At 38.2% G+C, this 122156-nt stretch overlaps 2 protein-coding genes across 5 annotated transcripts; one reads left to right on the top strand and one right to left on the bottom strand.

Moving 5' to 3' along the window:
* Window positions 1-4401: 4401 nt before the first annotated feature.
* Window positions 4402-87657, top strand: RICTOR (RPTOR independent companion of MTOR complex 2). 2 transcript variants are annotated; one of them, XM_068175650.1, is made up of 38 exons: window positions 4402-4510; window positions 4661-4708; window positions 29983-30080; window positions 38557-38621; window positions 40780-40911; window positions 41837-41900; window positions 45664-45790; window positions 46649-46818; window positions 47064-47131; window positions 48189-48256; window positions 49588-49670; window positions 50313-50400; window positions 51243-51333; window positions 51477-51543; window positions 51652-51732; window positions 53057-53157; window positions 54654-54816; window positions 55223-55324; window positions 57706-57752; window positions 60557-60692; window positions 61295-61494; window positions 62469-62595; window positions 63780-63944; window positions 64362-64438; window positions 64540-64618; window positions 65474-65583; window positions 68552-68639; window positions 69403-69495; window positions 70335-70441; window positions 71083-71312; window positions 72109-73138; window positions 76603-76780; window positions 78064-78148; window positions 79409-79642; window positions 80831-80893; window positions 81604-81727; window positions 82598-82736; window positions 82899-87657. In XM_068175650.1, the coding sequence occupies exons 1-38, from the start codon at window positions 4462-4464 to the stop codon at window positions 82971-82973; spliced, it is 5052 nt and encodes a 1683-aa protein (XP_068031751.1). In that variant the 5' UTR covers window positions 4402-4461; the 3' UTR covers window positions 82974-87657. The 2 variants fall into 2 exon arrangements, with proteins under 2 accessions (XP_068031751.1, XP_068031750.1); XM_068175649.1 differs by having other exon boundaries at window positions 80741-80893.
* A 2324-nt stretch (window positions 87658-89981) lies between these two features.
* On the bottom strand, window positions 89982-118171 carry LOC137464360 (oncostatin-M-specific receptor subunit beta-like). 3 transcript variants are annotated; one of them, XM_068175646.1, is made up of 19 exons: window positions 118001-118171; window positions 115909-116024; window positions 112597-112683; window positions 108111-108274; window positions 106477-106636; window positions 105431-105703; window positions 104716-104842; window positions 103318-103475; window positions 101237-101373; window positions 99747-99900; window positions 99141-99217; window positions 98503-98731; window positions 97773-97955; window positions 96495-96596; window positions 95882-96061; window positions 94061-94225; window positions 92495-92573; window positions 92142-92214; window positions 89982-91122 (listed from the first exon to the last, which is right to left on the bottom strand). In XM_068175646.1, the coding sequence occupies exons 3-19, from the start codon at window positions 112667-112669 to the stop codon at window positions 90667-90669; spliced, it is 2790 nt and encodes a 929-aa protein (XP_068031747.1). In that variant the 5' UTR covers window positions 112670-112683; window positions 115909-116024; window positions 118001-118171; the 3' UTR covers window positions 89982-90666. The 3 variants fall into 3 exon arrangements, with proteins under 3 accessions (XP_068031747.1, XP_068031749.1, XP_068031748.1); XM_068175648.1 differs by having other exon boundaries at window positions 98509-98731; XM_068175647.1 differs by lacking the exons at window positions 115909-116024; window positions 118001-118171 and having other exon boundaries at window positions 112597-112693.
* Window positions 118172-122156: the final 3985 nt, after the last annotated feature.

Raw genomic sequence — 122156 nt, 5'->3', positions numbered from 1 at the left:
TGTTGCACAACAGGCACACATTCCCAGAGCTGCAGCTGCATCCTCCCACACACTGCTCTGTATCTGGTTGGAGATGTGACATTCATTGTCACACTTGTAGCACTTTACACCAACTGTGAAGCACAAGGAGGTCTGAGAAGTACAGAACTACAGTGCATGTCTGCCCAGGGGTCAGGCATTGTGCAGGTCTGCTCTAGGACCTGTGTTTTCTTCAGAGCTGCCAATAATTTAATTTGATACTATACATTTGTCCAGCTGCTAAAAAAATGCTGATGAGCTGAATTTGATTTGACTGAAACAGTGGAACTTCTAAACCAAAAATCTACCAGGATCCATTCTTAGACAGAATTGTTTAGGTTGGAAAAGACACCTAAGATCATTGAGTTCAACTGTTAACCCAGCACTGCGAAGTCCACCACTACAGCATGTCCCTTAACACCACACCTATATGGCTCTTAAATACCTCCAAAAATGGTGATTTCCTGAGCAGCCTATTCCAATGCTTGACCAACTTTTCAGTGAAGAAATCTTTCCTATTATCCAATCTAAACCTCCCCTGCTTAAACTTGAGGCCATTTCCTCTTGTCCTATTGCTTGGGAGAAGAGACTGGCCCACACCTTCCTAGATACAACCCTTGTCAGGCAGCGGAAGAGAGTGATAAAGTCTCTCCTGAGCCTCCTTTTCTCCAGGCTAAACACCCCCAGCTGCCTCAGCTGCTCCTCATAGGACTCCAGATCCTTCCCCAGCTCCATTGCCCTTCTCTGGACTCACTCAAATACCTCAGTGTCTTTCTTGACCTGATTCTCAGCTGCTGCTCAGACAGATATTTTTACAGCCTGAGATTTTTCTTTATTTTACATAAGAAAAATTAGGTCAAATGATTTTTTTGTAATATTATATGGACAAACCAATATCAGATAAACTTCTGAGATATTTCATTCAGTGATGGCTTCTTTACACTTTCCTTTTTATACCTCCATTGACAGTATTTTGTAGCTGCAGAGAACAGAGTTTTATCATGTTCTATGCAGTTTGATGGGCTTCATGGCAAGAATAAGACTAAACAGAGTGATTACAAAAACTGTTGCTAACAGTACAGAATATCAAAGAAGGGATGATTTTTTTAACCTTTTGATCCCATTCACTAGATTTTCTTCTCTTGCTGTTTGTCCACATGTCATTCAGTATTTATCATTTATTTATAGCCAATTTTATGATATTGCAAATTAAGGAAGAGTATTGCAAGTACATTTCCATAAGATAAAATGCTCTTCAGCTACAAATTGTAGCTCGGTTGAATTCTCTAAGTTATCTTCTTGTCTGCATAGTTTGATTCAAGTTTATGTTTTTTCTTCTACATTTATACAATGGACAGCCTGCAGCTGGTGTACACTGCACATCCATATTCATTTCCATGGAGTTTAATGATTCAAGACAGCTAAGGCTCTGCCCTTAGCTTTCTTATTTGACCCCAAACAAGAGAAAAGCTTTCTTTTTTGATCTTTATTTTGGATTTTAATTCTTGAAGATCAATAGCTCACATAGTAGTATCTTCTACAGTATATGGCATATCTCTGTTCAGTGTGTAAAAAGGCTGCCCCACATATGAGGGGGCAAAAGCAACAATTTTGTGACTGGAAAAGGAAAGAACAAAACAGTTTCTTTTTTGAGTCTTTTGCATGCCCGCACAGAAATGTGACTCAAATTTTAGAAGCCCCTTTCCAGTTCTTGAACATGTAGAAACATTTTACCCTGGTTTCAAGACCAACCTGCCTCTGCACACCTCCAGGTGACACTAGAGGATTGTTATAGTCTCATATGTCATGCTTTGCAGTTGGGAAAGGAAATACACCAGCAGCTCACATGAAATTCTGCTTTCACAGTGTGTCCCTGTGTCTCATTTTGGCGATTTACTAAACTACATATTTTCACATAAAATTATAATGGAAGAATTAAATTGAAGCATTCTGATTCCCCATTTGGCCACTATTATATCTTTTCTTTGACTAGATTTATAGTGATTTGATGTATTGTGTTTTAGACATTGAATGACAAAAAAATAAATAGAAGAGGCTGCCATACACTGGATCAGCTGTAATTTGTGACACACAATCCAAGTGAAGAAGTTAATTTTCTCTTTAGTACTGATTTTCCCCCTCCAAAAGGAGAAAGAGATTTTTTCCCCTCCATATTTCTCCCCTTCTGCATACTCAGGAGCAATAGTGGCTAATGAAAGTGTGTAGAAAATTTGACAGGCTAGGAAACTTTAAAAATTTTTAAATAAACTTTTGTGATTCTTTCCCCACATTTGAGTGAAGACTAGAGCACAGGAAAAGCTCCAAAAACAGATCAAAAAATGTCCTCTGCTCTCCTAGAGCGAGAACTCCTCATGCCACAACATTTTAATGACCTGAGTTTCCTTGCAGCCTTATGTGTGGGGCTGTTTTGTTTTGCTTTATTTGTTTGTTTGTTTGTTTTGTGGGGACCTAAGTGGTAGTTAAGGTTAATGCATTCTCATTCTTTTCCATTTCTCCATAATGAAAAATTAAAAATCTAATGTTATTTTTCCTTTATTTTTTTTTTCTGCAATTGTGGTAAATATTAATTATACCTCAAACTTCTTTTAACAGAGCACTTATAACTGACATTATGACATTCTTTTATGTGTCATTATCAGAGACAACCTCAATTTTGCCTGCAGAATCCAAATATAATTTGTGTGAAAAAGACACAAGAAACTCAAGGCCCCAGAATAAATGTAATATTTTGATTATTAAAGGGTGTCTGCAGAAAAAGATCTGCAAAAGAGTACTCTGGGATTTACAAATTACTCCTTTCTTATTCTCCCTTGTTGAAATATAATGTTTGGGCTTTCTTGAAGTACCTCATGTCTTCCACAATTTGTATCTCTTAAGGAAGAAGCAAGTGCTGAATGGCCGTAGCATTTAGCAAAAGTGCCCAAAGCACTTTACATAGAGATTACAAGTTCAAATCCAATCCAGACTGGACCAATATTTAGTGGTGAGTCAAAGGTATGTGAAAATAATTACACAACGGCAGATTTTGTAGTAAATAGGATGCAGCATTACTACCACCAGCAGCAGTTAATTTGGCATTTTCAGTAAGTCTAGGGTTCCCTGGGCATGACATCCTAAAGACAGCCCTGAGGCATATTGATGAACCTGCTGAAGGAAGTTCAACCTGTTCCTGTGTTATGGACAGATGAGATTTTATTGTTTAGAGCCTTTAATTTTCAGAATCTTTGGCTCCTCCAAAACACTAGCTTCATATTTAACGTATTTAAAAATCACAATGCAGAAGTTTTTGAAAATCATATTTTAAATTAAGTATACTTGATATAGTTATAACAAGATTCTTCTACATCTGGCATTAACTGATATGCCAAAAAAGTTTTTCCACTGTGTCTTACCAAATAATTATTTTACTCTCCTAAATCAATATTCATGTTTTAGAAGTGAACAAGTAAGTGCAAAAATTTTGAGATGAAACTTAATGTTTATGAATACGTAAAACCCCCAGACTTTTATAAGTAATGCTGGATCTGAATTGAAAGACCTCAAGAGGGAAAATTCAGAGTGGAAAATTATTGACTAGAAAACAGGAAAACAGCTACCTAAGCTTGTGAAGGTATTTTTATACGGCTGGCTACTTCCACATTTCAACTTTATAATTATTTGCTGGATTTGGTTTAGAGAATTTGGGATGTCAAGAGTGCAAGGATTTGCCTCGTCCATGGTTGTCCGTAACACCAGTGCGTGGTGCGGGGTGCTATCAGCAAATTTAAACTTCTCCCTAAAGAGAAGCCAGTATATCAGTGAACAGTTTCTGGCAGTGGGACTTCTTGAACACATTGCGGGCTTTTTGCTTCGTTTTTTTTTTTTTTTTTTTTTGTTTTTTTTTGGTTTTTTTTTTTTTGTTGTTTTTTTTTAATTGCATTTATTTTAGTAACTAAGTTTCACAAATGTAAAAGCAGTAAGAAGTAGATCAGCACTTGAGCCTAAAGAGAGACCCGCTGAGCACAAACCAAACAAGCGACGAAAAGCTTTTTCTTTTTTCCTGTTTTTAATTAATTCACGCTTTAAAAAAGCAGAAAACATCCGGCGTACAAAGCCCACGATCACGCCGCACCCACGTGAATTACCACCTCATCACAAGGCCGAGAAACCGGGCGGCCAAACCCCGAAATAAACAAACAAACAAACAAAGAATCAAGCAAAAGTACAGCAAAAACAAGACAACAAACAAACAAAAACAGAAAAAAAAAAAAAGGCGGAAAAGAAGCGGTTTCTGCCGCCAGGCCGCTCCCGCGCCCGCCCCGCCCCCGCGGTGAGGGGGGAGGCGCCGGGGGGGGGGGGGCGCCCTCCGCGTCGGCGGCTCCGCGCGCCTCCCCTCGCGAGAGCGGGCGAGGTTTCCGGTGTTGTGGCTGCGGGGCCGCAAACATGGCGGCGACGCTCCGCGCCCGCTCGCTGAGGCACCTCCGCATCCGAGGTGAGGAGCGTCCCGCGGGCCGCCCCGCCGGCGCCCGCACCGCCACGGTGCTCGCCGGCGCCTCCCGCTCCTCTCCTCCCTTTCTTCTCCCTGTCCCCGGCTTCTTCCTCCCCGCCCGTCTAACGCGCTTCTCTCCCCCCGTCCCCGCAGGTCGGAACGACAGCGGCGAGGAGAACGTGTCCCTCGATCTCAGCCGAGGTACGGGCGAGGCGGGGGGGCCGCCCGAGCCTCGCTGCGCCCGAGGCGGGCGTGGGGCGCGGCGGAGCGGAGCGGCCTGGTGGTGCCGTGGGGCGGGCGCGGGGGCCGGGGCCGCCGCCGGGGGCTGAGCGGAGCCGCCCGCGGGTGGGAGCCGCTCCTCGGCCACCGTGGGGCCGCGGCCGGGCAGCTCCGGAGCCGCGGGGCTCCCTGCTCCCCGGCGTGCGTGCCGAGGCTGCTCGGCCGCCGCTGGGGCTGCCCTTGAAGCCCCTATTGCTCGCAGACAGGCTTGTTCGCAGTGACCGTGCCGTGTGCCTCCGAGCAGCAGCTCGCAGCGGCGAATGTTCCTTACTCCATCCCTTTCTCGTGTATCCCTGCGTGCCCTAGGCCGGCCGGGTACCCCGTTTGCCGTGAGCCTCTTGCTCCAAGAACAGCGGCCACTCACCTCCCGTTCGCTTGTTAAATTGCTCCAAACATCCTCCACTGCTCTCCTACGTGTCTGTGGTTGTGGGGGGTGGGGGGGCTGTTAAGGGGAAGGAAACAACGCCGATACCTGCTACACGCTGAGAAGTTTTGTCTCAGACAAACAGGTACTCGTTCCCTACCCACACGTATAGGGTACAAAATGTGATTTTGCCTAGCTGAGTATTGAGGTAAGACTTACACCCTCTCAAAGAGACTGGAAAAATTCAAAAAGCAAACTGGAATGTTACTGCTCTGGAAGCGGTGATATTTCAATGAAGTTGATACTGGTGTGTAACTGTTCTGCTTCAGGAGATCCAGGATGACTATTATGCTGAATAGATCCATTTTATGGGGAAGCAGGCAGAGAAATGACAGAATCAATGAGATAACAGTGGCCTGTGAAATGGAAAGGAAGTAACAATACCAGCAGAAGTACTGTTTTCATCTTGTTATTGTTGATACTGCATTATACTTTCTCTAATTCTCTTTTCCCACAAAGTGAGCTGCGTTTAGAATTATTTTATTTAGCAGTTCTGTCGTGGGCTGCAAGTTATCTCTGTGTATACATATCATATTTACAAGTGTGTTTTAATAACCGGGAAAACTGCTGGGGTTTCCTCAGTTTAAAGATACAGACTCTTCTCATACTGTCTCCCAATGGACATGATTGCTTTAGAGAAATGCTGTTTTTAAAAATTAAAGCATGTGAAGCTTTTATCAGCAAAATGTGGAATGAAGGCCTTAACAGTTTAAGCACATGACAAAGTTATTCCTGTAAGCAATGTTGCTTGTTTATGAAATCTGCAGAATTAGGATTTTAATGAATGGGTCTGATAATTTATTTTTTTTAATGTTCCATAGCATACTGAAGTATTTTGAGGTGAAAGAACAATACACAAAATTTAAATGCTGGAGTGGTAGTTTTGAGATGTGGTCTGTTTGTAATCTTCTAATCAGAATTTGATAGGTGACCATCATTGTGATACTGATTTTTGCCATGAGGTGTTTTCAGCTGCCTGCTGATTCCAAGAGACCTGTTGTAGTAGCAGTACAACTATTACACGTGTATACTGTTGTTAAAGAGGCTTTTGAGTAAGATGCAAACTACATTTTTAATATGTGTTTTCATTTTTTTTAATTAAAAAGGTATTTTGCACTGTGGCAATCTATCTTCTATTATCAAAAGAATAAATCATTGGGGAAATCAAGTGAGTAGCTACTTTAAATTCAGATGTTAAAAACCCAACGGTTTTGGGTTTTTTGTTAGAAAGACTACAGCTGACCGGTCAGTAACCGTATAGCATCGTATATCTGTGTAGATATTAACTGCATTTTAAAGAGGAAACAAAAGTAATAAGCTTAAAAGTCTCAGCAAGACATTAACTAAGCTAGATGATAACTTGATTTCCATGGTGAACACGAGTATTTGTTTTTCCAGCTGTTACAATAGTTATGTAAGCAATTATTTTAAATATTTTGTTAGCCTAATTTGGTACTAATAGCACAATGTTTTGATTCACTGTGTTGTGCAGATCACATAGTTTTCCACAGGGCTCACGTTTGCATTAGCTTAAAAGAATGTTCTAATGTTTTTTGTTTCCTGGTACAACTGAACTTTGTGTTGATTAATGTGAAATATCTGATTTGGAGAAAGTAGAGAATCACCATAAACAGAGCCTCAGCCATATGCTTCTAGTTACAGGGGCCTCTTTGTTACAAACACAAGAAATTATATTGGTTCTGCCTTACTTTGAATAGGTTTCTGTTAGTAATGGCATGACTTATCCTAGAGGTTAGCCCTTTACTCATCCATACCTGTGACTACACTTTCCATGCAAGAGGCCAGTGCTATTATAAAGAATTTAAAACAAATAATAGATGTGGGGAGAGCACTCCAGTTTGTGCTGCTCTGAGTTCTGCTTCTTCCTGGCTTTTTGAGCAGTAAGGCTTGAGGAGTGCCTTACTGCTTGCAGAGTGATCTGCATTTCTCTGTATGTGTTTGGTTTGCTCTTTTCTCTGGTCCTGTAGTTACAGGGTTGCTCTTGTTTTCCCAGAAGACACCAAGCTTTTTACAAATTTTTAACATGGCTGCTATACTAGGTTTACTTTTTGGAGCTTCTTGGTGCTTTGCCTTTTTAAAAATTATACATTATGTTCATGAAAGCCATTTTGCATGGTAGTGAATGCTACGTTTTATGTGTTTGTGTAGGTATGTGTGAGCTTTCTGTTTACAGTTATTAATCTGGTTAAAGATGATAATGTAAAGTACATTTGGTTTGCTTTTTCTGGTTTTTTTTTTTTTGCTTTTTTGGGGGGCAGGGTTGGTTCTGTGGGGGTTCTTTGTTCTTTTGTTTGGTTGGGAGTGTTTTTTTTGTTTTTGTTTGGGGTTTTGGCGTGTGTTTGTTCATTTGGTTTTGCGTTTTTTTGTATTTATTTTGTTTCTGAGTCACTAAGCCCTGCCCATCTTCTAAGGGAATTCAGATAAATCTTTTTTAAGAAAACCACTTTGCTGAAGGGCCTGAAGGGCTGATCACTCTGGAAAAATTGTCCCCAGGATAAACATTTGTGTGTATAATGTTGGTATAGTAAGAAAAAATGGTGCAGATACAGGGTAGACTTACTTTGTCTGGTTAAATCATATATCATGTATTCTGTTGATTACAAAATTGCAATTAATAATTGGGATTTAGAGCACTCATGTTTTGGCCTTGTGTTATATTACCTGCTCAGAATAGAACAGAAAAGGAAAAGGAGGACAGACTCATCACCAGTACAACTCCCACTGCAGTCATCTGGGAGGAATTAGCAGTGGGATGAGAGAGATTGGTTTAATTAGACTACTGAAATCAAGCTCATAACTTCCTAAGGCCAGAAATGACAATTGGAGATATCAGCCAGATTAGTGCATTTGGTAGGGGTTTTTCCACTGACTTTGGCCATGGTTGTGTATTTAAGCATAATACAAATATTGTACATGTTTTATTTGTTACTGACTGTTTTGCAGGCATTCGAAGTTGAATCACAGAAGCAGATATACCTCCTGCAGCTCTGGGCACTGTTAAAGGCGTGTGTGATCCACACTTCATATGCTCCTAAGTTTTTGCGGGGAGGCTGGACTATATGACCTTGAAAGGTCCTTCTCAACCCAAACGATTCTGTGATTCTTTGCTCACCTCTGTAACTGAATCACCTTATACTGCTGGGTGACCAACACCTCTTCCTTTGATGGAATTTTGGCTGTAGTCCTTGGGTCTTGAAGGCCTAAGTAGTTTAGAACTTGGCTAGTTGAGAGTAGTCTCATGGTTCATTATCTGTCATCAGGCTCATTTTCTTTCAAGGGATCCCTATTTTCTTGGAATCCTGTAGCTCAGAGGTTGCACTGGCTATTAGGAACTTTTCAGAGCTTGTTTGCTTACTGGCTCAGGGGTACCGACTGCATATTGAAGTTAAGTAGAGTGCTGTTCATCTGTATATGTGTTCATTTCCTCCTTTTTGTGGGTAGCAGTCTTCACTTGCTGATAGTGTACTCTTTAAACAACTGAAATGTATATATCGCAAGCATTACTACTTTCATTTATTATTCAAAAACATGCATTACAAGATTGTACCTTGGTTTATCAACTTTTCATGTACAGCCGATTTTATTTTGTAGAGGTTTTGTAGATGTTGAGTCTTCTGACTAACACAGGACATTCATAAACAAAGCAGCAGCTGAGAAAATTAGTTGGTTTTTTTTTCTCCCTGAGACTGATACCACAAAATTGACTAGTGTTATCTGAGAAAATACTCTTTCCTTTTTTGCCTTCATTTTTTCCTGTCATGTAGGTAATAATAAAGCATAAAGGAGTTCCATTTAACTTCACGAGGTCTAAATGGTGTTACTTTTCTTACTGTGTTTCCATAATTTTAAACCATGTAGTATTTGAGTCCATGTTCCAACATGGTATATCATAATGCATTGCATGCAGGGCAAATATCTCGGGATGCTATTTGCAGTTTACAGCCCACAGAAATGTCAGGCATTTTTAAGGGTTATTTGTGGGATAGTTAAAGAAGGCTGGATGAATTTTGTTTCCAAAATCAGCTTGAGATTTGATGACCATACTGTTTCCAGCTTCCTTCATCAGTGTGGAAGAAGCAAGGAGGAACACAGCACACATCTGATACCGAAAGCTCAAGTAGTAGGGGAAGCAGAAAATAACCCTTTTGTATTGCTTGCAGCATGGCAGTAGGGAAACCACTGCAGAGATGGCAGGTGGTGCATACTTTTTGATGGCTCAGAGGCAGTTCTTCCATGCTAATGGCAAGTCTGTTACAGAAAGCCTTTAGGTGGTTCTTCCTGTACTTGTGAAATGTAGCCTGGCTTGAAAACGTGGAGAAGTAGGGCTCCACCACACCATAGAAATAGTGTTTTTAAAATAGCCAGATAATCAAAATGTGTGGGCACCTTTGACCCTCACTTTGCAGTATTTTTAATGGGTGTTAATAGCAGGATGTTGTGCTTGAGCAGGTCACACAGAGCAATAGGTGTTTTTTGCTCCCTCGTTTGTGAATCTGTAACAGAAAATGTAACAGTCATAAGAAGGCGTTAGTAACATTTTTTTATTCAGTCTCCTGAGGCGCAAAGTGTGCAGCAATGGGGCAAAAGCTGTTGGAGAGACCTCTTAATTTTGCTGACTGAGAAGCGTTATTCTGCATTATTTTTGTATGTTGAAGTTTTTTATTATATAGGAGGAGCAAAGGGAAAGTGATCAATGATGGTGGTCTGCTGACGTTTTTGGCAATGTGTAAACTTTTGATAGGTTTTAAAAGTAAGAGAGTTAAAGTTCTGAATACATGCACTTCAGAATTAAGTCACACACTTAACTGTCCTATGCTTGCACTTGTGCTTTCATTGACCGTTGTTTTGGAATTGTATAGTGCATTGTCCCAGTTAGATTAATAGCACTTTTGTACCTTTGGCTTTGCTTCCTAAGCATTGCTTTTATAATTTTAAGACTTCTCAGAACTACTAAGATGGTGTGTGCTTAAAATTTTTCCACTTTCCATTTCTTCAAAACAAGAACAACATTTTTAATGATGGAAAAATTTTAGCAGAAGACCACTTTAAAATCTTATGGCTTGCTTATCTGTTGTTAAGATTTCTGTAGGAATTGGGTATTACCATGTCTTTGAAGATCTGCACTTAAGTCTGTCTTTAAAGTTTTTGAGTAAAGCACCTCTAAATTTGTTTTTGTGTGTGGGTTCTTTGTTCTTGCTGTTGTGGTCAGAGAATAAAACGACTGTTCTAAGAACTTGTACTTTCTATTACAAGAGATTATTCTATGATTTGGATCGATATCACTATACTGATCCAAACACCTTTGCAGATGTTCAAGCAGTGCTGTGTTTTCACAACTTTCTTCAACATACTTCCTTCCCGAGTGCTGAAGTATCAAAATCTCCTGCTGCCTTCTTGATATATTCGAGTCTTTGTCATAAGTGTTATTCCTGGGTGTTTTGTTGCTTCCCAGCATCACTCACTTAGAGATTAGAGCAATGCTTAGTTTCAGCGTTTTTTTTCTGTTAGGGCCTATCCAGTGTAGATGCTGTCGAAAGGAACACACCCCTCATCATAAATACAGTCACCAAGGAAGCTGTGTTAACCATCTTCTGTCCATAAAGAAATGCATCACTAGCCCAAGCTGATGACCTTCATCTGTACTTTACCTGTTACCTAGCAATCTCAGAAATTTTACCCTAATAACGTAAAAGAGATGCTTAACATCAGATACAGTTACTTTTCTTTAAAGTGGGATGAAGTGAAATAGCCATAGTTAAAATTGCTGTTTTCCTACTCTTAATATCCATACAAACTCTTGACACTGCAGAAAGGAGCAATGCTCAAGAGCTTTACAAGACAGCTTAAGAACTGTTGTTGAAATGACAGCTGACTTGGGTGAATGTACTAAAAATGAGATAAGTTTTTCTTAATTTTTATACTAATAGAAACTCATTCTGAGATTTCTTTTGTAAAACACAAGTAATCTACTTTTAATGCTAACTCCCTTCTTGCAACTAAGACAAGAACATGTGTCTTGAGGCTTAGATAACTACACAAAAGGTCAGGTAAAGTAAGAAGTTTGCTTTTCTTTGGAAGTGTTTTACCTGCATGCAGGCAGGCAGATGCTTTTACAATAGTGCGGGTGAATTCGCACACTGAGCAGTGCTGTGAATAGTTCTGATACAGAAGGGTAGGTGACATAACACTGCTACACAAGTACTGCCTGGTATTTGTCAAATTTTTAACTGGAGCACTTGTGACTGTGATAGTAAAATGTATCTGTTCTAGTTTGAGCCTGTAATGTTGGTATATTTGTTTATGTTGCAGAAATTTTTTTTTTCATTTGCCTATCATCTGGTGTAGTAATGGAAAATTTTGGAAGCAAAACTTCAGAACATGATTAGTGAAAAGTGTATTCATCAAATCTTTTCATCTGATGTAAAGGAGGAACACTGGTAAAGATGCATAAATGAGAAAATGTAGTTAAAAAACCCCCAAACCAAGCTCAAAACCCAATCCCAAAAAAATAAACAAAAAATACTTACAGTTATAGTTTTTTTTATGTTACTGAATTTTACTAGCACATACTTGAAAGTTTTCTAGCTGTCACCAGTGGCCTGCATAAGTTTGCGTAAATAAATATAAAAAAAAAAAAATCTCTTCACCTAAATTCTACCTTGACAGCAATAGCCTTCAAATCAGTGTTGCTCATTAAAAAAATTTACCTGAGTGATAGCCTTTTTGAACATTTTCTTAAAATGAGATTTTTTTTTTTTCTAAATTTGATGGTTTTGTTCTTCCCTAGACTTTTCTAAGCTCATTTTAGTTAAACTGCTGTCTACTGCTATGGGAGCTAATTGCTCCCACAACATTTCAGAAATACAGTTCGAAGTTTATTTATTTATTTATTTGCTTGTTTAATAGAATTGTGTTTGTCTGAGATGCAAAATGAAAGTTTTTAATTCTGTTTCAATTGGAAAAATGGTTAGAGAACATAATTTCATGCTGTTTATAAATTATACTTTCAGTAACCATTTAAGTCAAAGAGAAAAGGGTTGGCAAAATGGTAAAGATGACTGTTAGTTGCCATCTTTGAAATGGCTCCTGTGAATTAGCAGTTGTTTGGCTGAAATGAAGTAAGTACATCTCTGCCCTATTTGCATAAGTGTTCATTGTGAAATTAACTACTTCTGTTGATTTGACTCTGTTGAATGATTAGTAGGAGATATTTATGCTTAGAGTTAAGGTGTTTAAAGCAAAACAGTATGGACTTGACATGGAAAAATACACAGTAACAAGGAATAATTTAATTAATTTCTTAATATAAAGGTGTATGGTGAACAACACAGGGATTTTGTTTGGGTTTCTTTAGCTGCATAGGAGATTGGTTTCCTGCTTAAAGTGTACATAGACTGTAAATAAATACATACATTTAAAAAGAATTACTTCATAAAAATGGAGGAACTATCAAGAACAGCTGTTGCCTAGAAATTACTTATTTAAAAACAAATTATTAAATCTGTAGGTAATCTTATTCTTTTGTTAGCTCCTGAGCATCAGTGAAGTCAGAATTCAGTTTGGGCAACCTCATATCTAGAGAATTTAGAATGTGTTCGTCTCCTTCTTTATGCAAACCATATGTGTGTGTCATGGGTAGACTTCTGTGTTTTTTTCATGAGGTACAAAAAATTAAATAGAAAAAATCTTGCTCTTTCTATAAATGTGGCATTTGCAGGTCAGTTTTTATCTTAGCCTGTTACTTCAGCTGGATAGTTTTTTCTAAGTTGAGATTGACCAATAGATTAGGTGTCTTCTGTCTTCAGAGAATTGTTTTTAGATCTTGTGAAATCTATAAATATGACTGACACTTCCTGTCCTTTTTCAGGAGAAAGAGTAGAAGTCTTGAATGATCACAGCAATGTGACTATATTACCTGTGTGACAAAAGGATATGTCCTATTCCTTAGTATGAGGAAATGAAGCCCACAAATATCATCAATCAGCACTGTTTTGAAATCTTCTGGTTATATAGCATTTTAGAATGGGGAAATTAGCACATGACATTTGCTGCAGTTTAAATGTTTCCTGCTTCAGTCAGTAATGTTTGTGAATTACTTGTAGTTTCTAGTTGTGTCCCTGTATTAATGTTTGAATTTGAGTATATTATTACTTCGGTGTTTCCATGTCATGCAAATTGTCCTTCATGTCCTTCATTGGCACACTGGGTGATCCTACATTTGCTAGTGTTGATGGACTTCTTACATGATGCCCTGTGTAACAGGATATTTCTGGGGACAGTGGCTACTTCCTGACAGCTTTGAGTTTATTGGTAAGATCCATGCAACATTTATGCTTTCAGGTTCTTGAACATACTGAAATGATGCAGAGAAGACTCAGAATGCTAATTGAGAAAATAGCCTCAGAATAAGATCATATTTCAGTTTGATAATATTCAGAGAAATATGTGATCAAAATTCTCTTGGGTGGTTTTGAAAGCTGATTTGCCTGGTCCACTCTCCAAATACTAGTTGCAAGATGTCAGAAAGACACAGTGTTTTGTTAAAACAACTGAAAATTACGACCATCCTGATAGTTCTGCTTCTAGGAGTGGTGGCAGAAAAGAAGAAAATGGATTGGAGGAACTGAAGATAATTTTCTAAACCATTACAATAAACTCATATTCACCATTCAAATTCATCGTTGATGTTCTGGGAAGTATTAATTTGATTTGTGTACAGACATAAGCAATTTTGTAAGTCTTTCCCAAAGGCTTTTACTGGCTCTTGAGCATAAGAACAGTTGTACTGGGTCACTCCAACCTTGGCCGTAGTTGATAATTGTTGCAGAGAAGAGAGCAGAACAACAGGGCAAGCAAATGCATAGTCACACAGTTATGGAATGTTCCCCAGCCTCCAGCATTTTGACCCTCTGTGTTTTTTGTCTCCTTTATTTTTCTTTTTTCTTTTAAACATCTGAGCTTTTGAAAGTTTAAAGGAAGTTCTTAATGAATTTAACTGTATTCCAGATTTACCTAATAATTTGTGTATTATTAGGTGGTCATGATAAAAATTTCAAGAGACTGTAATTCCAGTTTGGTTTTAGTCATGATAATATGCAATAGTTATAGTTGTGTATCTTGTAGTGCGGAGAGATGACAATCCGGAGGGCTTTTTCTGAGGGGCGAGAGGCGGGGGAACTGGGAATAAGTTTGTAGGTCACAAAGATACATATCCAGACTTATTGCTATGATTCTTGTCATCAGCTTCATGTCTTCCTGGGAGTTGAGGATATAACTGTAAATTTAAATGCAGGACTAAATGAAACATTTTCTCTCTATGAATAGACAAGGTTTTTTTTAGAGTTATTTTTTAATATGCCTTGGTACCTTACGTAGTCTTAACTAATACTATTTAATATTATTTTCATAATTGGACTTTGTGGAAGCTTATGCAGGACACTAGGTTTTGTACTGCTGTAAAGCATTTAAAGAATAGTTTGTTTATCAAAAACTGTATGTAATTAATTTTCAAGTCAGCCTTGTAGTTATCCTTCAGAATGGTCCTTCAGTTTTCTGTCCTGGGAAAGCTCTTAACATTTCAGCTATGAAACCCATTTTTTAGAAGTTTTAGCAGTAAAGCAATGCTTTTTTACAAAGCTCCCATACAAGATCACACATTGGGAATAATTAACATAATTCCTAGGTGAGGATATAAGAATGGCTTTTGTACAGGTATAATCTCAATGTCTTTTTTAGAAATAAGTAATAATATAAGACCACATTCTGGAAAGTGGTCCATTTTGGAGCTTCTCTTCAAGCTGACTGGAACACCAACCTGCTTATTTCCTGCCACTTTTATATGTACTTAGGAATATTAAAATGGGAAAAAAAAAGTCCTTTAATTTACAACATCTATGCACATCTGCAGAAGAGAAATCTGTACACACAGTAGGCATTTAAATTTTACTTAATGTTTTCAGAAGCGCTTGTGTGCCAGAGTAATCCTGATAAATGATTTCCTGTTTATCTGAAGTTCTAGTCATTCCTGGATCCTACTTTGAATGTGCTGTCTTTTCCACTGATTTCTAGTTCATAGGTATTTTTGTATATTAGCTTTTAACCTGAGTGATGTAGGGAGAGGAATAATTTTGAGACTTTCTTTGCTGACTGCCATGAAAGAGAGGATGTGTACTTTTTTCCATATTAGTGAGCCAGTTTCATATATTCATAGCTTTCTTAAGCAATAAGAGGGAAAATTGTTGCAGTTCTTAGTTTTTATTTGCTTTCTGTTTTCACATACATGAGTTACTGGAACTTACCTATATTCAAAATAAAGTGCTCATTGTATGGTTCCCCCATGAAAGCTATGAGAATCAAACTAAATCTCTAGGTGCGTTCTGCTGAAATCACTCTTAGTCATAGGTATTTTTTGAGGGGTTACTCTCGATTGTTAAAACTTGATATGCATGTGAATTTTTTTAATCTAAAGTTTTCAAGTCTTATTTTGCAAAACATAAGTATGAGTATATACAAGTATGAAGTATTTCCCACCTTATGGCTTGAAATGTGATAGTAGAATTTTAACTATAATCATAGAGGATATCTATCTGGCTTAGTATTGAGTACATTTTTCAATATAACTACATTAACTTGATACTACAAACTGACAGGTCTTTTTGGTTTTACACTATAAATCAAGACATACCTTCAGTCTAAACATGTATTACTGTGTTTTTGAAAATCTCATGTTGAATGTAAAGTGTTCGTGCACTAATTTTTTAGAATCTAGCAAAGTAGAGTTGATGTGTTAATACAAATAATATGGGAGTGATCTGTGTTGCAGAGTTTGCTTTTTTTATGTAGCTTTCTCATCTTTCATATTCTCAGGTTTTCTGAGAATATGCAGTGCATATGCAGTGAGACTATACAGTGCAGTTTACACCTTTTGAATGAAATGTAAATTAAGAATACTTTAAGATCAAGAAGATTACATAAGTGTCCTGATTTTTTTTTTCTTGCAACAAGTTGATAATGGTAGAATATGATTTACTATTGATGTCTCATTTCATTATTAAAGGTCTTGATTAAAATGTGTTTTAGGAGGCTGATTACTTATCGTATAGTCTTACATAGACACCTCTAAGTAACCGATTTCTAATGTTTCACTGCTTTTAATAACTGATAATTCATTTCAGGGGAAGTGAAGAACAGTGCATTAATGTTTCTAGTTGGTGTATTTCACTCAACTTCCTTCATTTTGGCAGCATGTATTTTAACAAGCTAAGAACAGCTTAACAATATGCAGTTGCATGGAATTTACACTTCAAAAATTTCTAATAAATATAGAGGTGTATAGGAGGTTCCTCAAAATTATCCATTATTCAATCATTAGTGTGATTCTTTCAGTAAGAGGAAGATAACCTCTCATGTATGTCAGTGCTTGACTGTAGAGAAGTACAACTTCCTTCTTTAAAGGAAGTATTTAGAAGTATTTAATCTTTTATCTCACTTTTTGGCCTTGTGATTCTAGTAGGTGTGACATCAGTCTCTCACTTGAGAGTTACTGAATATATATACACATTGGCTACTGTGTACAGTACTGTGTACTGTTTTAGCAACTACCAAGTGATGCATTTAATATACAGTCCTCAGTTTAACTCATGCCTCACTTCAGAGTTACTGAATTATTTGTGTGCTAAAGCCTGCCATTCTTTTTTTTTTTCTTTTTCATTCACATGTGCATAACAGAACAGCAAATTGGCATGCTTCTAGCATACTCAATGTGGTCAAACAGTGCTGCTAAATCTGTCAGGCAAAAGGAGTCGTCACTTGTGCTAATATAGCTATTGCTGGTCCTATTTCATCCCCGCATTAGATGGAGCGCTAGCTGTTTTGTGTAGCTGGACTACTGTCGTGTGCTTTCTGGAGAATGGGATCTGTCAGAATCTGTCATTGTTCTCACTGGGAGAAAACAATGTCACGGTCCTGAAGGGGTGAAAAAATTAGTCAAGCCTTAAAAGGTCATGAGAGTTTAAAAACAAACAACAACACAACATTGGAGATTTTTTATATATAGCATCTGTGAATTACTTTTAGGCATAGAGAATAATGGAGTTCTTGAGGCTAGAGTTTTAGAAAAACACCAGCTTTGCTCTGTGCTATAGATTATATTGAGTGTTAGTGCAAAGAATTGTGGGTGAGAAACTGTTTCATATAACAGAAGTAAACAGAACAACTACTGCTACTTCAAAGTTTTTGCTGTCCAAAAAAAAGCAGACAGAAAATGAGAATGTTGATGAGCAAGCTAAGCTCTTGCTGCAGGACACAAGTGAGCTGACTTGCAATTTTTATATGTATCGACAAGTTTTTAGATGGCATTTGAGCAAAGTGGCTTTGTGTACAATAATTGGGATAACTCGCCAATTGTAAAGTCCAGTCAAAAAAAAAAAAAATGGTGACTTCTTTCTACTGAGTGTCATGTGGAACAGGCATGTCTTCCTTCCACCACGCTACCTGTGAATGGCTCAGTGGCACAGCTACTTCTGAGTGGATTTTGTAAGAATTTAGTATTCAGTTTGAGTCAGTAACTCAGTGGAGAACTAACATAGTCAGAAGAACAAGAAAAGGATTCTACTGAGATACTTAGCAGGATGATTTTATTGTGAATTTGAAGATGGATGCTGAAGTAATGTAGATGAGAAGGGTGTATTATATGGCGAGACAGAAGAGGGAAAGAAAGTAAGGGAAGAGGTTGCACATCTTAGAAGAAAGCTGGAAGATCAGTTTAGTCATTTTGCATAGCTCCACCCTCAGAAGCACCATGGGAAAGAAAATGAAGATATTTGGTTGTTGCTGTGGGCCAAATGGAGATCGTAGAATCATTTTGGTTGATCATCGAGTTCAACCATAATCCTGACATTGCCAGGTTCATCACTAAACTGTGTTCCTAAGTGCCATGTCTGTGCATCTTTTAATTACCTCCAGGGGTGGTGACTCAACTACTTCCCCAAGCAGCTTGTTCCAGTGCTTGACAACCCTTTGAGTGAAGAAATTTCTCCCAAGAAAAGTCAGCGTATCAGTAATAAATGAAGTGAGTCAGGAAAGAATAGACTTTTGAGAGGGTCTTAAAATAATAAGTTACTTATTTTCTTTTTTATTTTTTTGTTTTAGATACAAAACAGGAGGAGCTAGAGAGTAAGAGCTAAGAATTCTTTACAGCAGTGATATGAAGCAGGGTCCTTAACACATACAACACCAGTGAGTGCAGTGGGCTAGAGCATGGTGCTAATAACACCAGGGTTTTGAGTTCAAATCCTGTATGAGCCATTTAACGAAGAGTTAGAGTCAGTGATTCTTGTGGGTCCCTTCCAATTTAGAATATTCTGTGAATTTATGAAACAGCAACAACAGCCCCTTCCTCTCCCCCTACAACCCTCCCCCCAAAACAAAACAAACAAACAAAAAAAAAAGACAAAAAACCCACCCCCAACAAACCAAAACAAGAAGAAAACCAAACAACAAAAAAAAAGTCTTTGTCAACACCGAGGTGAACTGTTAACCTTGACAATAAAATCTTAAGGCTGTGATATTTCTTTGGAAAATCAGTCTGTGATTTTGCACTATGCTTTTTGCTATTTCTGCATTTCTCGGTATTTTATAGTGCCTTTTTTAAGATTTTGTGATAGGAAGATAGACAGTGCTGGATCTGATCTGTGATTACAGGAAAGCTACATGGCTTAGTTGTTAGAATCCAGGATGTATTTAGTCTATTTCCAGGTCTATTTCAATGTGAGGGACAGACTAGCGAAAAACTGAATTGCCACTTAAGAAGTCACATAGGTTTGTTCAAATTCTTTTACATCTGTGACATGAAGTTTTCTTAGGCCTGCCTACCTTCCATACTGGCATTACTTTTACTAAAATGAGTCACACTTGAGTAAGTAATATAAATTTTTTACTTCTTTGTAATGTATGATGCATTTTCAGAAGAAGGAAAAAAAAACATAGCCAGTCTTACCTTCAAGTTAGTATGTCACAGTTATTTTGTTAAATTTTTTATAGGATACTTTTTGTGAGAAGGTTCTTTTGAAGTTTAAAATAAGACTTCACCTGACAGTATTTGACCAAAAGGCTTCTGTTATTTTAGTTCCTTCTGAGGCAATATACTATGAGAGGGTCTTGATTTATTTATTGTCTTGGTTTTCTGCAGCAGTATTGGTTTTGATAGGATTGAAGACAGCTAAGTTGCTCTATTTATATTTTCAGTTCAATAGTGGAAATGCCTATCATGTTCTCAGCTTTCTCACAGTTTTGTAGTTTTTACTCTGGAGTCCCTAGTTTGCTTCAAATTACTTACCTGCTAATAAAGCTTCTGGGAAATACCTGACTGCCCTGTTAAGCACCACAAACATGTCTTTCCTCAAAATTTCTAGTGTCTAAAAATGAGTTTTTCCTCAACTGAGAGAGGACACACTGAGGAAAAAGTTGGTATAACTGCAGTTTTTCATGCAAAAATAGAGGAAAATGGTTTTAATATACATTTTTTTTAGGCATCCTTATTATACAGATCTGTCATTGCTACAGATTTGTTATGTATGGGAAATTGTAGTATCATTGTGTCCTTGTTTCTTGACATCCAAACTGACTGCCTTTTTCCACAGGAAAACTTGGGCTCTTGTGAGTTAATGCCAGTTTTATCAGATAGCCATATAAGAATGTCCATTGCTATTGCACAAGGGGTTTTCTGGGCTAGTCCTGTGGTCTTTCCTGTACACACGGTGAGCTTAGTTTTTGTAGGGCTTTGTTGTGCATATGTAGCCATCTGCACTTTCAAAGTCAAAACATACTTTCAGTCATTTTGGAAAGTTATGCTGCTCTAAAACTGCTCACCTGGGATCTTTCTTGTGGCGTAATGGGGAATTCTACAGGTCCAAAAGTGTTGTGAGCCAGGGAAATTCCCACACATTACCCAAGGCAAGCCAAAGTATAGATATGAGCCAGACTGTATTTTCAGAGAAACCAGATTATGAGGAAGCCGTCTTCCTCTCCGGTTAAGTTCTCTTGAAAGTAAGTTTTCGATATAAACTATTTGTAGTGCCATTAACTAATCCAGACTACTTGTTTTCAGTGAGCCCCATCCCTGAAAGTGTTCAAGGCCAGGTTAGATGGGGCTCTGAGCAACCTGGTCTAGTGAAAGATTCCCTGCCCATGGTAAAGGGTTGGAACTAGGTGATCCTAAGGTCCTTTTCAGTCCATACCACTCCATGATTTTATGTCTTATGCTATTGCAAACCTCTTAAACTGAGTTAAGCCCTGGAAAAGCAAATTGTGCAGAGGAATCCTAAACATGGTATAGATCCAGTAAGATTCTCACTGTCTCTAACTTCTGTAATCATATAAAAGATTTTTTTCTTTTTTTCCTGGGGATGTGAACAGGTCCATGCACATATTCCATTTTAAATTCAGAGTTATTAGATATCTGGTTTGCTATGCATACTGCACAGCAGTGCGAGGTAGCTGTGTATCTTACGGTTTTCTTTGCATATGCTGTGAGTAGATTTGTGGAAAAGGATCTTTCACATCAAGCTGGTGCTAATAGAAATTGATGCCACGTTTAAGACTTACCTTGTCTTCCCAAATCTCACTGATCCTTTGCTTAAAAATTAACAGAATTATACAATGTGACAGTAGCATGTGCTAAAGTTTCATTATAGACACCATAGTCAATACAATTGCTTACCTTACCCTTGATTAAGCATCTAGCAGCTAATCAAGCTGATGGCATTTGATTTCATTAGCTGATAGACAAAATCTTCATTGACTCTAGTGGGTTAACAGGTTTGTACACTTTAATTGGGGTGCCTACCTGTAAGTGTTGTAATTTTAAATCATGTCTTGATTCCTGGTGATGGTGCAAATACAGGTTGTGTCTGTCCAAACATATTTTGGATATATACTAGTAAGATTGCTACTTATGTTTGCTTTTCTAAATTTGTTCAAGTTTTTAAAGTACGGGAAGTGATGTAAAAGCATGATTTGTAGAGAGGTAGTGAAGATGATGCTTTCTTTACATCTCCAATGCTTGATTTCATTTGCATAATGAAAAATACACGCACTTTTACAAATAACAGGAATGTAAAAGGCTCTGTGTATACCACAAACTCAGCTGTAGCTGTTCCATTCTGTAGTAGGAGGCATGTTTTTCTCTACTGAAGTTAGTGTGGGACATCACACACAAAAGCTCTTTGCTGCTTATTAGATATCTGGTGTTCAAACTTGTTCTAACAACTTCATTTTATGTAATGCAGTTATTTCTCCTTTTTGGTAATGTATTACTTTCTATAGTTTATATCTTCAGGATAGCCTTGATTTTTCATTTTCTCAAACTGCTGATGCCTATCCTCAGTGTCTAATCTAAAACTCCATGAGAATCCTGCATGAAAGAGGTCCCTTTAAAAACTGCCCTGCCACAGTACCACCACATACCGAACTTACTTCACTGTCTGTTACAGTAGCTCCCTGTGCAGCTCCCTGGCCCCAGCCTCACTCTGTGCAGCTTGTTCCACTTTGCCTCAATTCCAAAAGTGGGACAAAAGCATCTCTTCTCATCATGGTACTCATTCTCTGTTTTCTAGCAGAATGCAGGGTCATCAGTTGATGTGTGAATAATGGTTTCTGGGTGGCATTTTTTTTTATTCATCTGTTTTTGTTGGGATGGTGGACCCTTAAGAAGAAAGAACACCACATTCTTAAAGCTTTTGTTTGCCTTGTAGTTCACTTACTATGTTACTGGAAAGGCCTAGCCCTCTATTTGAAGCATCATTGTGGAGAGCAGAAAAGAGGTCTCATCTTTCCAAAACCCACCAACCCTTTTGTCTGGAGGAGAAAAAAGGAATAATGTGGGGTGCCAGTAACATGCTATATTTTAACTTCTGTTTTTCAGCTTACTTTACCTTTAAATTACAAGGGAATTAACAGTAAAGTTGTTCACTTACAAGATGTAAAGATTGGTATTTCAGCCACTAAATTGATTTCTTTGTCAACTGCAAATCTAAAATACTGATTGAAATCTGTTTTAAAATAAGAGTAAAGTAAAGTATCTCTCTTCCATGGCCTTTAGCATTTATTATTACAGAACTCAGGTATGCATGGTTTTGGTCCCTAGCATGTGGCTTCGCGTTACTTTTCTCGGCCCTGGTCAGCTCTCGAGCGCCCAGCTTGGGCGTCTCAGCTTTTCGTCGGGGCCGGGGCACACCGTACTTCCCGGGCTCTTTTGCTGCCACGCTCCGGGGTGGACTGTTGGCCACGCTTTGCCATCGGCGTGAGGGAAGAAACAAAGAGGCAGGGAATTTGTCCAAATCCCTCCGCGTGGCGGTTGGATGCTTTATTGACCGCGAGAGCTGCGGTGGAAAAGCTGCAGCCCGCTCCCAACTTCACATGGACGCAATTGGCCTCAAGCATGCCGAGGAGTGGGGTGATATAGGGGAGGGACAGGGCGGACAGGGAGTCCTCCCGGCAATGGATACAGACATCGTGGTGATGATGTGTATTACAGCGACCAATGGGAACACGGCAGGGGCAGACACGGGGCTTTGGGGCAAGTGGGACTGCGGGCACGGGGAGACTGGCACGGAAACCGCAGGAGTAGGGGAAAACCCGGGAGATGCACGAGGGTACAGAGAACTGGAAAACTAACAAAGAAAAAACCCATAATTTGAACCCAAACCCAGGATGCAACAATTCCCCGCTTTAAAAAATATAAAAAAGACAGTTGTTTCTGTTTGGATTCTTGCGCAGTGGCTTCTTCTCCTAGCTTCTTCTGCTGCTGTGACTGCTTTGTAGATGGAGAGGGCCTGGGGATGGTACTGGAGCTGCTTTTTTCCTGGGTGTTTGGGGATAGGGGAACTGGGGCAACGACTTCATTATAAACACGGGCTGCGGACATATACGGGCTGAGGTAGATGTGGGAAAAGTGTTTTTTAGGGAGATGCTGAGACTCTCCCTTTTCTGTGGCGCCTGTGATTGGATGCAGCCCCTTGGTTGGTGGGATCATTAGTTGCATCCACTGGCACTGTATTGCTCTGACTCACTGATTGTCCTGGAATGAAAGGTTTAACATGCCTCCTGGGGATCCACTTGACTACTGAGGGCGTGGATACGCAGGCATATCCCCGTCCCCAAGTCAAAAGTGGGAATGGACCCTGGATTTCTTTAGAGTCCGGATCCCTCACTGATACTGGAGGCCTCTCCTCTGGCTGGAGCTCCTGATGTTGTTTGAAATGTCTCAGGGCTGGCGGTTCTTGCCTGTCAAAAGAGCAGTTTAGGAAATTGATGGTAAACAAGGCCTTGCAGAGCCTCTCCTGCGGTGACAGCACTCGCACATCTCCCCGCTGCTTCCAGAGGACCTGCTTCAGCGTCTGGTGTGTTCTTTTTATTATGGCCTGGCCAGTGGGGGAGTGAGGAATCCCGGTTTTATGTTGGACCCCCATTCCTGCCGGAAGTTACTGAGTACCCTGGAAGTATATGCTGGACCATTATCAGTTTTTATTGTGGCTTGGACCCCCAAGGTAGCAAAGGCGTGTATGAGGTGTTTTCTCACGTCAGTGGCCCTTTCCCCTATGTGGGCTGATGCAAAAACTGCTCCCGAGAAGGTCCACAGTTATATGGACATTCTTGAGTTTTCCAAATTCAGGGACTTTGGTGACGTCCATCTGCCATGCCTCACAACTGCGGAGACCTCTGGGATTCACACCTGCTCCCAGTGTTAAAGCTGCCTCCTGACAGTTGGGGCATGAGGCCACAATTTCCCTGGCTTGGTCACGCCGCAGGTGGAACTGACGTACCAGACCTGGGGCATTTTGATGGAACTGCTGATGGCTGAGCCTGGCCTGCCGGACTGTGTTCGGCTGGCCTCCCACCTGTACTGGGGCTGTCAAGGCGTCTGCTCTGCGGTTCCCTTCGGCAATAAAGCCTGGGAGATCCATGTATGATCTCACATGTACCACATAAAAGGGATGCTCACGGTTAGAAACCAGGTGTACTAATTCTGTGAGCAACCTGAAGATGACTTGACTTGGGACCTCCTTTTCAATTGCATGTTCAGCTCTAGACGCTGTTCCTGCCACTGTTCCATATGCCGAGTCCGTGACTAGATTAAAAGGTTGATCGAATTTTTTTAAAGCCCTCACAACAGCATCCAACTCAGCCACTTGTGGGGAACCTTCCACCACCTTAACGTCTGATTCCCACAACTGAGTCTCTGGGTCTTTCCAAGTCACTACTGACTTGTGGGACTTCCCTGACCCATCTCTGAATACTGTCAGTGCTTTGAGTGGCTTTTTACTTTGTAATTTGAATTCTGTATTGAACAGATGATGGCCAGGATGCCCAATTTGAATTTGGCCTGAGAAGCTGTCTAGAGGAAACTGCATATTTTCATTTTGTCTGAGAAGGTGTTCAAAGGTCTCCTTGGTCATTTTCCCCGTGGATGTTTTGATGGGGAGGTGGATACATGTGAAGTCACAACCCGCTAGTACTTGCAGACGAGCCCTGGTCCATATTATGAGCTGCGCCATCAGCTCTTGTGGCCTGGTGATACTTTTGGACTGTCTGTGGCCAAGGATCACCCACTTTGTTATCAAGAGGGGGTCCTGTTGGCCCTTGTCCCACTGGAATATTATGCCATATAAATGGGGTAACTCACCTAAGATGATGAAGCAGAAAGGCAGCCCTGGTTGACAGCGATGGGCTTGCCTGCTCGTGATGGTGGTTTGGACCTTCTCGAGTGTGGCTCTGGCCTCCCGGGTTAGGACTCTCGGGGAACTTAAACCCTCATCCCCCTCCCTTTCTGCTAACAAGTCAAAAAGAGGGGATAGTTCCCTCATGGTGAGTCCCAGCCGTGGCCTGATCCAATTTAGCGATCTGCACAAGCGCTGGATGTAATTCAGCGTCTTGGGGTTGTTACTTATCTGAATTTGTTGAGGCCTAATAGTTTGATTATTAATTTCTAGGCCCAGGTATTTCCAGGGTGGCAGTAACTGTACCTTCTCTTTTTGTAGTTCGAATCCGGCCACTGACAAGGCCCTAACAGTGTCCTCCTCCAGAGCTGCTTGTAGGACCTTGCTGTCAGGGGCACAAATCAGCACATCATCCATGTAATGACAGAAAATACAGGATGTCCACTTGGCACGCATTGGGGACAGAACCCTGGCGACATACCACTGGCATATAGTGGGGGAACATTTTAGCCCCTGAGGTAGTACTGTCTAGTGGTAGGGCTTCATAGGGGCTTCCCTGTTGATGGAGGGTACAGAGAAGGCAAAACGGGGAGCATCATCCGTATGGAGTAGGATTTGAAAGAAGCAATCCTTAATGTCAATTACAGCCAAATTATAATTTTGGGGTAGCATAGATGGAGATGGCATACCCCGTTGGAGAGAGCCCAGATTTTCTATAGCTTCATTAATTTTTCTTAAATCATGGAGGAGTCACCTCCTGTCCTTCCCCCTTTTTTTAATTACAAACACCGGAAAGTTCCAGGGGCTGTTAGTTTCGACCTTTGCCAATTCCTACTCCACCAGTTTTGTGAGTGCCTGTAGTTTTTGTTCACTTAGCCGCTACTGCTCCACCCAGACAGGCTTATCTGTGAGCCATGTTCATTTCTGTGTGGGGCGCTCCTCAGTGGCTGCACCTAAAAATGTTGGGGGGCCAGAAATTCCAATCTGGCTCCCCACTGGGACATGGCTTCTCTCCCCCACAGTGTAAATTTACAATCGATCACGAACGGACGTAGTGAGGCTAGCAGTCCGTTCGGACCCTTAATTTGGATAATATTTTTTGATTGCTTTGCTGGCTGGGGCCCGCCTACTCCTAAGACTGGCGTGGCCACGCTTTGCAGCTCCCAGTGTGACGGCCACTTGTGTGGTGAGATGACCGTCACGTCTGCCCCTGTGTCCAACATCCCCTGAAGGTATGCAGAGCGCCCCTCGCACTTGAGTTTACACCATATGAGGGGTTTCTCCGCTCCCAACTTCCCAGCATAAAAGACTGAGAGTTCCAGGTCATTACACAGAGCACGAGGAATAGGAATTGCCTGTGCAATAACGTGGCCCTTAGGCAGGAAGAGGGGGGGATGGACACAGCATGCCACAAGATAGAAGAGCCTCGGATTAAGGGTGGAAATTACTGGAGGAACCTCTATCTCCAGTGGGGTGCTTTTTGTGTCTCCAACCATGAGGTACCTGCAGTTCAGAAGGTCCTCCTTCCTCCTGGTTTCACAGCGGCAGATGTGCGATAGAAGCTCTGTGTCTGCTATGAAGAAATGCCAGTCCCGGGAACGAAAGTTGACAGAATTGGTGAGTCGGAGCCGATAAGGCTCCCCGATGTCAGTAGTTGAGACGCAGCCGCTTACAGATGGGACTAGATGGTGTATCGTGGCTCCTCTCGTGGCACCGTGACTTGCCTCATTTTTATCAGCACGCGAGGCAAGTGCACGTTCCTTTCCTAGTTTTTTGGGATTGTGGGGTTCCTGCCCCCCCTCCCTCCTCCCACAGCCCTGGGTGATACAGTCCTTAGAAGTGGGCAGCGATCCTGAAAATGTCCCTCCTGATGGCAGTGGAAGCACCAGCGTGTGGATGGAAGTCGCTTCGGAGCTGAGTTCCTCGGAGCAGCAGCAGCAGATGTGACCGGCTTGTCTTTAGGTCTCTTTGGGGCCTCCTCCTCCATCAGTTGCGATTTCAGGGTGCACTCCTCGATGATCTGGTCAAGGGTTGGTGCTGGTGAGGCCGGCAGTGACAGGATGATCCTTTTGCACATGGTGTTGGCATTCATGTGCACCACTTCTAGGACTAGCTCGTCTCGGTGTTCAGGTCTCTCTACCCGTCTCTCAACTGCTGCCCGGACCCGGTCTATCTACATACCTTGTTTAATCGCTGTATAGGGAACCATCGTGTCCTTGGTGGGCATGCCCAGGAACGCACGCTCTGCTGCACCCCTGGACACGTCCAGCACGGCCGTTGGAATTCCCCGAGCCTGAAGTTGCCCCTCACTCCATTCTCCTTCACCCACGAGATGGTCCAAAGTGATTGGTTCTTCCGCGAAATCCAGGCTGTAAGGCCCTTCTCGGATTTCGGGAAGCAGGTCTACTGCCAGTTTCTTCCACCTCCTCTCCCACAGGCTGTATTCTGATGGGAGAAGCGAGCAGCTAAACAAACGCTTAAGGTCTGCTAGCACTACGGTTCTAGACATTAAAGTCACTTTTAAAATGCCTTTAAAAAGGGGGCTTTTTTGTCCAAAATCACGTAATGTTTTGCAGACCTCTTTTATGGATTCATAGGGAGGGGGTGTCCACGTAGGGTTTTCCCCTCCCCTGGTGTAGGAGGCTGGAGTGCGGAGCAACTGCTCGACTTCGTAGATTGGGCCCTGTCCCCTCCCCTCCTCCCCTTGCCCCCCCGGGTATCTGAGGAGTGGGAGGACGTGGGGGCAGGGTACAAGGGACAGGGTGGACAGGGTGGGGAGAATCTTCACCCTGGGAAAGCAGGGTGGAGGTGACAGAGCCCTCCCTGTCGGGGGAGGGTGGGGCTGATGTTGCGGCAGGTAGGACATGGAAGAAGGGAACACCCACCCAAGGGGGAACAGCGGGAGAGGTGGCAACCCGGTGCCTGGAGTGGCCGGTGCCCACACCCACAGGGAAGCAGGAGGAGGTGGGGTCAAAGGTGGGGATACAGGGAACAAAGGGGACAAAGGGATTATGGGAAGAAGAAACCCTTCCACATGGCTGCCCTCCATCTTGGGAAGACAGAGGCCCCAGCTACATCGCTGCGGCTTCCTCAGGGGAACAAAGGAAGGGATTCAGGGGAGCAGGGTAGCGTGGGGTAGCACCAGAACTAGGGTTTCTAACCGGGAAAAAGGGATTGGAAAAGGGGTTTGGGGTCGGTTCCTCAGCAAAGCAGTTAATTTCGCTAAGACAGGGGTGCCGGGGCGGCTTGGGGGAGCCAGGAACATGGTCCACGTCTGTGGAGCTGCCCTGCACCTCAGAGTGGCAGAGGTGCCCTCTGCCTACCCGGGTTAGGGGATAGAGGGATAGGAGAGAATGGGGAAATGGGTTTAGGGGAAACAGCAGTTTTGCCCAATGGCTCTTTCCTTTCCCTGCCCGCTTCTCGTGTGGACCCCGCTTTTACAACCTCCGATATCAGCAAATGGAGCTTTGGGAAGCAGTCTTTCACAGAGGGATCCCTGTCGATTCCTCTGCTAACCTGGCTCCTACTTGCTCCCTGAACTCTGTTCTGTGATCATCCTCCGTGGTTACATGTGGAAAGGAAAAGCAGAGCCATCATACAAACTGCTTGACTGACTTTTTGGGGTAGGGACGTTTTACTGATAAAATCCCCTTAATTTGGGTATAGAATTCCCTTTGTTGGGTGGATTGCATGGTCCCCATGCTATTTCTACCCACAACCTCACCCCTGGTGCAGAAAAAGCAAAAGAAAAAGCAAAAAACGCAAAAGACCCTGGCAGCCCGCCGCACACGCTGCGTGCTGCGTGTTCCGTACCCCCAGAAACGCGGCAGAGCCCACCCACGTGAAGTATTAGCTGGGTACCCCCCGCGGCTAATCACTCACCAAACCGGAATCTTCACAAATAAAAGCTGCTACCAGGGTCTTCTTTCCAGGGAAGCGTCCGTTCTTAGGCTTTCCGTAGCTATGAATGGTTGCGCTTCCAGTCCCACACGGGAAAACACAGCATGTTTTCCTGTGGGTGTCAGAGACGTCACTGACTTACTTCATTGGGACTCTTGCTCCCGTTTTCAGTCCGGCACGGAGCACTTTTCTGTCATAGACCGCAACCCTGCAGTGGCGGCAGCGGATTTCCGTGCGGATTGCGATCGCTCATCTTGGCAGCAGCGCTCGCTGGCCGGCGGCGCAGCTTCGCGGCGGCGGCGCTCTCTCTGCGTGGCTCCTGGGTGCTCTGTGGTGACTCTCTGCCTGCTCCGCAGCTTTGCGCTGGCCGTGGCCCTGAGGTTGGGCGCCACTCGCAGCTTCGCGTTACTTTTCTCAGCCCCGGTCAGCTCTCGAGTGCCCAGCTTGGGCGTCTCAGCTTTTCATCAGGGCCGGGGCTCGCCGTACTTCCTGGGTGCCTTTGCTGCCGCGCTCTGGGGTGGGCTGTTGGCCACACTTCGCCGTCGGCGTGAGGGAAGAAACAAAGAGGCAGGGAATTCGTCCAAATCCCTCCCTGTGGCGGCTGGATGCTTTTCCACCGCGAGAGCTGCGGTGGAAAAGCTGCAGCCCGCTCCCAACTTCGCATGGACGCAATTGGCCTCAAGCATGCCGAGGAGTGGGGTGATATAGGGGAGGGACAGGGCGGACGGGGAGTCCTCCCGGCAATGGATACAGACATCGTGGTGATGATGTGTATTACAGCGACCAATGGGAACACGGCAGGGGCAGACACGGGGCTTTGGGGCAAGTGGGACTGCGGGCACGGGGAGACTGGCACGGAAACCGCAGGAGTAGGGGAAAACCCGGGAGATGCACGAGGGTACAGAGAACTGGAAAACTAACAAAGAAAAAACCCATAATTTGAACTCAAACCCAGGATGCAACACTAGCATAAATCAGATTGATGCTTCTTGGAGCAAAAGTGCTCTGCATTCCTAACTGAGACCAGGAGAGTACCTATTATATTATGAAGCTGCATGTTGAATGCATGTTCAGATTTTTCTTATTTTTTTATTTTTCTTTTCCTGTATCTGCTAATACCCTCTTTTCTTTTGCAGACCCTTGTGATAATATGAGAGAGATTCTCCAAAATGTGGCCAAATTACAGGGCGTGTCAAATATGAGAAAACTAGGTCACTTGAATAATTTTACTAAGGTAAGAACTCAAATAGTGTCACAGTACAAGTAATTGTACAGGTAAAATGTTTCGTATTTACTCAGTCAGACATTGGCTGGGACGTTAATGAAATTGCTTAATATTACAGAATAGTATTTGAAGCCTACATACTGTGGGAAAGGAAGGTAAGAAATAAAGGCTAGCAAATATGTGAATGCAGAGTTATGCTGAAGTTTGCATACCTGTCCTGCTGGCTGAATTTTTGTAATATTTTAGTGCTTAGAAGATGGAAGTATCTCCCAGTTAATGGGTTAAGTTGCATAACTCAAACTTAAGATTTGGTTCCTGCTGTGTAGAATTGAAATAAAAAAAGTAAAATCCCATAATTTCTGAATGTAAACTGATTGAGTATGGTGAGGGGGGAGGTCTGTATCATTGTACATTATAGGAATGTTTTGAACACTAATAGAGTAAGAACTGCAACTTTCACTGCAGTTTTCATAGCGAAAAAGATTTAAAGGGTCCATTTCTGGAATATGTCTGTGTTGATGATTTTTGACGTGCTTCTTCCAAATCGTGGATCTGTGACCAGTACGCACTGAAAACACAACAGATAGATTGGAAGCTGTTATTCTGAGCTGATGAGGCAAGAATTAAAATCTTACTGCAGCATGAGGGTGTAAGCTGAAGAAAGAAACTGTGAAAGATTTTCAGAAGGACAACAAGTAGTATTTTTTGGGTAAAAGAGAAACCTGTGGAGAGAAGCTGAGATGACTCGTGGGAGGTGATTAGGGAGTTAGGGAAAAGGTGTTCATTGTAGGACGGTGAGTGGTTGTGGTTGGACCAGTGTTCCGTTTGTCAGTGCAAGGGAAACGTGTGTTGCAGTCAGTGAGGCAGGAGATATTGAAGCTTCAGTGTGGGCCTTCCCAAACTGATAGACTGATAGAGGGATATAGTGGGTTGTACACCTTTCTGATAGAGATAGGGCAGCACACCTGAAAATGAAAACTGATTTCCTGTGACTGAGGATGGATCCTGCAACCAGCAGCAGCCAAGAAATAACACAGTAGAGGCGAATGCAAGGAATAAACTAAGATTTAAATTATGCAGAGCAGATAAGTTTGCTACAAAGAATTGAGTAAGGTTGCCAGAAGTCCATTTGACATTTTTGACCCAATCTTACATGAAAGAGTGAATTCTCAAGGGAAGGTTTGGGGAACCAGTTGATGAGAGAAGGACAAACATGCATGATTACCTTTCAAAATATATCTTGGCTGTTAAAGGCACTCCTAGTGAGATTCGCCACTTCAATAATGTGTAAGATTCACTTAATGGGAGGGTGATTACTGAGAACAAAATCACAGTAACAAATGTATTTATCTTCTAATGCATTAATAGCAAATTTGTAAGTGCTAAATTTTCTGGATTGATTCAGAACATGTGTAGGAGCGCTTACTAAGGAACTGAACGTCACACTGAGATCTCTTTGGGCTATTGCTTTGTGTCTGTCAGACATCAACTATTGACAGAATGCTGCTGTTTTCACTGGGATTCCAAAATGTGTTGCAAGAATGCCCTTTATTCTGCTAGAAAAGTCTGATGCATAGCTCGGTTTCCTTTTTCTGATAATCTGGAAACTTCGAAATGTGAATGCTTCCAAATTCTCTAGTTGTCTTAAAATTAACGAGCTGGATTAGGTTTGTAGATGCACAATTTAGAGTGAAAAGTCATTATTTGAACTAGGGATCTTAAAACAGGATCAATTTTGCTAATGAAAATCAGATATAAAATCAGATTAAAATCATCCATAACTGTGTTAAATTAATAAATATGCATATTGTAATAAAAGATGAACCAAATATTCTTTTTAAAAGATAGTTTTGAGAGATTGCATAATTCCATAATTGAATATTTGAAGATTATTTGAGGGTTTTGTTAAACCCAGTGTTGAAAATGGAAAATACAGAAATGTAAGGACGGTTTTCGTAAATTGCACTTAAGACTGGCAGGAAATTATGAGTGTGTAAAACAACTTAATAAAATTAAATATGATGTTTGAAGATGGAGACTGTTGTTCATAACCTGATTTTGATTCTAAATCAGAATCAATGTGCATGAGGGAATCATACTACTCAATTTAATATTGAACATTAGTTCTTATATTCATCTCCCTGGAATATGTACTTTGTATAACTTAGTGCATTTGATTTTAAAAACTCTTCCTATTTGTGTTAGACCTGTAAATGCAGACATGAGAATAGAATAAAAGCTGCAAGTTGTACTGTATTGTCTGCCTTGTGGTTGGAACAATTCTGTGGTTTTCATTCCAGTGGTTAAAAGTGAAAGCCTGGAGCTTGGCAAGATGGTTTTATTTCCTTTTTGCACTCTGTTCTTCTACGATGAATTGGTGTAGCCTCAGTTCCTCCTTTGTGAGACAGGAGTGTGAGTAAGATTGATATGCTAAGGGCTGAGGATGTTTGTATCCTGTGTTGGAATTACAGTGAATATGAACTTGATTTGTTTATAAATTGTTACATTTTGTGTTCCATTTTTAAAGACCTACTTGTTATCTGTGATATTTGTACTATGGACAGGGAAAGGACCTTTGAACATTTTTAATAGTGTATTTCAGATAAAATAATATGGAACATTATTCTCCTGCTAGAAATATTATTACACTTAAAACATCTGAACTAGTCTAAGCAGTTGTTCCTAATTACCCCATGTTTTTCCTTCAAAGAGTGTGAATCTTAATGTTTTAGTTCTTCAGTCAGGGAAAGCAAAATGTTTTTATCACATGGAAACAATAATGTAATTTACTCCAAATATGGAGTTTCTTGACAAGAATCAGGATAGACACCAAGTTTTGTATTATTTTCAGGATATCTGAGGTGTGTTACGTTCAGATTTCTTTACTTGAAACTGGACTGGATTTTTAAGGTGAGATCTGTTCCCCTCACCTCCCTTTTTTTAAGAAGCAGAAACATAATCATTCTTTTAAAATTACTGAACTAGTACTGAATTAGACTTCAAGGTTTTATGTAGAAGTGAAATACTTTAATTTTTTTTTTTTAAATAATGGTGATCAGAAGTCAACAGGAGTTGATTTCTAGTCTACTAGTTCATCTGCAAGAATGAGACAGTAAGGCAGATGCTTTATATGAAGCTTGTGTTCTTAGTTGCTGTAATTCCTGTTTCATTGTTACTTCCCTTTAAGAGAAATGTTAACTATCCATGTTCAGGTTTCCACAGCACCCATTATTACTTTGAAAATATTCTTTATTCATGCTATCTTACAAAAACTTGCATTTCATTTATCAAGTATTTGCTACTTCTCATTAGTAGCTAAGTAGCATTAGTGTTCAAGTTCTTTGCTGGAATGTGAGTTGTTCTTGCCCAACAGGTGTTCTTAAGTTTTCTGTTCCAGGAAATTAGCATTCCCAGTCTGGTGATGCACAGGCTGTGGAAAGGTATGTTTAGTTCTGAACTGCAGCAGCAGCAGACTTAGAAAATTTATCTGCTTTGAATGAGAACACACTCCTCCTGTGCTTCTTGTCACCTAGTAAATGAAGCTGCAGTTTTGTGGGCAAAAAATTTTATGAAGTACTGCCTCAATCTATATTCCTTTCAAGACACCCTATTTAAGCTAACTTACATTCTGACCTGAAAACTGTTTGAGAATTTGACCTCCAGTAAATGGTCAGTGACACTTTCAAATGTCACAGCAGTTCACAAGTTTGGTACATGCATTTAGCTCCAGTAAACTGAGTGGGATTACCCATCTTTAATTTATATGGCCGCCTACATAAGGCAAGCACCTTGAAGTTTCCCAGCCTCTGCTGATTAGTACCAAAACATCATGGTTACATCTTTTGGGTTTTCCCCACTCCCATGAGAAACAGTAAGATAAATCACTGAAAACCTGAAGAAACTGTACAATTGCATTTACGTAGTGGAAAATACCTTTGTGATTTGAAGTATTTATTTATCCTCTATTATAGAAGGTTTATCCCACTGGGAACTTCTGAGAAATCTTTCATACCTTTGTAAAACTAAAAGGGTATTTTAATCACAAGCTGAAAAAGAAATCCACAGATACTTAGGAATTTATGTTTTTCTTTCAAAAAGAAAGGTAATTCTTAAAGGACAAAAGCAATTAATTTTAGATATAAACTTAGGAATGGAACAGCGTCATTTTCCATAGTGATATGGAAAATTATATTTTCAATCTGTTTGAAACTAATTGTCATTATTTAATGAAGCTCTGCTATTCTGCTCTGCATATCTGTTAGCTTTTGGCCATGCTGCTGACTTTCACTGGGATGATATGGATATGGCCATAGAGGCTTTCACAAATTGTGTCTCTGATTCATATTCTGTCATTTTAGAGTCTCTTTGTCTTTTGCAAAACCCAGGTGACTTAGACTGAATGTATTGCCTGACTGTAACATTAATCCAAGTAGATAAACCACTGACAAAACCTGAAATCTCATGATGATGTAGCAGATAGAAACAGAACATGTACTTAGAGACATTCAGCTGTGAAACAAATATGTCTAAATCCAGAATCCACAGTTTCAGTAGGGGCTTCTCTTAAGACTAGGATCTACATAGTAGTCTTTGCTTAAATATTACCAGTGGCAGCTCAAACTATATTTCCAAAGTTATAATGCAGTAGTTACATTCTGAATGCACAGAATAATATAGTATTTTTACCTAGTAATTGCTGTGGTTATTCTGCTAAATATAAATTGGAATGGTCTCAAATGTGCACTCCATGTGTGCATGTTGTTGACCTCCTATGGTTTTGTTGTTCTGAGCTACTGTTTCCAAGACATGTTGATATGTTACTCATATTGCTGTGACTCATCTGAGTAGTATGAAGAACTCATAGCTGACAGTAAACATGAAAAAAACCTTCACTGTAAGTTAGTCACTGTCTGGCCTAGTGTACATACCATTTTGTCCTAATATTTAATCTTATCCTCGGAGAATCTTTGCTATGCCCAGTCACTGTGTATTTGATCACAAAATACTAATTTTGAAGTGGGCTCATTTGCAGATTTAATTCAAAGTATACTCTGGTTTTGTTTGTATCGATTATAAAATATATAACATTTATTATGTGTGTTTAAAAATGTATACTTTTTATAAGTAAGGTCTATATATGAAAACTATGTATAAACATAAATAATTTCATCATTCGAGGTATTATATGATAATCCATTGCCATTTTAATGAACTATGTCAATGTATAGCCAAAGATAGATTTCATTATTCTGGTACTACTTGCCTACAGAGTTATGCTGTCATGGTATGTATGCTAATTGTTAAATCTTACAGTCAGACATATGACAGTTACTTGACTTTGTCAGGAGTTCAGCCATCTACAAATACCACTGCATTTGGGCCAGAATCATTGATCTGCTAGATGTTGTTTGAAGGTGAAATGAGAAGAAAGTTTTTTAGTATAGTATATTTAAGGACAGACATTTATAACATAGCAAATATCCAAGGAATTGGAACCAGCTGAACAGTCTGTTCTTTATAGCAGCTTCCATGACTATTTTTTCCCTTTTTCAAACTTGCAGAAATCCAGCCTTACCAGCCAGTTTGTTTTATCCCTTTCCTAGGTTAAATAAAACAAATGGGTGAGCCTTCATGGGTGGATTTTCTGTCTGCCTTGTCCATTTTTCTGCTACATGTTTTCCACTTTGTTCTTAAAATGTTGCACAGAAAATTTTGTTCTTGCGGTTTTGAGAGCAACCGGTGAAATTGAAGAAGTCTTTTAATCTGAAACATAATGCAGTCCTATTAGTATTTCCAGAGATAAAATTTGTTTTCTTTTTTTTTAAATTAACATTCTGAATGTGTATTTCTGGACATTTTCTGTTTCTCTGCTGGCCTACTTTCATTTCTTATGTGTCTGTTAATTTGTAGTACTCTGAAGGATATGATACACTGTTTGTACTGTTTAGTTAAATCTTCTTAATGAGTTTGAGCACATCTTTCAAGTCACTGAAACATTTTTGAATTCTGGTCTTGCTGTCCATCTTTTTAGGTCCTTTTCTGTATGGAACATATAGAAATTACAAGGAAGGCTAATACATAAATACTGGTGTCCCATTAAAGGGAAAATAGACTAGTAGTTCTTTTCTTGTGGGAGAAGTATTTCAGATGTATGTACAGACACCATCAAACACTTCCATAATTATTATTGTCAAATTCAGAAATTTATATGCAAACAGCAGTTAAACTTGATGAAAGTTTTAACTTGTCAGGTTGCATGACTGTGTTTGAATTTCAAGATAAGGTCAAGTTCTTTTCAGCATCAGTGAAGATGCGTGCAGTGGGAGCACATACATAGGTGAAAACAATTGGTATTGATGAGCTAATAACCACTGTATATATTTGGTGAGAATGACAACTAGTGTAGAACTGGTTCAATGAATTGAATGTTTTTTAGCAATGCAGCAAGTTAGGTGGGTTCCTGGAAGATGTCAATTGCTTCCATTTAATCTCAGGACTGCTCAAGATGCAAACCAATGGTAAATGTCTGATAGGAGACTGCTTCACTAATGCACTAGTGCACACTATAGCAGCTTTCTAAAAAATGTGTTTTTCCTTCATCGAAATTACAATTCTGTGGGTTTTTTTAAAGTAGGAAGAATAGGCTGTTGAGGAAAATCTGTTGTGTTAAGTTAGGATTTCTCATTTGTGTCTGGTGTGGAATGCTGGGGAAAGGTTTAGATGTATAAATGACTAGCCTAAACAACTATTGATGTGATTGTCTGCAACTGAACAATGAACTGTTTTTACTCACTGTCTTCTCGCACTGTTTTGCTTACACTCTGCCAGCCAGTTTTTACAGTTCATAAGATGTCAATAGAAATGCTAAAGCAGCAGTGGTGGCCTTAGGCAGTCCAACAACATAGCATAAAAATAGATTGATGTTAGGAAGTGACGCACTGTCATAACCAGTTAGTGCATCAATTGTCTGGTTTTATTATCATTTAAATTTGAAAGGTGGTAAAAAAAGGTTATGTAAAAACTTTCCATATGTTTTATAATAGTCTTTGGTTAAGAAAAATGCAAAATCCAAAATAGTTCAATTAACTTAAATTTTTTGAGCCCAAACGTGGAGCTGATCCAGGCCAATTTAATAATCTCTCATTAATAGCCTTAAATTTCAGCACTATCACTAAGTATTTTTCTTGAAAGACAACTTCGTAAGACATAATGTGATCACTTAATTAATTTCTACTTGTTGAGCATAAACCCAAGAACTGTTTGAATTTTAATGATCTTTCTAATAAAATGGGTTTACTTAAAAGACGAGTTTCTGTCAATATGCCATTTTTTCAGATGGAGGTGAACAGTACAGCTGAAGCATGGAACACACTAAATACTTTAACTTACAGTAGCCTTGATTTGGTTGTTTGTGTTGTTTATTATAAATTTCTTATTGTTAGCAGTAAATACACATAAAGAATGTGTCACAGGGTTTGATATATTACAGTATTTTCAGAGGAGAGGTAATGACTAGTTAGCACAAATACTTCCTGAATTCCTCACTGAGGAGAAACTTAATACTGCACTGACTTAGAACTGAACACACGCCTGTTTTGAAAACGGAGGACAAAGTGCAAAACTATTGCAATCAGTATTAGTCACTTGAGTTTTTGGAAGTGCTCAGAAAAGTGCTTTGGGATTTGGACATGATAATATTTTATAATTTTAGCCAGGGATAGTAAGATTACTAGGAATTTCTTTGCTTCTCTTGAAAAGAAGAACATCATCAGCTCTTCTTACAGAAGAGATTGTTTTCCTTTCCTCAAGAGGCTAAAACATTGGCAACCTAGCTTGCTCCTTTTAAACATGGTTTTGGACTTAAAAACTGTGCTTATAAATCTTTTCTGTTCACAATGACTAGATACGGTTGAAGTGTCCAGTTTGTGGCAGCTTACAGCTGTCTTCTTGTGTGCATAAATACAAAATTTGCTCTGATTTTTCAGAGGTACAAGTTCTATAGAATGGGTGGCAGGCCAAGACCAAATGTCAGTTACAGGACACTTGGTAATGCCTTCTGATTTTTTTGTACTTCTGTGCTACTGTGACGAAACAGGACAGTGGACTATCAGTGTCAGTCTTTGTTTCAAAACTCTCACCTGAGCCCCTGCAGATTTGCTTTGACTTCAGTCATTTTTGCTCTCTGCTCAAATTACCAGTTGCCAGCTAGCAATCTGGTGCTGAAAAATGGACGAACCAGTACACAGCTTATACAACTGTGAAACCTTTTTTTGCTATGAAAATCCACAGGTGAGTCCCTGTATCAGGTGTGTATAGGAACACAATACAGACAGCAGAAATTTTCAGGGAAGTCTGAAGCTGGTATTCTCTCCCTTGCTATAAATTAAATTCTTCCATTTTTTTTGAAAGCATTTGCCAAAATCTATGATTTTTCATGGTTATTTTTGGAGATCTATAAATAATAAATATTTTCTTTTATTTTCAGCTTCTTTGTAATACTGGCCATGCTGAAGAAAAGTTAGGTTTTACCTATGACAGCATCATAATATGGTAAGTATTAAAGAGCACTAGGCAATCCTTGGGAACTTCAGTTGTTTTGGTGCAATTAAATAAACTTTTTTTGTACTTCTGAACAAGTATCTTGTATTTATAATATGTTTGAAGCTTCATAATGCAAGTATATAACCTGCAAATACTTTAATGAGTAAAATCAGAAATATGTTATTCACTCTTAGGCAAACAGAGACAAACACTCCAAGTTAGAAGTGTAGATTTCTTCATTATATTCCTCAGAGATGTAAAAGTACCTCTAAGTATTTCAGTAGTTGTAGAAAGCACTTCTAATAAAAATGTACATCTACAAAATACAGAGCATACTCTTGATACAGAATCAAGATTTAAAGATCAATATTTTATGTTGTACTGGTGTATATGTCCATGAAACTGCTTGCCTTGCTACTGACGTGTCCTGTGTATATACTTTTAAGTGGAATTTCTGTCTATTTTGTGGCCATTTTGACTGTCAAATGTAACTACATGCTTATTTCCACACAGAAATTTGTAAATTTGTGTTGAAGACCAGCACTGGTGATAAAAGCAAATAAGATCTAATATCTACTGCATTTCTGTGTTGTTTCAACTTAGATCTCACTTAAGCAAAAAAAAAAAAAAAAAGCTTAGGAAAGCCAATTGCTCTCTGAGCAAAATGTTGGGAAACCTTGTGTAATTGTTTTCTGAGCTAAAACCCAATGTCTTTATCTTTTTGAGTAGCTGTATGTTTTCATTGCATACCTAAAGGTAGTGACACATCTCTTTTTGGTAGCTTTTGCTTTTGAGTGTTGAATCTCATTATAGTCTTTTCCTTTGTGGTGGTTTCACTGTGCCAGTTCTTTGACTGGTCTACAGCTTCCTCATGAGGGGAAGAGGGGCAGGCACTGATCTTGTCTTTCCATTGACCAGTGACAGGACCGAGAGCATGGCCTGAAGGTGTGTTAGGGGAGGTTTAGGCTGGATATCAGGAAAAGGTTCTTTACCCAGAGGGTTGTTGGACAGCAAAACAGGCTTCTGAGGGCAGTGGTCACATCCCCAAGCCTGGCAGAGTTCAAGAAGTGTTTGGACAATGCTCTCAGGCACGTGGTGTGATCCTTGGGAATGTCCTGTGCAGGGCTAGGAGTTGGACTCAGAGATCTGTGGTATCAAGAATACATTCAGTATCAACACAGGCTGGGTTTGAACTGATTGAGAACAGCCCTGCTGAGAAGGACTTGGGGGTCCTGCTGGATGAGAGGCTGGACATGAGTCAGCAGTCCCACGTCCAGTCTTGCAAGCCCAGAAATCTGTGTCCTGGGCTGCATCCAAAGCAGCGTGGGTAGTATATTCATATTACAGGAAAGATGGTCTTGGAACAGTTCCCTATTTGGTGCTGAAAGTAATAATCAGTTCATCTTTATTGCAAATGGTATAGCAGTCTACTTGGTCTAGGTATCACCTGGGAGTAGGCTCCTGTTATAGTGACTTACCCTGGCCAGGTATTCACCTAAAAATTCTGAAGATTTTTTGCCTGGGACTAGCTGATTACCTTGTAGGACAACCATAGAATAAGGAAAGAAGAAAATAAACCCTTTTTAGAAGTAGAAATTCAGTCTCAGTGACTGAAGTATTTACATTCTTAGATGTCCAGTGAAAAATTGTATTAGAAAATGTCACTGTGAGGTTGAGGATTCCTACCACATCCTGCCTGTGGTTGAGGAAGAGGGACAAATATATTGAGGGCCTTCAGAAGGACAGTGTGCTACCTCATGCTTTCTAACTCAGTTTCTAGAGTTCTTCCATATCTCATTTTTTCTTACCTACCTTATTCTACCTCTTAATTTTCTTGGACTAATATGCTTAGCTGTTTTGTCAAATAACAGCTTGTGTAGAGGTTTTCGTTCTATGTCATTTCATGGATGTACAAGCTGTTATTTGGGGGAAAAATTCATTTGTGGCTTTTTAAGATTAATATATTGTTTACATCTGCTGACCAAGATGAGGGCTTGCCTTCTAGGTTGCACATGAGAAGACCTGAAAGTCAGAAAATTAGTTCAGAACATTTATTTTTAAAAATCATATTTTTTGTCTTAAATGAGTGAGTAATAGGTGCATGTCAGATGGTGATGTCTACCTGCTGTCTAATAGTTGTTTGTCCCTCTTGTTTTCTTCATTGTAGTCTGAGGTTAGCTTTGCTAAATGAAGCAAAAGAGGTGCGAGCAGCAGGATTGCGAGCCCTCCGCTATCTTATTCGAGACTCCAGTATTCTCCAGAAGGTGCTAAAGTTGAAAGTGGATTATTTGATAGCCAGGTAATTTTTCTCTTTCTTCTTGTTGTAAGTTTTAATGTTCTAAATCACTTGTCTTTTCATGGTTGATACAGGAGAGAAGTGTTTTCATATTCTCTTATGTTTTAAGTAAGTAGTTTCGTAAAATATGTTTTTCTTCAACAGAATATTTCATCACACTAGCTAATCCAAATAAAGTACTGTCCTAATATATGTTACAAGTAATCCAAATAATTTCTACTTTTAGTCAGAAATGCCATTAACTATAAATTAATAAGGTTGAAATAATAATAATTTTCATGTCTTTAAGTTTTTGTATGGGAATTGTTTGATTCTTTGTATTATCACATTGCTGTGATAGTTGATGTCCAAGAATGTGTAGTCTAAATATAATCAATGACGCCACAGAAGAATAGGAAAGGGCAAGCCAACAGTGAGATAATACAATCAGCATGATGAATAGATGTAAACAATAGCATTTCTAGTGCTTCCTGTAATGAAATTTTTTATTTAACATGCTGATACAGATGTGTGTGAATTTCTGTTTATAAATATACGCATGTAGTTTTAGTGTGCTGTTCAACTTTTATGGAGCAAAAGGACTTTTCTGATCTCAAACACTAGAACACTCAAGGTGTGTTGATGTGACACATTACAAATATTTGGTGTGGTCTCATTTGCAAATGACAAATGCAGCTACCTTGGAAAATAATTGTTGAAGCATTATGCTTTGCCATTTTATATTTGAGAACATTTTAATGACTTAAATAGTTGAGAAAATATAAACCAAACCTAACTGATGTATCATAATGAGTATATTTGCTGAAAAGTGTAGTTTTTAAGCCATAAGTCAGTTCTTTTTCTTTTGTATTCATATGCATAAATATTAACATGAGTTGTTAACAGGTAAGGTGAAAGTCACAAAATGTGTTTTTTTAACTTAATTTAGGTGCATTGACATACAGCAGAGTAATGAAGTAGAAAGAACACAAGCACTTCGATTAGTCAGAAAGGTAAAATCTCCTATGTATGGTTGTATCTGCTGTGCCACTCAATTGTGCTGACTCCTGGTTGTCTTCATTAACAATTCTTTTTCACAGTCTCTAATTCCTTGCTTTACTTTTATCATGTAATATAGCTGATAATTTAAAAGACCAAAAAATGTAGTGAAGGGAATTGCTTTGATTTTACAGTTTTACCATTTAGAATCTCAAGTGTGCTAGAAAAATCATGCTTACTGGGCAAAGTTTGAGAAACACTTATCCAAGAGTGAATGCAAGAGCACAAAAACATTAAGTTTTAATATTGAAATTATGACTGCTTTATTGTATAGTTTGTTTAAGCATCTGTGAGTCAGAGATTGGGATATTTTCTGCCATGTGAGAACAGAGGCAAATTGTCACTGAAGTGATCATTCAAGGAATGCTTATAGCCTTACTGCTTTGTTTGTGGCAGTTGATGCTATCCACAGGATTTTCTCACAGATACTCAATGATAACGTGTTTAGTCTATGATGGTTACTGTACTGTGTACCCATGGATGTGAGATTTGAATGTATGGTGGCTGCATTTTCAAGTTTATCCCAGGGAAATTGGCATATAGAGGTACCAAATGTATTCAGGAAACATAATATCCTGCCTTTGTGCTGGACTTCACTCTTCTTTATTGTTCTCATATTCTTACAGAAACTACCAAAGACTGGAGTAAAGTTTGAAGTAGTTGAAGAATGATTTCCCAAACATACTGTCTGTGTTAAATCTCTTTTTGTGTTTTAAATCTACCTAAATATATTTTCTGTCTCACAGAAGATACAATGTACTTGATTAACAGTTATGCCAAAAAAGAGAGTTTTAAATATTAAACAGGGCTACCTCCAAACCCAAACAAGCCAAAAACAAACAAAAAAGCCCCAGTATAAAGGAACAGGTCCTTGAGGAAGTTGCACTTTTATTATAAAAATTTTCAGCAAATATACTTTGAAAGAAGAGCTTCAGTGTAGACTCATCAGAAGATGAAAGCACATCCATAATCAGTTTTATTTGGGTCAGAAATTTGTCCTCATTATTTCTGTGTTTTTTTGAGCATTTTCTACTTGAGCAAAAGCTTCTGTCTTGCATGAAAGAAGAGACAGCAAGAGAAAAAAATTCATTAACTTGATCTGAAATTATCTGAAAAATGATGGTCAAAGAGAAGCATCAAAGAAACCATACAGCTGACCCTCAGTGTGTTTTTTCTCCATCATGGTGCAAGGATATTGGCGTGCACCAGGTGTGTGCATCAAATGCAGGCTGTGCAGCCACGCTTGTGGTTCCTTGATGCTGAGAACTGTGTTGATGGAAAGCGTTTTCTAGCATCTTTTGCTACTTACCTATAACTTTCTGTTTTCTTGAAAGAGTGTCAGACCAACAAAAAGTCACCCAGCCTGCTACCACTAAAGTTAACAGCTTTCTCATGTGCTGTCTAGGCCACAGCAGTTCAGCATGCATTGGCATAGAGCAGTCAGTACTCAAGAAATTCTCTCACAAGGAATAATGTGCTTCCTGAATAGCACCTTCTGTGTTTTTACCCTGTCTTTTTGTTACTCTGCTCTTGCCCTTTTTCTGTCTTCATCTCCCTAGATGTCTCAGATTTAGTGATTTGATGCCAGGATTCCTAAAAGATTATATAAAGGACTAAAAGGGAAGAATAAATGGCAAATAAAATTAAAAAAACCTAACAAACTTGTTTAGAAGATAATTAACTGTGAAACTGAACTGGGTTTTTCCAGTATCACAGAACTATTATTTTCAGTTTCAAGATTTAGCTCTCTAACCTCTTAGGTAGTAAAAATGTCTGTGAGGATTGCATACATTACAATTAAAACCTTGTCTTTTCTTTCTTTTCATAGAGAAGAACAACGAATATAAAACAGTAATATTTCTTTATGAATTCTTTATTAAAAGGCAATCGCAAACTTTGTTTTAAAAATATTAGGTTTAAATGGTATAGAGGTAGATTTTAAAAAATCTGATTTTTTTAAACTTGATGTCCAATAGTTTTTGAAGGCTGAGTGCTCACTGCCTGTTTTGACTGTAATCATCTCTACATTTACGGATCAAAGTTTTACAATTTAGTAATATCTTCAGCCATGAAAAGAATGGCGTGAAGTTGCTTCAGGAAGCATTTTTCTATCTGATAGAAGTCAATAAGACATTTATTTTAAATTTAATTGTTTGGGTGTTTTATTTTTAAAGCAGAAGTCTGGGTTAGATGCAATATGAGCCATCTTCTTTCTTCCTCTTTTCTAAAGGAGTCTTAAAAGACCAAATTCATAGTCTCTATTACTTATTTCATTATAGCTACTTGTAAGTAGCTTTCCCTTACCTGTGGGTAAAGGTCTTGGTCTTTAGAACTGCATTTTAATACCTAGAATAGATACAAAGTAAATACGAAAATTTGTTTATTCTACTGATGTATTCAGAATTGAGTGTTGCAAGAAATCTTTCCTTCTCTTGTCTTCAAAGCAAAGAAGACAGTGAAGCAGAACTGCTTGTATCCTCACAGGAAGTACCATGTCAATATCAGTAGCAAACAAGTTGCAATTTCTAGACTAGATTGATGCACTTGCTTATTCTTTTTTCTTCTTCCCAGTGTAAAAGTGAAAGACTATGTGGGTGGAAGAGAATTTGTTTTTTTTTTCTTTTGAAGTCCTGTCATAAAGCTTCCTGTTCCGTTGGCATTAACATTATGTATAATAGGAAGCTTCTCAAAAACATGCATTTAAAGATAGATTTGTTAAAACTTCCAATATTTTGATTTTTGATCCCATCTCATTTTAACATCTCTGCAAAAAAAGGTAAAAAACTAATCGTCTTTGCACGAATACCTACAACACATCAAAGGGAGATATAAAATGGATATAGTACAAAACATTTTTGGAAGAATTACGAAGATAAGCCTGGTTTTGTTGAAAACAAAAAAGACGATAAGCAAAAGAATGGGAAAGTAGCCTTTAATTTTTAGGTGTTTTATGGATATTGATTATTTTTTATTTCTCATTTTTATTTTTTAGTGAAGAAAAGGGACACAGCTGAGTGGGCTATAAAACATTGCACTGTTCCCTTTTTAGGCAGTCAGACAAAAACCTGCTTCCTCCTTAGTAATACATCTGTTTAGTGATCTTCTTGTTTCAGAAGGATATGTGTATTTATTTTTCACAAATTGAAAAAATGTGAGCAAGCAGTTGCTCAGCCTTTATAATCAAAGGCTCACTTGGAGGACAGTGAAGACTTGGTGGTATTGGTTGTTCAGGAATGGTTTTCTTTACCTTTAATGCATCTTGCTCCTTAAACTGGTGTGATTTCTGAGTGTCTCAAACTAACAGCTGAGGCTTTCCATAGTGCACAATGCTCTTAATAGTAGATGAGTCTGTAGTCAACTCTGTGTCATTGGATAATGTTGTCAATAAAGATATTCCTGGGGAAAAAAAAAAACTATGATGAAGGTAGTTTTAATTCTCACTGCAAAAAAACATATTTTAATTTCTTTCTTATTAAGATAAAATATAAAAAACCTGAAGCACAAAGAGAATGGTAAAGTAACTTGACAAGCAAATTGAAATTGAAAAAATTTCAAGAGCAAAATAAATAGTTGTGAAGATTCACCAGTACAACCAAGTAATACCTGGACTGGTCTGTCTAACTGTATGAATGTAACAGAATACTAGTGAATATGTAAGTGTATTTCGAGAAATGTTTCTTTACATTTCTCTAAGGCTTTTTCTTTCCTTTTTGGCAGATGATCACTGTGAATGCTTCATTGTTTCCCAGTTCTATTACTAATTCTTTGATAGCAGTTGGAAATGATGGTCTTCAAGAAAGAGACAGAATGGTTCGAGCATGTATAGCCATTATCTGTGAATTAGGTAAGATAATTTTTCTTAATTAGTGTTCAGTTTTGACATGGTTGTCATTCACAGTATTTGTTTAATAAGGAATTAGATGTTAAGTGTTCCTGTTGACAGTTTCATGGATTTTAGTTTTTTTATGTTATAAACCAAAATAGCTTAAAATCTATTTATGTATCATAGGCAAAGGTTTCAGGTTTTCATCTTTTCCTTCGAGACTTGACAGTTTTTGGTTTGCCTTAAAAACATTTCTATACGGCAGGTGGTATTTCTTAAACTAAGGATTTGAAATAGGGAGATTTCCTTACACAAGATGCTGACAAATTTAGAACAGTTCAGAGAACTACAAAATATCCTCATTTTTGAAAACTTTTGTGGTGGGTACTGTAGTTATCGGGACAGTGGTTTATACTAACTCCCTAAACTTTCATTTGGCTGCTGACTTTTGAAGGTTTTCAAAATCAATCAGTGGTAAATAATTCAGCAATTTGTTTTCAAGATTAAAGCTTCTGTTTTAAGGAAATAAACAAAATGACACTCTTATTTCAGTATAAATATTTTATCTATGTCAGTTCAGTGAAGCATAAAAACTCTTTATGGGAAAATCCTGAAACTACTATATGGAAACTTGGTTGGGAGTTAAATTGGGAAATGGCCCAACTGGAAACTGAATGACCACTATTTTTGTGTGTGATAAATGAATCCAAAATCACCATTCATTACCAGTGTCAGATGGTTCCATTAAAAGCTTTACATGTGCCTCAGCAGTGTTCAGGACAAATAAGATACCCATACTAGAGATGACAAGTTTTCCATATGCTATGAAATGTTTTATCTTCGATCACTGGCCAAAATTACTTGTTTTCCTTTATCTAGCACTTCAGAATCCTGAGGTAGTGGCTCTTCGGGGTGGTTTAAGTACCATCTTGAAAAATGTGATTGACTGTCAGCTAAGCCGAATAAACGAGGCTCTGATAACTACGGTTTTGCACCTCATTAATCATCCAAAGACCCGACAGTATGTGCGAGCAGATGTAGAATTAGAGGTGAGTGCAATTTTATTTGTTTAGTTACAGAAATTAAACACTGTATTACTCATTAAAATGTTTTACTTTTGTCTCAAATTTCACGTGTGTTAGTGCACAGTGTCTAAAAGAAAATGTTTTAGGCTAAAAGCCTGAGATTTATGAAGCAGAAATAATACAGCAGTTTGGAGTGGGACTGAGGAAAGGGCACTAGTGATTTAACTGTATTTTAATGTGAAAATAATGCGTGTCTTTCTTTTGTTTAGCGAATTTTAGCCCCTTACACAGATTTTCACTACAGGCATAATCCAGACACAGCAGAAGGACAACTCAAGTAAGTGTTAGTGCTGCTACTTGTGCCATCAGTTATGTTCATAGCATTGGAATTAAGCTGTACTTCCTTCCAAATACTACATTTCTAGAAGCTGAATATCATAGGCCAGAGTGCATTTAAGATCTGAAAGGGCTTGTTGAGCCTAGAGAGGAGAGGGTTGAGGGACACCCTCTGCTGAATAGCAGCCTCTTTACTACCTATGAAAATGCTTTCAAGATGATGTAGCCAGGACCCTTCATGATGGTGTAAGGTGGGAGGACAAGAAGCAACAGAGACAAATTGAAGCAAGAAAGATTTCAACTTGATAAAAGGGGCCGTGGCGATGATTTTATATGAGGCTGATCAAGAGTTAAAATAGGTTATCCAGAGAGGTCCTGCTGCCTTGAGTTTCTAGCACCCAGCTGGATAAAGCCTTGAGGTTTTTTGCAGGTATTCGAAGCTGAATTACAGAAGCTTGTATACTTCCTAAAGCTCTGGACACTGTAAAAGCATTTGCTGAGTTCTTGCAGAGGGGTTGAACTATGATGACCTTTAAAGGTCATAGCAAAGGCCTTCCAACCCAAGCTAGTCTATGTTTCTATAATCTGGTCTAGTCTGATAACAGGTGAATTTTTGTGCAGTAGTTTGGACTAGTGAGAGATCTCCTGAGATGGCTTACGACTTGAATTATTCAGAATTTTTTAGTTATCAAATGGGAGTAGATGCTTAGGTCTGGGTAACTGAGTAAGGTCCAAATCTTTACATCTCTGATGTAGACTTAGTGTCAGTAGAGGTGCAGAGTGATTCATCTGACCCCTGTGAGTGTTTTTGATGTTATCCTCCTGTGGAAACTCCCCTGGAAGAGGAAAAGTAACAATAATCAAGAATTCTAAACCCTTTCTGTGTGTACATATGCATTGTGTAAATACATATGTACACATATATGCATATATGAAATATTTCTTTTACTCTGGATTTTGTCCCCCATCTCAGTTAACTACCTAATAATAATAATACTTTAGTACTGTTTGTTTTGTAATTATTGCCTGCATTGTGACATTTGTTGTTTCAATGGCAGAGAGGACAGAGAAGCACGATTCCTAGCTAGTAAAATGGGAATAGTGGCAGCATTTCGATCATGGGCAGGTAAGATTTGTTTACTTGCTTGAAACTGGATGATTGGAAGTGTGATTTTACTTTCTAGTATAAATGACACAGGATCTGTCTCATTTGATATTTCTAATTTCTATCAATACCTTCCTGCAATGCTACTTAATATGTGTTTTGATACTATAAAATTGGAGAATGCAATACAGAGTTTCCTTAGACTCCTGACAAGGCACAGCTTTTTCCCTCCTGTGTAAAATGCCTTATAAATTACATCTTGATGGTCATTCTTGAAATCTAATGTTTGAGAGGATGTTTAAAATAACATTATATCATAAGAACTTGCATTTGAGATGGTTCTGCCACTGTAAATGAAGTCTTCGTGTTAAGAGATATTGGCAAATACTTTATCTGTTTTTGCCATAGCTGAAGAGAAATTGGAAACAGACATAGTTAGCAATTTTTCATGTAGAAGACATTTCTAAATCAAAAAAGTTTTTTTTTCATTTTACTAAATCCTTTCTGTGCGATATTACAATATGTAAGATGAAGGTACTTCCTTCAAGGACTGTTTGGGGTTTTTTTTGGGGTTTTTTTTTTGGGTTTTTTTTTTTTTTTCTGTTTTTTTGTTTTTTTTTTTTTAGTTAAGACACTGTCTTGCAGATTTAAATCAGTTAATATAAACATTTACCAAAATTTTGAGTGGAATTTTTCCAGGCTATACTTACGCTGTTTTTTGACACTATTTGTGTAATTTTTAAAGTTCTGACAATTATTGCTGAGCCTAATTTTAATATACAGGTATCTTTCAAGTCCCTCGTATGTTCTGACATGCTTGAAGAAGAAGCATATGATGACTTAGAAACTTCTGGAAAACAGTTTCTGATAGATGTGTTACTGCATTTTCCTGCACTCAGGCACTTAGATCTAATAGCTGTTAGAATTTACCCAAGACTAAAAGAAAATTAATTTGTTAGGTTAAGATACAACTTTTGATTGAAATTCCTTACAGTTCTGCTCAGATGATGAAAACCTTTCCAGCTTAAGAGTTACTTATTACAGACAGTTTTGTCTTTCTGACCTTTCTTCCATGCATATGTTGTTTTCACAGGTAACTTTTGAGTACTGTTCACAGTAAGAAGGACAAAAGTAGCACAATTTTTTAATGAGGATATAAAGTTTTGTGATTTGGAAGTTTTGTTAAATATTATTGACTGGGAAGGAGATGATATTATCAAGGTGAAAATGTTTATGATTAGTAATTTTTTTTTCATTTGCGCTTGTTTTCAAACTTAGTTTAATTTAACGATGTGTCTGTGTCCTTCCTTTTGTTGATGAGAGAATACAGTTATACATTTAATGTTTTCTAGGTATTATCAGCCTGTGCAAACCTGGAAATTCTGGGATTCAGTCTCTTATTGGGGTACTCTGTATACCAAATATGGAAATCCGGGTAAGTGGTGAATATTTAGTACTGATATAGGAATAATACTACATATTTTATTCTTAACATACTACATAATTTATTCTTAACTTTTAGACAATTAAATGTTTTAAATAAACACAAACTCCAGTTATGGGACAGCTATCCTTGAGTTTATTTAACCCCCAAAGTTCAAATCTGTAATTCTGTTAAAAAGTTGCTATGAAATTGGGAAGCTCACCATGTATATGTGACAAAATGGAGGAGACAGAAGTTAATAAATTAATTTTTACTATGTTTACAAATCAAAGCAATTTTTCAGTAGCTGCAGTTGCAAGTTTAAAGCATAATAATCAGAGTTGAATTCCAGGTAAAAAAAATATTTCTTCACAAATTAAACTTACTAGAGAAAAGTTGATGTTTCCAGATGTAACTGTTCTAAAAATCTGCAATCCAAGTAGCTAATACAGCATTCATAGTGACAGTAAGGGACAACTAAAAAGTAAAAAAGCCCCATCCTCTCTTCTCCAGTTTATTTCCGTTTGTTAAAAAAACACTGCATCAAATGCACCAATGTTAGCATTCTAGAAATCTTAAGGTTGGTATTAATAGTGAAAAAAGGGACAATTTTTTAAATCTGTAAAATTCTTGTTGTGTTGTTTTCTTTGGTAGCGGGGTCTCCTTGAAGTTCTCTACGATATATTTCGCCTTCCTCTCCCTGTTATTGCAGAAGAATTTATCGAGGCACTTCTTAGTGTAGGTAAGTATTTAAAACAATTCACATAAGAATTCTGTCTATTATGCTCCTATACAAATTCAAAACTTTTGCTGTATTCTTTGTACAGTAAATTGCCTTTGTTTTATCACTGAATTGATTCTGAAGTCTGAAGTCCTGTCTAAAATTCTTTATCACCTGTTAAGTGGTGTAAATTTGAAAGATCAGCATAGTTAGGCATAAACACAAAAGACTGTAAGGTCAGCACTACAGATGAAACTTCTTTGAACTGTTAGGAGTTCTCAGAATTGTGGATGTGTTAGTGAATACTACAGACAAGTTATTAGTCAGTCTTCTCTATTTATTATCTGTCTGTTAGCTGTGCCCATTGTCCTTAGACTTCTGCTTTTTTGAGGGCAAGTGCATGCTTTTTTGTGTCTTTAAATTTAACCAAGTTAGTATTTTACCTTTAGAATTACTCTTTTGTAAACCCAAGAGAAGTCTCTGCTTTCTTTAATTTATAAGTAAATAAATCATTCTTTGTTGCAAACTTGCTACTCATATATATGGATGCACCTTGTAACATTTTAGGTGCTAATGGTATTTTCTCTTAAACATGTTTAATATGTTTATGGACTGGAAATATCACTGGTTTTGTTGACACTTAGATACAATCTTTGTCCTAGTTTTCAAGGTACCCTTGCTTTGTTCAGGACTGTGGATTAGATGTCTTGTCAGAGATGCCCTCTGACAAAATTTTCTGTAATTTGAAACCACCTGAAATAATATTTGTGGGCAAGGATTATTATTTACATACTGACTGCCATTACAATAATACTGTAAAAGCCAAGCATATAATTACCATTGCCCATATTTTCTTGTTCTAGATCCAGGCAGGTTTCAAGACTGCTGGAGACTTTCTGATGGCTTTGTAGCTGCTGAGGCTAAAACTGTTTTACCCCATCGAGCCAGGTCAAGGTGAGGATTTAATGAACTTAACTTACCTAAACCATTCTTCTTTCTTTGTTTTGTGTCAGTGTGGACAAAACATTTCTTGTTTTCTTACAGGAACAATAAGAAATGTACTTTCTAAACTGTTTTCATACTTTTTTTCTCTTTAGGCCTGATCTCATGGATAATTACTTGGCTTTAGTGCTGTCTGCTTTTATTACCAATGGACTTCTAGAGGTAACTAATGACTTTCAGTTTTAGTAGATGCTTGCTACTTTTTTCCCCGCAAGAGTTCAAGTAAGATGTTATACATTAAATGTTGTAATATTTTTTTGCTTTCTGTAGGGTCTGGTTGAAGTCATCACAAGTAGCGATGACCATGTATCTGTCAGAGCTACTATCCTTTTGGGAGAACTTTTGCACATGGTAAATACCACTTCATGTAACTACTTATAAATAGATATTTGCTATTATAGCATTCACTTGTATTCCAAGCTTGAAACATGTTGTTTTCATCTGAATAGTGGATTAATTTCACATTACATCTTCTGGCACTTCATATATTAAAACCAGTATAATTCAATAGGAAGACTGTTTGGAAGGTATTTAATGTGCTAGGGGTTCTGCTCCAAGGCTGTCTGTAGGTCTGATTCTCACTTTCTTGCTGTAGCAGCAGTTGTATTTTTAAACTAGAACCCTTCAAACACACCCATCAGTAACTGTGTTTGGGAAAAGGACCATTGCTAATTTTTGCTTTTCTTAGAATGATGGTCAGTAGGCCTCTGACCAAGTGTATTTAGCTTTCTGCCTCAGAGGGAGGACAGATGAAGATTTTTTCATATTCAGCTTGATATGATTTTCATACTTGATGTTACTCATTAGGGAATTCCATCTTGGTGGAGTGCTCCTGCTGCAGGGAAACTTCAGCTTCATTCCACTTCTGTGGACCTAAGACAGCTCTTACAGTATCTTCTCTCTCTTAAACTAATCTTGTACTGAGATGATGATACTATTTTCATAAACACTCTAGTACTACATTTCAGCCTTCACTTTTTATAATATTATATGCTATTTTTCTGGTTTCCTGAATACTTTTGAATGGTTGTGATTGTTAAGTCACACTGGAGTATGCTGTAAAGCACAGATATTTTTTGATTTTCTGAGGGATGATCTGTTAATCATATATGGCTACTGTTTCTCAAAAACTGAAAAAAATACTTATCTTTTATTTAGTGTTTGGAAATGTAAGTAATCTCTTTGTGTTCTTTAGTTTCTAAAAATATTTGCAGAACTGCATTTATTAAAAGCAGTTAAATGTCTAGTAATTTAGAATGTTATATTAATAAATACTGTTTTTTTGCGCGTAAAAGCTTTAGTAGAAATCATCAGCTTTAATTGGATTTCTGATTTTAGGGTTTTTTAGAACTTTTATGTACATGGCATAAGCACATCTGCTGCTTTGCAAGTTTTTGCATATTGCAACTGAAACTCCAATGGAAACAATATGTATTATAAAACTCCAAAATTTTTTCAAGTTACTTTCTAGTGTAATTCAGGTTGATTTGTTAGATCACAAATTCAAAATGGTGTGTAATTATGCTCTGACATTAAGTAAAATGTAATTTTGTTGTCATAAATTTGTGAAAATCTTGTGAAAAGTGGTAGATTCTTGAAATGTTGATCCTAAAAAGATGGATGAAATAATTGTAATAAGTTATTCTAACTGGCATTTTGTTGGGTTTTTTTGTAGGCAAACACAATTCTTCCTCATTCTCATAGCCATCACTTGCACTGCTTACCAACACTGATGAATATGGCAGCATCTTTTGACATCATGAAAGAGAAAAGACAGTAAGAATTATATGTTACATTTGAAAGCATAAAATTCTGTCACAAAATGCCATCTTCTGGGTACTTTACAGAATTGAAACTTCCTAATTGAAGAAGTCAAATAATTTTTTTAATTCACATGTCTTTAATATGTATTTCTTCAGCTTTTTGTTCTTAGTTGGTTTTCTTTGTAGAAGACAAATTTGAGTGTGTTGAGGTTTCTTTCACTTGTAAAAATGTATTTGTTAAGAACTCTTGCCATTTCTGATCTGTCTTGTCAGATCAGTACTCTGATATATAATATAATGTTCTTTCTTTCATTGTGTTGTCAGTCATAAATTGCAGCATTTTTCTGAACTGCTAGTGTGAAATGATAAATGCTGCTCATAGAGTACTTTCTGAAAGGGTAGTGCTCTTCTGTTTTTTGGTTTTGAAGGTTTCTTATATGTCAGTGGAAGACTTTGCTATGCCATGACAGCACTAGTTTTCAAAAAAGGCATATCTGAAATTTCAGGAGAGGATGTTTCACATGGCCAGAGTGGTGGGGTGAAAGAAAGGATAAAGAGGAGAAGATAGATGCTTATGCATTACCTGGAATTGTTGTCCTTGTTGGCATTTCTGGACACACCTGATAGAGTAGTAAGAATTCCAATTTCTGTTGAAAGAAACTGATTTTTTAGAATACTGTTTTTTGTTTGAGGATTTTGGCATTGGTTAGGACTCTACACTGTTTTATAGTCTGAAAAATTATACTCTGTGTTACATATTAAATTTAAATAATTTAAATAAGTGACCAAATCTAAAGGTATTTGAAAATAAAATAAAAGCACTCTCCTACACTATTACAATTTTTGTTTATGGGGAAGAAAGATAGACTTAACTCCTCTTTTTTAAACTTCCTTATTTTTATTTGCTCAATAGGTGGGTTTTTTTTCTGCTACTACTATTTTGTAATTAACTGTTTTTACCCTTGTCAGCTGTCATTCAAGTTGCTTGCTATCTTTTCCCAGAAAACAGAAACATGCTGTTGCTGAACTGTTTAGATATAAGAGCAGGAGGCGTACTATTGATACCCCTGCCACCCTTTCAGGGAGGTGGGTTGGGGATGGGAATTGATGAGAGACACTTTGTTACTCTTAAGTTAAAGCTAGCGCTCTCAACTACCAACTTTACTGCAGGATGTTGATCTACTGTGATATCTCACAATGGAAATCAACTTTAAACTTTTGAATATCCTCTCTGAACTGTGACAGACACCAGTAATTGCAGAGCAGAAGAAAAGTTATCAGTAAGGATAATACTTCAGTGCTAGAAACTCTAAAAGATAATTTTCTGTATAATTTTGATATGAGACTGAATCTTGTGGATGTATAAAAACGTGTCTCAAGAAAATAATTTTCTTTGTTTCAGAACTGTTGGTCAGCTCTTTCTTGAACTGTTTACTTAGGAGGTGGTAGTCCTCTTTAGTCTGATAACAGTTGCCAGATAGTAATGATAACATTTATTTTTTATATTAGGCGAGCAAGTGCAGCACTCAACTGCTTAAAACGTTTTCATGAGATGAAGAAAAGAGGCCCTAAACCTTACAGCCTCCATTTAGATCATATTATTCAGAAAGCAATCTCAACACACCAGAAGAGGGATCAGTACCGTGTGCAGAAAGACATCTTTATTTTAAAGGTATTATGATAATTCATTTTTCAGACCTGAATTTGACCCTGTGCTCTGGAGACTTGCATCCTACCCCTCTACCTTCACTCAGTATAATTCAGAATCATTTTTGTGAATCTGTGTAGTATCTTTTAATCTTATTTGTCTTGCGGGTACTTGTGGATACTAAATTGCATTTCTGGAAATTGGGGAATAAAATTTCAATAACTTTTAATGCTTTTTGCGACCAGTTGTGTTCTCTTACTTTTAGATTCTGAATGCAGTACTATAACCATACAATTTACCTTAAAATGTGCATTACTGTGAAACACAGCCCTTTTATTGATTTTTACATGAGCGGTAAGTATTTCATGTGGCAAGACTGATAAAGATGATGGAGGGAAACCTGTTATAATTTTTCATGTCTGTATTCCAGGATACAGAAGAAGCACTCATCATGAATCTTCGAGACAGCCAAGTTCTCAATCACAAAGAGAACCTCGACTGGAATTGGAATTTAATAGGGACCATACTGAAGGTGAGCTTACAAACGCTATGATAATATGTTGGAGAAAAAGTCTGTTTCACATGTGAGTTTTGGCTTTCTAATATTCATTCCAGAGTACATCTAATAATTGGTTTTATTTCAGGAAATTAGAATCTCCTAGGTTTAGTCAGTGCTGCTATAGTCTCTTTATATACAACCCTTAAGCTATATTAAAAAATGCATGATAGTTAAATTCACAGTTTTCTTAAGAAGCATGTATTAAATGTATTGTGTCTTTATTTGTATAGAAATCAACTTTATAGAATTAGGTATATTGTCTTTAAAGCTGCTAATACTTCAGACTGCAGAGAGGTACTGCTATGTTTAGATTCGCAGCAGATTTCTTTAAATGTGACCTGAAGGTTATAGTAGGAGGTGAGTTCTAGATCAAACTTCAGATGCTTAGACTGAATCATGTATGAAAACTTCATTAAATTTTTGAAGTAATGCAAATACTTCTGTAGCATTGATTTCACTACAGAATCAATTTCTTTTTACATCATAAAGGAAATAACTAATGGGGTGATGGGCATTGTTTTAAATATATTTATATATCTTAAATATATTTAATGCACAGATTTTGAGATACTACCTCTTTTTGTAAGCAGAAAATATACTTTGCTTGACAAAGAAAACTTTCTACATACTTAATATAATCTTCAAACCAAAATTGCTCCAAAATATTCTGTGCATCAAAGCCATCCTTGAGCTGAGTAGCTTTCTCTTACTGTCTTCTTTAATGTGTTGTTACAAAAATGGTGAAAGTACAAAAAGTCTTAATGGTGACAGTCGTAATCAAGGCTATGTTGTTTTTTTGAGAAAAAGAAAAGAAACTAAATATTTCTGTGCCTTTTTTTCAGGGACCGATAAAGTTGAAAGAGCAAGAATCTGTCTGGTATAAAGACCTGAATATGTATATGACAGTAGCTTTGCTCCACCAGATTTCACTGTTTACAGACTTTTTTACTGCCATTATATGATTTACTGGGTTACTAGATAACTATTATTAGTCATAAATACTTTTATCTTTGATTCTGTATTAAAGATATTATCAGAAAACTGTTTTTCAGAATCTCACTGTTAGTCCATGTAGTGTTTTGACAGTGGAAGCCTTATGTAGTTGACCTCTGTATTTTGGGGTTTTTTTTAACTGAAATTTTCGTCAAACAGCCAGTTTCTCTGCCATCTCAAACCTCCCCAGCAATGTATTTGCTAGTGTCCTGTCAAAAAGTTCCTAATATGTGAAAACTGTGGACTCCTTTCTGAATGAGAAGTGTGTGTGTTTTCTGGCTTACTTCTAACCATTTATGTTCCTGTATAACACCAGCATAAACTGAGATAATGTTACCAGAGTGGTTGTCCTTAGTCCCCTAATGAGGAGGATCCAGATTCCGGTGTCTGAAATTTGTTACCTCATTTGGCTGCTCACCTCCCCTTTGTCTGTTGCAGCCTTGTATCTGTGGAGCATCAGCTCTCTAACCACCTCATTGTGTGCATCTCAGGTGGTGCATTACTGCCTTTTTCACTTGCTCAGCTTGCTGTCTAAGCTGCTAAAAGAGCAGCAAAAGTGTCAGCCTCATCTGTAGCTGGCACTGTTACTTGGTATTGTCAATTTTACTAATCATTAACTAGTGCCATGTGTGTCTTAATACTGGAATACCACCTGGAAATGTAGAACTGTGTCATGTAGATAGGAAAGCAGAATGTTTGATTCACTTTTTTTCCATTCCTCCTAAGAAGATACTCACTAGTAGCAGAACAAAGACATCTGAAACCATAGAGATAACAGATGGCTGTAAAAACAGAGGAAAATGTAATGGGAAGAAAGAATAGGTCCTAAAGAGAATATTATTTCTTATGTGGTCCTTCTTAATATATCTTAGAAAGTATCAATTAGGGGAGTTTAAATAGCATTCTAATAAGCAGCATATAAGTGATCTGTAACAGAATAAAGATTACTTTTAAATTTAAAGTATTGATTTAATTGATGCATATTCAAAACAACAGCCAAAAATTATTTCCCTGTTATGCATATCAAATTTTTTTTGTTATTTGCAGAGAAGGAACTAAGCAAAATCATTTATTTTTCATAAGCTTCTCATAGATTTTTTTGTTTTCATTAGAACTGTGGTCTTGTACATATAGCATGTGACCAACATTCCCTGTCCTTCTCTAGAAAAAATTTGAACAATTCTTGAAGCAGGCAGTGTGGGCTTTTCAATAAAATAATGTCTTTTTTAAGATGTAACATTAGGTGCAATAAAACTTTCTAATTATTAAGTAAATACAACTGATAGAAATAAGTAAATTTTACTGACCACTCAAGGACTGATACAAGTTTCATATAATGCTACATTTGCTGTTTTTTCTAGTGGCCAAATATAAATCTGAGGAACTACAAAGATGAACAGTTGCACAGGTATGTAAAAATTATGTAGACTTCCTTTGAAGAAAGAAATTTGGAAAACTGGTTTTTAGTACTGCAATAAAATATTCCCTAGATGTATCACATTTCTAAAATATGATCTATAGATAAGAAGTCAAGGTGTAAATTTGGATAAGTAAGTTGCAATATTTCCTTTAAATAAACAAGTGTTTAAGCTTCTTTTCTATGCACAGGTACTTTATCTATTTAGTCCCTTAGAAATCATACCACCTTTGCAAATATTAAATTTAATTTTAAACCTTAGAAATTTTACTGCTTGATATTTCAATCAGAAGTGTTTTATGTCAGTGCTTGGAAAATTTTTACAGAGTTAAGTCCATAGTTGTACAGGTTTTTAACTACGCCTTTCATTAATAACCAAGAGGAAATTATTTCTAGTTGCTGTTAATAGCAGGAGAAGCGTGTGTAATTTGGAAAAAAATCTCAACCAACCAGACAAAAAACCTCCAGTACAGCTGTGGTTCCTTTCATGTCTGTTGTTAGTAAGACACCGTTATTACTTCTGTGCATGCGTGGCCATAGTGTTACTAATTATTTCTTGGCCATGCCTTTTAGCATGTTTTTCAGAAATAGATTACATTATTTTGCAGAATAGGTCTGTACTTGTGGGCATGAAAAGCTTCTTCCTGAACTGGGGGAAAACCCAAAAGATAGAATATATGCTGAAAGGCTTGTGTGGCTCTGCTTTAAATTTTTACCAAAAAATAGGTACTTATATGAAGTATTTACAGCATAAGCAGTAGTCCTATTGTTATCATAACCATGATTTAATTTTACATTTGTATTTTTTCTGGGTTTTCCTGAAATGTTAATTGCCAGTCTGTACTTTAGGATAAAGGATTATTTTCCAAAGGATTATAATATTGGTTCTCTAAAGCAGTGTCTGCAGTTCTGACTCTGACACCAACACACACTCCTCAAACTACCTATGTGGGACAGTGACAGTGTTCCTGTCCAGTAACATGTTCCATGGTTTTGTGCTGCACTCAAACATTGTTGTTCAGTGCTTCAGTGATTAAATTCCGAATAAATTGGGAAAATCTAGAATTGAATTGGTGTGAAGCTTCTATAGTTAATTGATCCTTTCTGCAGGATTGGGAATTTAATGGCTTTAAAATGCTGTTGCTCCTGTTTATTATAAGTAACTAAGCCCCAAATCTCTCTAGTTTAACTGCTGATGATAAATTTTATGCCGCTTTGTTTTTCAAGTGTAAATTACATTTATTTCTCCTTCTATAAATTGATCTTTTTTTTAATGTTAGTGTTGTTGTGATGATCTTCCAGTTGTTAAAGTGAAATTCCAGTAATTTTTTAAAGATTCCTTCATTACATAGAGATACAGTTCCTACAGTGTATGTATACATACAGGATCACAGAATCATGAAAAAGACCTCAAAGATCACTGAGTCCAACACTGCTGAAGTATGTTTCCAAGTGCTATGTCTATGTGTCCTTTAAATCCCTGTGGAAATAGTGACTCCAACAGTTCCCTGGGCAGTTGAAATGCCTGACCACTCTTTTAGTCCAGAAATCTTTCCTAATATCCAATCAAAACTTCTTTGGGGCAACTTAAGGCCTTCTTCTCTCATTCTGTCACTTGTCACATGGGAGAAGAGACCACCTCTACCTGGGTACAGCCTTCCGTAATGGAGTTGTAAAGAGCACCAAGGTCTCCCCTGAACCTGCTTTTCTCCAGGCTAAACATCCCCAGCTCCCTAGCTGCTCCTCACAGGACTTGTGCTCCAGACTCTTCCCCAGTTCTGTTGCCCTTCTCTGGACACGCTCCAGCACCGCAGTGTCCTTGCTGTAGTGAGGGACCCAGCGGCACCAAAACTGAACGCATGCATGTTGATAAACAGACATGCATGCTTAAATGTACACATAGATACATATGTATATAAATTTGTATGTCAGTATATATTTATTGCTAGTAACCCAGGAAAAAATACATTTTATTTCACAAAACTTAATTAAGTCCTCAGGTTTCCATTGTAATTGGTCCTGTGCTTGGAGTTAGGGGTAGTGGATTACTCTGGCTTTTTCAAATATGAGTGCAGTTCCGTAATTAAGTTTTCTTAATGCCTGACATATCTGCCTTCTGATGGAACATTCTGTGTTATTTTAAAGCACAAATGTGTGTTTATATTTCGAAGAATTTGTGAAAGGCAGATCTTTGCTGAAGATTTATTTCTGTGATGCAAAAGTCAAACTACATTGCTTACTGCGATTTTAAAAAGTCTGAGATTGTGTTAACAATCAGTGTGTTACACTTCAGAAATGGTTAAGTGAGGTATTTGGAAATAGTGTTGCTGAATAAATGAGACTTTTTCCTGTCAGAACACGAAATTTTTTTTTTCCTAGTAGCAGTAACTATAATAGCTGAAGAAAGCTTAGGTCACAAGTTACTTTTTTAAACTGTTTGTTAGTCTAGATAGTACCATCTTTGAAACTTGCCACAGGATAAATTACAGCAGAATAAATTATGGGAATGAGAAGGAAGATAGAACTTCTGAGAGCATAGAGATTTTAAGTTCCTTTGCTTATGTGGCAAAGTAGGCCATGGTATAGAAAACCCTTTGTAATGCACAGTACAGCAGCATCTCTTAAATTGTGTCTGGATAGAGTCACTACTGTTACCTGCTACTCTTTTCGATAAATTTTTAAGACTTCTTGCCAAGAAACCAAGTATAACCCATTTTTTCTACTAGCATCATTTTGTTTTGTGAGACTGTCCTTGTCATACTGAAAAATAGCTAATTCTAATTTACTTTCTTTAGGTTTGTAAGGAGATTGCTGTATTTTTACAAGCCTAGCAGTAAACTCTATGCTAACTTGGATCTCGACTATGCCAAGGCGAAGCAGCTCACTGTTGTGGGTTGTCAATTTACTGAATTTCTTCTTGAATCAGAGGAGGTAAGAAATTTTCAGTGATAAGACTGGAAGAAGAATGAGTAGTCTTGTTGAATGCCACCCAGAAAAACCTTAGTTTTTGATAAAGACTTCTGAGATTTTGGGTGTTAAATCTAAAATCATCAGTGTAATTTAGAAACAGTGTGAAATATTGAGGAAGATTACTGTGTTTATGTAGAAGTTTTATTAAATACAGCTTTGTTAACTGCAACTTAGAGTTTGAAGGAAATTTTTTTATTATTTACGCTGTGTATAACCTTCGTTTTTGAACTCCTTTTTTTTTTTTTTTTTAACTCTGTGTATAACCTTCCTTTTCGAACTCCTGAGGCTAAAGACTTTTCTACCTCAGGTCAGATGAAAATATCACGAAATAAAACTTTACCCTTTTCCTGGAAAGAGAGAATTAATCCTAAGATGTCTCCATGCTTAGCTCCTTTTTATTTTCTTTGAAACTTATTCTTTAGTCTGAATTGTTTTCCAGCCTGCATTTCTGTTTTGTGTCTGTATTGTGTTTGTATATTTTAAGAAATTTAAAGTAATGAGTTTCATTAAAGAAAAGATACATTTCTATTACTAACAGATGCTATTCCTCTTTATTTTGCTAGGATGGACAAGGTTACCTGGAGGAATTAGTTAAAGATATTGTACTTTGGCTCAACTCTTCATCAGGCATGAAACCTGAACGTAGTCTTCAGAATAATGGGTTACTAAATACCCTTAGCCAGCACTACTTCCTGTTTTTTGGTACTTTATCTTGTCACCCTCATGGAGTGAAAATGCTTGAAAAATGTAATGTTTTTCAGTGGTGAGTGATTTTGTTTTGAGTTGTCCTTGCAGTGTAGTAGTTATGCAAATTTTAAACTGTGTGTGAGGGACCATCTGAAAAGCTGAAAACTTTAAGATTATTTTGGTGTAATTACAGGTAAAGGTCCCCATTTTTTTTCTAAAGTCTTCTAGCCTGTCATTACTAAGCAGACAGAGGTGATAAACAGTTTATTTTTTCCTGTCACACACCTGTGTGACAGAGATGAGTATCAGGAAGGATTATAGGGTACTGAAAGATGCAGTGTGGGGAAATAAAAAAAACAAACAAAACTAAAAACACACAAACCATGAAAAAATGGCAGGTACCATACTATTTGTGAAATGCTGATGTATGTTGCACTTAAAACTTCACTCCAGTATATTTGAGTGAAACCCTGCAGCTCAAAATTTTGTTCAGGTACAAACAAACTTAGCTTCCTTTGGGAATAAATTGGCTGGTGACTAATACTAGTTTATCAACATATAATAAACTTGAAGTAAAAATGCAAGTATTTTAATCTACTCCTTTTTATCTTTTATTGTTGATTTTTAGAAAGCAAGCTATTCACTGGCTTCAGAAGACTTGATATACAATAAAATCTAGACACTTAATAGGACTAACTTAATGGCAAGCTTTATACACAATGTTTTAAAATGAAGAATTGTTCGCAGAGCTTAATGAGCATTTGTTTTTATATTTATAATCACTAATTATGCTGACAAAATTTTTACAGGGCAATTATAAAAGGTGCTGATTTGAGGTTTTCCCCTTGCAGTTCAGTGCATTATTTCATCCCTATTTGACTTTATAATTATAACAATTTAATTTGCTCAGTTTCATACAAGAACATATTTGTATATTGCATTTATAGTAATAAAAGTATAATTCAAAGTACTTAAGTTTAAATTATTGATGGTTCAAGTGGGTTCAAATACTAATTTCATTTTCTTCCTCCTCCCCTTCCATGCCTCCAGTCTTCTTAATCTTTGTTCTTTGAAGAACCAAGATCACTTGTTAAAACTGACTGTTTCTAGTCTGGATTATAGCAGAGATGGATTGGCAAGAGTCATCCTTTCTAAAATCCTGACAGCAGCTACTGATGTAAGTTCAGTTCAACTTATATTCCTTTGTTACTGCCCTCTACACATTTTTTTTTATTATTCAAGATGTATGACTTTATTTTTAAGTTGTTATATATGAAAATTGTTCTTATTTTTGTATTCAGAGAAATGAAACTCCTACAAGTGTAGCTTTGGAATATGTGAACTTCATGCCCTGTATTGTATTTATGCTCAAGAAATTCTTTCAAATAGAACTTTCTCTCATGTCAGATGGGGGCTAAAGTCTTGATAAGTGTAACTAAGTGTCATGTGATTGTTTAGGTTAGTGGCATCTTAAATAAATTGTGAAGACATTGCTGTCACAAACAGAAATCTGTATTTCTAGCAGCTCTGAGCATGTTAGCCTTCTAGTAGACACTGTTTTGATAATGATTGAGGTTCCTCACTGTGTTGGAACTAAGTACATGCTATAGCTGCTGGAATGTGGGGTTGGTTCAGAAACAGGCATTTGGATTTGTTCTTTTGAATCAAAGAAGCTGGATGGGGATAGAATATATAGTTACGTGGATTTGGGAGAGGAAAATCTTGACTTTTAAGGTAACATTGTTAAACAAGCAATCACTGATTTCAGGGAGACAGATGAAAATTAAGAAACTGAAATGCAACTAGGAAAGAACGTTCATTACTTCAAATGAAGTTGTTTTTGTTGTCTGAACAGACATAATGTGTTCTAGAATAGATACAAGAGAGAAAAATGTAGGCAGTAGCTTTAAATGTCTCACTGTGTTTTGGAAGAGGAGGACATAGATTGAGAATATTTCTCTGACACTGTCAAAGATATGATGATTCTTATGGATTCTAATGGATAAAGAGTGGAGTCTGAAAGTAATGAAGATAGTTGAGGTTGTAGGAATGACTTATTGAAAGACTAAGCTCCCTACTGACTATAATTTTTTTTATTTGCTTCTAAATTATCTTCAAAACATATAGTAATACAATAATAAAAGTTACAGGATTAGACACTTATGATGACCAGTTTACTTGTGATCTTAGATTCAGTTTTCCCATTTGCTAAGATATAAATAGCTCTCTAATAAACTGTAATTCTAATAGATAAGGTGTGCATCACAGTTGCTTGCTGCAAAATGCAGTAATTGAAAGGTATTTCTAGAAGTTACAAATCATTTTCCCTCCATTCAAGAAAACATTTTTCTTGCTTTACAGAGCTGCAGATTGTACGCAACAAAACACTTAAGAGTGTTGCTGAGAGCTAATGTAGAGTTCTTCAGCAACTGGGGGATTGAGTTACTGGTGACCCAGTTACATGATAAAAATAAAACTATTTCTTCTGAGGCACTTGATATTCTAGATGAGGCATGTGAAGACAAGGTGAGCATCCCTTCTCTTTTTAACCTCTTTTTGGTATGCTGCTCTTAATGCTCTTCCCCACCCCCCTCCCTAGTAGCAAAGAACAAATATGCAAGAAGGTACTGATGGCTTCCTTTTTGAGTTGTCATTAATGGACTTTGATGAAACTACACAATATTACTCACAAGAAAACATAGACTTCTGGATTATGCCTGTATTTAAGTATGAATTACAACTTATTTTATTCATTATACTTCTTGTGAAGTAATTTATATTTAATGACAGAAGATACCTAAAATTGCTAACACTAGGATTAAGTTAACATTTGATACTTGTGAAAATCTTGTTGCTTCATTGCAGGCAGAGTGTTGTAGTTATTGCAGTTTTCAGAATTATAATAGTGCTCAAATACTTTTTATGTGTTCTTATTTATTTTAGGCCAATCTTCATGCCCTTATCCAGATGAAACCAGCTCTTTCTCATCTTGGAGACAAGGGTTTGCTTCTACTCCTAAGGTAAATGTTGAATACGTTGTTTGACTTCACATTGTGGAAACAAATTCAGATTCTGGGGCTTGTTTAAATTACAATGTTAACTATCTGATGTTTTTTTACAGATTTCTGTCCATCCCAAAGGGGTTTTCTTATCTAAATGAAAGAGGTTATGTAACAAAACAGATGGAAAAATGGCAAAAGGTAATGCTAAGAAGAAAATGTTTGCCAGACATAAGGAGGAATGGTGTAAATATGCAGATTTAAAACAGAGATTCTTAAAAATAATTGCATTTTAATGTACCTGTAAAGCTTGTGCAATACATTCATTGCATCAGTGTCATAATGTTTTTGCTGGTAAAGGTTGACAGAGACTTACAGTTCCATAGCTTTTCTGTACATATGAGGTTTTGATTTACCAAGACCTTTATATAATTTCAGTATTTCAGCAAATATTTCAAGAGTCTAGTGACCTTCTAAAATAGGTTGTTGTGGAAGGTCGTTATCTAGAGAAGTGTGCAAAGTAATGGTGCTTTTCAAGATACCTGTTACCTCTGGTAATTAAAGTTAAACCTAGAGCTCAGGTAGACAGAATTGGCTGATGCTTTACTTTCTAAAGAGGAACACAAGACCGTTAAGAAAAATTCATTATTGTCATAACTTGAATAAAACTATTCATATGTTATTTTGGTTTTGTAATTGATTATAAGACATTGGTCTCATTCCTGTTGGCAACTATTTTAGTAGTTTAAGTGTCACTTCTCAGGGAGTACTGAAATGCATGATGATGTATTGAAATTGAGTGTGTCAGATGTGAAGTATTTCTTTCTTCCTTTTTTTAGCAAATTCCCTGAAATAATTATGAAATCAATTGTTGACTCTGCAAACTCATTATATATGTGAAGTGCATTCATTTTCTTGAGCCCCACCTTCAGATCGTAAAAAAATTCAGCCTTTCTCAAGGAACCATTCTCAATTATTTCTTCCTTATAAAGTCTCATGCTATAACACCATAAACTGTTAAATGTACTGTGTCAACCCTCATCTGTTTTCTTATAGGAATATAACTTAAAATACGTTGAATTGATTGAAGAACAACTTAATGAAGCACTTACAACATACCGCAAACCTGTTGATGGGGATAACTATGTTCGTCGGAGCAACCAAAGGTAAATTTGGGAAAATGCATTCTGAGGCACGAGCTGGTGGGACTGATCAGGAGAGCTGTAAACTGCAATGTATGAGGGAAAGGGGTACCAACAGGATCTCAGTTTGTTATGTTCCTGGAGCAGTACATCATCATCACAGTATGAAAAACACACAGGATGACCTGGATGCATTGCTTAGCTCCCAGTGTTTGTTTAGCTCCCAGTGTTTTAATATAATTTATTTCAGAGCTTTTTTTATAATTAATTTTTGAGCTTTTAGAATTCATTTTATTGAGACTTGATGGATTGAGTCCCATGACTGGAGTGCTGGAATGGAGGGCTACAGGCTTTTCAGCAGGGATGGGCAGATGAATGTGTCACTTTAAATAAGGAAGAGGTGTGATTATACAGCCTTTACAGTTAGTGGTGATGTGGTTGAGAACCTCTGGCTGAGGATTAGGGGACAGAATACAAAGGAAGTGATATAAATGGGTGTCTGCTACTTATTGCTCAGCCAGGATGTTAGTACTGATGAGTCATTCTATAGACAATTAGGAGAAACTTCTGGATCAGTAGCTCTTGTTCTTATGGGCTTCCTGTGGAAGATTTCAACTTCCAGGCATCAACTGCAAATATCATGATGCAATGACAAGCAGCCTTGGATATTCTCTGTAGGAGATACCTTCTTTTCACAGGTACTCAGCCAACTAGGAAAGATAAGATGCCCTCCTCAACTCACTGTTTGTGAACATAGGTCTTGTGGGATGTGATGGAGGGGAGGTTTTCTAGGCCACAGTGATCATGGCATGGTTAAGTTTAAAATTTTCTATGTAATCAGAAAAAGCACAGCAGTGTTGCTACCCAGGGCTTCAGGAGAGCTAACTTGGGGAGCTACTTTAGCAGAGTATATTTTTGAGGGCCAAGGAGTCCATCTTCAGGAGCTATCTTTTAGAAGCACAGGAGAAGGCAATCCCATGGTGTTATAACTCAGGCAAGCGAGGCAGAAGACCACCTTGGCTGAACAGGGAACTCCTCAGGGAGCTCTAGAGGAAAAGGAAATTATATGATCTCTAGAAGGTCACCCTTCACAGGAAGACTACAAAACTGTGATTCACATAAGCAGGGAGAAGGCACAAAAAGCCAAAGTTCATTCAGGACTGAAGCTTAGCAGTGTTCTGTCACACAACAGGAAAGAGGAGTTCTGAAGAAAACAGTGCATCAGTTCTTGCTGAAGATGGTCACCTGACTTACAGGGATAAAGAAAAAACAGAGACTAATTAAAATTTTGTGGATTTTTTTGCCTCAGTCTTTAGAAATATTGATAGACCTTGGACTGTCTGATTCTCTAAGCCAGAAGTCCACAAATGTGGAAACTGTGGCTTTCCATTTGTGGACACTAACATTGTAAGGGACCATCTGTATCAGCTGAATGTTCACCAAGTCATTGGGCCTGGTTCCCACCAGGCTGAGGGACTAGCCTCATAAGTGCTAGCCCACCAGTACTAAATGAGCTATCAGATGTTGTGTCGGGACCCATCTCTTAGCATCTGCCAGAAGTCTTGTGAGTCTAGGGAAGTCCCTGCTGACTGGAATATAGCCAGTTTATTCCAGTTTGCAAGAAGCACATAAGGGAAGACCTGGAGAAGTACAGACCTATTAGTCTAACCTCAATTAATGGAAAAATTATGTAGAAGAGTATACTGGGTATTATTGGAAGACATTTGAAAAACAATGCAGTCATCAGGCACAGTTAGCATGGGTTCACAAAGGGAAAATTTTCTTTAGCTAAGTTGTTAGCCTTCTATGATAAGGTCACCCAGTAGGGTGAAGGGAAGGTGGTGGATGTTGTTTTCCTGGGTCTTGGCAAGATTTCTGATGCTTTCTTCACAGCATCCTTCTGGAGAAGTTGTCAAGGTGTGGGATGAGCAGGTTCATGGTGTAGTGGGTGAAGAACTGGCTATGGGATTGAACCCAAAGGGTTGTAGAGAATGGGGCAACATGTGGTTGATGACTGGTCACACCAGTGGTTGTTCCTCAGGGCTCCATTCCAGGGTCAGTTCTGTATCTGGAGGTGAGTGCACCAGTAGCAGGTTTGCTGATGTTCCAGACTGGGAGGTGCTGTGGATGTTTTTGAGGACAAGAGGCCTTGCAGAGGGATCTAAATAGATTGGAGCACTGAGCAGTCTTAAATGGGGTGAAATTTGTCAAGTCCAAATGGTGGATTCTGCACCTGGGAAGGAGTAACACCAGGCACAGGGATGGAGTGGGAGAGGAATGGCTCAGGGTGGGTCAGCAGTGCCGGGGCAGCCCCGATGACAAACCCCAGCCCAGAGCAGCGAGCACGGCCCAGAGAGGGGATGGTCCTGCTGGGCTCAGCCTCGGGGCGGCCTCACCTGGGGCCTGCTGGGCCCTGCAGGTGGAGAAGGATGGCAAGGTCCTTGAAGGTGTCCTGAGGAGGAAAACAAAGCTGGAATCTTCTGTGAGGAGTAGCTGCAGTATTTGGGCTTCTTCACTTTGGAGAAAAGGAGGCTGAGGTGTGACCTCACTGCTCTCCGCAGCTTCATGAGGAGGGGAAAGGCACAGGAAGAGGCTGAGCTTTTCTTCCAGGCATCCAGGGACAGGATGCATGGGAATGGTTCAGAGCTGAAGCAGGAGAGGTTCAGACTGGATAGTAAGAAGCATTTCCTTACCACTAGGGTTATGGGTGGTCACAGAGAAGAACAGGCATCTTGAAGTGGTGGTTGATGCCCCAAGTCTGTCAGTGTTCAAGAGGCATTTGGACAGTGTCCTTAATAAAAGGCTTTAACTTATAGTCAGCCCTGAAGTGGTCTGGCAGTTGGATTAGATGATTGTTGTACATCCCTTCCAATTGAAACAATTTGTTCCTTTCTAAATTCCTCAAAATATTGTATTACATTGCAGTGTAATTTATTTTAGAGTAAAATATTTGAAGTGCTGGGAAACCTATGCATGTTTCTCTTTCTGACAGATTACAGCGACCACATGTCTACCTGCCAGTTCACCTTTATGGCCAACTGGTGCATCACAAAACAGGCTGCCATTTATTGGAGTCTCAGGTGAGGATAATAATTGTTTATAACTTGAAATATTTTAAAGATCATTATAAACCTTTTGAAAAAAAGTTTTAAAAGAGATGGCATTTAAAATAGGCATTGCAGAAGAAGTTGATTATGAGTCTTAAGTTGTGAAGACAGTCTTTACCATCTAATCTCATGTAAAATTCCTTCCTGACACTGAAGTATCACCAGAATACCTTGCAATATTTTTCTTAAAATGACTAGCAAAATCTTAGCATGGAGAGCCAATTCATAAATAGGAAAAATTTTTAGTCTCTGTGGATTGTATATTGATAGTTATACATGTGGTAAAACTATGCCTGTCCTTTTAAGCATACAGAAACGGGGAGATGAAGGAATAAAATCTTTCTAATATTTTGAAAATCTAAGAAAACAAACCCTAAACCATAATTGCTTAAATTCACTTTTGATGTGGGTTGGTAAAATGATTTAATGAATTGACAATGCTCTTTTTGAAAAGTTCAAGAGAAAGTATATATATTGCAGTGTGTTAGTTTGACTAATCTATCATCCTTATAATAACTGAAATAACTTCATGCAAGCTCTGATTTCACTACAATTTTCTTTTTCCTTATCACTGCTGTTAATTTATGGTTATTATTCCAGAATTACCACTGTTCTTCCTAGAGTGCATGATTTAAATTATTGCTTTAACTTCTACTATAAATGCAAGGGAACCTGTTTGGCTGAAGTTTCCTATTAATTTTCAACTTAGTTTTTTTCTTCTGTTTTTCTCCTTCAGAGTATTGTTACAGATCTAAGTTATACTGTTCGTTCTCCAATGCTGGATAAGTGGGAAGGAATTAAGCAGCTGAAAGCAGCCCTTTGGGCCTTGGTTAGTAATATATTTACTGAGTTTTGCAGTTTAGTTCTGTTATCACCGTTGATTCTTAACTAAGCAAAATTCTATAAAAATAAGAAATAAGGGTTTTTTTTTTTTCATGTGTGATTTTTTTTCAAGTTAGCATTTTGTTCCATAACGATACTTTCAGTTGAAAATAGTTCACTGCAGCTGTTTCATTCTGAGGTTTTTAATAATCACTTTGTCTTTTTTCTTTTATACAAATAAGAATAACCAACTGACATATGAATATTAGTATGGAATTGATAGTTACAAGTTAAAAGTTGCTATGGTTTGAGTTTAATGTATTTACTGTGGTAGTCCCTAATGTTTCTGCAAGGACATTGGCAGCCAGTGTTGATCCATGTGGTCATGATGCTCTGGTACTTGGGACAGGCAAAAACCTAGTGCTAGTGTTTATCCAAGCTGCACTCCTTAATGTGCTTCTTGTCTTCCCCAAAGTTAATTTTGGAACATTTGTCCAAGGTGACTGTTAGTGGAAGATACTGTAGGTATGTAACAAGATGCCTGTGTAAGAGGAATGTAAAATTAATAAACCAAGATCATGCTGCAGGCTATAGTAGAACTTAAAAAGTGAAGAATACATAGTAGTTCTAATTTCAGGCAGCTTTAGGTATTATACAAAATGTGCTGAGTGCTTTTTTGTATTAGCACATCTAGGAAATGCCAGAAAGAGTACTCAGATCTTTCAGCTGCTTTGAGAAGATGTGGCTTTGAACTCTACTACCAATAAACAAAATTGTCAAAGCTTTACATTGATAGTGCTGCAGATCACATTAAGATCGAAACTTACTTGACAAATTTCATTCCAGGGCAATATTGGATCATCAAATTGGGGTCTTAACTTGCTTCAAGAGGAGAATGTAATTCCTGATATAATGGCACTTGCTCAACATTGTGAGGTTCTGTCTGTTAGAGGGTATGTGTATCTGATATGTACATAACATTTTCAGATAGTAGTTGTGATCAGTTTTCAGATAGCTTTGCTTGATTTACATGAATACAGATTTGTACTTTATTGTAAACCAGCTATTAAAGTCAACGATGTTTGAGTATCAATCTCGGTTCTATGCAACTGCAGAATTGTGTAGGAAGTCTGAAAGAACATGCAGTAAACAAATTAAATCTATGAAAAGAGGTAGATAGTACTTTTCTCCTGTCTGTAAAACAAAATACTTGCTGTTTATATCTCTGTGAGAATTTTTTATTCCATCTTTTTAATTCAATATATTCTTTAAATATTTAAAATCATAAATAGATGGTGTATTGTCTAGTGTTGCTACTACATAAATGTTCGGCCTTTTTTTTGAAAGGTACTTTTCTCCTTTATGTAATCAAGCCCTTGTGATAATTTTATTTTTTAATAGTATCTTGTTTTCAGATATAATGAATTACCTAAGCTTACATTGATTTACAAATTGAAATTAACAGTATACTATTTGTCAGTTTTGTGAAATTTCTTCTGAATTGCTTTGAAACTTCCTTTCAAATGTCAAATAAGTTTAGTTAAATTAGGTGCTATTATTGTTGCTCTTTTTTCTATATGTACATTAAATACAGAACCTGTGTCTACGTGCTTGGTCTAATAGCCAAAACTAAACAAGGATGTGACATTTTGAAGCATCACAACTGGGATGCAGTAAGACACAGTCGTAGACAGCCTTGGCCAGTAGTCCCTGATGACATGGAGCAGCTCTGCAATGAACTTTCTTCTATACCAAGCACTCTTAGCTTGAACTCTGAGTCTACCAGTTCTAGGCACAACAGTGAAAGTGAATCTGCTCCATCAAGTAAGTAACCAGAACACCAAAACAAGAAAACAGGAGAAAAATGAAAAAGTAAACAAAAAATACCAGGAAAGATCCCAACCGTCCACAAACAGCATTTTGGTGTTCCTATCAACCTTTTAGTAGGATGAGGTTCAGACCAGTGATGTAATGGTGGTCTTGAAATAAAACAGTACAAGCAATAGGACAGTTATGTCCATTCAGAGAGATGCAGACAAGTCAGAGGGAGTAAAACAGTGTCTTAGCTTCACATTTGGTGTAAAAGAAAAATTTTCACATGAGGGTTACTAATTTTTATGTTGAGTCGTGGCAGTTTGCTGTAACATGCTGCAGAAACCACCATGCTTAGGTATAAAGATACACTTGGTTGTCCTCAAAGGAATAACTATTTATGTTCTCTGGGTGTACACACACACACAAAATTTTGTTGTGTTTAAATTATTGTGTATTTCAAATACCTAATGCATTTTATTTTTTCTGTGGATACTTGGAATTTAAATTAAGAAATATACCATATTTAGGTATCATTAAAGGAGTTCTTAGGTTGTAATCCTAGTAGCTGGATGTTTACACTGAAGTAAGATAGTGTGGCTTTTCTTTTGAAGTAGTGAAATCTTCAGCTCAGTTAGTCCTCCAAGTAGCTAATTTGCATCAAGTTCTGCAGGAAAAAGGAATTAAAGTTCAAGTAAATTCCATAGACTCTCTTTTGGCTTCTATAGAATGGCTTCCTATTTTGCAGCATAGTTTGTAGTCTTGGAAGAATTGCCTATTTTTGTAACAAAGTCTTGTATAATTTCAGGTATGTTCATCATGGAGGATGACCGTTTTGGTAGTACTTCCACTAGTACTTTCTTCCTAGATATTACTGAAGATGCAGAACAAATATTTTATGACAGACCTGGACCTTCAAAGGACAAAGACCGTAGTCCCTTTCCTTTTTTTTCTTCAAGTAGACTTGTGAAAAATCGCATTCTAAACTCTCTTACTCTACCTAATAAAAAACACAGAAGTAGTAGTGATCCAAAAGGAGGAAAGCTGACATCATCTGACAGTAAATCAGGCCTGAGGCGAAATCGTACAGTAACAGAACCTAGTGGTAGCATAGACTTTCCTGCTGGGGAGGAATTGAACCCTGTTTTCAGAGTTCCAAAAATCCAGACTTTACGATTAGAAACTTCTTTTGTTGGAAGTAAGCATGTGGAAGATACCGATTGTACTCAGAGTATCGGAGAAAATGATCTGAAGCTGCCAAAAGGTCTTGGAAATGAAATTCATCGGGAAAACACAAGCAAAGAAAAGCTAATTGGGGATGGTACTACACAAACACATTTCAAGAGTCGTAGCTTAAGTTTTAATACAGATACCACAACAAGTGGCATAAGTTCAATGAGCTCTAGCCCTTCAAGGGAGACTGTAGGTGTGGACACTACAAATGTAGATACTGACTGTGGAAGTTTGAGTACTGTTGTAAGCACAAAGACAGTTAAACCAAGTCACTGTTCAACACCACAGTCTAACCACCTGCCTCTCTCAAAATCCAACTCTGTATCACTGGTTCCACCAGGGTCTTCTCATACCCTTCCCAGAAGAGCCCAGTCTCTTAAAGCTCCTTCTCTTGCCACGATAAAAAGTCTTGCTGACTATAACTTCAGCTACACAAGTTCTCGAGATGCATTTGGCTATGCTACACTAAAACGCCTGCAGCAGCAGAGGATGCATCCCTCACTGTCTCACTCAGAAGCTCTGGCATCTCCAGCAAAGGATGTGCTGTTTACTGACACTATCACCATGAAGTCTGGCAGCCTGGATTCTCGACTAACCCCAAGCCGGTAAGAAATTATTCTGTGCTCATTTCTTCAGAGCTGTAAGAACAACTTAAGTGTCTTCCTCATAATTTTTTTTATCTGCACCTTAAAGGGACAGTTGTTACAAGGTGATTCATAACGTCACTGAAAGCAGTATTGATATTAAGTGAATAACTGAAGGATAATTCTCCACTTTATAAGTGCTGTCAGAGAAGCCCAGCTTTCATAGCTGTGCTCAAGCTTTTATAATGTTGTTGGTGACAAAGGAAAAAGTTTTCTTTCATCATGCTTTCTTCCTGTTTTAACTTTTATAATATAAAAACTGCAGTTGCACTGCTAACATTATTAAAGTTGCAAACACATGTAGTTGCCCATGAAGTCAGAGGTACATATCAGAAGACAATTTTCTCGATGTCACTTGGGGAGGTTTTAGGACAGGGCCTCCTGCCAGTATGCTATATTTGTGTTCACTGAAGCACTGAGGCCAGTGATGAGATACTGGTACCACTTACAGGAATGTCAGTTTGGCTTCCTAGCTACAACAGATCAAAGATTTTACTCATAGCATTTATTTTTAGATGGCAGTGTCACCTCTTTATTTTTGAGCAATATTAGATGTTCTGAAGACTAATTAGATAGTTACGTAAGATGTCTAGCTCTTGACATTGACACTGTTCCCAGCTGCCACAGTCACTGCTTAATAACCTTCCCTTAACAGCTCTTGTACTAAATTTTTCTTTCACATCATCTTTTAGCTAGTACATTGGATTTTCACATTACTGTTGAGATGGAAAAGGCGCTTTTTAATCTCTGTTCTTGCCTTATCATTTCTTGAATGAGAGAAGGGGGAGACGCTACCGGTACATGAGTCATCTGCTTACTGTGGAAAAAGCAAATGCTCAGTCCTTGAGCTGCCCTTCTTGTACCCAGTTGGGTGTATATGTCCTGATCAAAAGAAACATCCATTTGTGTTGGTATTTTCACATCATTCTGGAAAGATGCCATGAAAAATGCCTTTGTTCAAGTAAGTTAGAGCTAGACTGGGTATGTTGGTTAGATTAAGGATGATTTAGTAGTTACCCTGCACTGTCCTGGAAATTGAAGTGCCATTCCTAGCTATGTCACTGGCATCCTGTGCTAGTGCAGGGATGAGTGGGTGTCATTTCAGTGGTAGTACAGGTTCTGTAATGGCTGTAAATAATGCTTTACCATTCCTTGCAGTCATTACCTTGATGTGCAGAGCAGCCTTGCTGCAGTGGACTTTGATCCTGCACGCAATGTCATACTGACTATTCCTGGTGCTTAGCTGTTCATGTTCGCTTGTGTCAGTGGATAGAGTCAAGGATTTCAGCTGACCTGCTTAACACTGAACTAAAATGTCTGGAGTGCTTTTATCTCTGAGAAGGTTAAATAATTGCAGACATGCATACTCAAAGAGAGATTCATATTCTGTTAGTTGCTAACATAATTGATTGGAAAGACTGTAGTGAAACTAGTATATATGTTTTTCTTGCTGGTTATGCTGTGTCCCCGCTGAAAAATTAAGGTCCTTGTAATTTCAGATTGTGTTTACTAATAAATTCAGAGTATGTTTACTGGCCCAGATAGAACTGTCATTAGCTGTTTTTCAAAAATAAACTAGAAAGAGAAATTCTGTTACTTTTAACTGCCAAATCATTTTTTCTGTCAGTCTTCTGAAAAGTTTTATTTACGGTTTACTGACAGATTCATGTATTAGTAGCAGCTAACAGGCATAAATTTACTTTTGCAATGTTCTTAGTTGTTCTTTTCATTCAGAAGGTTAAAAAGCCTTTTTCTTTGCATAAATTTTGTGAGGGTAAATTTCCCACCTTTGTCTGTAAAGACCAACCAAAAATACTAACGCACTTATTTTGGATCCTGATGTTGGCTATCACGCTATCACCTGCAGACATTGTTTCATGAAAACTTGGTGTTGTTTATCACTACTAATGCTGTATCTGTTAGTTTTTTCTAGGAAAAGCAGGGACAAATGTTTGGGATTAATACTAATATCTTTAATTTATGTTGAGAGTAATTGTAGAATGTTTTATTTTTAAGTATTTAATGCAGTTGGTAACTTCTTGGGTTATATGATTACACAATTATTTAGATTGGGAAAGACTTTTAAGATTGAATCTAGCTATTAACACAACATACCCAATTGCTCCACTAAGCCATGTCCTTAAGTGCCACATCTACACGTCTTTTAAATGTGTTAGGGATGGTGACTCACCTGCTTCCCTGGGCACAGTGTTCCAGTGCTTGACAACCCTTTCAGTGAAGAAGTTTTTCCTACTATCCAATCTAAACCTCCTCTGGCACAACTTGAGGTCTTTCCCTCTTTTTTTGAAGTATGGCTTAACTTCTTTTGTGGGTCCACTGATCCTGTCACTAGCATCAGTCAGAATTACCAACAAAAAAACGATTGATATCCTCTCAGTTGTATTTTGTGCATTTCCATTGCATAATAATTTCTTGAGCCTTCCGTGGTCAAACTTTGATAATTTAATCTCAATATAAATCCCATCTGTAGGGATAAGAGGACACTTGCCCAAATAAAAAAATGATAGAAAACTCCTTCCAAGGCAAAAAGTCAAAAAATCAAATGTTCACTTTGCCCTTCAGTGTTTATTTGCAATAAAAATTCACTGTTCCTGAGGTGTGTCTTTTTATTAGGAAGCTTTTATCCAGTGCATATAGGCCATCTACATAGACTGATTATCAGAAAACATTTTTAGGTTTTTCTGTTTGATGAGAAGGAAAATGACAGCGTGCCAAATGTGAAATTTCCAACATCAGGGCTCTGGCCAGCACTGAGGTCTTGTTCTCTAGCTTCTCTCCTGTATCATTTTCCCATCCTATTTCTTTTCTTTGTTCTTCAGCCTATTTGTCACAGTCAGCTCCACTCGCTGTGCAAGTTTAAGTTTGTTCTTTGTGCATTTTTGTTGAGCAAATACTTCCTCCGCGCTTGGGAGATCCTTCTGCTTGGCTCCTTTGCAGTATGGGAGAAAAAATGTTCCTTGTGTGTATCACTGGTAGGCTCAAGGTGTGCCTTTGCAGTGATGTGCCTGTTCAGCTCAGAGTTTGTGAATATCGTGGAAATACATGTTCAGTGCATAGGTACATTTCAAAATTAGGTAGTTAGGAGTTTAGAAACCCAAATCTTTACTGGCTGTGTCTGGTCTGTAAATATTCAAAGCTAGAATGTTGAAGAAAATGATGGTTTTGCAGGATGGGCAGGAGTTCCTGTACCAAGAATTATAAAGGAATTGCCAGGAACTGCCAAACCATGCAAGACAATATGAGGCAGAAAAAGCAGTGAGCCTATAGCCGTAATTTGTCCTAACAAGCTCTGGGATCTGCAGTGGGAGGATGATGATGGTCTTTGTGTCAGCAGTCCTTTTTACTTTTAATGTGCCAGAATGAGAGAGTAACTGCAATTGTGATTATTTGTTTCGATGTTACAGGTTCATGAAAGCTTTAAGTTATGCTTCGTTAGATAAAGAGGATTTATTAAGTCCTATTAACCAAAACACACTTCAGCGCTCCTCCTCTGTTCGCTCCATGGTTTCTAACGCTACTTATGGTAGCTCTGATGATTACATTGGCCTTGCTCTCCCAGTGGATATCAACGAAATATTTCAGGTATGTATGTGTTAACTGATTTGGTTCGTTTGCATTTTCATACTGAAAGGCGGTCAGCTGTTGCCTTATCATCAGAATAGATTAAATCTAGAGAAATGAGGGAAAATGGATGTGGTACTTTAAAGAAATACATTTTGGAGAGCTAGTGTTTCTTTTCTAACTGTTCTTCTCACTTGTTTACACAAGATCACTAGGCTGATTTGTGTTAAAGGCAAATAATGGCAAAGACTGCGTTAGAGGAGTGTTAAACAGTGGTGACAAATTTGCTGTCATAAGATTTTTAGTTGACATCTGGCTTTTATACTAAAATCAGCATCGTCTGTGCACATTCGTTAATTCTGCTTTAGCCAACCAATAATTGCCATGTACATCAGCCACCTATAAATTATGTGCATAATCACATAATTAACTCCCTGCTACCATGGTCTGTATTAATAATGGAGTCTTTATATAGATATCATTATAGTATTAAATTATATTTATTATTATATTAACTTTGAAAATACATATATTTAAGCTAGAACAGATTATTTTCAGTGTCTCAGAAAATCCCTTCCTCTTTCTACTTGGTAGAAACGAATTCCTATTTAACAAACTGATGCATCATAGGGTTTAATATTCTGTTACTTATTATCAGAACCAGAATGTGGTCTATGTCAAAGGTAAAAGTGGTCTTCCTTGTCTTTATTTTACTTAATCTTTGCCTTTTAAATCTAAATAAACTTCTTACTAATCTCAAAAAACTGCTAAACATAGAGCAAAATCATGTTAAATCATGTATTTGCTTCTGTTTTTCCTTTGTGAAATGACTGCTTTTTCTTTCTCCTTCATAGTCTTTGTGGCATATTTGTTACCTCATTTTGCCTCTCTCAGCTCTCTTTGTAGTTGAGACATGCCTCAGCTCTACATTCTACAGGCAGCATTTTAGATGTCCTGGTTGCTTTTGTACTTCATTCAGAAGATCTCCAGTGGTGTAGCATGATCATGGACAGATTGTGAATGGCCAGTGTGGGTCACTGGTTTCCTTACAGCCTGTCACCACCATTTTAACATTTGCTAACTCTTCATGAGCTTTTGTTAATAAATGTTCATTCACAGATGTATATTTTTCTCATTTGGCCTTTCTTGAGTACTCAGCAGCTCATTGTTAATTTCTTCCTTTAATGATGCATTTTTCCTGAAGTAAAAGATAAGCAAGATTTAATTACCTCATAAAATGTACTTTTTTTTCTTGTGTTTGATTATCACCTCTGTTAATTTTAATTTTCACTTTGGTGTTCCAGGTAAAGGAAACTCCATATTTCCAGAAGAAAACTACACCTCCATTTGATGAGCATGGATCTAGGGTCTTTACATCTGATGCAGGAGGTACTGGTTTTATTCCTCTCCTGTAGCTTTCTGTTGATTATTGGTATATTGGGTGGGTTGTTGATTTATTTGTTAATTTTTCTTTACAGAAAACATCATTTTAGCTATTAGGCTTTGAGGACTGTGTTCTGGAATCAGGATAATAGGCCATTAATTCCCTGTTTTATTTAGTTTGAGCTAATGTGTTGCTTCAAAGTTTGGTCCTGCTCTAAAAAAATGAAGGAGGAAAGCCTGCGTATCTCTGATAACGTGAACTAATGCTGCTCAAAGTCTGGTAGTGATGCTGTATTACAGGAAGTAACAACATTTAAACTTAGAAAAACATGAATCCCACATATTTAAGTATTTGTCTTTGAATACAAGATCATTTATAGGAACTTACTATGGTATTAGATGTGTATTTCAGAAAGTAAATTGTCTTTCTGTGATGGGTCCATGACAATTGATCAGTGAAGATTATGGGATAAGAGAATTTCAGGTGTTCTAATGACTGGCTTGCTCTGGAATGTAGCTCTAGAGAAGTCAGAAATCTGTAGGGTCTTAATATGGTTTTTTCAACTGAAAAAAAGAAGGCTTGACACTGGTTTTTTTTGTAGTTTATTAGGATAGCTGTTGTCCTATGGTTTTTTGGGTTTTTTTCCCCTTTAATATTATGCACAAAGTTGATTTTGCTGGAAGCGTGTCTCTGTAGTTTGCTAAGTTCCAGTGTAAAGTAACTCTTGTTCAAAATTGTATTTGTTTGTTTTTTCCACCCAGGGAAGAGCATGTCACTAAAGTGTCTTCTGCTTGTTTCTGCATTGCTGAGTCTAGTTTCTTCCTGTCACGGTCACTAAGTTACAGTTTTTTAAATTGTGTTTATTTTTGCATTGGTGCATGTGTAATTTCAATATCTGGTATATCGTTGTATTAATCTTTTTTGACACTATGAAAATTGGTAATGTATTGGTGCTATGTGGGTATTAGTAATGTTGCTACCATGTCAGGATTTACCACTTACCTTCTTACAGTGTGTGTATTTAGAGGTTGAATTCTGTCTTTTGCAATGTTTTGTTATGTGTAATAAGTTAGAACTAAAACTTTGTCTCTTTCTCAAATGCTAACAATCTTGGGAGCTTAACCACTCAAAAAAAACCCTCTATAGGTCTTCACATGCACTCCATCCCCAGCCTTAAGAGGCTTGAAAGTGGAAATTAATTGAAAGAGTTAGTGCTGGTTGCTTGGTTTTGTGGGGGTTTTTTGATAACTGAATCTTATTTACAGGTCTTCCATCAGGTGCAAGTGATGTTGTCAAAAGCCCTTTTCAGATGCTCCGCCAGCAGATCAGTCTCACAGAAATAATGAATACCAGCCGTTCAGATGCCTGTCAGTTCTTAGAAGGTACAGAGGACACAGGGCTCCAGGAGCACACAGATGAGAACTGTCTTTACTGTGTCTGCGTTCAGATTCTGGGTTATCAGCCTAACACCAAAGTGAGCTCTTCCTATAATCGTACAGGTTAGTGTTCCTTGTGGAGAAGTGTGAGAAAACTGAGTGAACATACTGGCTTTTGATCAGCTTTAAATAATCTGGAAGGGTTTTTTTTTAACTGATTTTTGTTTTTTTGACCTTAAAATTATTTCTCTAATAAGCTCATTGTGCAACCAGTGGTACTGCTATGGTCATTTCCAACTTTCCACTCTTTAGTGTTAGTAGGAGTAGGTGTCTGCATGTTTCTTTAGTATCTCTAATAGCATGTCAAAATAAAAGATTTGAAACCTTATTTAGTACTTAAAATGTGTGTTCTGAAAACTGATACTTGCTGTTCAACTAATGAAAAGTCTGACATCAAATCAAGTCTGTGCCATAAAGTACAAGGAAGGAAATCTGTGGAGTCTGTTGAAGCTGAGCTGTAATTTCTGGGATTTAGTCATCTTCTCTCATACTTTGAGATTCAGAAGAGATTTGGAGTTATTTTTTCTAACCTTCTCTGCAGAGTTTGCAGTTACATGCCTTTTGTCAATTCCTGTGATGGAAAAATAATCCAGTAGTGGATGCTTAGTAGGAGCATTCACTGTTTTACAATACTGTTAGACATTTATTAGTAGCAATGTTGGCAAAGGGGTGATGCACAAATGTGAGGAATGGCTCCGAGAGCTGAGCTGGAGGTTGAGTTCAGTAGTGAGAAGGGGTGGCAAACAAAATCCCAGCTATCCCGTCCCCCAGCAGGTGCAGCAGAGCCTGGCTCTTGCAGAGCCCTTCCTGCAAACACCTGTGGCGGCTGTGTGACCAACAAGAAGTCTGCACATGCAAGAGCGTCTCTATTGTGTTACATAAAACAGCATGGGTATATCAGTAACAGTACTATGTGTGATGGCTTCTTAGCTTCCATCAGTGTCTGGAAAAGACTCATGTATTTTAAGATTGGTTTTTTTTTTAAACAATTTTGGAAGAGTTTGAGTATAACTTGTCCCGAATCCAACATCTAGTTCTGAGCTGATTTTTATGTATAGTATTTCGTGCATCTTGCATGTTTGCAATTGTTGAAAAATAATGAAAATATGTGCATTGAGGAAAAGTGTGAATAACAAAGGTACAACATCTTGTTTATGTCAGATTTTTCAGACATTCCATATACTGACTGGTGTGGGCAGACCATTCACAATCACTTAGATGTGCATTCCTCCAAATTTTCTGGAATTTCAGGCTGTAGCGATGCAGTATCCCATGGTTCAGCCAGCAGCACCAAGAGTACAGAGCTTGTATTAGGTAAGTCTGAAAGCCTTATGATTATTAGAGACTATCATTAATAAAGAATATTTTAGGCATTGTGAAAAAATTATATTTCACTTACGTACACTGCAACAAATTAATGCTCTTTATTAGACTATTATTAGACTAAAATCAAACAAATATGAATAAAAACATCATCCATCTCCAGGTGGGAGAATATAGTTCTAAACTCTTCTCCCTCTGCCATACAGCATTTCTGCAGATTATTCAATACCTAACATCACAAGGGAATTTATTGTTTTTCTTTCCTACAGATGTTAATTTAAAAAAAAAATCTAAGAATTACTTAATTACTGTAAAGAGAGACTTTATTATATACTTGTGTATTATATTTTGAATTATGAAGTTTTCTTACAAAGTAGCTGGTTTTTGAATTCTCCCCTATCTGATAGAAGCTCATCCAGTTTACAACATGATTTAGTGGTAACAATACCACCGTAACTTTATCTTGCAGCTATTTATTCTAAATGGTAGAAATATTTTTAAATAGTTAAACTGTTTAAATTCCTGAAAATAGTGGTATTCTAAGTTCTAATTTCAACAGAAATATTTTTGATAGCTCAGAATACATATATAAATATGTGTGTTCATGTGTTTATGGAATGCATAAACAGACTTATAATACAAGATTAGCTCAGTCAAAGACAATTCTGTTTAAATCCACATTGTTTTATTTGTTTTTCCAGGAGTAAAGTCAATCCCAGATGACACACCAGTGTGCAGGATACTTCTGCGTAAAGAGGTCTTACGTTTAGTTATCAATTTGAGCAGTTCAGTAGGAACCAAGGGCCATGAAACTGGACTTCTGACGTAAGTTCAATACATTACAGATGCTTTAGCTACACTTAGTCATAAGTATTCTCTTAAGGTCTCAGAGGCCGTGAATAATCTCACTTCTCAAAAGTTGTCAGGCATATATGATTGAATGCAATGTAGAAGCTAAAGAAATTATCTTAACATCGTTGCTCTGTGTTTAGTATTTCACTCTTAAGGTTTGGACCTTTTAAAATCAGTAATTCAACTGCCAGTGATTACATACCTAGTGTAGCATTTAGGTAAAAGAAACAGATACTTTTTTATTTTTGCTGAATAATAGGTAAGTACAATAGCAAACCAAAAGTGATTTCTTGAGAAACCCAGCTCTACTTTAAGCAAGAGTACAACACTTGAAAATAATTTATTTTTAGAAAATATTCAAATATAGGAATATAAATCCATGGGCCGAATATTATAACCTGTAGGTTTCTGAGCTAGTGACACTGGAAACCAACAACTGCTAAAAGAAAATGCACAAGTGTATGGTTTAATTTCAAAAATGCTTACAGGTTTAAAAGATTAGTTTAATCTTTTTCCATGTTTTTATGACTGCTGTATATGTGGATGCCAATTATTTGATACACTCTTCTCTTTCCAAGTCTGTTATTTTAAGCCTAAGCAATCACAGTAATGCTGTACAACTTACAAGTTGTATAGTCTGTTTCATCTCATTAGTTTAGATTTCTTCCAGTTTTGTACAGAGTAATGCTGTCTGTTGTGATTTTCTTACTGTGTCAATTCTAGGATTTATAATGCCTATTACTGAAGAATTAATGATATCATCTTATTGAAAAGTTCAGGGTTTTTAAAATACTATGGAAATCTGTTCAAGACTTACAAATTGTTGTTTATTCTCTTGTTCAGAATTAAAGAGAAGTATCCCCAAGCATTTGATGACATATGCCTTTACTCCGAGGTGTCCTACTTGCTCGCACACTGTACATTTCGACTTCCATCCCGGAGGTTCATTCAGGAGCTATTTCAAGATGTTCAGTTCTTGCAAGTAAGTGGAGGGTGCACATGCACTGAATGTACCAAAATGGCTGGCTGGGTGGAGATTCTATGTCCTGAGTAAAAGATGCTTTCACATCCTAAAGGAAACCATTTTGTGATGTCTCCTGAGTAAAATCTCTAGCAATATTAATAGTCCATCCTTCCCTTTTAGATGCATGAGGAGGCAGAGGCTATTTTGGCAACCCCGATGCAACAGCCTGTAATTGATGCATCAGCTGAGTCCTGACCTCTGCTCAGGCAGTGCTCTGCATTTGGACTTTGAAATGCTCAGACAACCTCCCACTGACTGGATAAAAAGTTTGGAACATCATCTTCAAATCCTTCCAGAAGCTACTGGTACCTGAAGACTGAACTGAAAACATTTTCTTCCTCAACCGATTACTGGCACAGTCATTTGAGCCCTTTGGGGATGTATTAGACATTACCTTAGTTTTAATAATAGTAATTACCAGTATATGCAAGAGCCAAGCACTGAACACCTCCACAAGTTTTCATTTCATTTTCTACCATAAACTACGATGAAATAGGACAACTTGCAGAGACATTTTTAATTGACTTCCAATTCTGTTCCAGAGAAGCAGAACGATGCCTTGCTTTTTAAACCCTGGATACCAGGAATCAGAGAGGTGGGGGTGCATTCCACTGCCAGCAATGGGGAGCCATGCTGTAGTTGTGGGCACCAGGGGATTAATGTTAGCCCTTCTCTGTTGATTTTTTGTACTGTTTATAACACTACTTTGGGGATTTGTAACTTCAGACAGAAAGAAATGCCTCTGAATCTGAGGTTTCATTAAGTTATTTTAATATTGCTATAGTTCTGAGACATTTTATTAGCAGTCTCTTCGATTTCATTGCATTTACATACATGTATCTTGTCCGAACCAGTTAAGGATTTTCACTACAATTTAATTTTCAAAACAAGTCATTTAAAATTTAAAATGCTGAAATCAGATTGTTTTCCCTGAATACTATGCATGTGTTTGCAGTTTCTACACTCATGCTCATATAGTACAAATGTGGGTCTTACTCAACTACAATCCTTTAAAACGCATGATTTGTATCAGATAAGTAAATATTGTATAAACTGAACTTGAAGACATTTAATCATTGCGGGTTTTGTGAGGAGACTTAAGTATGAGTGTTTTCCAACTTCCACGGAAACAGCTTTTTATAAAAATACAGGTTTATTTGAATTTTCAATGGATTAGTGATCAAGCATTAGATAGTACTAATAATTGTAGTGAAAAGCCTTAAGTAACAAATTTTGGAGCAGCTGTACTTATAATTTTGTACTGGTATTTAAGACTTGTTGCAAAAGTTAAATGATACAGTGACTGGTAATAATTGAAGTAGTTGCCTCTATCATGTTACTAGTGCCGTTTCTAAACTAGTAAGTGCAAGCTAAAAAAAAAAAAAGTAGGAATCCCTGTCACTTTTATCATGGATCTAAAGATTCAGAAGCCTTTATATAAAGGTAGTATAAATATATGCAAATGTGTATATACAGTAGCATGGCCACCTTTGTTAGAATGCCTGTAATAGAGGGGATTACCCTTTGATTTTGATATAGGTGAATAATTCAGCTGGACTGTACTAAGTAGAACGTATTTTTATCCATTCACTCCTACCATTTTTTATAATTGTCAGATTAATACTTAAGTGAAATTTATCCTGATGCTCATATCTTGTTCTTACTAGCTATGCTACTGGAGATTTCAATAAGTAGTCCTGTGAACAGTAACACAATTCCTAGTGAAATGTAGAATTTATTTGTTCTTATTGGAAATTTCATGATGTCACATAAGCACTGCTTTGCAGCTATCACTTCACTGAATTCTTATGTGCACTGCATACCATCAGGTTCTGGTAAAGCAGACTGTAAGTTGCTGCTCATAGTCAAATTTAGTTCCTAAGATTATCTTCTCATGAGTTCCCACTAAAGGAGCAAAAAAGAAACTGATTGAACACTTCTATGGTCATTGACATAAATGATATATCTGTGTGGCAAGACATGTTTGAAATGTTTAGAAAACACAAGACACCAGTAACTATTGGACTTCTGGTTATGCGAAATAAATGCTTCTGTAAAACCAAAATGTCAATCACAGTAGACCAAATAGTGGTATAAACTCCAAAGGAAAATAATGTAGTTTTCCCACAAATGGGGATAGCATATGTTATACAGTAGTTTCAAACACTACCTCAGTTAGGCTAGAGTAGAAGAGATTTGTTTTAATAACTAAATGGGGTTACATCGAACAACTCCATGTTATTTTTCTGCAGTTAAGGCAAAATAAACACGTTTTATCACCTGTATTTAAAAAACCCACCTCTCTTCATTTCTTAAGTTTAACCCATTAACCCACTTAATGTAGAAAGCATCATAGGAAGGCCTCTGATTATAGAAAGGTAAGCAAATATACTTTTGAAAGAATCTCCATCCTGAAATGCTCATGTGTTCTGAATAATGCGCTTGTGTGGGGATCCATGACAGCAGAAACTTGACATAAAAAATTATGGCTGCAAACTCAGTTATAAAGCGTGATTTTTTTTTTTCTGAAAGTGTATGAGTGTCAGTAGATTTCAACAAGTATGCATCAAGGATGTTAAGTCTGTATTGTACATAACATACATTTCTAGAAAATTAATTTACACACTGACATTAAGCTCACGTTGATGTTTCACCTTAATTGGCAGATGAAGGGGATACTGTTGTTGAAGGAAATTTATATTGGCTTAGTTATAAACTGTGAATTTCTAATTTTATAGTTCTCTTTTTTCTTTAATGTCCCTTTCATAGTCCTTATTTTGGGGTTTTGTTTGTATTGTGAGAAACTTCAAAAGAAAGCTGTAGTAAATAATGATTGTGCTTACATTAGCCCTAATAAAAAATCTCTTCCACTTCTCCTAGGGAAGCTGACAGACCACCCACTTTTTATATTTCCAGTCTGAGTGATTGGTGATACTGCTCAGTAAATGGTAACGTGTGTAGCATTCACGTACACTGTATATACAGTTCTGTTGCTGTGGCAAAAAGAATTCCTCAGAAACTTAGCTTGCTCACACACAGCTGAGAGGCAGGAGCCGCTCCAGGAAGGAGAGACCGCTTGTGGAACCAGTCACAATTAGCATCGGCTGCCTGATTCTCTTGGTCTGGTCCGACAGGCAGGGGAAAGGGGAGCCCTTTCCAAAGATTAGAGAGCTGACTGACAGACACCCAGGCACCTCCACAAGGGCCTGGTCCTCTCTACCAAGGGAAGGAGGACAAGGCTAGGGGCTGTGTGTCTCCTTTTGGAGAAGGAGAACTTTTCACCTCTCTGAAATTCAGAACTGCAGAATGCTCCCAGCTGTTGTGGACATCACTTGAAGCTGGAGATGATCAGGCTTTCATGTTCCCAACTTGTATGTGGGGCCCCTGGCATATTGTGCTTTAAACACAACAATGAGTTGCTTTTCTTCATCTGACAGCTCTTACTTGACTGACGTCTGACAAACGTACCCTAAACGCGCTCTCTTTGGTGGTGGTGGCGGCTTTTCCCAAGTGGAGTCCTAGACAATTCACTAGTTTTGGGCGCAGTGGCTCAGCACACTGAAGTAAGCTGCCCTTTTAAACAGTTATAAGGCACCTGTGAGAATCCTGCTTGTATTTCTGATTTCACTTTGAAAAATACACAGTGGTCTGGAAAGAGACTTGTGGTTTGCAGTGAGACTGAAAACAAAAAGCGCCTCTCCTAGGTGTCCGAAGAGTAAGGTAGCTGATCAAGAAACACACTGTAACCAAAACCGGTGAGGGATGGAAGAGTTGCTACTTTGTAGTCTGTGCCTTGGACTTGGTGTTTGGCAGTTTGGGTAGCAGGAAACTGGCAAAGCTTGTAAGCAAATGTGAGCTCAGGTGCTGCAGTCGTGGTGGCGGAATTGTCACCAAGCTCTGAGGTCCTGCTCACCTCCCCGCAGCCTTGCTCTGAGCTGCACTGGAGCCACCTGAAAGCAGGTCCAGCAACTTCTTTTTTAAGTCACATTTACTGTGTCCTTATGAAAGGTATATGATGTGAGAGCAAAATCTTACAACTGCGAAAGACTTGAGGACGTGCTGGAAACCAAGTTTTTATTTTTCTGGAGGTCTCCAATCTCCTTGGTTTTTGTTTAACTCCCAATAGTTCCTTGGGTGGTTTTGTTCTAAACAGATTTATAGTCATTAACAATGTGGATTTTCTTTGGGTTATTTTTGTAGCATAGATGGACAGCAATGCCACAGCGTGCGAAAATTGCACATTTTGCTTGAGTTGCTTTTTAAAATACACTATTTTATTTGCAAAATGTAATTTATGCCAAAAAAATGCAATGTCATTTTGCCACTGAATAGGGTGTTTCAGCACAAGATGCTATGTCTAAAGGGGAAAAAGGCTTTTCACTTTGTAAATCTTATTGAAAAATTGTTCCAATACTGGGCTGTCAGCATCCCTAAAACTGCAGTACAAGAGATTATTAAATTAATCATTCTGATCTGAGGGAAGGGATCAAGAAAAATCTCAATACTAATTCTCCCTGTCCTGTGTGGTCATTTTTTTGTTTAGTAATACGCTGCTACATATTTGGAGGTTCTGGTGTTTGTAGGTCACTGAACAGACATTGAAATCTGATTTATATTGTATACCTGTAACATAGAAAGAAAAAGTATTTATATATTTTACGTAAGAATATTGCATTGAGCTGTGTATAATTTAAACAGAGGCTTGTCCCAAAATGGTATTGCCCACCTTGATTTTTTTTTCATGGTTTCCTTTTTCCTTTTTTTTTTTTTTTTTTTTTTTTGTATACTGTGTACAGTTCATGTCAATGAGCATTAAAGGCCTCCTGAAGCGTAGTCTTATCAAAGGGATGCGTTGTTAATAAAATGTACTTAAACTTCTTACAGTTGTTCTGGTCTACTATGTACCTCTCAGCATTAGAAAGGGATTGGAATTTAATTTATAAGTTACTAGTTAACTAGTACTATCAGAAGCTTCCCAAATAAAATTTTTTGGCAAAATAAAAATTTACATTGATGCTTGGTAAGATACAGAGACTCTTTAATAGTTCACACACCATTTTTATTTTAAAAACTTAACATACTGAGAATGATGTTTAATTATGTGATGGTTTAAGTATTACCATTTCAACAACATCTGTGACAGCTGCATTATGAACAAAAAAAAAAAAAAAGGATTACAGTCTTGAGCTCGTTCAACCATTAATGCCAGACAGATGTTTTAATATATAAAAATTATACGCACTTCTCCACATACGCCAAAATACTTCTCTAATCTTCAGTTCTGGGGCCTAGACTGTGCCCATTGACTGGCACAGAGGCATTATCCTTCCTGGAATCCTCCACTTGTGTGCTTTTTATGCACAGCTTTCACAAAGCACCACCCATTGGAGCCAGGAAGCAGAAGGGTTTATAGGGAAAGAGGAGCCGGCTTCTCCTTCCCTCACCCAGTGATCTGGAATGTGGTCAAGTATGTCACTGAGTCCAGATAATGAATTTCATCAGACCAGGCGGATCTCCCTGGGAATGGCCAGGCCCATATGTCTCATCCCACCATCAGGAGGCACAACTGGCTGAACCCACAAACCCCTTCCTTCACTTCCTGGGTGGAACTGCTGCAGCCAGGCCTCACTGACAGCAGCTTTTTCAAAGCTGGGAGTTGTGCCAAGTTGCAGCTGTCCCCCTGGCAGAAGGAACTGCAGTAATGTCAAAATTCAAAATGCTTTGTACAGTACTCTGATTTCTTTGACTGACATCTAGATCTGAATTCCTTAGTTCTTGATTTAGGATACTTTTTCAACATTTTAAAATAAATACACCTTTTTCTGAAATGTACAGCTCAGAAGTTTTGTATTGGTTGTGACAAAGCAGCTCCCTTATGTTTATTGGCCTTTTTCTAGCAGTGAAGCTTTTAAGCTACTCAAGTACATACAATGTGATGAAGCATTCTGGAGAAGCAAATGTTCCAAGCTGTAAAAATACTGTGGTATCAAGCTTTCACATGCATTGTTACTCAAAAAAGAGGCTAAGATAAAGGGAGGAAGTTTACCTGGGATGTGTCTGTCAAATCAGACTTCTCCCTTACCCTCCCTGTTCTCTTGCCCTTCAGCAGAATGTGCCCGGCCATATTTCCTTACTCGGCTGGCTGGAGGCTGAAAGCAAGGACCATGCTGCAAACTCTTCTCAAGTCTGTGAGCCACCTGCACCTGTGCACAGCACACAGATGGACGTGGCACAGTGTGGACTGAACTCCTCCAACCACATCTGCCCATCTCTGTGTGTGTATCTTTGTACCTCCCCTTTTCCTGGCTGAAGACTTCTCCCTCTGTTTACAGGCAGTGCTTGTCTCAGCCCACAGGCTGTGCAAGGTCTTACTGGTTTTCCTGTTGCAACACAGCTTGTGACATTACAACAATATCTGTAAGCAACAGTGTAAAACTTAGATGTGGTTCAGTATCAGAACTGACTTTGTCTGCAGCTCTTGGTTTCTAGGAGTGTGATTAGCCTAGTTAAACACAGGGAAGGGAAGTAACTGCATTTTAGCAAACAAGCTGAACATCAAATTGTCACACACACTTCATTTGTTTCACCTTTGAGAATTGCTTATGCTGTGTTCTTAAGTTGAAACCATCTCTTTGTGACAGATTCTAAACAGCCTAAGGAGGTAAAACCAAAGAGTTCCTTGTGCACTGAGGTAAATCAGATAAGACTTTCAGCTACAATTCCAACTGTGCTGCTTCATTACAAATGTACAATTTCCTGAAATCAAAATGAAAGCCCAAATTCACTGCTGTCTACTGTAAGGATTCTGAGTGTTACAATAAATATTTTTTTGTTTTTTAACACATGCAAAAGTAGTGTTGGGAGATCTAGACGTATGCAGGCTGAATATGGTGCCCCTGACAAGTGGGATTCAGACACCTGTGCTTCCTACCAGCCTGTCTGGTTGGTTGGTTGGCTGGCTGGGGCTTGCTATGGAAGTACAGGGGTCAATGCCAAAAGTTCAGTTCACGTGCACCAGCGGAGAGACCATGCCATGTGGTACCAGCTCTGTCCTTCTGGAAAATTAACTCCTTTCCACCCAACTCCCTACATCTCTTCAATGTATAGTTAAGACAATGTTAAAGGGTCTTTAGGCAGAGAAGGCAGAAGTGTGAGAAGCCCAGTTAAAAAATATGGAAGCAGGGTAAAAATAAAAAATCCCTACAAAAATCTGTTTTCTGCGCTCTTTCACCCATCAAGTGTAGTTAGGACACAGGTGAAGTAAAAGGATGATCAATGGATTTGAGTGCTCTGGGCAGCACTCCTGGGTAAGTCAAAGTTCCTTCAAATCTTCTAGGAATGAGCCACACTGTGTGCAGGTAACACTTCTACAATGGTTCCTTACGGTGTTGGAGAGAGAGAAAATATAACCCAGCCCCCAAAATGACCAGGTAATGCTCCATGCCCAGCAGCACAGTACCCACTGGGTGGAGTGGCCAGAGTACACAGAGCACTGCAAGAGAAATACACTCCTTGAGCAGCACAGCCTTCCCCCTTGTTTCATTTGCTCCTCTACTTTATGAATACTTTAAATCTCTGCAAAATAAAGCAGTTCTCTGCATCAGCCTGTGACAGATTGCTGTGATGTAACTTGCTGCATAACACAAGCCACAAACCAGCCTATAAATCTCATCTAATGCCCCTAAATTGTAATGGAACCATAACATACATAATTCCTGTGTAAGTCAGTACTCAAAACTAGTCCAGAAACAACAGCTTTGCCATTATTAATGGAAGTCAGGCATCCGGGCTTGTGAGAACCCTAACCAAAAGAAGTTGTGGCTTTAGAAATTCTCACTTATAGTAGTGTGTAGCCAAACACTGGATTGACTCACTGGAGGACAGAACATCAAAGCCTCCCCCCCAGCCAGCATGCATCTGTTTGTGAGATGTATTTCAGACTGTTCTTTCTCTCACCTCTTTCTCTGGTGGTTGGGGCTGTGTCCTCATGAAAAATATCTATGTAGCATTGTGGCTGATACAGCACCACTGCCTGATTTGTCTTGCCTGCTTCTAGTGTCTCTGGTATTTGGTAGGGATCAGATTCAGCCTCAGGTGGAGAAGAGTAAGCAAAATTCTCAAAGCAAGTATGAGTTTGAGGTGTAGGTGTGGGTGGAAAGTCCCTTGCTACATTTTCACTAGGGTAAATCCAGGAAGAATTGTGACCATCAATCTTATCTTCAGTTGGTGTTGAAGATAATGGGCTCCAGGTAACAGGATGCAATTTATGGGCTTCAACATTACTGTCCATGGCTAGCACATCAGGAAGGCAGTCATTTATCTTCAGCACTTTCTCAGAATCAATCTGCAAGAGAATCATTAAACAAAAAAACTACTAAATGAAAGAAGCCCAGAGTAGAAAAAAAGAGAGCGATTACTTTAAGGAATTCTAATATTCCTACACAGTGTTTTTTAGTTTGCACTTTTCAAACAATTGAATTTGAAGGAAAACCTACATAGAGGATGTTCAATGGAAGCTGTATTTTATGTGAATTTTATCAGACTATTTATTTAGAGATATTTTTTTAAGTAAACTCACAATGACCATATTTGAGGAAGGAACTACGTCCCTCTACTCTAAAGACTTAGCCAGGTTTTTGATGTGTGCAGGTTTTAGTTTGAGGCAGAAGTAACTGGAAGACAGCAGCAGTGGCTGTTAGGTATCCTTCACTCCTCACTCTTGTGCTGCTGTTCAGTGAACACCAGCAGCTCCACCTGTGCCAGGGCAAAGGCTTTGGAGCCCCCTGCACACAGCATAGAAGCAGCAGGTCCCAGTTCGAAGGGGCTACAGAAGAAGGTGATGGCCTTTTGCCAATTCTGTTCTCCCAGCCAAGCCTGGAAGTGCCTGGCAGAGCCCCCTGCATCCTCCCAGGGCCAGCAAGTGCACAGCCCTGCAGTGTCCTCCCGTGGGCATTGGGGCAGACACAGCTCCTGGGCTGCAGGGAAGTCCAGTATCCTCTGGGCTGCTGAGTTCAGACAGTGCAGGGGTTTGAACTGTAACAGTGGAGGAATCACCTGCTGGTCAAAAGACTTCATTTATTCTCCAGTTGTGCATTTTCTATTCATGGTATAGACTGCAATATAAGCTGGTCATTGCATTATAAGCTGGTCATTGCAGAGTCACATGAATGTCAAAAGAAGAGTTTTCTACTAAATGGTAATAGTAAACTGTGTTAATTTGTGTATAATGATTAAAAGTAGTCAACACAAAAGCTTACAAGAAGTTAATTTTTAAATGAAGTCAACACAAGAATAGTACTCTTTTTTAAAGCTACTAAGCAAAGAATGGACAAATTGAAAACTCTAGATTTTCAGTGATACTACCTTAAACTCTTTGAATGACAGCACTTTGCTCTTGTTAGGACTAGGTATTACAGGACAGCAGCACTCCTTCACCCTGGAAATAAGAGACCAAAACAAATGACATTTTTGTTCTCTTATCAAAGCACACTCTACCAGCAGAAGCCACCCACAGAAGAGTACAGGCACAGCAGCAGATGACCAGTGTCTCAGAAATGCCACAAGCCAAGTACTTAAAACATCCACACAATCAGACAGCCAAAGGAAGAAATGAACGAGGCCTTGCAATGGGCTGGAAACAACAAGCTGCAGCAGTGGTTTGTGAATTAGATTAGTAATATTCTCTGTCTACAACAGAAACATGCATTACAACTTACCACTTCATCTTCCAGTGGCATATAGCTGCTACTAGGGTTGGAACTATCACTAGCAGGAATACAAAGTACAGCATGTTTGCTGTGGGAGAAAAATACTTTAAATTGGTTTTAACTTCTCACATATTAAAGTCAATATAGCTTGAGTTTCTGGGGCAAAAATAACATCAAGACTGCATGGGATGCCTGCCACTAATCCAGCAGTAAAATTGTGTGGTCCATGGTTGCAAGGTAGCTTGGCTGGAATTTCTGGGATACCTCTGTAAGCATTTAGACTTTGATTCCCTTTATCAGAGTGGAATTATAATTAGATTGCTTTTTACTTGCCCTCAAATTGGCACCTTAGCTGTAATTTTCAAAAGTAAGGCAATGACAACCTCAGTTAAATATTGTTTAAGGTTTTCTCTCAGACCTGCAGAGAAGACAGATTTTTACCGTGAGACATGAACAACATCAGTACTTCCATTTCGGACTGACTATAGCAAGAAAAACACTACACAAGTGTTCAAGTTTCCCAGGATTTATGCTGATACAGGGATCTCAGTATTTCCTTCTAGCTGGAAGACAGCCTTTGTCCACAAAGAGCTGAGGCTGTAGGTGGGCTGAGGGGAGCACTAGTTAGTGCCTGCTCTCCCGCTGCCGTGTCCAGTGCTCTCCTGCCCAGTGCCAGAGTTTGTGTACCCCTACCACAAACCACAGGAGGGAATGGACACATGCTACATTGTATCTCTTGTATCTCCTTAGGGTTAATTAAATGCTTTATTCTCTGCTTGGCTGTACAAATGTCTGGCTGGCTGATGGGAGCTGGAATTTGTGTGTTAGAAGCAGAACAGTGTTTGTGAGGGTGCCATGATGGTCAGACACTGTAGCAGTTAGCCAAAAACATGGACTCTCCTTGTATAAACCAATGCTTCTCCCTTTCCCATCCCTTCCCTTCATCTCCAGCTCTAAAACGTTTTTCAAAACCAGGCATCTCTAGTTTGGATCCTAAGTTTCACAACCATGCTGACTGGTATTTTCAAGGGAAAAAGTTAAGGGCAAGTGATTTCCTCTTCTGCTTTGGTGATCAAATCTGCCCAGTTAGCAAACTACTGTGCCCATGCCAACCACCCTTCTGTACTGACTTATGAAGGAGTGAACTTGGTAACAGTTTTAAAGACTGATGAGAGTAAGAATCAACATTAGAAGTTCAAGAGTCCATACAGGAATTACCTGTTTGCACACAAGTCTGTAGGTTTTCCTATATTAGAAAACCAGCTAAATCTAAATACAATTCTTCAATGAGTTCTAACAAAAAAGGACTCACTATACATGCAAATGAGCATATATTGGATATAATACTTAAATAAATATGTAAATTAGGCTCATTCTAAAATTTAGAAAAAATCCTTTCTACTTAAAAGTATCAAAATGACATGCTGGTATGCTTGTATCATTTCTCAGTTGGAGTCTTTCTTAAGTGAATATTGCATTGAATTAAATGTTTTCCCTTAATAAAGGAAGATTATTTTAACATTCTAAATCATCCCATCCTTCTGCTAGGGGATATTATTCACAGCCAGTACTCACAGTTATATGGTGTATCTATGTATCTAAAGTCAACAATGGGAGTCTCTCCTCCACCTGTAAATGCTTTAACCACTATTTTGTATTTTGTGTTTGGCATCAGGTGTTTCACGGTGTATCTCTTTTCTTCTGGGTTTTCAATTGTGTATTTACATAGCTCTGATTCATCTAAAAGAAAAGATCAGACAGAATCACTGGATAATAGAATGTTCTGGGTTAGAAAGGACACTAAGGATCACCTAATTCCATCTCCCCTTCCATGGACAGGGACACCTTCCACTAGACCAGGTTGCTCAGCCCCATCCAGCCTGGCCTTGAACACTTCCAGACATCCACAACTTCTCTGGGCAACCTGTTCCAGAGCCTCACTACCCTCAAAGTAAATCTTCTACTAATAGCTAATCTAAACCTATACTCTTTCAGTTTAAAACCACTACCACTTGTCCTACCAGTACAGGCCCTGGTAAGAAGTCTCTCTCCATCTTTTTTATAAGCTCCCTGTTAGGTACTGAAAGGTTGCAGTAAGTTGTCCACAAAATATTACAAAACCAGTTAACTGAAATAACAAAACATTTGCAATCCGCCTTCTTTGTCATTTGCATGCTTTCTTCCGGGAGGGATGATGCATCCTGACTCACTGCCACTGGGCGGGACGCATATCCCTTCTAACTGGACTGGCCACAGCATTGCTCCCCTCTGGCAGACACCTAACAACTTGCTGTCAAAGACTGAACCTTGTTTATTTTAATTTCTTTTTCCTCGAGCATTGTACCAGAATGATTGGAGTTTTGCCTTTTTTTTTTTACTAGAATCCTTTAGCCCTTAACCTTATGTCAATTTCTTTGAAGACAATCAAAAGCAAGAAACCTCTGCCTGAAAAAAGAGCTCTTTTGCCTCTCTATGTGCAACTCCAAAACCCCAGGGAGAAATGGGTTAGCTTATTTCTACTGTTTTCAGTCACACCCCTTGTCTGCTAGCAGAAGCAGTGAAGCAGAAAATCTCTGATTTAAACTTTTCAAAATGTAACTGGGACTGCTTACAGAATTATGGTACTTGTATGGTTAGTTCAGTTCTGACAAGACCTGCATAAGCCTCCCTCAGTCCAAACTATACCTTTCATCATGGCACTAGTCTAATCAGCAGAACACAGGACATGACCCAAGCAGAAGAAGAGGCATGGAAAAAAAATTAAAACATATTCTTTTAACATGTTGGAAACATCTGAAAATTATAACGGAGCAAAGTCATCTGGAGCAGTTCTGCATGTGGAACAGAAAGGTCTGAGATAAATTTGTGGCTTTGTGCCACTTCACAGCTCAGTTCTGCTGAAGGAACTCCAGTAGAGTATGCACACAAATATTTTCACTAAAAAAGAATTTACATCGGGAATTTATACAGTGCTCCAATTCTGAAGGAAATAAATAATATCCCATGTGTTCCTAAAATACCCCAAACCCTAATAAGACCAAAATGCCTATGACTTCTATACAAGTAGACCACAAACAGATGTTTTTCAACATTCATCCAGAACTCACATCACAAGAGGCAGAACTCCTCCTGTAGTACCAAAGACTTTTCTGGAGCTAAAAAAAGAAGTCATGAACAACAGAATGCAGACTGTAAATCACTATAAAGCCAGGAATCACTTCTGCCTACCAGCACCTCAAACACAGAGAGGAACCAAAAGCAACAGGAGTTGAAATCTAGAGAAGGCTGAATGAGCCAGCCAGACCGCCTAATGTGAACTTTCTAAGATGCTGCAATACCAACAAGTCTTTCACCTATATCAATGACACAACCTTCTGTAGCAGAGAGCTCAGTTACCTGAAAGAATGTGCTTTTTTGATCCCTTCAAATTGCAGTTCCCTTGTATTGGTGACACATAAACATGGTAGCCTCTTACAAAACCAGGCTCTGACTCATTTGTGAGGTAAGAATCCCAAGACAGTGTTACTGAATTGTAAGTCAGGTCAACTTTTCTCACAATAGGGTCAAGAAAAGGAGCTGGAAGAAAGGAAATTGAAGTTAAACTTGCAATTATTCTTCAAGACTGTTTCCTCTTATCATTTGAAAAATCCACATTCCCATGTGGTGTTTATGTTTTTGTATCTTTCTTGTATTTAAAAGCTGAACAAAGTTCTCTACAGAAACTGTCAGCTTCACAGGGCCTTCATGCATGCACATTATCAGCAATAACTGATAATCACAGCTTTGTTTAGCTCTCCTAATAAACATGGGCTCTACCTGGTCACTCCACTAGCCAAATACCCTCCAAGTAGGGCCTGTATGTTGACACAGAACATTTAAATGCCTCACTAAAGATACAGAAAGAACACAAAAACTCCCAATTTTATCTAGCTGTAGAAGGAGGCAATTATTCCATTTGTGACAGATCAATTCAGCAAATGGACAAACCCCAAATATGTTGCCAACTTACGCAGCTCCCGAAGATAACCAATCTTCTTTTCCAGTAAGGACGCTCTATTAGCAACAGAGCCATAGATGCGGAATTTGTATCTCACCCCCGGAACAAAAGCAGCTAGAAAACAGTTGAACAAAAATAGGCTATGGTTTGTCTTTCAATGTTACTTTTATTTAATTGCCTCCTACCGAGGTCAATAACCTATTAGAATCCTTCTCTGAGTTCTATTGAAGCAACTGAAGGAGAAGACAGAGGGCAAGCCAATTCTTGGTGTGCATTATGTGAATTAAACACATTTATTCTGTCTGAAAGAGAGAACTGGGAGAGAGGTTTATATATTTTTTCCCCATACAGTATTCAAGGTGACTGAACAATAGGCTCCAAATGCACCAAAAAGAAAGAGAATTTCATTTATGTTTCTGGCAGAGGCAAAGGTTGTGTTTTGGGATATTTGACGCAAACACATATCCAGGTATCAAGATTCCTTGTTATCCTCACAGACATCCACTCCCATTCACATTAAGCAAGTGCAAACCACTGAAGAATTTGACAATACTCTTCCCATGTGTTACCATAGTCCCATTCATTACGTGCAGGTTTCCATACATTTGTGAGAATTGAGGTGCAGCTCCTTTATTGCAAATTTATGTGTATTAAATCAAATTTTTTTCAAACTAATTTCATTCCAAAATGAGCTCTCAGCTTGAGAGACACTAGGAAAGCTAAATTCTTGCAGCTGTGGAAGCATATCAGAGCAACTTTCACACAGACAGAAAGGATTCAGGTCTGCTGGCCACAAACAGGATAAAAAACACGCAACTGATCCTAAGCTGGTGCTGAAACGCATCATTTGTGGCACACTGACAGCACCAAACCTCTAACTACACCATGGGTTTAAATTGCCTGAGTCTAAACTTCTGATCCATGTTACAGATAGGATAGAGTGCCCTTCTGCATTTCTCTTGCTAAATTATTTTAACTTCTTCATTAACCTCACAATCCTCCTTCAAGATGCTGCTATAAGCCACTCAGAAGAGGTTTTGTCTAAAATACTGTGTTGACTTTTCTAATATGGCATGCTGCCTTCCAAAGTTTAATGGTGCTGGCAAATTTGTGTGTCTAATTACTTTGGTAGGAAAAATTGATGTCACATGCCTTTGAAGAATTACACCTGCACAGCACAGAATTCAATATTCAAAATATTTTAAAAAAATTTTGTTTCCTAAATTCAATTATTACCCACAACTTGAAGAACTGCTGCACAGTCAGAAAGAATATTTGTTTAGCTTTCACCTGAGCTGATCACAGCACTGGAAGTGTTGGGTCCAAATCTCTTCCACTGCAAATCACAAGGCTGCAACCTGGGAAAGTTACACCAATCAACAATGTAACTGTCATATATATTTCTGGGCTCCCAGGATATAAAAATGCCATCATCTGTACCATTAACCTGTCCTTCCTTAAGCTCTTCGGTGCCTAGAAAAGAACAAAACAGAATCTCTTATTATTGTCCTGCATGACACTGCAGAGTCATAAATAAATACAGTACAGCTCTGATAACTAACCACTTGAAAACAACAATAAACCAGTTGAAAACAAAAATAAAAGAGTTGCACTCCTTCACTAAATGACATATGGGGTCTTTCACATGCTGAAAGCTGACAGTTCAGAAACTATCCAGCAATTGTTACTACATATTCACCAAAAAAAAACAGCTGCAGCAACCTAGAGTCAGAGAGTCACAAGAGGCTTATCACACTGGCACTGGCAGGACCATCAAGGCAGCTACTGCAGGTCTGAGGCCCTAGTTTTAGGCTAAATGTATTTTGCTCTGTGGAGACAATCTCTGCACTTCAGCTTAGTAAACACACAGCTGCCACCCTGCAGGAAAAGATACAGTAGTAATTTTCATACAGCAGTGGTGTGAGTTAAGAGGTAAGGTTAATTTGTTGCCCAAGATGATAAATTATATCTTCACTCAAAAGAGGTAGAAACAAAACTCTAGTAATATAACTGAAAATACTCCTACTGTTATCTGTAGCTCTAGAGATGATCAATACTGAAGGAAGTGAAAAATTAGCATTGTTCTTTGCCACGACACTGATTCTGTAGGAATGGTTATCAATGAAAATCCTTGTGCTATTGTAGACTGAAGAAAAGGAGATGCTTTCAGGCTGGGAGCCATCTTCTATTTTTTCCAAGGTTACTACATATGAAATAATTTTTCCATTTGATTGAAAACTTGGTGTTTGCTGAGGAAAAAAGTTATGGAGGAAGAGAACAACAACTTAGCAAATTTTGCTGAAAAAATATGAAAAAATCATTCAGAATTTTAAATAACAACAGGATGTGTTATTTCTGTAAGAATATAAACACTTGTTTCCATATATTCATACATAATGGTCGAAATGGAAATGCAGAAGTCTTGGTAATGGGATCTATCTTGTTATAATACTTAGAAAAACAGAATTGTATGTCTGAAATTCCAGGACACCACACCATCATAGCTACATGTGTTCTGAGATATTTTATATACAATCTGTTTTAGATTTTTAAAAGACATTTTCATACTGGATTGCTATCAGCTGCACACAAATCATGGGAAAAATTTCCAACCCCTTTATGAAGGGCTTTGTTTTTATTTCTGTAGAGATGTCTCACCTTCCAGAACAAGGTCACATTTAGTCCCCCAAGAACTGGTGTAATTTCTCTCCATATGTCCAGTTTCCCTGACGGAGCTGCAACAAATACAACAAAACAATAAAATGAGAATGCTCTGGGTGTGGAAAGGATAGGCAGTTTAACTGCTTCCTCCCATTTGAAGATATTCCACTCACCACACCTCCTTCTCCCCATCACTCCCAGGTCTTGCCCAGACATCATCCTTTAACATAATTTTCCATTTGTTCCTTTTTCTGAATTAAAGTCTGCTTAATTTCCCTAGAAAATCTTTGCTTGCAGTCACCAGACTTGTTCCCACCTCTGCACCATTCCTCCAGGCCTCGCAGGGCACTGTAACTCAGTCTATCCATCTTCCCAGTCAACTGAATTTCCCACTGCCTGCACAGCTGGGAATGTTCAAGACTAGAAGGTAGGCTGACAATTATTTAAGAAGTCATCTTCTTGAAGTTTGCTTAGTGTGTTTCTTCCATGCATGCAACAGGCCTCTGCTTTAGCTACACAAGGGAAGAGCAACAACAAACAGCAAAGAAAGGTGGCGAGCAAGGAACATCCCTCAGAATTTGCTTCTCAATGGGTTGGACATACTTCCTTCCTTTGTTCTGGTGGTCAGGGGCTGGCTCCACTCACTCCACCTCCAGAAGTGCTTGGCCGCCCCGCAGCGGACCCTGGCCGTGTACTCCGAGTACGGCTGCAGCCCACGCACCGTGATGCGCCTTGAGTCCACGGCGGAGCTGTTGTGCTGCAAAACACAGAGACATAACAGGCACAGCTCAGAACAGCATCCTCAGCAAGGTGCTCTTCTCTGAGAAAACAGCTCTTCCTCTAGACCCTGCAAGAGCCAGTTAAGCATCACTTGAGAAAGATAGTCATGAAACAACAATCAAAAAAAAAAAAAAAAAAAAGGCAACTAATGCACAAGATCAAAACTGTGGGAGATTCAAAACGAGGCCTGGAAGCCACCTCTGGGTAACTGTCTGAGTTACTCAGAACCCTCCACATGAGTACTTTTTACATCCAGGAGGGACTTTACTGAAATCTGGCCCTCACAAGAGTCTTGGGCTATTACCTCGTATAAAAGTAGGATGTTGTTCCAGATCTATGCAGAGGAATCTACGGTCACCTTCTATTTCTGTGTTTTTTTCCCAGCCTTTACCTCACTCTCTCTTAAGAGACAGAGTGAGTTCTGGTAAGAATCAAAAAGCCAGCATGCTTTTAAGCCTCTTCTCAAAACTGTCTCCTGCAATGGCCAACTGCAGTGGTCACTTGATCTGACAGCTACAATCCTAAGCTACAATAAAGACAGAACACAGCTTGACTGTGATCTGTACTGCCTTTTTGACTGTGATCTGCAGTGTGCCTATTTAATATGCTAGAGGCAAGCTGCCTTCTAAGTAAAGAGCTACAGAGAGGTGACAGTAAATGGGCAGAGTCCATCAAGCTCACCATTTGTGGAAGAGGTGGAAAAAGGTAAGGAATCTAGTCAAATAATCTTCAAGGAGATTTAAGAGGAAGGGAAGAAAAACTGATCTGGGATTCCATCACTAGAAACCAGACTCTGTACCACCAACTACAATCAATAGCACACAGAAAAAGCTTAGACTGATACAAAAGAAACCTTCAGCACTGCTCTGGTGAGTGTGAAATGGCATGAGCAACAAAAAAAATCAAGATTACCAGTAGCTTTTATATATATATATATATATATATATATATATATATATATATATATATATATAAAATATATTATACAACTTAACAATTATTAGGCCCTTCAGTGTTTTCACTAACTTCAACAGATCTCAGAACCCATTCAGCAAAGCACTGAGCTGACCAGTCATACCACATACTTCTGCCAGGGTAGAGGTAATGCTTGGAGTGTGAATTACAGCAAACAGTGGCTGCCCACATGGACTGCATAATCAGTGTAGAGCATAGGAAGCAAACAAATCCAGAAACAGACACATCAACAAGCCCACAAGACTTACAGTGTATTTGTATACTGCTGGGGAATTATTTTTTAATCACATCAGAGAGATCCTCACTATATTTTTGTTTAGGAAATTCAGGTTTCATACCAGTTCTACTTTGCCATCAGGTTGGAGCACTTCAGTCTGACAAAAGAGTTCAATTTCATTGTTTTCATAATTCCAGTGTAATGTCATTTCTGTATCTGTGCAATCTTCCCAAACCTGGAAAGGTGCAGTGGGATACACTGCCAATGGAAAATCTGAGTTAGCTCTTGCAAAACATAAAATACATGCAATAGTATATTAAGATATTTTAGCTGAGTAGTAAAAGCAAATAAAAATACAGATTTTTGTCCTAATCTTGAAGAAACACATATACACTTTAAAACTTCATTTCAGAATGTAAATGTTACACAAGGTTTAAAAATCCCCTTGTGCTGACTTAGAAATGTTTTAAAACATCATGGACAAAAGGAAGAGAAACATTCATTGCAAACCATTAAAATTCTCTATTTCAGGGCCTGGCAGAAGCTCCTGATGTAATATGGTAACATTTGACAGATTTCTACACCCCAGAATTGGACCTCTTTGACAAAAATTTTATTCACAACTCTAACATTGACTCCTGTCAGTAGTTATCCTCCAGTAAACAGTGACAATGCTACTTCTTCCAAAAGATTTCAGAGATTCTTTACTGTTGTGTAAGAGTATTCAGCAAGTGAAGTAAATCTCTAACTCTCCCGTATTATCAGTATAATACTGAGGAATGCAATGCAATGTGAGGGCATGGCAATGCAGGTGAGGGGTAATGCTTACACTCTAGGCCATTTACCCTAAAACTTCAAATGACTGAATTACACTACTCCATGAAATATAATTTGAGGACTTTCACACTCAAAAGAGTTTGATACAGAAGGTCCAAACTAGCACATGCAGAATTGGAAACAATGGATTTACATTTTCCTTTACTTACTGTCATCCTTTAAGTAAGGAAAATCCTAATGTAAATATTTGTAGGATCAGAGAAAACATGAAGGATTTTAGAGGAATCACTATTTAAAAGCTTAACTCATCACACATATTATACATAACTTCTTTAATTTGCAAATATCACTAGGACCAGAAAAATAATATTGTAGTAAATGTTAAAGTACTTATTACATTGAATGTAAACTATTCTAGCCTGACTTCCCATGAAAACTGAGTTTATGACACTGTGTTATCTCCCTACATACCTGTCAGTTTACTCCTCCACTTTCTTGACCTGTTTCTTCCACTTCCAAACAATCAGATTATCAAATTTTAGAACTCTCATGCCTCTCTGAGACAAATCTAACTCAGACATTTAACATAAGTTTCTTCATATAAAAAAGTGTGGCTTGCAAAACTGTCAGCATTGCCTCTGAGGAAGGAAGCAGTGCCAGGGTGCAGCAGTTACACCAACAGCCTCCTAGGCCATTGTCCTGTCAGCTTCTGAGCTGCACAAAGCACATGTTGCCTCCTGCTTCTTCAAACAGGCTGGGTGACCACAGGACCTGGGCAACACTGAAGAGGACTCAAGGAGAACCAGAAATACTGCTGGAGACTGAAGAAACACCCAGTTGTTTTGAGGCAAGAGTAGGAAGAAGCTTAGGGGACCTGGGGCACACTGACATAAAGGATGCAGCTACTAGGGAACAAGGAACCACAGCCATTAGATACTTAGAGAATTACCTGCCTTTTGTCACTGATGAACTACTTTTCCTCCCTTACAGTAGCACAGTGGAGGTTACTGTCCCATATTAGGACCAAAAGCAGATTAGCACCATCACTTCTTTCCCAGCAATAGCTCCTACACATGTATCACATCTCGTATCATACCAATTCCCAAGTAACCTACACAGGTATTTTGCTTAAACGCCCCATTTTATATCCTTGTATCATTTTGCTTTCTCCTCCATTAACCAGCTTCAGCAATGCGGCAGATTTCAAAACATTAAGGGGTAATCCCAATAACCAAATGTGACGTTTGGAGTAAAGCTGTTTTCTACTGTTCATACAACTTCCCCAAGGTGAAACTGAAGAGAGAGCAGGGACAGATAAGTAATTAAACTGGGAAGATAAAAATCAAGGACTTCCATACTTCAAACCACGGCACAGAAGTATCAAGCTCAGAAGGAGCTGAAAAAAGGTATAGAAAAAAACCTTACATCTGTGATTTACATCAAAAACATCTGTGGCAGTTTTCTTTCCCAGTGGGTTTTCCACAGTCACTGTGACATTCCAGATCCACTGCTGGCCTATATTCCAAGAGCATGAGCACTGCTTAGAACAACTTGCTTTGCACAGAGCCATTTTCTGGGATGACCTATTAAAGAAAGGGAGAGGTAGGAGCGAGGCAAAGAGAGTTGTCCATAATATACAATCAACATAGATCTTGGAAGTTTCTGATGTCCAACTAGAATACAGTATCATAAAATATAAGGCTGAGGGGCCTTATATAAGAAGCCACCCACTTCTTTTCCTTGGCCTGAAGTATGATGAATACAAATATTCTTTAAAAAAAGTTTCCTTTGAAATCCAGGTTTGTTTTTTTTAAGATACAGCTACATTGCTTTTAGAAACTTCCTTATGGATAGTCTAAACCAGTGATTTGTTTGCCAAGACTTAAGTAGTTTACATGTTTACCATTAAGCTTTTAAATGAAGTTGTAATTTCAACTGCACCTTGAAGTGCATCTTCTAATATTCCATTTTTAAATCAGCATCCCAGTATCTTAATGGAAGTGAATGATGTGGAGACCAGGAATGTATGTGCAATGCTGGCCTGTTTTCTGCTGAGATCTTTTGATGAAAGTTTGTTGTGACTTTGAGGCATCTGTCCCGTTTTATGAGTTTCCCTTTCTCTGCAGACCTTGCTGTAAAGCCCTCTCCACATGCAAGGGCCATGTGTGATATCCCATAGCTGTGCTGTCTTGACTCAGACTGCTAAGAAAGAGCTATGAGAAAGCCTGAAGATTTTTTTTTTTTAAGTAAAGAAGTCAGTTGAAACTACAGAAATTATAGACACAAGAAGGACATTTGAGATAGGATTGTCAGTGGCTCAAAGACTCAAGAAGGATAACATCAACATGTAAAGCTCTAAAATCCTAAAGGAAAATAACTAGGGAGGTTAATCAGGCAAAGTGCTAGGTTTGAGTCAGCATTAGTGCCAAAGGATCATGAGCACACTAATATTCAGCCTACCAGCTGATCAGATCCTAGTTATCTGTTGTGTGTGCTACCCAATAATTATGTTATACTTTTAAGTTATCTACATCCTGATTTCAGGGTGTCTTCATATCTACAGAACAATATCCAAACATACTAACTCAAAAGAATGGTTAGAATAAGCTTTATCAGGCAGAACTTGATCTAAAGGACCGCCAACTTTGTTATAGCTAGTCTGATTCAGAGCAGTTCAGTACTACTCAAGCTTTGTTAAATAAGTGATCAGTGAGGTGGAAAAAGGTAAGCAGCTAATTACATGGACAAATCCACAGATTCTAAGGGAAAGAAGAAAAGAAGGTGACTGGTACAGCACAGAGTTAATTTAATAATGAGACTTACGTTTTAGACAAGGTGTAGCGTGGTGAATTCTTTCCATAGAGATAGGTCTCTTCTTCTCTCCAAGTACATGTTACTCTTTTCATGTCTTGAGTTTGGCAGGAAAAATCTTTAGGTGTGTCAGGTGGTTCTTATCAGACAAAATAACCAAAAAAACAACATCATGGAAGTCAAGGCAAAAATCATCAACCTTTTTAATACATTAACAAGCTAGAAATAATGGATAAGTACAAAGTCTGGTTTATTATAGATGCTATTACTGAAATTAGAGTTATTCAATGGCCACTCTGCAGAGATAGTCAGGATAATACCATGAGTCATTAGCAATCAAACACTTTTATAGTCCATTATCTTTTTTTAATACTCATCCATTCATTTACTCAAACTGCACTCTTTTCTATCTTTAAAAATTGCTATTGGCCTTTGAAAAGGAGACTGTGCTGAGTTTTTACCACATGCACATAGACAAGGAAGCTGAACTTCTAAATGGGTGGGTATATTTATGAATCAACCACCTGTCATAGGGTCAATTAATTTAATGCTATTCTTTCCTGTTTTCTCTATATAAATTTACAAATCTCAAGTCAGACAGAGTTCAGCCAGACATGACAAGAGCATGATGACTTGCAGCAAGCTTTTTTCCCCATCCACTTTTTCTACAGTCATTCTTGAGTTAATAACAAGAGGAAAATAAAACTGTAACAACGCATTCACTTACTACCCACAAAGAAAGCTGCTTCATGTGACCGTTTATCCTCATCGAAACAGTAGACATGAATGTTAGACCCTTTGTCATGTGACAGATTTTCCACAGTGAGAAGTCTGACTTGACTGTTTGTGTGCTTGAAAACATCAATACTTGGGAATACAGTGAATTCCTTAATGGCTTGACCTTTCCCTCCTATGCAGCAAAGAGTGATATTAGAGCCTTCTGCTAAAATTTTTTCTTTTGGAAAGATTTGTGGCCCACTTCTATTTGAACTGTTCAGCCCTGCAAATTAAAAAAAAAAAAAAATTCAAAATCTGCTCAAGGCAGCAGCATTCAACGAGAACACAAAACTAAGCATTTACACAAGAAATTGCTAATGTTATATTATCCATTCATAGATGCCCTTGCTGCTCCAAATGAGTGTTTCATTATAAAATCACTACAGTCATGTTTTCTAAAGTAGCTACATATTTTGTTTAAACAAGACTCTCTGGAAACCAAACCACTCTAGTAAGACATGGTAATCCAAAAAGATAAATTTTGTGATGTCATTAATCACATTATTGGTTCACTCTCTGTTTATTCTCATGTAATTCAGAAGACATTCCTTCCAAGTGAAATAAGGAGCTGACTTGCTCCTTTCTCTCTGCTTCTGTAATACCAATTCAAGCTATGAATCCCAGACAAAAACCACACATTCATCAGATCATGTAGCCCCTAGCTCTGTGCTTCCCCTCTTTTCCCCGAGTCTGGGCCAGGAATGTGCCTATCCAAGATCCCATGTCACTTCACCTACTACATTGTTTTAATGTGTGAGTAAAAAAAAGCTTTAAAACTTTTGACTAGGGAGATAGCCTGAAAATTATAGCAATTCCTGAAGAACTTCTGTTATCGCCAGCAAAATATAAGGAACTGGTTAGTGCTTAAGCAAATGGATTCTTGATGTGATGCTGTCTCTCCTGAACTGTCCTCCATGGTTACATTCACTGGTGAATTACAAACTAGTTTTATACTTGAAACAAAACCCCAATATTACAAAGTCTTGTTTTGCTTACCTGGAAGAGTCTCCCAAAAACTCCACTGACTCCAGATTTTTGATGTTTGGGCCTTGCTCCTGATCCTCACAGCATGTGACATACACTCCAAAGGTATGTCTGAATCCCATGCCCAATGAAGAGGCTTTCCCAATTTATCAAGTGTGACATTTTGAAATTCCTACAAACAAAGAGCAGTAAGGCAAAGTATTGAAAACACAGCAATGTGAAGATTTGGAAATACAATCAAAAGCAGCGGGAAAGCTCAAAGGAGAAAAATGCTTTTGAAAATGAATGTCTGAAACTCTGCTAGCTACATGTGATCTCACACTAAGTAATTAGTCAGCTAATCAGCTGCTTACAGATCTGTGCTAGCAGTGGTGGGAGTGACTGATGTGCTGACATACTCGGGAGTGAGACCCTGCTTCTCATGACACAGATTTGCTCTGAGAGACTCTCTGTAGGTTATTTGTGTCTGCTATTACATAAGCTGCTGCCTACAAATGCGCCCTAATGCTCTGGGTTACGTATCCCTGTGGTGAAGTCACCATCCCTAGAGTGATTTAAAAGATGTGCGGATTCAGCATTTGGAGATGTGGTTTAGTGTGGACTTGGTAGCGCTGGGTTAACAGCTGGACTCAATGACCCTACAGAATTTTTCCAACCTTTGAGATTCTATCATTCTACATGTTTTAGTACTTCTTCTTATAGCAACCACCCTAGATTCTCAGCATATAGATCTGTGCTGCTCGTATGATTTGTGCCAAAGCCCTGACTCACACTGAGCAGTAGAGAACTTCTCCCCAGTACTGCTTTCCATCAGCAACACCTGCACTTTTATATTACCACTGCTTTGGAGGAACGTGGCTAGAGCTGTAGAAGTTATATAGGCTGTCCATGCTTTGGTATGAGCAGACTCACAGAGCTTCTTTATTGGTACACATACTTCAGAAAAACACAGAAGCAAATATATTGCTGTATGGTAGTGACATCCAAAGTAATTTGTCATGTTTATTACAAATAAACAGAACAGACTATATTTCTGGATTTGAAACACATTTCCTTCCTTCCAACAAGTTAATAAGAATTTGTTGAAGGACACTTCAAAAAACCCCAAAACTTAATTGTTTGTAGCTATATGGCCACAGTTACTGACTTCAGGGTGAGATGTACTCATTGGGCTAAAAATCCTATCCAGCATATCAATGTGGTAAAAATCTTCAGAACTGCATAGAGCTCATTTGTAGTGAAGATGTGGTTCTTCAAACTCAGAGACAAAACACCACCAACTAGGGTGATCAAAGTAAACTGTGATTTATAACAATGCCTATTTTATAATATTGATCCCTGATTTCAGAAAAATAAGTCCTTGTCTGTTTTATGTACTTTCTGACAAATAGCAACACTAAATGAGCTAGTGCAGTTTTTCAGTTTAAGTTCTAAATTTTCTTTGGAGACTGCTCCCATACAGAAGTCACAAGCAGAAAACCAGCCAGAATAGGTCTAAGCCTATTATTTGGGTGATCTCCTCTTCAGAAAATGTTGCTCGCTTAGATGCTAAGGAAAACTATCAGGACAGGGACTTTACAAAGAGACATCACTACATCTTCCATCATTGTAAATGACTAGTATACTTCTCTTCTAAGTATACTTACTGTCCACACAGTAGAAGCTTCATCAGTTCGACGGACTTGTATCTCAAAAGATATTGCCAGCTCAGCATCATGTGCTGACTTGACAACATCCCATTCCACCAGTAGCCGCTGAAGATCCAAATCCTTGGAAACGTTAAGGTACGTTACTGGAAACACATCGGATTCTAGGAGCAGAAGAAGGGCTCAAAAATATTACTGTCTAGCTAAGTTACAAAGCAGATTTGAAAAAACAGTGGTTAGAGGTAAAGTAGGTTCCACACTAGATGGCTCTGAAGGAAAAAAAGTAAGTGATCAGGACCCATGCTGATGATGACAAAAGGAAAGATAAGTCTTCCTAAGGAATCAGCAGGCTAAAATTAAGTTCCTGAATCTATTCAATAGCTCCCCATCATAATATTTGGTATGCTGTTTAATTTCTTTATGCTCTTAATTTACTAGCTGTTTTATGGGAATACAGACCCATCCCTTCATAATTTTATGAAGAGGAACAACATAATGTATTAAAAAGGACTAAATCCCAAAAAATCCCAAACCCCAGCAAGCCTTCATATCATTGGGGCAGAAACTGTGGGCTCAGTTTTGATCTCTGACATAATACAGACTAAATGAGTTCATGCAAAACCATTATTGTAACAGAACAGGATAAAGGTTTCCCTCCAATAGCTGGCTTAGATCATAGTCTAGTATTAAGTGCATTCCTGTTTGCTCTACACAGAGCTTAGGTCATGGCCGTGGATTCTTCTACTGGAATTAGACACCTAGTTCTAATGGCACGTGCATACTTCTCTTGGTCTGGATTTAATTCCAAACCATGACATGATAAAGCAAAGTTTACAAGTCAGACTGAAGTCCCTTTTGGTGCTGGGAAATAAAAGGCCCTGCAAGATTGCTCTGTGAAGAACTACAAATAACCCTGTAAGTGGTTCCTCTTTTTAGATGATTCCTTTGTGACCCCTCCCTAAAAACCCTAACTGTTGGAAGAGATTAAATGTATCACTCACTGATTTGTCATTTCTCTACTTCCTGAAAACTAAACAAACATAAACGCCCTAAATTTGATCTGATTGTTAATGAAGCCAGGGAGCTGAAACGTCCAAGTAACTAGGCTTTTTCTTTTGCTACAGGTGCTTTCCAAGGTGCTTCTGCTTGTTACAGAAGGACAAGGTCAGAATGTTTATCCTAACCAAGACGCAGAAAAAAAGAGTCACAAAAATAGCTACACCTTTTAATAAAATAGAACTAATTCTGTGCATTCCTACCACATTACAGCCAGAATCATCAGGGACACGATGGATTGAGTGACCTCAGCAGCCCTCTCACAAAACTGTCACCTCCACTCCTGTCCCGTAGATACACTTCGCCCACTGGACTACCTGAGACTTTCACCATGAATCACTAGCAGAAACACAAGAATTCAGGAGATTTAGACTGAGAATCTACATTTTGATAGATGCTTCTGGTAGCCATCATATATCCAAATCATTCTGCAATTTATCCTGGACTATCTGCATTACCCTAACCTCTGTGAGCAGTTTTCACAGGGGTTTTTACATTAGGAGAAAGAAAGGAAAGGCTCAAGAGAAGCAGCAATTATAACAATCTCTGGTCAGTCAAAGGAAGCAAATAAAACGTTATAAGCATATTTGTTTATTATGAGAATACAGACACTGACACAACTTTGTTGTTTATATAAACCCAGACTATAATTAAAGAATAAATGGAGGAAAAAAGTACAAAGTTATTAAAAACTGCTGAACAAAGGACTTTCTTTTAGCAAATCATCCAAAAACTCTGTTGGGATATTTTTATCCTATTCCATTTTCAAGGGTACTAGAAGTCAGAGCAAAATGAAAACCATATGCGTTCCATCTAGAGCAAACTACTGGTATAGGCATCTTCAGATAAACTTGGAGAACAAATCAAGTTTAACTGTTCAAACACATGGTCTTAGAACCAGGACTGTGGTATCTTCAAGTGTTTTGGAGAAATAAATATATGCAACACATATTGTATAAAGTCCTACTGCAGTCTTAATATATAATTACTATGAAATTATTAACATGTAAATTTCCGTGAAAACAGAATTCACAGCCTTAATGTCTCTGTGAGGTAAATGCAAAATGTTTCACATGCAGAAATAAAATTTCCTTTTTAGCTTTGGTAATGACGTATTCCTTAAAAAGGGTATCTGCTGTTTCACAGCTGCCTTTGAAAAACTATGGGCATCAGTTTTATACTGCCATAAGGAAACCCAGTACCTATGACAATTACTGTCTGAATTAAATAAACAAGGTGGAAAGATTGGGGGTAAATTTCACTGAATGATGACAGAGCACCAATTTTAGGTTTTACTGGAAAAAAGAAATATTATTAACTTCACTGCCAACAACTGACTAGGCAAGGAGCCAGAACAACCAAAACAACACAGTGATTCATAAACTTAACTGTGGAAGTGGAGTATCACTTTATTTTGGGAAGATAGGACAAAACACACTTCATTTTCCCACATTTTCCAGACTTTCACCATCAAAACAAGATAAACACTGTTAAAATCCCACTTATGCTAAAGAATTGACTATAATGCTGTTTGTCTCCAGTACTCTAGTCAACCTTACTTGTATGTTGATCATCCGTTTACCTGAAGCACCATATACCAAATCTCTTGAGGGATCTCATTTCACATTCACAAGCTGATCTAGAACGCTGGGCCTTGTTGTTTTCTATTGTTTTGTGTCTGAACTGCTGAAGCAACAGAGGAAGAAAGGAACTGGGGGAAGGAAAGGACCCTGCTAGTCTCTCAATGAAATTTAATGGCACAAAGTAAGGGTCCAGGGAAAGAAAATAAATACACCTGAAAGAAAAGCCAGCCAGTTGGCAGAAACCCCTTTCTTTTTCAGGGAGCACCATTAAAACAAACTTCTGCATATCTTCTGAGTTTCCCTATCCTTTTTCTGCTCTTTTTCTAGCAAATTCTAATTGCAAGTGTCACTATTATGCCTATTGCATTGATGATGAGCCTGCATCTCCTCTCTGTAACTGTTTCTTTTTGTCCAAATGAAAATATCATCCCTTTTCTTGCCATAAGGATTACTTCCACCTGCCACACTTAATTAGCTTGATAAAAGAACTGCTAAGGTCTTATTAGTTTCTGTTTTTTCGCCATGTGTACAAGTGCCCCTCCACTATCCGTCTTCAGCTAGATGACTTATCACTTCACATCCCACACTATTTTGTTTTCTATTTGGCATAAAACAGTCTAGATTATCAGCTGGAGCTTATACACAGCACTAAAAAATAGAAGAAACAATATAGTTAAGGATATATCCAAAACGTTGATGACCACCAACTTATAATGTAGGTGTTAAAGAATTTTGTAGCGTAGTTTTAACATGTGGAAGTATTTGCAGCATTCACAGTTACAATATTCCCTCATAGCAAAATTAAGTGACTGAGGCATCTTAAGACTTGTTTTAACTTGCAAGCTAACTCAAGACTATGTGAATGGTTATGATTAACAACAGACATTAATTTTATTCCTGAAAAATTGCATGTGAAAACAAGTGACCAAGTTACTGTAATGAAATAATTGTCTGGACTTGCCTGCGTTACAAAGTTTTGCCATACTAGGAGTCCTAGTAATAAGTCTCAAAACTGAGACTTGGGTGAGTGCTGTGTGAACACATGAATTTCAAGGTTGAACAGAAAAGAAATGTCTGAAAGAGATATATTACCCCTTCAGTATGATAAAAAATATATTTAAAAAAACCCAAACATCTCTCTTCTTTCTTCACCAACTTAAAAAAAAGGCAATAAAATTTTCATAATGCAGACTAGAGACTGGTAAGGTCTGCCTTTTTAGTGGTGGTCACAGAAAGGTCAATTAAGAATTTTCTTTTTTCTTTTAATGGAGACATACCCAAATGCTATTGCTAGCAGCAAGTACACAAGAAGTATTTTTTACCTTAAAACACACAGCCTTTTGAAAAGTTATCATTATATTCAACTTTTTCCCCTTAAAATATGCATATTTGCTTTTCGTATTTGTATTGGATGAGTATATGAATTGTAAAAAATAAAAATCTGGTCCTGGAATCTTGTGGCACAATCAGAAAAGAGCCAACAGAAATGCTAATGGTTTCGGAGATGAGACAAAAAAAGAAAAGAAAGAAATAAAAAGCCATAGAAGTTGTCAAAGAGGAAATAAATTATTTGAAGATGACACTACACATGATAGGAGAAAGAGGATGAGAAAAAAAATAAATACACTTTGGCTTCACATCATTGCAAGTTGCGGATTCAATAGGCAATTTTGCATAATGGGGTCACAAAAGGTAATAATGAAAGTTGCTCCATCACCTTACCAAAGAGAATAATTTGATTAAATGTGTGACATGTTGCTTGATCCGAGACTTACAATCAGCTTCAACTGAAGCTGAAAACTTCAGTTGCTGTAGATTGCTTCCAAATAAAAAAATCAAACATTTACCTTGCTGTGAGTATGTACTGTAGCACATCCTCAGGGGGAGAAGTACTGCCAGAATCATTAAGTGATTCATCATTCGTCTACCTTTTCCTGCATAAGACTTAACAGCAAAGAAAACATTTTTATTTATTTGTTTCTTTCAGGAGAAATGTGAAATGCCAAACAATAGTCCAGATAATATTACTATATTTAAGAATGAATTAATGAAAACCCAATCACACAGACTCCAGGAAGCTTAAGAGAAATTCAGGAAGAACGCACAAAGAAAGATAAGGAATGAAAAAAGTAAACATCTTGTTTTTAGGACCTAGTTACAGAAAAGTACCATTATAGTCAAAAAGTTCAATTGAGTCTAAACAAACAAATCACACAATATCTTTAAAGTTTTTAATCCACTTATTTCAAATAAATATTGAAGCAGAAGTTTTTCCTAATATATTTTGGCTTTCTTCCTGCACAAGTTAGAAAATATCCATCCTAGCAAGGAGAAAAGAGTATTAAAGGTGCAAAACACCTTGTGATTTCTGCCCCACCTACAGCCTGACTGATGAATCCAGCAAACTCCTCTGTTAGCACCCAGGACACTATATATGGAGGGCTTCAGTTAGACTGGAGCTGAAACACACATATAAAGTCTTAGCAAGTTCCATTCCCAGATGGATTGTCATCTCAAGAACCATAGAGCTCTATCTTGCATTCCATTTACAGCTTTGACTATGCCAGGATGAAATTCTTGGACTTGCACAGCCCAGTTCTGAAGGACTGATTGTACGTTAGATTTCAGAAGACATGAATCACTTGCAAACTCCCCCATGCTGAAGGGAAAGCTAAACATCAGGCTGTAGTATGGTTAAAGCTCTCAGGCACAGAAGGTACAAGCAGTACAAACAACAGGAAGAGGATAATGGATACAGCTATCTTTAATGTAAAACTTGTACATTTTACATTTCTGAAGCTGTGCAGAATACTGATAGTCTTCTATCACTACTTCCATAACAGACATTGCAACTGCTTAGCAGGAGAGAACCAAAAGGACCTGTCCTCACTAAAGCTAAGGACAGAACATTTACAGATTACAGAAGGGCCAGGAATTCACTACAGAATTTATTTCTAGCAGAAAACTTCTGATTTAATTCCTCAGAGCTGTAGACTCTTAAGTCTAATAAGTTTAATTAAATTCAATGGTTTTGAGAAGCTCTGAATTCCTCCAAAGGATAAAAGGAAAGACTTCAAACTTTTTTAAAAAATATGTTTCTAAAGATGACACAGTCCTGCATGCAGCATTGCAACCCAGGGCTCAATGCACACAACAAGAACCCTTGTTACAGTGTGCCCAAACTTCTCCTTGTGAGCTCAAATGCTTCACATGCAGGCTCCCATATTTACCAGCTGAGTGTTGTCTTGCCTAATGCATAAGCTTCTGCAGTCTTTCCTGCCCCTAAACAAATACCCTCAGAAGTATTTATATAGCCCTAAGATTACCATATGTGAAGAATCTAAATATTTTTGATAAGCTTCGCCAAATTCACATGCAACTATTAGACTATTCCAAGAACTGATTTAGGGAAATCTTTTTTTTGTCCTAGATTTTCCAAGGGTTTTTTAGCACCCAAAAGTGAAAATAATTTCTTATGTATTGTCTGGAATAAACAAGACAATATAGATAAGAGAGAGGAAACTAAATGACACAAAAAGAAACTTTTACAAGGCAGATCACATTAAAACTTCTTGTAACTCCTTCAGCAGATTGCTGTTTTTCAGGTTGTATAAAATTATATAATGATACAAAACCAAATCTTACAAACCTCTTTCCCCCCCTCCTCAGGAAAAATGTGAAACTAAATCTGCTTTTGAAGTCAAAGGACTCAACTCTCTGCTCTAAGACAGTTTAACACACGGGTCGTCAGTTAGGTTCAGCAGCATATCTCTTGACTTAATTATATCGGCATGATGAAAATCTGGCCCTGCAAGACTCCTAATTTAGTAAATATCTTTGGGGTTGGACACACAACTTTGCCCCATTGGTTATGAATAATTTAAATCCAATATTAAAAACAGTGGGAAGGTACTGTGGAATATCGACATTTTAGACTATTTGATTAAGTTACTTCTTATTTGGAAAATAAATAAAAATTTTTTATGCTCATAAGAACCATTCTCAACTATTGTCATGAAACCAATGTCTAATTTAATTATCTAGCTCCAATCATTTACATCACCAGCTCACTAATTGCACAGCCTAGATTCACTTTTGTTGATAAAAAAGCCTTATGCTACTATAGTGTAATTTAATAAGGATTACCAAAATACAATCATATTTTGGATAGGGACAATGGTCTTCACTATTTGGCATGTTACTAATCTGGTTTAACAGTGCATAATAAATAAATTGTGGTAATATGTGCAATTGTAGGTAACAAACTGGTTTTCATTAGAGAAGTCCTAGAATTCTCTAACAAAAGAGAATATGAAATAATTTTAAATAAATGAAACACTAGTTGAGAAAAAATAATTCCTTAATATAAAAAAGGTCCTTAATATAAGAGCAGTATTTTGAATTAAATCCTCTTTATTCAGAAACATCTGCCTCTGACTAACAAATTAATCACACATAATAATTACCACCAACAAATGTCAAGCACTTACACTGTATTATCAATAATTAAGCACTTTTATAAAATCATCATTTATAAGTCTGTGTCTTGGCTACAGTTCTACAAAATACATTACCAATTTAATAAATAAAAAAAGCATCAACAGCAAAATTATGGTAATAGATTAACAACATCCTTGCCAAAAGTGAAAAGAGAACAACAAAGGGAATGAAGACAGGTAGCCAGAAAAGGGGAGATGATGAGTAGCAAGTTGAAGTCAGTTTGGCACAAAATGATCTGTCAGGACTACAGAAGTTAACTGAGTAATAAATCTTTCATTTTTAGCATACATTCTTTCCATTCTTATAAAAATTCAAATTCTCTGGGGGAAATAAAGCAGACTTGCTTGGTTTTGTCAGCCTGCAGGCTAAAACACTAGTTGGTTTTTTGGGGTTTTTTTTAATCATACCTTCATAGTCTAATTATAATCGTCCTGTTGGAAAAATGTAACCTGGGATGTGACAAAACTGATACAGATGAATTTACGACTCCCCTGCCTAACTTGAAATTAATCAGCACTGATAGATATTTCAATAGAACATAATTATTTGGAGACCTGACAGCAATTGAAATAATATTCAGCAGCAACAGGAATTGTTCAGATAAAACACTATTAAGGAGGAGTCACTCAAGAAGTGGAGACAGCACAGGAGTAAATTACCTTTGAGAAACTGAAATTTCCTTAAGTAGATGGTCTGTGAATATTTCAAATAAATATCTCCAGGTACACTATTTCTCCTTCAGAGCTAAAGGCTGGCTTACATGATCCCCGAAGTCCTGTCCAAGCCAACGTTTTTGTGATGCCATGCATGAAATTAAAAAGAAATTCTCATTATTTACCTAGTAAACACACCAAAGACTAACATTTCATCAAACACCACTTCAAAGTCACTGAAGCACCAGAATTCAATTGACTGGGAATTGGAGCTATACAGTGCACCTACTGTTGCAGCACCTAGAACACCTGTGTGTGTCAGGAAATGAAGCCCCTGCTATGAACATCTAGTCAAAGCTGACTGCAGAGCAGTTTTGTAGCAATCTTCCTAAAGGAAGATATTTCAAATCATACTTAATACAACTTTGTTTTCTCAGTGCCCATTGCTTTGCTTATTTAAAATAGCTGCCAGGGCACAAGCCAAATCCTTAAATGAACCTGAGCATGTACACAGGCTGAGAAAATAAATGTTTTCAGTTGCAGAATACTTAAATCTATTTAATGGAGAGTACTTAGATATTACATATGGATACCAGCTCATGAACACCATGGACTGAACAAGTTTTTCTAAACCAGACATGGAAGAAGACTGTCAATGAGGCAAAATGTTATGTGATAATACGTAACACTGTTCATCCCATGTTGTTATTCCCTCTACCTCATAAACTAACAGAGGATCAGAAGCACAATCCAAGTTTCTACCACACAACACAAAATTGGTAACATAAGTGACATTTTAGTGCTAAAATCTAATAAACTCTATCCACAGCCTACAAAGAGGCACCCCTAGAAACGCAGAGCACAGGTAGGCTAACTAATCCTCCTGATGTGGTTTATTGTCTTCTAAATAAAGAGAAAACTGTGTAACTGTCAAAAGCAGCTGGAAGTCCCCAAGTCAATGATTTTATTTGTACAAAGACTCTACAACACTGAGTGCCTCTGCTCTCCTGATTTCTGCAATTCCCAACAGCTCCTTTGGAAAACCAACAGTGCAGAGCTGACATCCAGCTAAGGCAGTTTTCTTCAAACAGGAGGCCTGACAAGCCATCAGGAAGCTATGGAGCATTGGTAAAGTAGTGTCTCCTAAAACATTCCAGCTAAATTGATCCTTTCTGAAAACAAAAATCACACTTTATATAGAAAATAGAAAATTTGATTGTCAACAATCCTGAATGCTAAAAAGAAAATTAGTATCTGAGATACCACATTCTGAAGTGGATAAATCTTTCCTTTAGTCCTTGTACTTGCTTTTTTCTCCCAAGCAATTTTAAAGGTGGTTTCAATTACACAAAATACACAAAATATATCTGCGTATTAGACACTGAAAGCTCCTAATAAGCCTTTGTAATTTAATGGCTGAGCAACAAGTTTAAAAGGCTGCATAAGAAAGAAAGTAATTTCTATAATTAAGGTCTAATACATATGTAATGATTTGACCGCTGAGGGGTAGTTTTATCTCTTATGTTTTGATAAACAGAAAGCTCTTTGAAGCATTTGATGCTGCTGCTTTTCTAAAAAGCTCTGCCAAAAATCGAACAATATGTATTTCATGCTCTCACAAAGACAAGAATCCAAACAAAAAAGTAGTTGAAATAGGGGGAAAATGGGATCTAAAACTATAAAGCAATTAATCAACTTGGTAAAATTACTCCTGCCCCATCAAAAAAGAAACTTCAGAAATTGTAGAGAAGCTATTTATCAAGCATTATCGACTTGTAACTCTGTTAGGATCTATTTGGTTTACTGTGCTGGAGTTAGGTCCATGCATGCAAAATTTAGATAAAAGGAGAGACAAAAGGTTATGCCAAAAATAGTCAAACTCCAAAAGCTTCAGGAACCGCACTAGAATTTATGTTTTCTATTTTACTGAAACGGCCTTGATATCAAGCAACAGATTTCAGCTGCTTAAAAGAAAGTGGGAGCAACAAGTTTTCTCTGTATGATGCCGGATTTAAAGGTCTGGGCTCGCATTTCTGAGCAAGTCAACACCTTCTTGAAGCAGCGGCCACAGGCAATGTTGAAACCAAACCCGAATCACCTTTGGCAGGTGCAGCATCCTCATCCCACAAGGCATTTTACCCACTAGCCACCTAGGTAATTTTTGCTCAAGTCAAATAAGCAGCTTTTATGCTGTATCTAAGCAGTGGCACCCTGAAAGCAGAGGAGACTAGACGGTCATGAAGCACCTTAAATTCACCGGTGTGCGATGATGCTGGCGGGTTCCCGGAGGACGGAGATGCTGTACGAGGCGCTGCTCCAGCCCTCCCGCATCGCCGTACCGAAGGGTGCCTGCAAAACACGGGAAAACGGGCGGGCAAAGGGCGGAGAGGGCATCAGAAGTGCTAAAATTCACAGTAAAAACTCCACAGCGCTCTTCAAAACAAGTGCCGGAGTGGAGAGGTGAGCGTTCCTCAGCGGGGCAGACAGAGCTCCCCTCAGCGAGGGCGGACGGGACGCCCACGGACGGAGAGGAGAAGGGGGCGTCACTGAAGGAACGGGGAGCTGCCGTGGCGGGGAGACACATTACTCACCTGCAGCCGCCGGGAGCTCCCTCACGGCCGGGTCAGCCGGGTTCCCTGCTCGTCGGACCGCGCCGGCCCCCCCAGTCAGTGCCGGGAAGCGTCTCGGCCGCCCCTCCCCGGCCAGGGCGGCGACTCCTCCCACCTCGAAGAGCTGGGTGAGCCGCTTCTGGGAACTTTCTCCCCCGCTCCGGGAAGCGCGGCTCGTTCACTTGGCTGCGTTCCCTAAGACGGAACGCGGGCCGCCCCTTCCTCGAGGCGCCTCAGGGCTGCAGGGTCCGGGGTGAGCCGAGCAGGGACAGGGCAACGGGCTGGGGTAGCCCGAGAGGACCGAGAGGGACAGAGAATGGACACGTTCCGATCTGCCCAGTCCCCAGTGAGCAGGAGTGATGTCCCCAAGCCGCCTTCACCTCTGGTGCCCTAGCCCCAGGCTCCCTGTGCCTCCGGGAGCAGGGCCGGGCGCTCTGGCCGTCGAGGCGGACGGGGTGAGGAGGTGCCCGGTGCCCGCAGCGGGGCTCGGGGCCAGGTCGTAACCAGTCTGTGCAGTGCCACATTACCGCAGGCAGCTGTCTGAGGAAATCCCTCACAGAAACCGCGTCAACTAAGGCTACGGCTCACAGAGCAAACTGTTCACGCCCAAAAAATTACATAAAACGTGGAGGGAGACCAGGAGTTGACCAGGTTTCTGTTGTGGGTCCCCATATCACTGGCCTCATTCAGAAGGTATGGTATGCCAAAAGCTGTCTGGTTACATCTTCTGATGTAGCCATGAGAAAGTTTTGTTTAAGGCTGTTGCTCATCCTTTCCAGAACATTCATGGTGAGGGTTTTTTCAGTTTGTAGGACTTCTACATAAAAGAAGTCTTCTCTTGAAGCTTTGTTGCTTCTTCTGTCTCTTCTTGAAGCTTGGTTGTTTTTTGTCAGGGGGATGTGATCTGCAAAGATTTCAGCCTTATAGCCTATCTTATTTTTATACCTCATGATATATAGTCTGCCTTTTTTTTTTTTTCTGCACTAGCATAGTGTTGCTGAAATACTTTTCTTGTGGTCCACTTCAGCACCTTGGTCATTTTCTTCTGAACTGCTGTCTAGCCATTTGTTCCCTGCCTCATTGCTCATTGTATTTCAGGGATGTCTCATACTTCTCTCTGCCAAGTAACATCCTGTCCCTTAGTCAGGAGTTCCATTTTCTTACAATGTATTTGCTTTTTAGTCAAGCAAATGATTTCTAGTCAAAGGATAGTTTTATTCTTCAGAACTGTATTCTGAATAGTTGCATCTATTTCTTCCACACAGTTCATGTGCATGTTTTGTGAGTCATATAAACTGAACTTTTCACAGAGGGTCACCCATTTTTCATTGCCTGCATGTGTTCTGGAGACACCACAGCTGGACATTTGCTGTTGTTTTAGAATTCAGACCTGACATAAAAGGTCACCTGACTGCTAAGTTTTACTGAAAATGCAAATCACAGATGTCTACAGTTATAAGCCAAAATTTTAGCTTTTCTTTTTTTTCTTATGTTTGTTAACAAGTCACTGCAAGATACTAGCAAAATCTTTATTCTAGTGTTTCTAAACAGCATAATTAGTAAAGCTTTCTGGAAAATTATCAATTTCATATTTAATGTAGATTTTGAATTATATACCATAAATAAAATGTGGGGTAGAAAATCTTGGCACATACTATATTAAAGATAATAACTCATTTTTGTGATTTGAACACTCTCATCTGTGTTTGAAAATATTTATTCTTTTAGGTCTGTAGTGGAGATACCTTTTAAAATTTATCAATATATTTAACATTTTCTGAATAATTTCAACCCTCCTGTGGCAGGGGTTGAAAAATTCTCTATTGCCTCTATGTTTGGGTAGCAGCAACAGTCTCTGATTTTGCCTTTATTGATCCACATGATCCATAAGTTCCAGAATGAACAATGTATTAGCTTATCCTGTGAATGCTTCCTTATGAACATATGAATTTACTGCTATTTAGAAATAATGCTCAAGATACTAATTAGAACCAAAAATACCCTAAAGAGTTATTTAATAATGTCTGTAAGGAATTTCAGGCCTGGTCAGAAAGTGTTTCAAAAAGCAAATTGTCAAGTTCCTGATATTTGAGCAGAAAAAACTGAAATCCAAAGAGAAGAACGAAGGTAAATCCACAAAATAGCCTGGAAGCTCAATGTCAAAGTGTCATGGAATCTAGAGAATTGAAAATCCCAAGTCAGGTACCAAACTTCTTTATATACACCAGGTTATAGCAATGTAGTTTGGAAAGACCTAAAAGGCATCCAATCCAGCCTGGCACCCTCTGTGTCTATAGGAGCAGCTCTGAGTTTCACCCGACTTTTCTGGGTGTTTTGTTGCCTGTGTACATATATCCAAAGCCCACCTCTGCCACAACACACCTGCTGGACCTTGATCCAGACTGCTGTGAAAGTCTGCCATCTGCAGAGGTTTTGAAAGCAGGGGTGTGTACATGAGATTGTTGATGTACAACGATTTCAGAGGGAAAGTACCAGCATGAAAAGGTATAAAATCATAAAGGTAAAGATAACCTAGGGAAGCCTGGTCAAGCTAGACAGTCCGATGGGGACTAGCTGTGAGCCCTCATGTTGTGTTTTAAGTGTTGATGGAAGATTGCAATTTAGAAATGCTGGGATTCCTCTCCACAGAGCCATGGGAAGTGATCCTTACCCTTTTGGCTCATGCCTGCCTGCACAGCAAAGACTTCTTGAGTAGCTTAATATGAGTGGTGAGTATAGTAATGCTTTGTCTAGTGGCTCCTTAAACTCTAGCTAGCTCTTCTCTCTGTTAGCTAATAACTAAATTCTTTTTTTTCAATTATGTGTATTCTTGCAGAGTCTCTATACCTGGCTAAAATACCTAAACAAGCTGACCAAGTGTGACAAATGCACTCAACTCCTTAACTAAACTATTACAAGCTCCAAAGCTATTTACAGGCTCCAAAGAAGCCTTACAAACCAAGCTATTACAGGCTCCAAAGAAGCCTTACAAACCAAGCTATTACAGGCTCCAAAGAAGGTAAAGACCTAGGGCATAACCAGGGCAAGAATTTCTCTAGTTCCAGTCCATTCTATAAAAATATAAAAGAGGCAAGCATTGATCCACATGAACTTAGCTCACTGATCATGTAAATAACACATGAATAGCAGGTAGCTTTTCTAGGACTCATTTATCAAGGAACAAAGAAAGTTGTGGGTGCAAGGAATCTCACGCATACCCTTCCCATTGTATGTAATTTGAATACAAGCCAACCACTTTATTCCAGAAATATGTCAGTTAAATGAGCATTTTTCAAGATCTCTCTGCTAAGCTGCTGTTTGCATGGAATCTCCCCTTGAGCAGGGACACCTCTTGAGTCTGCTCTTCAAAGCAGAGAGACATCCCACCAAAAGCAGATGCTCAGTAACTGACAGATACCATGATAATCTGGTATTATAATGCATGAAGATTTTTGTATTGGTAGCTTTGAATCATTGTTATATCCGTTGTGCAATAATACAGTGAACCTTGCCACTGAATTTTGTTGTAAAAGTTGCACTTCTACAACATAGATTAATAAACTTACTTTTGCTGATACCTTTGGTGGTAGTTCTTTATTTTTCATATTTGAGTGTCAGCTGTTCCTAAAATAAAATATTTCCTCT

This window comes from Anomalospiza imberbis, chromosome Z (genome assembly GCF_031753505.1).
Source record: "Anomalospiza imberbis isolate Cuckoo-Finch-1a 21T00152 chromosome Z, ASM3175350v1, whole genome shotgun sequence".
NCBI lineage: Eukaryota > Metazoa > Chordata > Aves > Passeriformes > Viduidae > Anomalospiza > Anomalospiza imberbis.
The sequence above is the reverse complement of the archived record's forward strand: the minus strand, read 5'-3'. Positions and strand labels throughout refer to the sequence as shown.

Excerpts from the sequence above, each read along its gene's own strand:
- LOC137464360 (XM_068175646.1), bottom strand. The coding sequence starts at position 112,669 with ATGATGAATCACTTAATGATTCTGGCAGTACTTCTCCCCCTGAGGATG. Across the intron at positions 94,226-95,881 it reads AAAAAAGCACATTCTTTCAG|ATGAATCAGAGCTATGTAAA; the intron begins GTAACTGAGCTC and ends CTTTTCTTTTAG. Across the intron at positions 92,574-94,060 it reads CATAGATACACCATATAACT|CAAACATGCTGTACTTTGTA; the intron begins GTGAGTACTGGC and ends TTTCTCCCACAG.
- RICTOR (XM_068175649.1), top strand. The coding sequence starts at position 4,462 with ATGGCGGCGACGCTCCGCGCCCGCTCGCTGAGGCACCTCCGCATCCGA. Across the intron at positions 63,945-64,361 it reads ATGAGGCATGTGAAGACAAG|GCCAATCTTCATGCCCTTAT; the intron begins GTGAGCATCCCT and ends TATTTATTTTAG. Across the intron at positions 69,496-70,334 it reads AAGCAGCCCTTTGGGCCTTG|GGCAATATTGGATCATCAAA; the intron begins GTTAGTAATATA and ends ATTTCATTCCAG.